A 118,725-nucleotide genomic window follows, 5' to 3' on the forward strand; every position below is an offset into this window, starting at 1 on the left:
TCTCTCATTGCTCGGTCCCAGGTTCTGCCAACCTAGCAGTTCAAAATCACGCCCAAAAGTGCAAGTAGATTAATAGGTACCGCTCTGGTGGGAAGGTAAACGGTGTTTCCGTGCGCTGCCCTGGTGCTGGTGTTCCATTGTGCCAGAAGCGGCTTAGTCATGCTGGCCACATGACCCAGAAAAACTGTCTGCGGAGCGGACAAACACCAGCTCCCTTGGCCTGTAAAGCGAGATGAGCGCCACAACCCCAGATTCATTCGTGACTGGACTTAACTGTCAGGGGTCCCTTTACCTTTATACCTGGAGGCCTACATTCATATTTTACTTTCTGCTCGTGGCAAATATCAAGAACATTAAGGGAAGCATAATAATCATAATAGCAATCTGACTTGCAAAAGTGTGCTTGAGTAATGGACACCGTCTGTAGAAGGAAAAATGTAACCTTGTGTCTGCAGTGATTTAGGTTTAGATACAAGGGGAGCAGGTGGCGCTGTGGTCTATACCACTGATCAGCAGTCCGAATCCCTGTGACTGAGTGAGCTCCCATTGCTCTGTCCCAGATCCTGCCAACCAAGAAGTTTGAAAGCACGCAAGTGCGAGTAGAGAAATAGGTACCGCTGTGGCAGGAAGGTAAACAGCATTTCCATGAGCTCTGGCTTTCGTCACAGTGTTCTGTTGCACCAGAAGCAGTTTAGTCATGCTGGCCACATGACCCGGAAAGCTGTCTATGGACAAATACCAGCTCCCTTGGCCTGAAAGCAAGATGAGCGCCGCTCATACTATTCGCTTTCCTCAGTGCCACAGCACCAATAAGAATTGTACAGCCCACACTACAACTTTTTGTAAGTTGCTTTGAGTGACTAATAAATGCTAATAACCTTGTAACATCTGTGTAGTTTGGCCCTGAAAACCATACAATTTGTGTTGCAGAAGACATCAATTTAGGATGACCTGTAATGTGTGTGTGTGTGTGTGTGTGTGTGTGATTTTCCAATCCACCTTGTTTATTACAATGATGCCAAACCTTTTCTATGCCTCAGAATAATTTCTGAGGGGTTATTTTTATCTGATATATTATTTTTATTTCAAAGTAGAACTAGAAATAAAACATATAAAACTTATTTTCATATAAAATTTGCGTAATTTCAGGAAGAGTAGCATATACAAGAATAAAAAGAAAACCTATTTTAAGAAAAGCTTCATTCAAGCCAGAGAAAACTCTCTGTGTGTGTTTGTGTGTGTGTTTGTAATATTTCAGGTGTGGTAACATGTGGAAACCAAGTAAACTGACTGATGTCCGTCTAGCAAATTGCAAAACATTCAGTGTTCATAACTTACAAGCAACCTTTTTGCACATCCTAAGGGGAACAGTCAGTTGGATATCTATGAACACAGTGACATCTTGAGGAAGGTTGGAGAAATGCAAGTCTTTTAAACATAGGATCTTGCAGCAGTACGGTTACTTCAGTATCAGAAAATGCTCAATGTCTACAATGGGCATTGTGCTGTGTATGCACCAATGCTGCCATCAGCTCACCGGAGGGCATATTCCCCAAACAGCATATAATTTACGCCTTCATCTGCCCCAGCTGTTACATGTCTCTCCTGTATCAGTCTCTACAGCTTCAACCTTCCAATAGTTTAACTCCCCCCCCAAAGGTGAATTCATCTCCATTGTCTCCCAAGACAGACAGACACCAACAAAGAACAAGTACCTAGGGGTGCCCAGTGTAATTTTCTAAACCTAACCTCCCCACTGCCACACACTTTGATCTTCATTTTCTTCTGCCATATCACAACTTTGTCTTAAGAATCTCTTTAATCTAGAAGTGTTGCACTTTGCTTTGGCTATCTGCCTGTACATTTAAATCTGTGGTTGCATATGACTGGTGATACGTATCTAAACTGTGCTAGTGATTTTTCTCTTTTGTCAAAACAAACACAAACAAGTTAAGATTTCCTTTCCTCTTTCAGTGCTATGTAAAATACCAACTTGTAAAAAAGAAAATAAAGAGCTTGATAATATACAATTAAAAGAACAAAAAAAATCCACACACCCCAAAGAGTGCAAATATCATCCAACGATTAAAGATGGCGACTCTACACACAAACACACTTGCACAATTCACAGTATGCTGAAGCTATCTACAAGTTTCAAGTGACCTATTGTGTACCTTTGCGGGGAAACAATCTTTTCAGGAGTTCTTTAAAAAAAAAACTTTCTCTAAAGAAAACAAGAGTTTGGGATTGTGTGGTGAGAGAGAACATTCCCCCAACATTTGCTGCTGAATGAGCCATCTGTAGGATGTACAGAAGCCTTGAAGGGAAGAATAAGCTTTTAGGCTATTTCAGTTAAAATTGGGTTTGTGGGTCCATTGGAAGAACTTTCTGCTTCTCTTGATCCATCCTTTGCTTTAGATTCTTCGTGCTTTTCCGCATTATTCCCACTTGTCTGGACTGGAAGGCAGAGATCAACGGTAACAGAGTTAGCCCCTTCGTCTTCCTTTACATCATTTGGAATATTCACTTTGTGTTCTTGGTTTTTTTGCAGTTGTCCATTCTGGGCGGGATACACGCTGGCAATAGCATCGTACAAAAACTGATAATCCTCCTAAAAAGGAAGGAATTCAAAGAAGGGAAAGAGAAAGCAGAATGACTATCAGCACAATGGTGTCCTATACTGTTCTTCCTATCTCAAGTGGTTTCCCTGAGCAGGGGCACGAAGGCTGGGAGACAGGCAAAGTGTGGTTGCTGGGCTTCTTAGCATCAAATTCTGCTGGTGTAAAACAGTGGGTTTTATCAAATGAAACTACAGGGCGCCCAAGTTCCTAGGAAGCTTATCATGGGTTCCTTAAACAATGGCAGATACGCCTCTTTGAAAGACAGCTAGGCTCTCACTACCAACCTTCCCTGCATTAATCTAGCATTGTTTGATCTATAGCAGGCAAGCTCAAAAAGCTCAACAACTTTGGTCAATCCAATGGGTAAATCACTGCCAGGTTTTTTTTATAGTGGCAGTAGATCGCAGTCTCTTAGGAGTTGGACATGCCTGATCTATAGCATTTAAAAATATGGAGTTTCAACATTAAAACACAGTACTTAATTACTTAAACGGACAGAGCCAGTCTGCATTTTCACTGCACTCGCATTTAATTATTTTATTTTTATTGTTTTAAGCCAAGTTTTGCTAGCCACCTTAAATCGTTTACTTTAAAAAGTAGGATATGAATATTTTAATTGAAAGAAAGAAAGAAAGAAAGAAAGAAAGAAAGAAAGAAAAGCTTGATCCATCTGCTGAACTGCAGTGATATCTGTAGTATTATTCCCAAATAACAACTCAACTTAGTTTGATCCACTTACAAAGGAGGAAATCATTGCTGGCCGGGCTCGACGGAGAGATTTCACGGTTTGGAAAACATCTATTACGCCTTCAGTCTCTGCACTTTCCAAGAGATTCAGCAAAGCACAGAATACTCCTGTTTGCTGGGCACCATCACTACAAAATGATATTCCGGGAAATCAACAGTGTTAGTCTACAGAAGCAATATGACAGAAAGTTCAGCAATGCTTTGAAATAGTATGATATAAGTGGGACCTGCAGCCAAATATTGCGGACACCATGACCGCCACAACCACCAATTTTCTGCATTTCCATCTCAACAATCAGCATTTAGTGGCCACAGAGCTTGCTCAGGCGTCATTAGGTTGTTTTGGGATATCTCCCCAACAAATAGTTATATTTCTGCAAACATTGATCCTCTTGTACTTAGGCCATGCTCTTTGGCTACATATGCAATGGTACTCAATGGCAGAATATTGGAAATACAAGGAATTGTGATATTTCATACAGAGCAGGAATAGACTATGCACAATCTCAAGACTTGCTCTAGCATCTTGCCACGTGTAGTTAATACAAGCCAAAGTACAATGTCAGTAATGTAACTAGGCTAAGTTAGGAAAGACTATTACCTGGATGAGATTACATTTTATTTTATTAATTCTTTTCAGGCCAAAGCCTGAAATATGAACATCAAAGGATATAGCCAGTTATTGAAAGAATGTTAAATTATATATTTTATTTTGCAGCATGGAATACCTAAACACATTTTCAATATGAGAAATGAAAACCAATTGTCTAGTATGGCCAACACAGAGTGTTACTGTCGCATCTTCTTACTGGCTGCATCTGTAGCCTAACACAGCACAACAGATTCTGGCATTTTCCAATGACATTTGGGATGTCAAAAAGCCCCTCACTGAGGTTTCTGTGTGAGCTAAGCTCAAAGTGGCCTTCTTTTTCTAGTAAGGAGGGTGAGGGGGGAAAGAAAAATCTCGGAAATTTTCTCAGCATAATATATTCTGAGAAATTTCTGCTTATCTTAGCTTATGTAACCAGTGAGATCAGCCTTAAAAGATCTGCACTCAGTCCTTTTAAAGAAAAAAAGGTGAGGTTCTGGTACTCATATCATGATAACTGTGCCGTGGGCGCCAGTACAAAATGGCTGCCTTGAGAAAAAACAAAAAGAGGTGATGGTTCTCCATGCCAGTGAATACCATCACAATAAACCCACTGCCCATGCTTATTCTTACATGCAGGGGACAGGGCACATAGAATTATAATTTTCCAGGTGTGACCACATGGTATGAAAATGTACAGTGTGACCCAGTCCAAACCAAAGATGAGAGTTCTGGACTTATTACAGACAAATCAAACCGAATTCCATACCATACATAGAATGTTGAGAGAAACTGGAGAGGAAAAAATGGAAATCAAGCCTCAAAGCATGTTGCGATATCTCCAAAGTTTACACCTACCAGCAGTGAACAACAAGGGGAACATTGCTGCTCCGCATATTTGCTTCAGCTATTACATCTGGTGGTGGGAGCTTCTGTTTAAGGTCCTGGATCATGGTGACTAGGCTTTTGGGGTTCTCTGGTAGAACAAAGGTTTTCCATTTATGGTACTGGTACTGAAACACTTTTCGGGTTTCTTTCCTCTGCAAGAAACAGATAAAAGGGGAGGTTTTTCAAAAGATGACAAAACAAACCCGGAGGGAATGGAAGTCATTTGGCTTGGCTAAGAACCATTTAGAGAATTAAATTAATTGCAGTCCTGTGCAGAAAGATACCTGGGGATTTGTTCCAGAGATATTGAGCTAATCCACCATTGCGTGGCGAGTTCCCACCTCCCCCCAGTGGAAATAAAGATACATGACACAGATATTTAAGGTTAATGGGCTAAATATGGTCGCAACTTTATTGGTTACAGGTGATGAGTGGTATTGGCTTAGGCATTGGTCCTAACCGACTATCCAGCTTCAGCCTGTTCGCTTCAAGTCCGGGAAGGGTTAACCACCAGTAGGGGGGTTCCTGCTGATGCACATCAACTAGGAACTCCCCCGGGGTCACCGCTTGGGGGCGTGCCTTAGGCCCTCACCTCCCATAGGCTTCGGACAGGGCCACACACCCCGGGATCCTTTATCAGACTACCCTTCGATATGCGGGGGAAGTGATGGCGCTTCCTGCCCCCCTTCCATCTACATAACAATAACAATACCAATGCCTAACAGCCAATACCAAGGAAGTTGTGACAATTTGCTAAAAGGTAGGCGAAAAAACCAAGTGGCTGGTGCCAATTTGCCAAGTGGAAAAATTTCTACCAGGCCCCTTAACAGCGACCAACCGAGGTCCATAGCAAGGTCAAAGACGAAAAAACCTTAGAGGGAGGGAGGGTGGGAAACTGGAGCAGATGGGAGCGGCAAAGAGGGAGATCCCAGGTGCCCCTGCGTTAAATGGAGCAGGCCACACACACCCCAGGCCAGCCGATTGGCTGGCCAGGGGATGACGCGATCTGGGATTCCCTCAATTGCACAGAAGCTGAGAGCCAGGCCCCGCGCACATGGTGGGAGGGTGAAGCCCACAACCCCACCTCCTTTCTACGTTGGAAGTGGCTTTCTCTCCTTAAGAAGACTGATAAGCAAGAGGCCTCAAAAGATTTCATAGATCACCCAAAACCTATGGTGAATTTACCTTCACGTGTGTTACATCAAAGGTACGGACAGTATAACTGGAACAATGGTTGACATCCTTCAGTTCAACCGCAATACCATCATAGGTCCTCTTTTCGTCTCCCCAGTACTGTGCAGAGAATTCCTAGAAAACGAAGAAAAGCAAAAAAATCACTGGTTCTCAGCACTGTAGCATTGAGCTGGAAGATGTAGGGGATGCACTTGGAAAGAAGAGATGAGAGTGTCAAATCAGTATTCCATTACTGTTTGTCCCAAAAAGACAAGCAAAAGCCTTTGGTGAGAGTAGTAGGGGAAAAAAAAGAGTTTTGGTATTTCTTAGGAGGAGACACCATGCCATATTGCAGACTCATAAAGACTAACCTGTGTGTCATCTTTCAGCTCCGTCAGCATAGCGATAACTTTCACTTTTCTTTGATACACCATGTTCCAGAAGTCACCAATGGTTTCTGGGAGAGGCCCTTGGGTTGCTATCATTGCATTTTGAAGCCAGTAGCCCTTTAAAAAAAGAGAGGAAGAGAGAAAGACCTGAATTTTTTGCAGATAAATGGGTGGTGGGATGCATGACGCCACACAGAGATTGATTTCATACCAAGTTAAGGGGGAAATCCAATCTTTTAATTTTCCTCTGTGTAATATAAACCAAATTCAGGACAACAGCTGAATAGTCATCTGTAGTTCAGTTGGGAGAGATCAGTAGAAAACATTAAAAAACTTGCATATTGTTCTGCACCTTCATTTGCATGTCAGGCATTTAGTCGCCATTAGTTTTGTTTATTTTTTAAGGGCACGTTGTGGTTTAGTTTTGAAAAAGTAAGTGATAATAACTTATCATTTTGTGCAGCTGGAATGGAACCTGGGCTATAAAGCTGGCATTTAAAATGCAAACCAAAACCCAGACCTCATCTCTTGGTTGCTACTTAAAAACTGGTTCTGTGTTTAAAATGACTTTAAAGGTAAAGGGTAAAGGGACCCCTGACCATTAGGTCCAGTCGCGGACGACTCTGGGGTTGCGGCGCTCATCTCGCTTTATTGGCCGAGGGATCCGGTGTACAGCTTCTGGGTCATGTGGCCAGCATGACTAAGCCGCTTCTGGCGAACCAGAGCAGCGCACGGAAACGCCGTTTACCTTCCCACCTATTTATCTACTTCCACTTTGACGTGCTTTCGAACTGCTAGGTTGGCAGGAGCAGGGACAGAGCAACGGGAGCTCACCCCGTTGCGGGGATTCGAACCGCCGACCTTCTGATCGGCAAGTGCTAGGCTCTGTGGTTTAACCCACAGCGCCACCAAAATACGCTATTCCAATGGACAATAGTTACATCAATGTGACTTAAAATCTATGAGACGGATATGTTATCCAAACATACATACAGTTATATAGGAAGCGTTGATATATTTGTTGGGCTCCTCGCATTCGCTCTCCTCGTCTGAATCCTCATCGTTGGAATCGTGCTCACTCTCTCGGCTGCCCTCCTCTTCACACTTGAACAGAACTCTGTTATAGTCATCTGCAGGGCAAGAAAGCCAGAACAAAGGATGCCATTTAGATAGTTTCCAAGGAGTTAATGTCAACCCTCTGTCACAGAAACCAAGTGTGTGAAATCTACAGTTATTTCTGCCTCCTCAAATACTCACATGGAAGGACTGTGGAACTCCGATTTTTACTTTTATTTTCATCTCTGTTAGCTGCTCTCTGTGTCTGCCAATTCCTGTATGAAGGCAGTCGCTAAAGAAATTAAATATAGAAGAGATTATTAAGTAGAAATGCTAAATAATCACTCAGCGTTCTTCTCTCTCTACGCTACATAGTTTTGCTCTGCAATCATCTTCCCAACTTCAGTCTAGGAGGAACAAAATGAAATGGGCCCACAATAAGCTGTTGAGAGGCAGAGGGTTGTATTCAACTACCGTATTTTTTGCTCTATAGGACGCACCGGACCATAGGACGCATCGGATCATAGGAGGGGGAGAACAGGAAAAAAAATTATTCTCCCCCTCTCTGCTGAGCGCCCCTTCAGCGAAGCGGCAGGAGAAACGGAGCCCCTTCCATTTCTCCTCCCGCTTGGCTGAAGGGGCGCTGCGCAGAGAGGGAAAACTGTGCAGCGCCTCTCCAGCGAAGCGAAGCCTGGAGAGCAAGAGTGATCAGTGTGCACCGACCCCGGTGGGAACTCCTGCTGTGCTCCGAAGGCTTGCGGATAGCTGCCTGAAGCCCCTGGAGCGTTCGCAGTGGGCGTTCGCGCTGCGCTTCGGGGGTTTCAGGCTTCAGGCGGTCATCCTCAAGCCTTCGGAGCATGGTGGGAACTCCTGCTGCGCTCTGAAGGCTTGCGGATAGCTGCCTGAAGCCCCCGGAGCACAGCGGAAGTTCTCTGCGCACACACATTTTCTCTTCACTTTTGGAGGGGGAAAAGTGCATCCTATAGAGCAAAAAAATACGGTAACTTTTACTGAGAGCAATTTACCTGGAATTCAGCTTCCAGTGGAGATGGGTCACTGGCAGGATCTCGCTTCTTCAGGTAATTGAGGCAGTTGTGTAGTTCTGGGATATTGACCTCTGTTTCACCAAACTGGATGTATTCAACCAAAGCTTGATGGATCAAGATGTACTGTGACTAATGTTCCCCAGGATTCCAGATTATGCCAGTTGCAGGATGGAAAAATTGCAGTTAAAAGAAATGTAGATACAATTCCATGACTACAGCAGTATACAGAGCAAATAGAGACTGAATCCTGACAAGACAGAGGCTCTTTGAGTTGATGACTCTGTAGGCTAGGAAGACTTGCTCTAGATAAGGTTGCACTTTCCGCAAGGGCCAAGTGTATACTTTGGGGTAGTCTTCCTCATTCCTCTATTCTTAAATTCAGTTCACATTTCTGCACCAGCTTACTGTGAATTTCTCCTTATTATTGTTGTTGTTGTTATTTAGATTTCTATACCACCCTTCATCCAAAGATCACAGGGCGGTTTACAATTTAAACAACACACAAAAATACATACCAAAATGACAAACAAAAACAATATGCATGCACCCCTTTAATCTAGGAAAGGGCAGGGCTGTAGGTGACATTTGTATGCTATTTTCCCTGCTGTTATCTTTACTAATATAGGCACACTATATACATAATTTGGTGTTGGGGGAATTGGGAGAAGTGCAAATTTCAAAGAAGAGCATATTGTCTCAGGAAGAGAAAATGTCCTCCCCATCCCTCCTTTGAAGACATCCTTCCACATTTGTTTCTGTAGCACTTGGGGAATTGCCATCTTTTGTGGTCATGCCATACAGATGAACGGACCACTCAAGTGAGCTCTTTAAAGTTCCTACCAGTGAGCAAATACCGTATTTTTCTCTCCATAAGATGCACCTGACCATAAGCTGCACCTAGTTTTTAGAGGAAGAAAGGGGGAAAGCCCCGTTTTTGGGGGGGTCAGCTCACAGTTGTGCAGCTTATTTTGCAAAGGGGAAAAGCCCCCTTTTTTTGAGGATCAGCTCAAAGTTGTTGAGCTTACTTTGCAAAGGGAAAAAATCCTGTTTTTATGGGGTTCGACGCACAGTTCTGTAACTTCTTTAGGAAAGGAAAGGGAGCCGTTTCTACGGTTTCCAGACAGATAATCTAATCAGACAGTCACATGTTGCTGGGGAAACAAACAGCCTCTGTCTGCAGAACATTCAACAATGGAGGCCTGGGCAAGGGGGCGGGGCCAGAAAGGGAGCCAGTGATCACCACACATTCGCTCCATAAGACGCACAGACATTTCCCCTTACTTTTCAGGAGGAAAAAAGTGCATCTTATGGAGCAAAAATTACGGTATATTGCTTGAGTCGTCCACCAACCAATGGAAAGCAGGGTGTTGCTTACTAGACTCTAATCACAAGAAATCCAGAAAGCAGAGAGACGCGTTACTGCTGGAATAACTGAGAAGGGGTGGGACTGCAATGGACCACCTGCTCCAATCAAGAGGCAAGATTGTCATATGCACAAATATGAAAGGATTTATTATTACCTACTATGGAAGAATGGTTATTGAAATTAATGGATTTGGCTGAGATGGCAAAGTTGCCGCGCTTAATAATATAAAAATCATAGTTGAAATTTATTAATGATTGGAAGCCCCTTATAGAACTTTTTGCACCAAAAGGACAATGAGCTTGTGATATCTAGGTTTGAAGACTGAAAAGAGCTTGGCTTATGGGAACTAGAAGATTGGTGTTATTCTGAAGCAAGAGTTTTGCATACATTTTTAAGGCTGATAGAAGGAGAAACGGAAGTCTTTTTCTTTTCTTTATTTACTTTCTTTTAGTTTTTATGTTAAAAATGCTTGACATTTGATGTTCATTTCTGTATATTGTTTTTCCTTTGTTTTTCAAGCTTTAAGGGGAAAAAAACTTTTTAAAAAAGAGTCCCACAAGGGGAAGGAGATGCCAGCACCTGTCCCAGTGTCAATCCATACCTCTACAAGTAGACCCCCCCTTTTTTTTTACCCTACCAAAATATTTTCTGAGTGAATCAATCTTCCTACCAGATGGATCATCAACAGGCTCTAGTAATCACATACAAGAAACAGTGGCTCCTTTGTCTTGGTATCACCTGTAGGCTGTTCCAAGTTTACCATAATGAGTCTCATATATATGTATATATGGTCAACCATCAAAGCTCTGACAGCATACCTCCACCTGCACCATAAGACACCTTTGCCGCCGCAACTTGACAATGTAGCCATAGACATCCATTCTTCCTTCAGCCTCTAGTCCCTCCAGCATTGCATCAATTGCAATATAGGTTCCAGTGCGCCCAACACCAGCACTGACAAGGAGGAGAGAAAGCAATACATTGCGGATAACTGTGGCTGCAGTCCTGTACACACTTACGTGGGAGTTAGGGCCACTGAACATAAATGGGGCTTTCTTCCCAACATACTTGTGTTGGATTTTGCTGTAAGATATGCGACTTAAGGGAAATACGTTCGCTTTTTAAAGCTATTTGAGGAAAATAACTAAACACTGACCAAGATCAGATGTGCATTCCTGTAGGTACGGTTAATAGCAGTAAGAATTGCGAGGGGCAGGGCAAAATCTGTGTCTGTGTGTGTATGTGTTTGTTTAGATAGCAGTACTTGCAGAAGTGTACACACGTGATAATGTTCTCTGATTCAGTTTTCTTTGTAACTTCAGATAGGGAAGAGAACTACATGGAAATGAGGCTGTAAAATTCCAGAAGTGACTTGCATCGTTTCAGAGTAAGAATCACATTTTTGAATACTCTCCTATGTATATGAAAAAAGTTCCCTGCATACAGTTAACTAGCATACCAGGGAGAATGTGTAAAAGCATCCTTCTCTCTGATGTGTATGTGTCTGCTTTACTTACAGGGAGTTTGAGGAGCATTCAGAAATAGTATCCCACAGTGTCCCAGGCCAGACACTGAGGTCCAGCTCCAAGGGCCTTCTGGTGGTTCCCTCGCTGCGAGAAGTGAGGTGACAGGGAAGCAGGCAGAGGGCCTTCTCAGTAGTGGCACCCTCCCTGTGGAACACCCTCCCATCAGATGTCAAGGAAATAAACAACTATCTGACTTTTAGAAGACATCTGAAGGCAGCCCTGTTTAGGGAAGTTTTTAATGTTTGGTGTTTTATGGTGTTTTTAATATTCTGTTGGGAGCCTCCCAGAGTGGCTGGAGAAACCCAGCCAGATGGGTGGGGTATAAATAAGGTTGTTGTTGTTGTTGTTGTTGTCGTCGTCGTCGTCGTCATCTGAATACAGGTAGCACAGTCTAGAATTCTATCACTTCATTCTACTGCACCTATAGACCCAGCCTCAGTTAAGCAGAGAGGATGAGCTAATTCTTACCTGCAATGGACCACAACTGGGCCACTAAAAAAGTTGCTGAAAGCGTTAACTCTGCGTCGGAGCTTGAGAAGGAGATGGGGATTATCGGGGACTCCATGGTCTGGCCAGCTGGTGAACTGGATATGGGTCACATCTCTTCCTGTGGTCTTTTCCCTTCTCTGGGTGAAAAGGAGTGCATGTAAACATTCGCCACTGTCGTTTCAATTGCAAATATAAAGAGCAAAGAAAGAGTGGGACTGCCCACCTTCCAAATGGTGAACAAAGCTCTCCAGCTTCCTTGGGCTTAGCCAGAAATGGAGGGAGAACATGGGTGGCCTTCTATACTGGTCTGTCTGAGCAACACATGTTATGATTAAGCATCACGAGAGGATTCGTCCAGTGGCATATTTATACAGCAGCACGAGCCATGTTCCTCCAAACTAAATATCTGCTTAGTAGAAGAGCAGGCAAAGTGTAGTGCTTAAGAGAGCGGGAAGTGAGACACGTTCCACCCGTCATGGTTTGCTCTTGCCTTACCTCTTGTCAACAGCATCACTGTGGGTTATCGGAATAATAATAATAATAATTTTTATTTATACCCCGCCCTCCCCAGCCAAGGCTGGGCTCAGGGCGGCTAAGAAGCAATAATAAAAACAAGTTGAATGAAGACAACTTAAAAACAAGATTAAAATACAACATTAAAATATTGAAACATTAAAATGCAGCCTCATCACAGGAGGAGAAAGGAAAAAGGAAAAAGAAAGAGGGGGAGGGAATCAAATTGGCTCCAAGCCAAAGACTAGGCGGAACAACTCTGTCTTACAGGCCCTGCGGAAAGAAATCAGATCCTGCAGGGCCCTGGTCTCATGAGGCAGAGCGTTCCACCAGGCCGGAGCCAGAGTTGAAAAGGCCCTGGCTCTGGTTGAAGCCAATCTATCTTCCTTAGGGCCCGGGACCACTAGGGTCCCACCAGGAAGGGGAGGGCAAGGTGGTGGTGAGGTTGGCATGGTACAAATGCGCCAGCAGAGCCAGTCTGTTCCTCCAGGTGGCATGTTCGCACCATGCCAACCTCCCTGCTGCCTCACCGCTTCCCTTCTCCTGTTGCTGTGCGCTACGTGCTTGGTGGTCCTTGGAAAACCACTATTTGCTTTACTTATTTACCTCTTTTACACAGCTTTTGCAAGTATGATTGCAAAGGCAAGATTATGCAAAGCTCTGCAAGTGTTGCTGTCCTTACGTTTGTGATGTGCAGCTTCTGAATGTTGTAGTCGGGGCACACTTTACATTCGTTTATCTTCACAACGATGTCTCCGTAAGATGCGGTCTCCTCTTCCATGGATGGCCAATATTTGGCACATTTGACCTGTAGAAACGCAAGGACCATCAACTGTAACCAGCTGTAACATAGGTTTGCATTTATTCGTTTACTTTAAAAAATTGTATACACTGATTTTCTCCTCCACATTGGAGTTGCTCAAAATGGCTTACAAATAAAAAAGCAGACATAAAAGTAACCGAGATCCAGCCGTTAAAACTCAAATTATCAAACTAAAAATGGCATAAAATAAACCAGCTGGTACTGCAATTCAACCCTTTCTTCTGTAAGACTGAGTAGGAATGGCTCCAATGTGTGGTATAGTAGGTAAGAGTGCCAAATTAGGGCATGGGAGACCAGGGTTCAAATCCTGGGTTACCTCACTGGGTTACTTCAGGAATCAACTCTCGGCCCAGGCCAACCTCACAGGGTTGTTAGGAGAAAAAAATGAGGAAGGGGAGAACCATGAATGTTACTGAGCTCCTTGGATATAAGATGAGATACAAATGTAAGCAATTTTACAGTCAGATATAATCTTGGCTGCGAGTCCTGGAAGACCTGCTCCTTTCCCTGAAGGAATTTTTCCGCCTCACCTTGGAGGGCAGGGTCCTGACTGACTCCAGCTACAAAAGCTGAGGTTCACTGGGAAGACTTTAGGGCTGGGGTATTGTTGCTGTTGGGTTTTTGTATTTTTATTTTAGATCTTTTGGAAATTGTTCAGTTTGGTTTTATATTTTTTAAAAAAAATGGTTTTATTTATTGTTTACGACAACTTTTGGTACGCCGTAGTTAAGTATGGCTTTCATGTTGTCAGCCACCTTGAGCATCATTTGAAAAGACAGCATACAAACAAAATTACGTAGAAGAGTAGAAGAGTTTGGATTTTATATCCTGCTTTATCACTACCCGAAGGAGTCTCAAAGCGGCTAACATTCTCCTTTCTCTTCCTCCTCCACAACAAACACTCTGTGAGGTGAGTGAGGCTGAGAGACTTCAGAGAAGTGTGACTGGCCCAAGGTCACCCAGCAGCTGCATGTGGAGGAGCGGAGACGCGAACCCGGTTCCCCAGATTACGAGACTACTGCTCTTAACCACTACACCACACGTACAGGCGGTGTCCATTTTAGGCATTTCCAGTTGAAGCCATGGGTCATTTTTGACCCAGAAGAGGAAGGGATGGAGTGGAACAGGGGTGCTGCCGAGGTATAATGGGGTGGGGTGGACTTATGCATGCTCTGTCAACATGACCTTTGACCTGGAATGCAACCCCCGCAGAAATGGTTTTGTTTTTTGTTTTGTTTTGTTTTAAAAGAGAGAGACAGAGGAGAGCTCTGTTGGGTCAGCCCAAATGTTTTTCTGCTCCATCTGCTCATTTCCCACAATGGCCTGCCTGATGCTTCTCAGAAGTCCCTGTGCATAGCATTAGGAGAAACAGTTTTTCCCCACCCCCCATTCCTGCAAATGGTAAGCACGCGCTTCTTGGGAAAACTTGGCCAAGACAAACCATAAGAAATGGTACTAGCCATATACTGGCAGCGGAGCCTGGACAAGTCAATGCATGCTGCTGATCAAGTCAGTAGCCATTTCCTGCATCCAGATAACCAGTGTCTCCCCAGAAGAATTTGGGTTGGCTCATAAATTCATTAGCAGAAGTTATGACCCACCACAGAGCCACAACAGAGCCTTTGTACATCCTCTTGGGTATTTTGTGGCCAAAGAGGTTTCCCATAATTAACCGGATTGGTGTAAGAATAAAGTAAGCAGTATTTTTACAGTAGCCACAACAGGAGAGTGCGCCTCTTTCCCTCACCCTGTTTCCTTCCTCGCAGCGAGTCACCATGACGACGATGGTTGCCTTCTGCTCCCAGATCATTCTCCAGAAATCATCCGTTGTCTCCTCCTTGGGACCTGGGCAGAAATATTTACTTTAAGCAGTTGGTGTGATTGCCATGGGCATGACCCAGCCAAAGATAGAAGCACTTTTAAAGAGAGTTAAATGCACGCCCCACAGAAATCAAGGAAACTTAAAAGCAATTAACTTTGGCTAGGTCAGGCCAAATCCATGCACAATAGGGTGAAGGAGGTCTGGGAACAGGGCAAGTGAGTGGCCCAGCTGATCAGGTGAATGAATGGGTGGGTAGTCTGGGAGAAAGGGGAGGACACAGCTGGGGACACAGGCCTTCAAGTACTCTCTACTGTCGCTACCACCATGGAGGAGAAAGTCTTTCTCCCCTTCACTGCTGCTATCGGCAGAAGGAAGTGTGCATTTCACAATCCACACTTCTTTCTGTCAGGGCAGGACAGAGAAGAGACTGTCTCTTCTTCATTCCTCCCTCCTCTGTGACTGGCAGTAGCTGCGTCCTCTTGGGATTGGGGTGAGCTGTGAGGAGATGGGGAAGCATTGGGCAAGCAAGCTGTGAGGTGATGGAGATTTGCAAGGGGGGGTGGCAGGTAGGTGAGGTTGAGGTGGCAGACAGATGAGACTGGAGCTTAAAGGAGCTGTGAAAATATAGGGGATTGAAGGGGCTGTGTGGATATGGGAGGAATAAAGGAGATGTTAGAATATAGGGAGGTTGTTGGAGTTATGAGGCTATGGGAAGCATGGGTAAAGGGAGGGGATAGGGTTGGAAAGGGTGGAAGGTGGGGCTGGTTAGCAACGCAAGCTGGGGCAGCAGCCCCTCATATGTATGAGCATGGAGAAAGAGAGAGAGACTACTTTCCTGCATGATTTAAGGTGGGAAGGAAAGGAAAAAGAAAATGTGTGTTTTGGGGGGAGGTTATTGGGTTGTTGTTCTTATTTTGAATATGTATTTTGTGGTATTTTGATTTTATTCTGTGAACCGCCCTGGGACCTCCGGGTATAGGGTGGTAAAGGTAAAAGGTAAAGGGACCCCTGACCATTAGGTCCAGTGGTGGCCGACTCTGGGGTTGCGGCGCTCATCTCGCTATATTTGCCGAGGGAGCCGGTGTACAGCTTCCAGGTCATGTAGCCAGCATAACTAAGCTGCTTCTGGCGAACCAGAGCAGCGCACGGAAACGCCGTTTACCTTGCCGCTGGAATGGTACTTATTTATCTACTTGCACTGCGTGCTTTTGAACTGCTAGGTTGGCAGGAGCTGGGACCGAGCAACAGGAGCTCAACAGGATTCGAACCACTGACCTTGTGATCAGCAAGCCCTAGGCTCTGTGGTATATAAATTCAATAAAGAAGAAGAAAGAAGAAGAAGAAGAAGAAGAAGAAGAAGAAGAAGAAGAAGAAGAAGAAGAAATACCAACCTTGGGCAGCAATGTATTTTCTTGGTTCTGTGAAGCCCTACAAGATAAAGTAATTTGTTATTATGCCCAGGCAAACTAATATCTGCGCATTCTTAGGAATAATTATGAATAACGTTTTCAATCTGACATGAGGAATTTTGCTAACGGTGGTCACTCACGTCAATATGGCTTGCATTTATGTAGTCAGATCCAGGGTCCCCGAGTACTGAAGAAAGCTCCACACGGTTGTAGTCATCTTTTCATACAAACAGTCATAAACAAAGGTTAAGACGTTATCAAAGGTTCTCTTCAGTTTGATATAAATTGGGGCAGGGAGGATAAGAACCCAATTTGCAATATGTACTTACAAGGGAGAATGTCAATGTAACGGTTTTTGTTCTGGTTGTAAGACTTGCGTGCATCTTTTATCGTGAATTTACTGAAAACTCTGGGAATGCTCTGCAAAAGGACGACAACAACCTCAGCATAAAGAATTATGTGAAACCATTGCCACCACAGTTAGGCATATTTAGCTCTTTAAAACTATTCACATCATAATTCATTTCAACTGCACTCCTTAATCCAGTTGATCCACATTCAGGGCTGCAAGCCAACTCCCACTTACTGAGGACTAACTGCCAAAGGATTCAGTAAGACTCATCTCTTATGGCGCAATTCTAGCCTTCTGGGCTACGCAGCTGTGCTCTGCGCCTCTCTCTCTGTCTCCCCCACCCCCAACCTTCCCTTCAGGGAACTTGGGAACTTCTTACCCCATAACAAAAGCAAGCCAGCCACCAGCATTACTCATATTTCTGATTTACACTTGGCTAATGTCTTTTAATGGGGCACCAACCTGAAATTCATCCAGGAAAAGTCTTCCTTCATCTGCTATCTTCCTCTTATATGTTTCCCACAACAACTCTGCAGGAATTGGGTCTATGTTCAGCAGATGTTTATCATCATCTTTAAAACACGGAGAAAAACATATATGTCATGACATTTGTTTCTTTTAATACATATCACACAAAGGCAATCCATATTTAAACACATGCTTAGGTTCCTATAGTTTTGTTATAGGTTTGCAATCAAGTTATACAGCTTGAGTGCAATGAAATGACATTCGGCAAAGCACTACCAAATAATTCACATTATTTAAGAGTATTACATTCTCTTAAAGCAGGCATAGAAATATGTTGGATTACAACTCCCATAATTCCTGACTATTGGCCATGCTGGCTGAGGCAGATGGGGACTGGAATCCAATATCTGAAGACCATGGGTTCCCCATCCTTAAAACATGTACATTTAACAGCATTACAGAGTTAGGTCTGGAAGATTTGTCAGGTCACAAGAATTCCCTGATGTTACTGTTGGAAGTTTGGATGCAACTCAGTTTAGAGAACAGGGTTTTGCATTTTCACATATTGAACTTCTCAGGCAAACAATAGGCTTGTTTACCTTCCTCCCAAGGTGAAGGGAAGTGACATAGGCTAAGCCAGGCAAGACAGCTTACTCTATGGCATTAACCCCTTCATCCATTAAGTAGACTGAATCATGTTGGTTATATGAGGCTGGTTATCCCACATACTCTGTGTACTGAAGGGTTAACCGAAAGGTAATAAATCCTGTTACCCCAATAGTTATAATGCCTACAAAGGTCCATGAGGAACGTTTCTACATTACGACTCCAAGAAGCATGCTTCGGGGTTCAGTACTGCTACAAAGGCTTTATGGTGAGCTAGACAAAAATATCAATTAAATGCTTGCACTTGCCCAAAGCTGGAGAATACCAACCTCTGCCTATGATAAGAGGCTGCATACCTGTATCTGGATCCCTGTAAGAAACATAAACGGTTATGAAGCCTAAGAGCAATGCTCCATGTTAACACAGCATTCTGCAACCAAATTCTAAGGTACATCCAGCAAAGTTTACGAGTGAGATCCGCAGGCTCGTGTCTGGTTTGGTCCTATGTCACTCCAGTATTAGTAAAAGTCATAAAAGTGGTGCTGGTCAAGGAATAACAATATAACTCTTTCCTAGGTGACTATAACCCAACTCCCATGGAGCGTACTTTAGCATAAGAAGGAATCAGGAGTGGCCAGCAGGAAGGGGCAAAGGGTTCGCCTGGCCTCTGAGCAGCAGTGCCACTGTAGTTTATAGAGACGGAGAGGAGTGAGGTGGCAGGGAGGTCGTCCCTGCTGACGCACTGGTGGTGCCCAACTGGTTTCAGCAGTGCATTTGACCTCCCCACCACTCTCCTTTCTGGTAAGCTGCAGTGATTGCGCAGATTGGGGGGCATGTATGTCTTTTTTATAATATACATTTATTTATTTGGTTTTTCAAATTAAAGTTTTACAATCCGATATCCAACATACAACATAAAGACAAGATTCCAAAGAATCTCCTGGGCTCCCTCCCCTCCCCTTCGTGGGTCCTACTGTTAGTCATTTCCTCCTGCATCTTTTATAATAATCCAAAACTTTTACATCTCCATTATGTCCCAAAGTCACCATTAAACTACAAGTGTTATTCCAATACTACTAACAATTTTAGCTGTTTACAGTTGTTTTTAAGATAAATTATAAATTTTCCCCATTCCTTATTAAAATGTTGGTCTTTCTGATTTCTGATTCTTCCGATCATTTTTGCCATTTCAGCATAATCCATCAATTTAATCTGCCATTCTTCTCTGGTAGGGACTTTATTTTCCTTCCATGGGAGGCCCTGTGTGGCTTGATGTAGCTTCCTGTCCAACCACCCCATGAGAAATCTTCACTTTTCTCTACCTTACTTTACACTTCCTGACATGTGGTTCCCTATAGATATCACCGGAGAAATATGCAACCAACAGACCATGGCCAAAGGAAGCCACTGTGAAGCAGGGGATAGATGGTTGGAATAGGATTCTCGTAGGGTTGTTGCAAGATGGGAAAGAGCTAAACCACGTACACTTCCTTGAACCCCTTGGAGCAATGCAGTAGGTAAATAAAGGAGAAAGAAATCTCATGCCATCCTACATTATATCGATAAGTCTTCTCATTTTATTTCATATACTTAAGAGAAGAAAGGAAGAGGGGTTACTTACGATGATCGTTTTTTGTTAAGAGTGTAGATTTTATACAAAACAAGGAGCAAAGCCACAGAGGTCACAATAATGAGGAATGCCAAAAATATAATCAGGGCTTGAGAATTATCTGCAAAATTCGAAAGAACAAAGGGAGAGAGAAGCTATGTTGAAAAGGTTTAAGAAATGCTAGCAAAAGTTTGTTCCATTACTCGCTTTCTAAACCTTATGTCAAGTCCTGCTCTTGTGTTTTAATCAGTAAATTGATAGGAGTGGATGAAACTTTATCTTACATCTGGTTGTTACTGGATTAGAGGCCAAGGCTTCCGAGGTATAATTCCCGTTGCTAAAACCAACCTAATAAACAGAAAGAACAGCGGATACTATTTCGATTTGTCAAAAATGTATCAACGAAGACAAACAATATCCCAAATGGTTTCCCATCTAAAGTGAAGATGCAATAATCAAAAGAGCTACTTTTACACAAATGGCTATTGCCCATTGGGACTGGTAGGGCAGAAGACAGGGAGCCCAGCACTAGGTGGCGCCAAAGCCAGTAGCAGGAAGAGCCGACTAATTCTAGTTTTGTCTGCAGCTTCCACCCTGCTGTGTTCCACAAGGGAAAACACCATTACCCAGTGAGGTAATGAATTGAATGCATCTACCTATATCTCAATGTACACATCAGAATTAAGCAGTTTACCTTAAACGTGTATGTTGTCAGATAAGCCAGGTCTTTAACTTCAAAAGAACAATCTTTCTTCGTTTTATTCTCATCCTCCAGGTACAAGATATATTCTTCTTTGGGGCCGTTTATTTGTTCTGGCTTTGAGCATTTGATCTTAACAGCATTGTTTGCTTCGTTTGATAAGTCCGCTTTGAGATTTCTCACACCTGTTGGTTCTGTTTGAAAGACAAATAGTTGAGGCATAATAATAATAATAATAATAATAATGCCATTCATTTACAGTGGTACCTCGGGTTAAGTACTCAATTCGTTCTGGAGGTCCGTTCTTAACCTGAAACTGTTCTTAACCTGAAGCACCACTTTAGCTAATGGGGCCTCCTGCTGCTGCCGCGCCACCGGAGCACGATTTCTGTTCTCATCCTGAAGCAAAGTTCTTAACCTGAAGCACTATTTCTGGGTTAGCGGAGTCTGTAACCTGAAGCGTATGTAACCTGAAGCGTATGTAACCCGAGGTACCTCTGTATATACTGCTTTTGATGTCCAAAGCAATGAACAATACACTAAAACAACAAATTATACAGTGGGATTCAACAAATGCCATCAGCAGGCAAAGCACCAAAGGCCTTATTTGTGGCTGCTCCCAGAACTCTCTCCCTGGAGAAGCCAGACTGGCTCCCTCCTTGTCCTTCCACTGGCAGGTGAACTATTTATTGGTCCAATAGGCTTTTGCAGACAAACTGCTTTTAATGAATCAAAGATTTCAAGGATTGGCACCATAACAAAAGATCTTCTCCTTCACTCCCCTAGAAATGTTGTAGGCTTTGATTCGCCAAGAAGTCATTGCACTCAGAGTTTTCCTGCCACAAGTGGCAGCCAGTGAAGTAGCGAGAGGGCAGGAAAGCTCACCTCTTGCCACAGATATGACTTATCCATTTGTTTCAAAGATCTATACTCTGCCCTTCAATACGCTGTGCTTCTAGAGTGGCTTGCATAAGTTCAGTAAAACAGCAGACAAAGCACAATGTAAAACAGTAGAAGACTCAGAAGTGTAACACACTAAAAACAGTCAACTTAACACTCTTTCTGTATCTGTAGTTGATCCATCTTTTCGTGTGGCTGCACCGACATTTTGGAGCACCCTGCCTAGGGACATCAGGCAGGCGTACTTTTCTCAATGCTTGATAAGAACATTTTTGTTCAGACAAGCCTACCCAGATATTAGAATGCTTACATGTGTTTCATTCTGTTTTTCACTCATTCCTGATTTTAATTATTATTTGAATGTTTTAAATAGCAGTTTCTAACTGTTTCTATTGTTTAGTTTTTTTATAAACTGCTTTTGAGGGTTTTCTTCTTCTTTCAATCAAGCGATATATAAGTTGGATGAAATAAATGTCTTAGAGTTAGGTAAAGGGACCCCTGACCATTAGGTCCAGTCGTGGCTGACTCTGGGGTTGCGGTGCTCATCTTGTTCTATAGGCTGAGGGAGCCGGCATACAGCTTCCGGGTCATGTGGCCAGCATGACTAAGCTGCTTCTGGCGAACCAGAGCAGCGCACGGAAACACCGTTTACCTTCCCGCCGGAGGTATCTTTATCTACTTGCACTTTGACGTGCTTTCAAACTGCTAGGTTGGCAGGAGCAGGGACCGAGCAATGGGAGCTCACCCCGTCGCGGGGATTCGAACCGCCGACCTTCTGATCGGCAAGTCCTAGGCTCTGTGATTTAACCCACAGCACCACCCATCTTAGAGTTAGAGGAAGCTTTTATTAGTAAGCAAAGGACTAGCCTGACCATTTCTCCAACCAGAATATTTGCACTCTTAGAGGCATTTCATTATCGCCTCATGACAACAAACTGCTCTATTCCACCCAGGAAAAATAAAGAAAATGTCTTCTTCCTGTCAAGTCATACAGGACTTTTTGTTTTTGCTTGCTCCTTTGTTTTTAATGAACATATTTTCAACATTCCTCCAAAAGTCACCCCAAACACCCCTCTTTACATGGCACAAGTATTCGTTCCAACATAGCTGATGACAGAACATTTAGACAAATTAGTATAAATGCTTTCCTATAGTCTGGGACAAAATATGACCTCAAGTACTTAGAGCAACCTCCTTTGGTTCCATCACAACCACCAAACGTAATGGAGAACGAACGTGTAGGTAGATGTTATAGACCTCTGGTCATCAATAACTTTGAGCCATTCTGATAAGTCAGATGATGCTCAGTTATAACCAAGGGGGTGGGGAAATAACAATTTATTTCACAGGAAATTATTCCAATCATTTCTATAAATTTCATGCATTAAATGTTGAAAATGAATGATTTCCACATAGATAAATTTAGATGCAGCTGCTCATATGTAGTCTGCAATGCATACAGTAGCAGATTGTATGTAGCAAGTTTTTAAATAGGGGGGACGGACTTTTAGTCATAGCGTTAGCACAATATTTGAGAACACAACTTACTTGCTGCTTTAGTGGGAATTGTCTTGCTACTTCGTTGCCCTTCCAGTACTGCATCATTCTGTGTTTTGGTGTATGCCCAGACATAGACACTATAATTTTTGTAGGGCTTTAAGTCATTCCATATATAACTGGTATTCTTTGAAACATTATCTGTATTTTTAATTAAAAAAACATTTTTAAAAGATTAGAAATTACATGGAATGGAACAAGATAAAACCATCAATACAGATAATGGCCAGCTTTCAACAATACATAACATTACAGTTCAGGCATTTGCTTGAACACGTGGAAAGTTAAACTGGAAGTGGGGTGAGGGGTGTGCACAAAAGTCTACCCCAACATTCCCAGACTGCTTTTCTTTGCACAAATAAAAAGAATATTGAATAGGCCTTCTTTGGAATAGACCTCAAGGCACATGGAGGAACATATGAGAAGAGACACTGCTTCAGAGCCAAGAAGGCAGAGATGGGCGCAAGCACTCCTTGATTTCCATTTCTCTCAAAAATGAGCTGATCTACCGTATTTTTCGCTCTATAAGACGCACCAGACCACAAGACGCACCTAGTTTTTGGAGGAGGAAAACAAGAAAAAAAATATTCTGAATCTCAGAAGCCAGAACAGCAAGAGGGATCTCTGTGCAGTGAAAGCAGCAATCCCTCTTGCTGTTCTGGCTTCTGGGATAGCTGCGCAGCCTGCATTCGCTCCATAAGACGCACAACACATTTCCCCTTTTTAGAAGGAAGGGAAAAAGTGAGTCTTATAGAGCAAAAAATACGGTATTTACCTCCCAATCAGAAAATGGCTCTGATCACTGGTGAACCCCTATAAATCAATGGAGAAATTTTCCCGCAGCCTGTGTGTTAGGGGAATACTTAGAAAAAAGAGGGTCAGGGCTGTTGGCTTGTAATCAGCTCTTCAAAGCACTCCCCCAGTAAAATCATAGTTTAAAAATGATCTAAAAATACTCACCCCAAAATAAATGTCATCCTCAGAACATTAAAAATGATTCCCAGGGTGCTGCTACCTTCGCTAAGGGCTTCAGTGCAGGGAAGGAACTCACAAGCAAGCAGCACCCTGCAAGATCTAACCCCACTGATCTCCCCTCCATCCCATCTGTTTAATTAGGATTCAAGATTAACCCCCCACCTCCTTGATACAGGACCGGATGCGGGGCAGAGTAGTGGGGGTCACCCCCCAGAGAATCACAAGATGGGTCTGCCTGATCCAGAGCCCACAAAGCAGATCAGAAGATCTCTGCACACACACACACCCCTAATATCTACAAATGGACTTAATATGCTTTCTGGCAAAATGATGCAAAATGTACATACATTTTTTGTTGTAGTAGTTTTTCTCCCCAAGGCAGACCATGTACCCATCAATAGGGCCATTTTCTTCAGATTGTGGCTTCTTCCATGTGATTTCTATTGTAGAATTACTTGAATTCCATGAAATATCTTCAGGCTTGCCAGGCGCTGGTGTAGGAATTCAGCGGGGGGGGGGGGGACTCTTTTAAAAATTATTCAGGAACCCAGTGACAGTTCATAGAATCACAGAATCATGGAGCTGGAAGGAACCCTGAGCGTCATCTAGTCCAACCCCCTGCAATGCAGGATTCTCAACCAAAGCATCTATGACCCATGGCCATCCAACCTGTGCTTAAAAACCTCCAGTGAAGGACAGTCCACTACCTTCCGAGAAAGTCTAAGTTTTACTGTTGAACAGTTCTTAATGGTGGAAGGTTCTTCCTGATTTTTAATAGTTCAACAGTTCAAAAACTACTAAGCAATTAAAGATATAAAAATGTTTAAAAAGCAGTAGGTAGGGCCAGGGATGGATAGATGAATGAATGAATGGATGGGATGGGATGGGATGGGATGGACTTATGATTTATCTGTCCATCCCTACTGTCATTTCCGCTGTCCTCTGAGTGAAAGTGTAGTGACAGGAGTAAGGAGAAAGAGCAGGAGACTCTGCTTGTGGCTCCCTTTCATTTACCATGCAGTTTTGTTTCAGATCAGGAAGGCCTGAAAATAAACAGTGGGGAGAAGAAGGTGGACCCAGCTGGAGAAGGGGCCCACAATGGACATCTTACCCAAGGGTCTCCAAACTTGGATCAGGCACTCCTGCCCAGATTATAATCTGTCACGGTAATACATTAAATCCTATTTGTATGCTTTTATTTATATGTGCACAAAGATACCCTTCATCGTTGTAATAGTTTAGTTTCTGGGATGAAGGCAAGTTCATAAGTGACCAAGCATCATGTTGTCATACTCACTTCCATAATCTGTTGTTAGCTGTTTGTTGCCAGTTTTCACAATATTGCCATGAAACAATAATTCTGATAAACAACTGTAGTTCTTATTGGGTGATAAACCTGTCACTGTACAACCATTCTGCTCTTCAGTGGTCCGAAAATTCTGATCTATAAGAAATTGCAAAACATCATTGCTCCGTACTTCAGGCATCCAGAAGCATCTATGCCATGGATGGGGAATCTTTTGCCCTCAAGACTCCCAACATCCCTTACCATTGGCTGTGCTGCTTGGGGCTTTTGGGAGATGAGTCCAAGAAGATATGGAGGGTCGTGTAGGTTAGCTCTGATTGACAAAAAATCAAGAACATGCTACCCACTTTCTTGCTTCTTTCCCCTGACCTCAACTCCACGTGAGCTGCTATTTGACTGTAGCTATGTGTTTTAGGTCCACCCTAGCAAGCAGTTCTTTGGCACCATCCATATCTAATGTTTCACACAAAATATTGCACCCTTGTTATCTACAGTAATCAAACCTGGAGAAACTATCAACAACTTGTGATTTTTTAGGGACTTGAAACCACTCGTGTAGAGTAAGATCCTTCTGGACAGCAGGAGGTATTTCTTCTTACTATTTCATTAAGTTACAGCTAGGTAGCCGTGTTGGTCTGCCATAGTCAAAATAAAAAAATCCTTCCAGTAGCACCTTTAAGACCAACTAAGTTAGTTCTTGGTATGAGCTTTCGTGTGCAAGCACACTTCTTCAGATCTGTATCTGAAGAAGTGTGCTTGCACACGAAAGCTCATACCAAGAACTAACTTAGTTGGTCTTAAAGGTGCTACTGGAAGGATTTTTTTATTTCATTAAGGAGAGAGAGAGAGAGAGAGAGAGAGAGAGAGAGAGAGACTCATACCTTTACCAGACTTGTTTGCCTTTCCACCTCTCTATACTTAATTCTAAATACGTCCATACATAGGACACAAAAAAAAGGTCCCCAATAAGGTGCATTTAATTCTCCAGCCAATAAAGACAGAAATGCAAAAACTTCCAAAATCTCCTACCATGAGGATGACAGCGACAGGAATATGTTAAATGGCAATGATGCTTATCATATCTGCGATTGTTCCAAGATAAAGTCACACTGGTGTTACTTTTTTTAGGTTCTTCTAGTTTCCACTTATTGGTTTCTTCCAAGTAAAGAAAAAGGAGAAAAATATCACAATGACATTCTGTTCAGTATTTCTTTTTCAGTTTTAAAAGCATGCTGGATAATACATTGCTTAGTGGGTTGCATCATTTTACCCCAAATGAGTATCCAACACAGTTTTCAGTGTTCATTTTGAATTAGTGTACTTTTATGTGTTACATGACTATGAGATACGATGGAAGGAGAAATAAAAACATTGCTTAGCTTTAAAAGCCTGTTATTGTGAGAAACTGAAAACCAGGATATTAGTTGATACCAAAAAAATTAAAACTGACTTCCCGCACCCTCTCTAGCCCTCTGACATACCCCCAGGTTACGTTCTCCCAATAGCTTAGCACTGGGGGGGAGGACAGCTCATCAGAGTGGCTGAAAAACAAGAAGGCAGATTTTGCTTAAATAAATGAGAAGTATCTGATCTTACCAGGGGGGACATGAACTGATAATGTTAAATCATCACATCCATTAAAAGATGCTACTATCTTGTATTTGTCACATTCTTGAAGTCCAGCAAGTGTGCTTTGGTCCTTGTCCCAAGTACAGTGGGCATTTTCACAGCTAACATTTTGCAGCTCTGCCCTTTTCATAACTGCAAGTTCTGCAGTGACGCCTTCTGAATTGTATTTATAACGAGCCACTGAAATGTTTATACGACCTAAGAGATGAGAGATATGTTTAAATGCTTGTTGCACTGAAACATGTTAAAAACAATCAAACCACAAATAATGTTTAATGTGCATTAACAGTTTAAAGAGAGGCACAGTATGTGCACTATAGGTAAGAGAAACTGTTCTTCTGCTGATTACTTAGATTTGCAGCTGCTTGTTTTCCTTCAATTCATACTGGTAATATTTCAGTTCATTAACCAGATCTGCCCAACCTGTGTGACTCACCAAGCCAAGCGCAGCTCATCAGCAATATATATAGTGGCCATTGGAGGCTCATCAACAGAGCAATTCCCCCATAAAAAAAGCACCTTTGTGTCAGGCTGGGGTGGTGGTGGAATGTGATTGGGCAGAGCTGTCCCCCTGCGCAGCCTAGGTGGCCTCCTGCCAGCCATGCCAGCATCACTCTATTGGTTTGGCACTTCTCCACACACACATCTATAGACAGGCAAAAGTGCCCCTGGCAGGATCCCCAACAACAGCAGCCAGCAGAAGGCCCTGGAATCCATTGACCCAATTGGTGCAGCAGATCCAGGCTGGCACAGTGATCCTGTCCCCTTCCTAGGCATGGAAGGACTTGTCAATATTGGTTGTCTCCATTTCCAGTTTTTGTAAGTTCAGTTCTCTGCATTTCTTCAGCAGTTTGTGGTTTTAAAAGAAAAACCCTTGATCAATTTAGTGCAATTTTATCCTAATAAAAACATATTTTCTATGCAGTTTTGACTAATCTACACATATTACACCCACACCAAGTATCGGTGTTATTGTAAGCAGCAGTCAGTTGGAGTGCTACACAGCAAAATTTGGATTTTTGAAGGACACCTGTGTTTCAGTTCTCACGTTGCTTTGGAAAGAGCGGATGTGAGTGATTCAGCCTTAAATGCAAACTCAATTGGCAATATGTAATGAGTATAATAATCATATTCATTAGAAATTTATGGTAGTAATGGAGGAATGAGTGTAGGCCTGTTTTTAGGCTGAAGAACACCACTCTAAAATGGAGTCTCACTAAGACTTTTGGAACTGATAAGGTTGGCAAGCGAAGTGAGGAAGAGGTGCTGAGCTCATGAGACCTGACGTACAAACAGGTTGATAATGAAGGACGGGTGTTGAGCAAGATTGACTAACAAGGGTGTGATGAACTCTGGAACGTGATGAACAACTTTGATGATGAACAGATGGCAGTGAATCACCAGAGCTGTATTGTCTGATATCTTCTCCTTCCTTGGCGATCACTCGTAGCTGAGTAAGATTGTCTTCCATAAACACGGTTTTAACAATGAGTCCGTAAGTGACTATGGAGGCCAATTCTGGACCCACACGTCCTTTCACAGTGGGGAGATTGGTTCCCAGGCGGGAGTTGATCATGGTGTGGATTTGCCAAGCGTGCCTTCCTCTTAGCACGTTTCTCCCTTGCGTTCTGAGTTTGAGTGTCTTCAAAGTCCATAACACCTTTGGTAAAGGCTGCTCTCCAACTGGAGCACTCGCAGGCCAGTGTTTCCCAGTTGTCAGTGTTTATACTACATTTTTTTTAGATTTGCCTTGAGACTGTCTTTAAACCTCTTTTGTTGGTCACCAGCATTACACTTTCCACTTTTAAGTTCAGAATAGAGTAGTTGCTTTGGAAGACGATAATCAGGCATCTGCACAAGATAACCTTCCAATGAAGTTGGTGTTGAAGAATCATTGCTTCAACACTGGTGATCTTTGCTTCATCCAGTACACTGATATTAGTTCACCTGTCTTCCCAAGTGATGTGTAAGATTTTTCAGAGAGACCGCTGATGGAATCTTTCGAGAAGTTGGAGATGGCGTTTGTAAGTGGTCCATGTTTGTAAGTGGTCCATATAATGTCTGATACAAAGAAGGGACTTTACAGGTTCCCAGCACTACAGTGCCTGCCACCCGTCCTCTTGCCAATAGCCTGGTCAGCTACTGCTGTAAAGTTGGTGAGTATGATTGAGAATGTGTGTGTGTGTGACTTATAATTGAAATGTAACTGATATGAACATTATGGAACACAGTGATATAAGATCGGAAATGAACTCAATTCACCATGCGGGGAGCCACTTTAACTAAAATGTATAATTAGAAGTTGATTGGCATTTTGATAATTGTATAATTTGGTAATTAATTGTTATTATTATAATTTGGCTACTATTGGGGATATATTGGAATACTAATAAAAACTTTACAAGAGATTGTGTGTGTGTGTGTGTGTGTGTGTGTGTGTTAGGGACTGCAGTTTTAATGTATACAATAAATATGTTTTGTTGAGTTGCAACTCTCTGGGTCTACTTGTGTTCCTTTCTTCTAAAGAACCAGCTAAAAACGAACCTCTGATTTGTAACATTTCTCCCCCAGTCTCTGCCCTTTCCTGTCCTGCCATCCCAGCCACTAAACAAAGCAAGGCTGTTGATTCAGCAGCTACCTGTTTGGTGGGGGATGCCCTGCAGCTCTGCCAAGTTTGGCTTGTGCCAGGGAAAGATTTAAGAGAGCCTGACTGATTCAGTCGCACTTGGCGCAGAGCCTCAGGGGCACCGTACGTAACTATGCTGCAGAATGGAAGGTGAGAGGCGGGGGGGGCACCATATTTTGGCATTGCACAGGGCGTCGTTGAAATTTGAAGCCCTCAGATCTGCCACTGCTTGTGCTTCATAGCCCTTTGATCTTTTGACTGCTGTTTGTGTAAGAGGGGGCTGCAAAATACAGGAGAACCTCGAGTTCCTGCGAGGCCACAGTTGTTGATCTTCATGAAGTTCAGGGAATGAAAAGGAATGGTCGATTTTTAGCTACATATTTAGCTTACATATTATACGGATATTCAAAGATATTTCTTTTATGCACGAGTCATATATGTGAATGGTCCCATTATTTGCTAGTGACTCCCAAATCTTGCAATTTACAGGCACATTTTTAATGCCTGGTTTTCTGTATTTCATTATCGTTCTTGAGAATTATCTGTGTCCTCGAGAATAACAAAAGGGACGTCTAACAAGTTGGGTTCCATCTTCAAGAAAACATTAAAACTTACTGCAGTCCACGGGAGTAGCTGTAAGAAAGAAGATAAAATCTTAGAAGGCTCTTCATTATAAACGTATCAAAGAGAAAATACCGTATTTTTCGCTCTATAAGACGCACCAGACCACTGGACGCACCTAGTTTTTGGAGGAGGAAAACAAGAAAAAAAATATTCTGAATCTCAGAAGCCAGAACAGCAAGAGGGATCGCTGCGCAGTGAAAGCAGCAATCCCTCTTGCTGTTCTGGCTTCTGTAATAGCTGCGCAGCCTGCATTCACTCCATAAGACGCACACACATTTCCCCTTACTTTTTAGGAGGGAAAAAGTGAGTCTTATAGAGCAAAAAATACGGTAATTATTCACATACAGTGTGTATATGTGTGTGTGCCAATATAAGCTTCTAAGTGTCTTACAAAACATAAAAACCAATTACGTTAAGACATTAAAATATAAGCTTCCATCATTAAAATATCTATATAACATCGTACCTTTTATACCATGGTTTTGATCTTTTTCATAGTATTTAAGCATAAACACAGTTAACTATACTTTGCATTGAGTAATTGAAATACTGCATAATTACTGGGGACCAATGAAATAGCATTCAAATGGAGGTAAATGCAGTATACAGTACTTGAGGTGTAGCCTACAGACCTTGCTGCTCTGATATGATATGCACCCCAGGCCCAGCGAATACATGCAGGCACCAGCAAACCTCAACCACAGCTAATACAGCGTCCAGAAGACAGTATTCCTCCACTTGTAGCTCTGCTGCAATTGGTCGCTTGGCAGCTGAACGGCCTCCAAGGCCTTGTTACACTGGGCTGCTACTGGTTGCAGCGGTCCTAGTCAGTTGCAGGATTCTCAGTAAAGGTGGCCCCACAACTGAGCCATGGTAACTTGAGCCCTACAAATGCTTGGTGTTTGCCAGGAGTTTCTGTCGCCTGTCTGTTCTTATATTGGGGTAGACATCATGTCAGGGCAGTAGCATCTTCAGAGCCAACTCTTACAGCCACAAAACTACAACATTTTTTTATTGGTTTCCACCAAAAAACATTTCCTGTGTAAACGTTATTGAAATGAAATTAGACCTTAGGCAAGAGCAGCTGAATTCTGTTGCCGATGTTAAGTCTCAAAATATGGTTATTTATATTGCACCTGTACCTTACAGAGATTCTGTATGGCTAAGTCCCATCTCTGAGTTCCCCTACCATCTGAGCCTTTTGGAGGGTGGTACCCTCTCCAGAAGACCTAATCTTGGGCCCACACTGTTGACTTCTTTGTGCTACATTAAAGCCAAGTAAATTAAAACATCATATCATTGGGCAAATAGTTTATATTAGTAATAGTGCAATCTAATGCATGCTTTCCCTAGTGGGACCTCTCAGCAAACATGTCTGCATCCTTACTGTATATTGTCATACCTGTTCAAAACGACGTGACAACTTAGGTCACTGCAAAATGACTAAAAATGTTTTGCAAAACTAGCAATTTCCCACTGAAACCGCCTACTTATAATCTTAGCCTTAAAAGTTTATTTTATTTTCCGAATTTCCTATTTTCTATTTTCTACTAATCTGTCCTCAGAAGACAGGTTCTGACAAAGTGTAAATTATTTTCCCTAATAAGCTATTTAAATGCTTGCAACCGTCGATACAGTCTGAGGTTAATTCAACGGCTTGTCAGATAGCCAAACATTTATTTGATTGCCTCACTATTCTCTGATCTTGGGGCAGGCCTGCTGCATGTGGGGTTTGTCTACATTTATTGTTGGGGAAAAACAGTAATTCCATTTTTGCTTTGTGATGTTTGTTTGACTTATCGCTTGAACTTTCTTGTGAAGTTATGAAGTTCGTTGCTTTCATTCCATTGTGCTATGGTCTTCTGCTGTTAATGAAATTTTATGACAAATACACAGTAACAGAGATTGAAAAGTGCTGTCTATTGAGAAAGCCACCTAAATTAAATGGATAATTTGCTTAAAGTAGCAAGTTCTTATGTTTGTTGCAGTGCATTCTAGAATTGGAGTAAGATATGCCAATTTAGATAAAGCAGTATCCCACTTCTCAAATGCCAGATGTCAGTCTTGGCTCTTAAACCAGATTCTTGGATTGGAATTCATAAATAATTTCTGCACGAATCCAATTCATTTCAATTGTGTTTGCACAGGAAAAATTTCATTCTCAAAGGAATTTGGATGCCATTCAAAGCCATGCATGCATGTGGTGCTAGCAATGCTCTTAAATGTGTGCAGGTTTGTCACCTATTGGACCAGGGGTGGTCTCTGAGAGAGCTGAAGGGATGTTTGCTGGAGTGCCAGAGGACGCTGAAATGTTGGTATGCGTGGTGGAATTATCCCCATCATCTGCCAGGAAATAAACAGAACGTTAGCGTTACATTCAGCAATTATTGATGCCATATCCCCATGAATGGAAACAACCTTGAAGAAGAACTGCAAGCTGAGAAAATGTGTTCCTTCCCCTGTAAAAAGGAAAACTAGTCTTCTTAATGGGAATATAAAGTACAGTCCTACACACAGAGACCTGCAGATAAGCACCATTGAAGAGAGTGGGTCTTACTTCTGAGGGTGTTTGCATAAGATGCTGCTGCAATAGTTCTTCCCTATTCATACCAACTCAGAAGTAAGATCCATTTAGTTCAGTAGGACTTAATCCCAGATAAGTATGTACAAGATTGCAGTCTTAATTTCTTACTCGAAATGAAGAACAGAAGTGATAATTCAGATGTCTACAAAACATTTCACTTTGATATATGAATAAAGGTTCCTTCCTTCCTCATTTTTCCAAGTCTACCACGGTGGGTGGGCATGCATTGGATTATGGCTCCTTTTTTTGGAGAGATCATTGGTTAGTTTAAAAACTATAGGTATTCTTTTGGGTGTAGATTGTGTCTGGATAAATATAACAATATGGAATCCATTTATCAAGAGTAATTCTACATTTATTGGAAGAATTGTATTACTGATATACTCAATTGTATCACGATTTCAATTTTTCTTTTGTTTGTTTTCTTCTTCTTTATTTTCTTTCACATTATTCCCTCACTATACATATAAAAATAAAACTATATGTGTTCTTATCAACTCAATTAAAATCGAGAATGAAAAATGTTTTCTATTCTAAATGATTTTAAGATACTGGAAGACAAATTAACTCTGTCCTGGTTTTATACAAATTTGTAACATCAGTGCAAATGTGGTATTAATTAGAAATGGCTCAAATGGCCAGCATCTCTTGGGTTAACGTGTGTGTGTGTGCGCGCGCGCGCGCGTGCGTGCGTGCACGCGCGTGCGCGCGCAATGTGACTCTTACCTTTTGGCCTCAGTACAGCAAATTTTTATTACCCAACTACACAGTATTAAATGCTGACTTCAACAACACTGGGCCTTAAAAACAACAGCAACTTCATAATATATTTGTTCATAGCTGTGAAACCTTTCTTTGGTTAAAAGCAGCCTAGACTCTCGAGTCATAAAGCTCCAGGGAAATTCTACATAATTCTACATAAGAACCACTGGCATTTATTTAGTTAACTGTTTCATTTAAAGGAGTTCCTACCATTATAGACATATAAAACAGGATGTGTAAAACAGGAGGTTTGCAAAGGAGATGCTCCCTGTTTGTTATGTCCTTGCTTACTAAAAACTGGAATTAAGGTTAACCTTTCAAAAGTGTAATATTTAAAATAAACTATCTGCACATGGAATCACTTCCAGGAAGAATTTTACACTGGCAAAAGTAATTCCTGAATTTGCTATTCATGTAGGGTTCCCAATGTTCTTTCTCATCCTGCTTCTGAGCCTTTGAAACCACTGTAATATGGTAAAATAGGTGGGGCTTTTCTTAGTGTGTAGATAAAGTGATGTGGAAACCCTCCGCCACCGCCAGAAAAAGATACATACAAGTAACTTGTCCCCCAATGATCCTTTTCACGGGATCCTAGCTTTTAGTACATTGATTTGTTTGGTAAGTGCATGCCTGGTTTAATGTATCAAGGGGCAGGAATAACTGGTGAGAATTCTTCTATAAGACAAATTGGGTGTGTTCACGTGTCACGGCAAGCCATAACCCATGTGAACAAACATAGCTGTCATTTCACTCCTCCTTTCTTCGGATCACTCTAACCAACTGAGCTAAGCGTTGACTTAGCATGATGTGTGCACCAGCACTCATAGCGTGTTTCCAAGCAAATCATGCTGCCAAGGAGTGTGGTGGAGTCTCCTTCTTTGGAGGTCTTTAAGCAGAGGCTTGATAATCATATGTCAGGAGTGCTCTGATGGTGTTTCCTGCTTGGCAGGGGGTTGGACTCGATGGCCCTTGTGGTCTCTTCCAACTCTATGATTCTATGATTCTAAGGGCCGGGTGCAGACTGAATGTGCAGACTGAATGACATTGTTTAAGAGATCATGTGAAGTCAATGTTCATGGTTAGATGTCCAAAATGCACTAAGTTGGCCATTGACTTGATATTTTTAAACTAGACACACAGGAATGCATCCTCCAATGACTACCCAGCCTTATAATGCAATTAAAAGCTTAAAGATATCCGGATTTCAAAAGAACCGCAACAATCACCTGGTTGATATCCCTGCCAATACAGGGAATTCAATGTTAAAGCATCCCTCAGAGGTGGTTGTCCAGCCTCAGCTTAGCAACCTCAAGCAAAACATATATGCATTCTGATAATGCTTAACTATCCCACAAACTGAATATTCATGCCCAGTACTTAAGACATTGTTCAGGAACACTGCAAAGAACAGCATGGCAAACCTGGTGGTGCGTGCGTGACGGTGGAGGGAGAGAGTGAAGGAGGGGCAGCAGTGCTGCTGAGTGCCTGAGTGCTGGAAGAGTTTGCGTCCGTGCGAGGGAGGGAGGATGAGCTGCTTGTTGGAACAATCTCTGTAGTAACAAAAGTGCAATAATTTTTATTACCATTGTTACAATACAACAGCAAAACATTAACTGGTTAACGGGTACCCTTCAGAGAAGGAAGCAGTATTCTTGATCTCTTGCAAAGCTAATTCAGCAGCAGTACTGTGAAACATGCTGCGGTTGCTACCTGGAGCATCAACTGTGTGGGCTCACCAGGTGGTTCTATGGGACGTGGGTGGCGCTGTGGTCTAAACCACTGAGCCTCTTGGGCTTGCTGATCAGAAGGTCAGCAGTTCGAATCCCCGCGATGGGGTGAGCTCCCATTGCTCTGTCCCAGCTGCTGCCAACCTAGCAGTTCAAAAGCATACCAGTGCAAGTAGATAAATAGATACTGTGGCGGCAGGAAGGTAAACGGTGTTTCCATGCGCTCTGGCTTCCGTCACAGTGTCCCATTGCACCAGAAGTGGTTTAGTCATACTGGCCACATGGCCCAGAAAGCTGTCTGTGGGCAAACGCTGGCTCCCTTGGCCTGAAAGCAAGATGAGCGCAGCAACCCCATAGTCGCCTTTGACTGGACTTAACCGTCCGGGGGTCCTTTAACTTTCACCTTTAACTTTAAGCCTGATTCTAACCATGCTTTGGAGGGGAGGGGGACAGCCTATCATTAGTACAGTTGGCCCAGTTCACATGCATGCCCCTTCATTCATGTAGCTAGCCAAGCAGAAAAAGGTCATAATGGGATCAGCTCCCCAGTGTGAGCAACTCTGCAAAGATGAGTGAAGTGAGCCACAAAGCCAGCTTCAGTCTTGCTAACACAGAGATGCTTCCTGTCCTCAGCAGCTGTCCATGCGTACCTCTCAGCCCCCTGCCCCAATGGCTGTTCTCCTAATTTCTGCTCTAATTTTATGGTTGTAGAGTCGGCCATTCACCATCCATTGCATTCCAACTCAACATACTTATTCAAGTAAAGTTTCCAGCCACGTAGCAGTTATGTGATGAGGCTCCCCACCACCACCACCACCACCACTCTCCCGAGAGAGGACAGTATTCCTGGGGCAGTACAATCTCTTATCAGAAAACTCCAAAGCAAACCTGTGACGTTGGCAGAGACAGCAGTCGCAGGGGTGGCAGTTGCTTTGCTAACAGGTATTCCGGAAGCATTGGAGGCCTGGTAAGTGGGGGTCACTGCCTCCTTGGTCGCAGAGCCAGGCTTTGCTTCAGAGGTGCTTGCAGGTGAGGGTGGAGTGGTGCGTGGAAGTATGGGAGAAGAGCCAAGAAGAGTTCCTAAGGTGAGCACGTGAGGGGGGAGGGCAATAAACAAATCAGCCATGTTACACAGCAGAGTCTTAAACAGAGTGGCATTGCAGCATGGCAAGACACCAGCAGTCTGTTCAACCAGGATGAATTACAAGGACTGTTATGCTTCCAGGGGTCTGCCATTCCATCCTTACCAATACGGATTAGGCTATGGTGTTGGAAGTGCCATAACTGGAACAGCCACACTTTGCAAGAGGGGGGTGCCTAATTCTGTGCCCTTCTACAACAACCCAAATCCAGATCGCTTTCCAAAGTTGCTATTAGCCCCAGGGAGAAAATCTCACAGACATTTCACACCTCATGGATAACAACAGCTTGGGGTGTGGGGGAAAGGGTAGACTTCAACCCTCCAAATCTGGGCCTTTGTCTTCCAAGCAAGGAACTCCCATGTCACGTGTAGTTCAACTCCAAGTTTACAAAATCCATGATATCTGAAGCGAGGGATTCACTTCATGGTACAAAGACTAGGTATGTCATGTTGGAGTCTGGAGAATACCCACCCTTGCAAGCCCTCAGTAGGGATGTGCAACTGGCACTCAGTACGAAGACCTGTTCTAGGGATGGGGAAGCTGTGGCCCTCCAGATGTTATTGGACTACAACTCCCATCATCCCCGAGCCCTGTCCATGCTGGCTGTGGCTGATGGGAGCTGCGGTCCTGCAACATCTGGAGAGCCACGGGTTCCCCGTCCCAGCTCTTTTCAGACATTCAATGCTGACTGAAGGAGGGGAGAGCAGGGCCACACCCTCTGGCCCCTCCTCCTCTGACATGTCTCCATCACCTGGTCTTCCTCCCTCAAGGTATTGTGACGGTGGAGATCTGCAACAGGACGCCTACAGAAGTACAACAGGCTCCTCCCTGCAGACCTTTTCTCTAACTGGAGGCAGCCCATGGCAACAGGTATATGGCAGAGGGGGGCGTTAGCTAGTGCATCCCAGCAAAACTCCTTGTGATGGCCTGGGATTCGACTTGGATGCTGAACCTGAGGGATCCCAGCCTGCACAGGATTCCCCGCCTCCAGAACCAGCTGAGCCGGGACTGGGGCATGAGCCTGAAGGGTCCTCACCTGTGCTGGGTCCTCAGGTGCAGGCATCAGCTGAGTCTGCTCTGGCTCCTGAGGTGATGGAAGACCCATTGCCTGCAGGTGCTCCACTCTCAGCCCCGTCAGGGGAGGCTGAGGTTGCCTCTGGGTCCGGTAACCCTCCAGCCTCTCCTGAGCTGCAGAGGCTCAGGGCAGAGAGGCGGAGGGAACTAAGTTCCCGCAGGAGGAGTGCTCGCCTCCAGGCCAGGAGAGGGGAGTCACCAGAGGATTGGGGCTGCCCTATGCCTCGGGGCAGATAAAAGCCGGCCGGCCCCAGTCCCAAGTTGTGGGAGCAACATTGTTGGTTGTTAGTTCCTGCCTGAACCCTGTCCTGCTTTTCTGCCAGAGCTCCTGACCCGCCCTGGCTCCCTGCTTGCATGCCTGTTCCTGACTTGACCCGACTCCCTGCCCTGCACCCAGCTTCAGCTACTACTGCCTCCACGTTGCACCTTTGACCACGGACCGGACTTGGACCTCGCCTCTCGGGTAACCCATGGGACCAGCACACCCCTCATGGAAGGCCAGGGCTTGTTTTTCAACCAGAACTCAGTGGCCGCCATTGCCATTCTAAGTGAACAAGGGAGTTCTGGTGAGTTCCGGCACCTCTTTTTTCTAGAAAAAAGAGCATTGAGCATGGCCTTTTACCTTTGCCAGGTGCAGCTCAGAATTTCAAGGATATTTATCTGCCGAACACACCCTTTGGATAAAAATTGAACATGGCTGCCCCTGGTGGCAATAGCCTTCGAAAAATGTCACTAGCCTTCTTGATCATATGTACATACCTATAGTGATGTGTGGCACATGGGTGGTCCAAAAGAAACCAAAAAAGGCCCACATCTCCCATCTTACCAAACTTAAGCTGAGTTGCCAACTCTGATTTGCCAAAGGCTTCATGTAAGTGGCAGTTTAAAAGCCTGACAAATACCTTGCGGCTGAATATAGAAGAAGAGGAGTTTGGATTTGATATCCCGCTTTATCACTACCCGAAGGCGTCTCAAAGCGGCTAACATTCTCCTTTCCCTTCCTCCCCCACAACAAACACTCTGTGAGGTGAGTGGGGCTGAGAGACTTCAAGGAAGTGTGACTAGCCCAAGGTCACCCAGCAGCTGCATGTGGAGGAGCGGAGACGCGAACCCGGTTCCCCAGATTACGTGACTACCGCTCTTAACCACTACACCACACTGGCTCTCTAGACACTGTATGCTAGACACTGTATGGAAGATGGAAGAAGTGGCAGGAGCCCACCCAATAGTCCTCGTGTTCTTTGCTAATTAATCCAGAACAATTTCCATTGCTAGGTTCTGGATTTGCTACTAAAATTAACCCAGATTAACAACACTTCCCTGATATAATGCATTGTAGAGCAACCTGTGTATTTGCTCAGTTAATCCCATTTAATTGCAGCTTTCTTTCAAAAAGTTTTCTGGAAGTTGAACTAGATATTTGAACTGTTCATGCTTAGAACAGAACAGAAATCTATGGGACCTAGGTTAGAGATCAATGTAAATCTCATTAATTTCAACAGGTCTACTCTAACCATGACTATGCCTACAGCCAACTCTTTATTGGCTCTATATTCACGACAACTAAAAAGTGATAAAAAGCAATGAAGTCACAATTAATCCAAGTAAAGTCTTAAATATAGTTCCCAGGACTGAGGAGCAGGTCAAAGGTAAATTGGGAGAGAGAATACCCAACAAAATTGTAAAAAGAGTGGGGCAAGGGATAGTTATAGGCTTGCACAGCAAAATTGGCAGTGAGTAGTTGTATTCCTAACAAAATGCAATTTATTTTGAATCAGTTGGCACTCTGATCTTCAACGGCAAATTCTTGTTCATTCTATATATATAATTTTCATTCTCTGTAAGATGCAACTGAACCCAGTCCGCCTGTGATATATATTCTGGGTGTTTGTCTTGCAAATGAGGGAGCTGACCCAATCCCTCATGGCTTACTTATTGCCCTCCCCACTGCCCACCCCACTCATAGAACTGGATCATGACCATCTATAGCAAATATTTAACATAAATGTGATTAAAAAAAACCATTTTCTTACCTTGGGGAGTAGGAGCAGTAGGATTCTTTGCCACTGTTTCAAGAAAGAAAGGAAGAAAAAAAGAAATGAGTCTGAGATGCAATTTCTTGATTTTTCTCCCACAGGGGGCTTTTGTATCCTTTGGTGTATTTAAATTTTACAGATATCAATGAAATAGAGATAGATAGATAGATAGATAGATAGATGATAGACATATGAATGATCAGCAAAAGTAAATCATAATATACTGGTTGTGATTATATATTTATTATATATAATAAAAGTGGACAGAATAAGCATGAGAAACAGTTCTTTTTAACCAGCCAGGAGCTTTTAGTGTTGAAAACCGAAGAGTTACAAAAGACAGGGCATTTATTTTGAGCTGCCTTTTCTTGGACTTGTAGGTCTTCAAGGGAGTGTCTGTGATCCTTTTGTGACCTCTTCCCTTATGCTGTACAGTATAATAAGTTTTTTTAAAATAATAATAATAATAATGATTAGATTCTTGCAACATAATACCACATCCTATGCACATAAAGAGGGATGCGGGTGGCGCTGTGGGTAAAACCTCAGTGCCTAGGACTTGCCGATCGTATGGTCGGCAGTTCGAATCCCCATGGCGGGGTGAGCTCCCGTCTTTCGGTCCCAGCTCCTGCCCACCTAGCAGTTCGAAAGCACCCCTAAGTGCAAGTAGATAAATAGGTGCTGCTTTATAGCGGGAAGGTAAACAGCGTTTCCGTGTGCTGTGCTGGTGCTGGTTCACCAGAGCAGCTTCGTCACGCTGGCCACGTGACCCGGAAGTGTCTCCGGACAGCGCTGGCCCCCAGCCTCTTAAGTGAGATGGACGCACAACCCTAGAGTCGGACACGACTGGCCCGTACGGGCAGGGGTACCTTTACCTTTACTTTTATGCACATAAAGCAAAATATCCCACTCTTGTCCAAAAGAGGGAGTTTAGGCAATACATCGGGGGGGGGGGGGACTATCCAAATAACATTATTTCCTGTCCCAGACAAACATTTGTACAGAAGGCAACATAGGGGTTAAGCTAACCAAAGAGTTTCATGATAGAAAGGCGTCCTCTGTTGTTGGTTTTTTGTTGTTGTTTTTAGCTGTATACATAATAAAGCTGTACCAAGAAGTAGCAATTATACTCTGTATAGCAGTACTGTAATGCACAGAAAGTTTAGAAAAAAATCTGTAGATGGCACCATAACACTACCAAACTGTATGCAGTAAATATCCATTCCATAGTCAAATGAAGAGAAGTCCTTTTTCGAACAGAGGATGTTAAAAACCATAGGGCATAGATTGTATATCTATGATCTATTCCTTTCTATTCATATTATTATTAATTCAGCTTGGTAGTCACTTTTTTATTTAGTTATTTTACAAAAAGTAAGTCAGAGCAACTTACAAAAAGCAGCATACAAATTAAAAGCAATATAAAACTAAAAGAGAGTAAAAGCTAAAACTCATCCATATTTATATCTAAAAAAGAAGGATTAACCCACTTTACCCACGAAGGAAGCCACAGATAATTGAAGGCCAAAGGCCTAGCAGAAAAGGAACATTTTTGCCTGGCACCTGGAGACAGGTATTGATGGAGTCAGGGATGACTTCCTGGGAAGAGCATTCTACAAGCAAGGGGCCACCACTGAGAAGACCTGCTCTCTGAGAACATGGAGAAGGGCCTTGGGTGATGAGCGCAGGGTTGGGGTTGGTTCATGTGGGGAGAGGTAGTCCTTGAGGTCTTGGGGTCTTGAGTCACAGAAGCCTTTATAGGTGAAAACCAGCACCTTGAACTGGGCCAGGAAACCATTTAGAAGCCACTGCAGCTTTGTCAGAATTGGTGATGTACGTTCAGATCCTTTTGCATAGGTCAACAATCTGGTTGTGGATTGTGCACCTGCTACCATTTCTGAACCACCTTCAGAAACAGCATTGCAGTAACCTAACTTAGAGGGTACCAGAGCATAGGCAACAAAACCTAGGCTGTTCCTGTCCACAGAAGGTTACATTATTATTTCTTCACAAGTACTACTGGTAAAGGAATGGCAGCACTTCCACAATCCAGAGTCACCAATGTTATATTATCACCATGCAATTTTTTTATCTGTGTTCATCAGTGGTGCTCATCTGGATTTTTAAAGCCACATTCCTAGTCTTACTTGGTTTCTCCCATGAGGGCAATGCGGAGTGTCGTGACTGGAAAAACAAGGAGGATAAGTGAAGATGATATGTACACTAATCAAATGTCATAGGAACCTAGGTTCCCCCCAGCTCAGTATTGTCAGAGAGGCACAATGAAGCATATACTCAGGCAAGTGTGTGTATATGAACACAGCCTAAAACCTTCTAGTAAACGTTGCATTTTTTTAAAAAAAGAGAATATTCTTGCTTTCTGTTATGTGTTCAAACACTTTGAGGTCAGTTTGCTGGTTGCTGCTTCAGCACAGACCGCTGCAGAAACACCACCAGCAATGTGCTATTGGGGAGAGGCTGAGAAATTAACTCCCCATATGGCAAGCAGACAAGTGTGTCTCGTCTGCAGGAGGAAAACTGGACTGATTCATTGAATCTGCAGGCAGCTGCTTGTAGGGGCACTAGTTGCGGAGAACTTTGTTGATCATCTTGGTGTGGGGCACCTTCTTTGCAGCAGCTCACATCTTGGCTACCTTCTTAAATTAGCACCAGTTTTTCATGATCACTAGGAGTGATTAGTGCCCGTCGGGTATATGCCTGGGAGATGGGGAGATGGTACAGGCAAAGCCAGTGACAAGCAGAGCCACCCTCTGACTGGTTGTAAATAGGATGGCAAGGGGTTGGCTGTGGCCATCCAGAAGTTGGTGGGGTATTGGCCACCTTTAGCGGCGGACCTTAAGGTCCACAAATGACAACATTTTGGAGGTCCCAGGTTGCAAAGTGATTAGATTTGTCTCAACTAGGGCCAGGGTCTTTTCAGTACTGGCCCCGACTTGGTGGAACGCTCTGCCACAAGTGACTAGGGCCCTGCGGGACTTGACTTCTTTCTGCAGGGCCAGCAAGACAGAGCTGTTCCACCTGGCCTTTGGTTTGGACTCAGTCTGACCCTTATGTTTCCCTCCCCTTATGGTCTTGATTTATCGGCTACTTTTAAAATGAGGCTGCATTTTAAATTGCATTTTAACCTGTATTTAATTTCCCCCCTTTTTTTCCTTTTCCCCTATTATGTTTTTTACTGTGATTTTATTGGTGTTAGCTGCCCTGAGCCCAGCTCTGGCCAGGAAGGGAGGGGTATAAAGTTTATTATTATTTATTATTATAAGTCAGCTTCCACACACAACTGCATATGATATTTTTAAAAGAAAAGGTGGAGGGAGATGGTGCTGTATTGATTGAACTAGGGTTGGGGAGATCCAGGTTCAAATATTCAGTCATCCTTCTGAAGCTCACTGGGTTACCCTGGACCCTATCTCTCAGCCTAACCTACCTCACAGGGTCATGGAGTGGGGGGGGTCAAACAGAGAGGGACGTGTGCTAGTGTCAAGGACTGGGCAGAGGAGGAATGGTGGAGACCGCCTCCCCACCCTGACCTTTCCAGGGAGGAGAAAGAGGAAGACAATATAGACTTACAACAGTGGTTTGAGGGAGGTCACAGCTCCGAGGCAGAGGAGGGGGAAAGTTGGGAAATAATAGGAGAGGAGGGGGAGGGGGAAGGAGGAAGCAGGGTGACAGCTGATGGACACGGTGTCATTAGAAAGCCTTCCAGACCCCCAAATGTAAGGAGAAGGAGAGGAATTTCTTCCATATGTGGTGGATGTGTATAAAGGTTAAAGCCTATTTGATGGGAAGTTCTGCTTCTGCACATGAAGCTGAAGCATTCCTTCCTCATCCACCCTAGAATGTTCAGTTCACATTGAGTTCATGAAACATCGTACCCTGACCTGTTCTTAATGCATGGTTGACCACATCTACGGAATGCGATTGTTATGCTCCTTTAAGTGTTGCAATATCAATCACTAGTAATAGTTTAATAAGGACCTGTCCAGCAATATCAATCACTAGTAATAGTTTAATAAGGAGGTTTTCATACCTGTCCAACCATGTGTTCCCTTTCCCAACCTTTAATCTATTGATGATTAATGCCCTTGCATTGTATTTGTGTTAACCAATCAGCAACAAGCACATATGTGGCAATGCTGTAATATTCAATAAAAGGGACTTCCCGAGACATGCTCGGCAAATGCCTCCCATATGACACTTGCCATTCGTCTGCCGTTTATTTCAACCCAACATTGGGACATGATATATAATGAATTGAAAAAGGTTTTTTAAATACACCTTTAATAAAAAACCAGAGGCGTTTTTGTTAGGCATAATTGGAGATGAAATTCCTAAAAAAGATAAAAATCTGTTCATGTATGCTACAATGGCAGCAAGGACACTCTTGGCCCAGAAATGGAAGCAGCAAGAACTTCCAACATTGGAAGAATGGCAGATCAAAATGATGGAATATGCAGAATTGGCAAAGCTGACAGGGAAGATCCGAAATCAGCACGATGAACTGTTTGAAAAGGACTGGAGTAAATTTATACAATATATGAAAGAACATTGTAAACATTTGAAAATGTTTGTGGGTTTGAGTTAAAATATTTTGTAATGTTAATATTGGGAACTGGTTTACAATTAACAAGGTAAATTTTATTAAGATAGAAAGAAGGTAAATAGGTGGTTATAGAAATGCTAAGATGTAAGTGAATATTTATGAAAGCCAGAGAGTGGGGTGGGAGGAAGTCAAAGCTCAGTTTGAGCAATGTTTTTTGGTGATGAGATTATTTAAAGGATTGTGATTATGGTAAAATGTAAATTTAATAAAAATTATTATTAAAAAAAGGAAAGCCTTCCAGACCCCCCATCCTTCCCAGAACCCGGCGAGCCTTGAAAGTAGGAGAGCAAAGACAAAGGCACGTAGCAGTACCCATAGAAGTGATGAATGAGGAAGTGGGAGAGACAGGGGCGGAGATTCACTCAGGACAATGCCATTATCCAAGAGACAGGGTTCTATAGCCTCTCTCTGTAAATATTGAATAAAAAAGGATGGTAAGAAACCTTCCCTTGTTTTTATACTTTCCTGGGCAACCAGCCGGGAGCCTCTGTCAGCATCCTGACAGCAAGCTTGTGCTCTTTGGAGGAAAAGCAGGATATAAGTAATAAATAATATAAAATAATGAATAATGGGATCCTTCATATACCCTTCTTGTTCTAAATCAGTCTGCAGAAGTTGTAAGGAAACAGAACCAGCTCTAGTGATTTGGATATGTTTGTGGAGTGGGAAGAAACCCAACGAAAGACACCACAAGGTGTTTCGATGCTAAACGTCCAGGATGTGAGCAGGGAATGCTGAGAAGAAGCCAAGGCAAACCAGAGCACTGAATGGAGCTTCACGCCTGGCAACTACGGACAGAGGAGGAATCCTTTTATAAACGTGTTTATACTCAGAATTTGGCTGCTGGATATGTGCTAGGCATTGCATGGCGTTCCAACCCAATCGAGCTTTGCTTACATCAGACCCTCTCCTACATCAAGAGCACACTTGCCTCTGAGATGCATGATCTTTAAAACAAAAGCCTGTTTGATTACATGCAAAACTGTATACAAAAAGGTTTATCATATGCAAGATGCATATAAAAGAGTCAAACCCGGTGCAGTATGTTTCCTCAGCAAAAATGCCTTACATGCATACTTTTTGAAAACCTGGACGTATATCCCATAATATATGTATTATAATCTGTATAATAATGCATGCAATATATAAAAGAATGTTTGTGCTTTTAGCAGAACTGGGGGAGAGGGAAGGAAGCTCACCTCACTGAGATTAAGGAAAGAGATGGAAATCAGGAATATTGATCAACACCAATATTTTCAGATTAGAATAAGAAAATGACCACATTAAATTCTTTTGATGAGTAAGCAGTGATTTGGCACAAAGCATTGTACGTTTGTCAATCATGAGATTTTTTTTATGCTTGGCTCTCATTCATGCGCAAAAGATTATTGCTAGAGTAGATAACATTCAATATACCTACTGTAGCTGCTGCCCAGTGCTCATTCACAAGACATTCATGCTTCAAACACACATCCCCACTCCTGAAATCTGGAAGCGCAACACCTCCACAACCATGGCCACAACCCCTCAGTCAGATCACCCCTTTATTTTATTAGAACATTCTGAAGCCCTCCACTCTGAAGTTCAAAAGGGGCTTTGGACAGAAAAGCAACATTTTTTTAAAAAAACAAAACACAACCCAATAAAAGCAAATAATTGTTTTAAGAAACAAAGCTAACAAGATACACTGCAATCAACAGCAGTGTCTGCTCAGCAGTTGTGGGCCTTCTTTTGATAGACTGCAAGTCAAGAGCAGTTGTAAACCTCATCGGGAAAGTCGTTCCACGCTGAGGAATCCACAGCCTTGGAGCAATTGCAGGGAAGGTCTTAATCCTTGCTGCACACAGATGTCCTTATGGAGGAGGGACTACCGGGCAGAACATAAACAGAGACAGGACTTTATGGAGTCTCCACCCCAGAAAAGCTCTCCTGGCCCTAGGGATGGACAATGTCCATTTTAGTTTCTCTCAGCTTCTCACTTTTTTCAACCTTAGTTTCAGTTTCCACATTTCCACATCAGATTTCGATTTTCAAAAAAGAGAGAGAGAAGTCCTCATGAAAATTCATCGGCTTTTCAGAGTTAAATTATCTCAATATAACTTTTGGGGGGGGGGACACGGGTGGCGCTGTGGGTTAAACCACAAAGCCTAGGACTTGCCAGTCAGAAGGTCAGCGGTTCGAATCCCCACGATGGGGTGAGCTCCTGTTGCTTGGTCCCTGCTCCTGCCAACCTAGCAGTTTGAAAGCACATCAAAGTGCAAGTAGATAAATAGGTACCACTCCAGCGGGAAGGTAAACGGCGTTTCCGTGCGCTGCTCTGGTTTCACCAGAAGCGGCTTAGTCATGCTGGCCACATGACCCGGAAGCTGTCTGCGGATAAACAGCGGCTCCCTCGTCCAATAAAGCGAGATGAGCGCCGCAACCCCATAGTCGGTCACGACTGGACCTAATGGTCAGGGGTCCCTTTACCTAACTTATTTTTGCATGCAATTTTGCCTAATGTACACATTTTCGCAAAGCAGTTTTCTCAAATGTAATACAGGCAGCAACCATAGCACATGTACATCGCTGTGGAAGTGGCAGGAAAAGGAGGCGGAACAGGGTGGAACAGGGGCGGGGCGAAATGGGGGCACGGCCGCCTTCTGTACATGACTGACAGCCCGTATTTGGCTTCGAGGTTCACAAGTTGCTCCGATCTTCCTTAAGCATTTAAACTTCCACACTAGGGCATCTGGCTGCCATCCCTTTTCTTAGGAACTGAAATTATATGTCCACTCTGTTGCAACCCCGTGTCCATTGTGAGAGTTTCCCATTATCTGACCCCCATTATATCAGGCCATTAGCATAGCATTGCTGCAAAGGCCTCCTTCATTTGTGGTTTCGCTTTGCCGACTTCTGTTTTTCTTCTTCGGGAGGCAGCATAAAAAAAGGAAGAGGGTGTGCAGCGCTCTGTGGTTTAGTACGCGAGTTCTTCTCTGTGGCGAAACTCGGTTTCCATAGCACCAGCATGCTAAAGGCATCGACCCACTCTGTGCTAAAACCACAACTTCTCCAGGGTAGTCGCGAGCTTCCTGATTCAAACCCTGTGCTACAAACTCAGAGCATTTATGTTACCTACGTTTGCTTGTACCTCAGATGACAGTAAGTTGCCCTGTCAGGCCCAGATGAATAAGAGTGGATCCATATGCTGGTTTTTATTTAAACCAGGCCTATGTTGTTGTTGTTGTGTGTGCATGTGTTGTGTGTTGCCTAGCCTGTAAAAGAAACTTCTCTTCCCCTCTCTGGTTGTTTCCTCCAGAGCTCAATGGGAACTGGCCTTTAGTCTTGCCTGGGGTAGGAAGCCATAGCTGCTGTTTTGTTCTTCATAAACACAGTAGTACCTCAGGTTACATATGCTTCAGGTTACACATGCTTCAGGTTACAGACTCCACTAACCCAGAAATATTACCTCGGGTTAAGAACTTTGCTTCAGGATGAGAACAGAAATCATGCAGCAGCGGCGCAGCGGCAGCAGGAGGCCCCATTAGCTAAAGTGTTGTTTCAGGTTAAGAACAGACCTCCAGAATAAAGTTCTTAACCCAAGGTACCACTGTACATACAATTATTGGCGTTTTCCTGACTCCTGGTGCTTCCTGTCTCGCCAGAGTGGTGCATGCTCTAGTTATCTCCCGCTTGGACTACTTCAATCCACTCTACGTGGGGCTACCTTTGAAGGTGATCCGGAAACTACAACTAATCCAGAATGCGGCAGCTAGACTGGTCACTGGGAGTGGCTGCCGAGACCATATAACACCGGTCCTGAAAGACTTGCATTGGCTCCCAGTACATTTCTGAGCACAATTCAAAGTGTTGGTGCTGACCTTTAAAGCCCTAAACGGCCTTGGCCCAGTATACCTGAAGAAGTGTCTCCACCCCCATCGTTCAGCCTGGACACTGAGGTCCAACTCTGAGGGCCTTCTGGTGGTTCCCTCACTGCGAGAAGTGAGGTGACAGGGAACCAGGCAGAGGGCCTTCTTGGTGGTGGCACCCGCCCTGTGGAACGCCATTCAATCAGATGTCAAGGAAATAAGTAACTATCTGACTTTTAGAAGACATCTGAAGGCAGCCCTGTTTAGGGATGTTTTTAACGTGTTGATGTTTCATCCTGTTTTAATATTCTGTTGGAATATAACTTCAGAAGATGGAATTTGTTGAACTAACATTCTATTTAGCAATATTCAACTATAGTTGAAATTCTAACAATATCAGCTGTAGTTTAGTGGGGGAGCATCTCCTTGCATGCCGAAGGTCCCAGATCTAATCCCCAGCATCTTCAGGTAGGGCTGGGAACTCCCCCTGTCTGAAACCCTGGTAATCGCTTCAGTGTATCTGAAGAAGTGTGCTTGCACACGAAAGCTTATACCAAGAACTAACTTAGTTGGTCTTTAAGGTGCTACAGGAAGGAATTTTTCTATTTCGACTATGGCAGACCAACACGGCTACCCATCTGTACCTGGTAATCGCTGTCATCCTAGGCAAAAAAGTTTCCTCAACCCCTGGGCTAGACTGTTGGCCTAGGACTGGGAAGAATAGCATTTAAATCCCCAATCAGCCACACTGGGTGCTCTAAGGCCAGTCACCAATCTAAACTAGCTTCACTTGACATGGGCAGGACGTACACACCATTCATTTAAGGCACATGGCTTCCCCCAAAGATATTTTGGTTTGTTAAGGTACTGGAAATCACAGTTCTGTGAGGGTTAAATTACTGTTCTTGGGGTTCTTTAAATTATGTCTTTTAATGTATGTTGCATATTCAGCTAGTGTGAGATTAAAATTGAAGGGTGTGAGAGAATTATGTACATTGCCTCCAAACGCTTTGAAGGAAGAATGTAATTAAGCGCTGTGGGTTAAACCACAGAGCCTAGGACTTGCTGATCAGAAGGTCAGTGGTTCGAATCCCCACAATGGGGTGAGCTCCCGTTGCTCGGTCCCAGCTCCTGCCAACCTAGCAGTTTGAAAGCATGTCAAAGTGCAAGTAGATAAATAGGTACCGCTCCGGTGGGAAGGTAAACAGCGTTTCTGTGCGCTGCTCTGGTTCGCCAGAAGCGGCTTAGTCATGCTGGCCACATGACCCGGAAGCTGTACGCCGGCTCCCTTGGCCAACAAAGCGAGATGAGCACCGCAACCCCAGAGTCGGCCACGACTGGACGTAATGGTCAGGGGTACCTTTACCTTTTTATATTTTAATACTTAAAAGAAGGGTGGTAACATTACAGGATGGTATCTCTCTCTCTCTCTCTCTCTCTCTCACACACACACACACATTATGAAACATTTTCTTTGCTGTGTGAGTGAACTTTAACCACACCTTAATTAAATTTTGGTAGAGCCACTTGGAATCAGATAAAATGCTTTGTGGGCCAGATCTGGTCTCTGTGTTGCTAATGGACTGCCCCTGATTCAACAGGCAGTACAGCTTCTTTAATTTATCATTGTCTGTGCAGTAAAAAAAGTGGAGAGGAGGAGTCAGATGGGGGACACATGGCAGTCTTCATTCTGAACAGACAATTCAGACTTATCATTGCTGTTCTGCAACAGCAACGCCGTTACAATGCAAATCCTCTCCCTGTTGTAATCCTTTGAAGGCTCTGAAATGTCCAAAGCAGCCAAGGAATGATCTCAACCGCAATAAAGATACCATTACAGCAAGGCTCGTACAAGAACTTTGTTTTCCAACAAGCTGTCACTCGGGATCCCACCATTTCTTGTTCCGAGCTTAATGGAACCTTCAGCAGCCCTTGCCGTCTCTGCATCTGATTCCCAGCCATCGTGTCACCAGGAAACAGGGCTCTCTAAACCACATTGCCAGTCTTATCTGTTTATCATGACCCAGATTTCTGAAGAAAGTACCTAACCTTTGCTGGCTGATAGATATCTAGCACCTGCTCATTCATACAAAGGCACAGTGATGGGGTTAGAGGAAAGATATCATTTTACCCTCTTGCAAACATCCTAGGTTTCTCAGCCACAGCAAAGCAAGTGCAGTAAATTTCTGGGTTTTGCCTTAAAATACATAAATGGCAGACCCTCCAAGTGTCCCTATTTTCCAGGGACACCCTTGATTTAGAGAAGCCGTCCCAGTTTCTGATTTCATCCTGGAATGTCCTGCTTTTCCTTAGGATGTCCCTATTTTCATCGGAGAAATGTTGGAAGGTATGGAATTATCCCAACTCACCCCCGAGCCATCTGAAGGCAATCCTATATTGGGAAGGCTTTTTTAATGTTTAATCTTTTATTATGTTTTTATATATGTTTAGAAGCCGCCCAGAGTGGCTGGGGCAACCCAGTTTGATGTGTGGGGAATAAATAGTAAAATTATCATTATGGAATGGGATGTCCCTATTTTCATTGGAGAATTGTTGGAGGGTATGAAATGGGCATGAACCAGTCAAAGCAAATCATTTCTACTTCTCATGGATTTCAGTGAGACAAGTAAGCATGTGTATAATAGCATACCTTCCAATATTTCTCCAATGAAAATAGGGACATCCTATTCAACAACAACAACAACTTTATTTTTTATACCCCGCCTATGTGGCTGAGTTGCCCTGGCCACTCTGGGCAGCTTCCAACATATATAAAAACATAATAAAACATTAAAGTTTTTAAAAAGAAACTTCACCATACAGGGCTGCCTTCAGAAGTCTTCTAACAGTGTATAATTACTTATCTTCTAGGCTCAGGGGTTACATAACTCCATACCCTCTAACATTTCCTACCCACCAATACTTTTCCTAAGGAAAAGTCAGATACTCCGGGATCAAATCAGAAACCAGGACAGCTTCCAGGGACTGTCCCTGGAAAATAGGGATTCTTGGAGGGTCCATAATAGTGTGTGTAAATATTTCTCATTGCAATTAATGGGACATTGTTCCATAAAGAGATACAGATATCTACAGTCACAAAAATTATTTTGAAAAAAAAACTTTTTCTAAAACTCACTGTAGCTACTAGTTCAATCATATATATATAAGCTCAACTGATAAAAAGCACAATTAACAAGAAGAAAAAGCACACTTGGTCTGCACTCCCTTAAGAATCTTATCCAATGAGTTGCATTTTATTTATTTCCAGTGCTTTTTTTCTGGGGGGATGCAGGGGTACGCATATCCCTAAACATTTTGTGAATCTAAGTTTGGCCTCATTGAAGAGCAGTATTTCAATATGAGTAGGAAAATCAGAGTACTCCTAAACATTTTTTTAGGGGGGGGAGCACTGTTTATTTCCATACTTTGGTCTGAAAGACTGCAGCAGGCGAGGGAAAATAAAAGGTTGCTTTTTTTAAAGCCTACTTAGGTACAGAATCTGTAAGAGTGGCCGAGTCTTTGAAAGTCAGCTGTGGACTTTAAAAAGCCTAACTTTAGGCCCCAGATAAAGCCTTCGGGCAATAGCTGGGAGAACATGTGATTACATGCTCCAGTTACCCTCCTGTCTCAGAGACAGCATTGAGGTACATGAGCTAGGGAATTCAACCGACCTGTAAACATCTTTCCTGACCTTGACAACAAGCTATTTCAGAGGTGTACAGTGGCATTTCAGTTATTACCGGTGAGACAGACAGAGAGAGAGAGAGAGAGAGAGAGCAAACTATTACAAGGAAGAGGACATCAGTGCTATTTGTTTTATCAACAAAACAAACCTCGGTTTGTAGCTACAAAGCTAAATGTTTGGCAGTAGCGCTACCGGTAAGACTGCCAAGAAAATAAACCCTGATAAAATGCTGCCATAAAACAGCAGAGGAACATCTGTGTAGGACTAAAGTTTTTTCCTGACTATCCTAAGCAGGTAAATCTATATATATATATATATATATATATATATATATATATATATATAATGGTATTCACTTCTTTACAAATTCTCGTCTTAATGGACTTGCAATGCTTCCCTACATTAAAGCTGAGGAGGTTTGACTGCAGGCAATTCTGATTCAAGGGAACAGCTTCAAGCAAATCTTTCTTGTGTTAGTTCCCAGTAAGAATGTGTGGGAACATTCGGTGAAGAAGCGAGCGCTTTGCTCTTAAAGGGCAGGCCTGCAGAGCTGGGGAGCTGCTATATGCAATGCCTCCTCCAGGAAATGATAAAACTCTTGCTTTTCCTGTTTGCTCAGTGCTGGAAAAAACCAGGGGGGGGGGGAGGTTGTTAAACACCCAGTAGGCCAATACAGGTGCACTGTGGCTGCATTCTGATGTGGAGTTTATTGGGTTAGTTTTGCTGATGGTAATGCTAGCATTTCTGTCCTGATTCCTATTGTCCCTTCTACAGTGGTACCTCGGGTTAAGTACAGTGGTACCTCAGGTTACATACACTTCAGGTTACATACGCTTCAGGTTACAGACTCTGCTAACCCAGAAATAGTGCTTCAGGTTAAGAACTTTCCTTCAGGATGAGAACAAAAATCGTGCTCCGGCGGCACGATATACCTGGTACCTCAGGTTAAGTACTTAATTCGTTCCGGAGGTCCGTACTTAACCTGAAACTGTTCTTAACCTGAAGCACCACTTTAGCTAATGGGGCCTCCTGCTGCCGCCGCGCCGCCGGAGCACGATTTCTGTTCTCATCCTGAAGCAAAGTTCTTAACCCGAGGTACCACTGTACACTGCGTGCATGACATCCTGATGTCGCACACCTGAGCATGTCAGAGCATTGCACCTCGCTCCCTAAGCCGGGAAGAAGCTTCCAGGGCTTTGGGAAGGAGGCAGCAAGGGAATATTATGGGGACTATCCTAATTCCCCTAGTTCACGGACTGCCCATCACCGCCAGTAATCTGTTGTGTTACAGAACAATGGCTTTTTGATCAGTAAAGAAATGTGTGCCAGTATATCACCCCAAATTTGAAAACACTGCAATTTTCTGAGTTGATGGGGTTGCAAACACGTCCCGTTCCCCCCCCCCCCCGGAAACAACACAGAAATGAGTGATAAACTATCACTAAATTTCCAGAAGCGGCTGTCATGTTGCGTGAAATATTGCACAAAATGCAGAAATTATCAGGTATGGAAATGTAAAGGAAAAGGTATTTTCCAAATGCAGCCTGCCTTCGTTGCCTTTATGTATTTATTTAGTTCATTTACATATTTGCAATTTACGCTTTCATGAAAAAAAATATCCTGGTGGTCTGTAACATAAAAGGATGAAATCGGCAAAAAAGTATCCAGGAAACCTTACTTTAAGAAATCAATAAAATGTCAATAAATACGGATTCATTAAAAAGAGAAAAGTTATGTTGCAAGGCCGTTTCTGAATGATATGGTTTTCCAAAAAGTTGTATGGAGAAAGGGACAATAGAGGTTCCTGCTGAACCTCTATTGGCAGGGAGTTCCGCAGGCCTTCTCACCAATGTTGAACACTCCACTCCCTCGTCTGTCTATTTTGGTCCCGGTATTCGGCTGGGTGTTCTGGGTGCTGATGGGGAATGCCATCAAAAGTCAGTACAAAACAATTAAAAAGCAGACAAGCAAATGGCTTCAAGTTAAATAACTGTAATCAAACAAATATTTCAATTCAGTGCCAGGCACAGAGCAATTTGAAGTATCTTTCCTGAAGGATACTTGCCTATATATTTCCTTTTCCAACTCCACAAGTAAGAGGGTTAGCAGTATAGACTACAGTGTAGCCAATGTTCTTGTCTAAATCCCATTCATTTCAATGGGTTGGCTATGCCTTCTTTCTTTGAAATCAGTGGACCTTACAAGTGCTTAACTTTGGTTTGATCGCCCTTCTTCTTCTTCTTCTTCTTCTTCTTCTTCTTCTTCTTCTTCTTCTTAGCTCAAAATTGAGAGAAGGAACAACCAAAAAATTGCCAAAGGGGCCCAGTCCCTACTCCTACTGAGATGAGTCACCTTGAGAGTTAGCCTCTTCCTCTGCCGATTAAGCTTACTAAAGAGGACAATCGAGCATTACTCAAACTTTTTAAGTTTTCAGGAAGATATTTTAAATTTTCAATTGTCTGCTCTGCAAAGCTCTGGCCTTGCTTTGCAGAAGGAGGAGGCGGAGGAGAAGGAGAAGGAGAAGGAGAAGAAAGAATTCCATTGGCACGTCACCAGTTCACAAACCACTTTGCAGCTTTTGCAAATAGTTCCCGCCTGAGCACAGTACAAGGAAGTCCTGCTCCGCTGCCCAGATGTAAATAAACAGGGGAAGGGTTATGCATTTCGGTAAAAAGCAATGGGGGGGGGGGAATATATCACCTGCAGGTGGGTTCTATAATCATTTAGACAACAGAAGATACACACACATTCTTACAGCTTACTTAGATTACTGTAGATATGAAATGAAAATAATATTTGGGTAAAATATAAAGTGGGACACTTTAAAAAAAATGAAATGAGGAGCTCAAATGGAGGAATATTTCATTTTCACTGAACACCGCACTGAAGAAACAAGTGTAGCTTCATATGTGTGTATGTGGTTCTTCGCATGTGAACTGGTTTTGTTTCCTGACACATGACTTCCAGCTCAAACGGCGAAGGGCTGCCGGATGTGGCTATGTTAATTTTATCTGCCACTTGCAGACCCTACGCAGTTGTAAAGAGTGTGTGTCAGCTTGCAGTCCTTAGCAAGCCGTCGTCTCATTCCCACGTTGTGCTGCTTGTAAGCTCACAAATGAATAAATGTCTTTTGCACCGAGATGGGTGAATTGTTGCAGTGCGCCCGCACTTTAAGGTTTCGTGAGAAGGGCGTCCAGGGATGCAACAGCATGAAGCTTACTTGCTATTCATGCCATGTGATGGTTGGTATAAACACAATGGAAGTCCTGATCAATTGCGCCTTCTCAACCCCTGTCCATGCAATGAAATACATAGTTCTTGTTAGAAGTGCAACACCAGAGATGGTTACATATGTAACTTAACAGTTAATTTTGAATGTGTTAAAGTCAACTAGCTAAGAGCAGAATGGCTGCTGCTTAGCAACCACGCTGAGTGGCGTGATGCTTACTGAAGTGGCACATGCCCTGATTGGCTGTGTAGTTCTGGGGGTTTCTTCCCCTCTGTATGTTCGGCTGAATGACTTCCTGCTATGTACAAGGCCTGAAGTAAGAAAGACAAAACCTCTGTGTTCCTTTCACCTCAAATTATATACCATTTTTGTTCAATTTACCCAATAATGTGTAATCAGGTTCTTTTCTCTCTGGACTCCATCAAGTGACCCTGCTAACAATTCTGACTAGGTATGGTTCCTCCCTAACACAATTACCATTTTTATGGCAACCTGATACAGAAAGTAAAAAAGCAAAGGGGGGGCAAAAGAAAATGTGGCAATAATGGGTGATTTTTTTGGGTTCCCTGGGGCTCTAGGCATGACAAAGCAACAACTCAGACATGCCATCAAGCTGCAAGAAAGCCCAATACAGTGGTACAGTGGTTACAAACGCTTCAGGTTACGAGCTCCGCTAACCCGGAAGTAGCTGCTCCTGGTTGCGAACTTTGCCCCAGGATGCGAATGAAAATCGTGCGCTGGAGGCGCACGCGCAGTGGGAGGCCCCATTAGCGAAAGTGTGCCTCAGGATAAGAACGGTTTCAGCTTAAGAACGGACCTCCGGAACGAATTAAGTTCATAACCAGAGCTACCACTGTATTAAAATCTAAAAGGGAAGCTTTTGAAAATTGGGAAAAGAAGACAGTTTAGTTAAAGCTAAATGTTACAATTTAGGAGGGTTTATACTATGGTTGGGATGCGGGTGGCGCTGTGGGTTAAACCACAGAGCCTAGGACATGCCGATCAGAAGGTCGGCAGTTCGAATCCCCGCAACAGGGCAAGCTCCCGTTGCTCGGTCCCTGTTCCTGCCAACCTAGCAGTTCGAAATCACATCAAAATACAAGTAGATAAATAGATATCGCTCCGGCGGGAAGGTAAACGGTGTTTCCGTGCACTGATCTGGTTCACCAGAAGCAGCTTAGTCATGGTGGTCACATGCCCCGGAAACTGTATACCGGCTCCCTCAGCCAATAAAGCAAGATGAGCGCCGCAACCCCAGAGTCGGTCACAACTGGACCTAATGATCAGGGGTCCCTTTACCTTTACCTTTACTATGGTTTACACTGCATTTCAAGCAGAATGTGAGGGGTATTTTATAATAATATCTTGAACAACTTCAGGATGTGATATAGGCCCATTTTCACAAATGGGAGCTGAGATGGAATACCTGTGTCTTGATGGTACCACTTCAGTTTCCAAGTGGGAGCTCACATGATTGAATCTTCCAGCATTTCAAAACAAACCATTCCCTGTACACAGAAAACCCTGTCACAGGTTTCATAAATTGTATGAAATAAATAAAATAAATTCAACTAGGTGGTCTTAGGGAGACAGCTTTCTCTCAGCCTGAGCCTAGATCTTCAATATGACCCCCTTAGAGGGGTTGATGTGGCATTACAAATAAAATACTTCATGTTGTGAAGCCATTATATAAAATACTGTATTCATTTAAGTTCTTGCATGGCTTAGTTAACAAACAAATCGGCTCCCAAACGCCGAAAACCCGGAAGTAAATGTTCCGGTTTTTGAACGTTTTTCGGAAGCCAAACGTCCGACGCAGCTTCTGCTTGAGTGCAGGAAGATCCTGCAGCCAATCAGAAGTTGTGCCTTGGTTTTCGAACATTTCGGAAGTCGGACCAACTTCTGGAACAGATTACGTTCAAGAACCAAGGTACCAAGGTATTTTATCATTATCGTGGGATGATCACAGAGTTCTGACCCTTGGCAGTTCTCTAATCATTCGCAGGAAGGATGTAATAAGAAAGGAGGAACTTCCAGGTCAGAGATCATTCTATAGTCCCTCCTTAATATCATAGTGGGTGGGTTTGGGTGGGTGTCCCTCTTTCTAAACATTACAGTTAGTGCTTATTTGCTGAAATACTCCATCTGTGGAGACTTGCATTACGACATTCTTTCAAATGTGCCTTTTCACCAAAATAGCTATTGTTGGACAAAGGTTGAAACTTCCAAATGTTTGCTGCATTAAAGTACATTATTGATGATTTGGGCATTGTATAGCATGTAGAAGCAGCAGCACTATGGCACATTTTGCTGAAAAGTTAAGCACAGTTGCCAAGCAGAGGTCTCAGAAGGTTTCTAGATGTGCCACCTACATCCTTCCTGTATGAAAATCATAGATGTAGGATTGTTCTACCCACACTTTCTTGAAAGCAATCATAGCTTTATTTGTCTGACATTATCACAGTATCTATCAAGCGACAAAAACAACAACCCATTATCATTCAGGTAGAAAAAAATGCCTGACTTGATAAACCAGAGGAAGACTTTCTGATCGCAAAGTACTTGAATAGTCATGCGAGCAAACTTTTGTTGTTTGTTGTTTTGTTAGTTTGTTGTTATTATTCACAGTTCTATACTACCTAAATTGTTCTGGAATTGAGAATGGGATCCCTCTTGTCTTTTGCTTCAGGAAGCAAAATGCCATGGACCAGCTCTGAGTAAAATATCAAATTGGTAACGATACAAAAGGAAAGAGGAATGGGGAGGGGAAAGGAATGCAAACCCTGTAGCAACAGCTCCTTCACGTCTCCCACTTACATCCCAATATTTGAATTTTAAAACAGGTAAATGTGTTGTTGAAACAAGCTGAGAGTTGTTGTTGTTGTTGTTGTTGGTTTAGACACACATTCAAGGCAAATCTAGGAAAATGTGGCCTCAAGAAAGTATCTACATGAAGATGCAGCTGTCACTGCTATTTGGCAGTCCTGAGGCCATTTCAGACTCAAACACCAGGTCTGGGAAGTATTGGAGGGAGAAAAAAACATGAGGCCCTTCACAGAAGTGAATCATGGGACCCATTCATACATCGGCCGCCTGATTTTTATGTATTTATTTCCTTCTTTTATGCACTGTCATTGTCTTCTCTTGGATCCTGTGCATGTTATCATTTCTGCCTTTCCAATATTCAGTGCCACATTCCCTTCCCAGAATTCATATGGCTTCTTGGGTTTCAACTACTGAAACCAGATAATTTTGGTTGATGTATGGTCTAGAAATAGAATGTATGAATAAATGGTCCCCATACAATAAACTAGCATGTAGTGGAAACGAACCTTCCAGCCTTCATACTAGGTTTTGTTTTGTGGGGAATAATGGCTACATGGAACAGCAGTTCCCTTCTCCTACCCACTCATTGTCATCTGAAAAGATTACATCCAAGAAAAACTGTAGATCAAGATTCTGCACCGCGTGTAGTTCAGCTCTGAATTGCCAGAACTAAGAATTTTTCTAGGCCTAAATCTGCATGTTTCACCAAATAATGTATTTTTAGTTTTGCTATTTCATATTTAATACGAAACAGCCTGATTTTGAATCACTTGGCAATGGTTCAGTCTCAGATATATGCTAACAAACCATACAGATTCTTTAAGGTTTTTCCCCTTGCCTGATCTGTGTGACAGAAATACATCCCAATAAATCACAGTTGCTTGCTGCTTGCTTTTACGGTTACTTATGATTATCTTATGTTTTTCTTAACAGATACAGCTATGAGGAACCACACAGAAAACATTTTAAAGCCGTTTTTAGAGTTACACCACATTCCTAGGCATGTCTACTTGTAAGTAATTTCCACTGTGTTAAATGGAGGTTCTTTCCAGGCAAGTCTGCCTAGGACAGAGCCCATACATTTAAAGCATCTCTAATGCACATTTAAGGCACACAACTTCCCCAAAGAATTGTGGGAATTGTAGTTTCCCCTCACACATAATTCCTAGCACCTTTCAGAAACTACAGTTCCTATGATTCTTTGGGGGAAGCAACATGTTTTAAAAGCAAGGTGCAATACTTTTCTCCTTTGTAAGAAAGCCAATTACATTGTATAGCTGTTGTCATATGCCAAAGACGGTGGATGGGGCAGAAATTTGATTTCACTTCAAACGTAAAGGCAAATCTACTTAATTTATACTTTCTGAAACACTCTGTAAAGCAATCTTAGAAATTTGCACTTTTATAAATTTCGCAGTGCAGATCTCCAGTCAAGTAATGTGCACATGGAAGCATATGCTAAGTTGAACTGTGCATTAAAAATCATGTATGAGTGGAAGTTAATATACACAATTGCATTATATTAGGGAAAATAGAAATATTCGGGGAAATATGCAATGTTGCGTACAAAATGTGTATATTCGGAAATTTCAGTGGATGAATTTTCATGAGGATTTATTTTTTTAAAATCACAAAGGGATGTGGAAATGTGATCTGAACTAAAGATGGGGGGGACCCCAGAAACTTAAAAGAAGCAAAAATCGACAGATTTGCCCTTCCTTGCTGAAGATGTACACCTGAGAGAGAAAGAGAGATTTTAGGACCAACCCTAGTCTTCTGGTTGCAAATTGTTTTCACTGTTTTAAATAATGTGTTTTTATGTACTATTCTTACCTGCTCTGAGACCCTATACTTAAGGGTGGGTAAGAAATCTTAACAACAACATTTTTGTGAGTAAAAAAAAAAAAATAAATTTGGTGCGAGTACTTGATGAAAGCTTCATGGGCAGCAGCAGAAAATGACTGCCACAGACAACAAAAATGGAGCTGGCAGTATTCTGTACTGTTACAAAAAAGCACTAACATCACAGAGGCTGAGGCACTGCAGTTAAAGCAAGTGGGCCAAAGTTGGCAGTGCCCTCAAAATCAGGAACCTGAGGTGGTGCCGTGTTGCAGAAAGCTGAGGAGGAAGTAGGGCCCAAACGAAACTGAGCATAGGACTCAGAGACAGCATAAGCTTGGTGCTATTTTCAGAAAGGGAAGTTTACAAAACTGAAGACTGGAGCCCAGGTAGGGAACAGGGCATAGGTATGTTATATATACGTTCTATACAGAAATATTTTGCCGGTTGTTGCTTCTACTGTCAATACAACGCTACTCACAATACCGTGAGCCTATTCTAAGGGGTCGGTGAGGGAAAAAACAATATGAGTTGGCCCACTAATCCTTTGGTTGAAAGCTTCCAGAAGCTCCTTTAGGACAATGATTCTCAAACTCTTTTAGTATGGACCCACAAGCCCAAATTTACTTCATGCAATGACCCATCGGATTTTAGTCATGTGAATTTTGGGCCTTAGGTCTTCTCTCCTGCCAACCACTGGAGAATGTTCTCAGCTTTATAATATGCCAACAAAACAAACAGTTGTAAGAGGCATTCATCCTACCGGTTTAAGATTATAGGCAATAATTATTTGGGTTTGCTTGTGACCTACAGGTTAGGAAACACTTTTTGGGCGGGGGGGAGGAAATGGTTTTTTGCTAGTGGTGGGGATTGGGTCTGTCTGGTTACCTGGAATATTTTCCCACTTACTCCAGGTGACCAGGTAAGTGACTAATTGCATACCTGCCATATAGTTAACCCACTCAAATATGAAATATGGGCTTTTTTCATTGGGTTGTTATTAGTGCAGTATTATGTACCCTGTAGAGGGACGCGGGTAGCGCTGTGGGTTAAACCACAGAGCCTAGGACTTGCCAATCAGAAGGTCGGCGGTTCGAATCCCCGCAACGGGGCGAGCTCCCGTTGCTTGGTCCCTGCTCCTGCCAACCTAGCAGTTTGAAAGCACGTCAAAGTGCAAGTAGATAAATAGGTACTGCTCCGGTGGGAAGGTAAACTGCATTTCCGTACGCTGTTCTGGTTCGCCAGAAGTGTCTTAGTCATGCTGGCCACATGACCCGGAAGCTGTACGCCGGCTCCCTCGGCCAATAAAGCGAGATGAGTGCTGCAACCCCAGAGTCGGTCATGACTGGACCTAATGGTCAGGGGTCCCTTTATCTATACGTATGTACCCTGTATCCCTGAGGTTATTATTGGTAGGATGGGGGCAGGAGATCCATTTGGGGTATGGTATATCATGGTCTCCTTGAATAGATGAATAGTGCAGGGCAGAGACTTAGGAGCACAATGTGATGATAGTGGGTACTTTCCGGGGCTGCAAAAATTTCCAAAACCTAGATTTAGTACAGAAATGTCATGCCCTTAGTACTGGATAAATATATGTCTATAAGGGAAGTATGATATTCATAGGGCTGTCACCATGTTATATTAAAATAGGGGACATGGTTGAGCTGTGACAGCACATCATTTTGTATGGAATGGTGGATTCTTTTAAATTATGGACATCTCTTAATACAGGGGGTCAGGCTGACAAAAAGGGAGACATTAGCACACGAAGCAGAAATGTGAGCGCTAAAATGGTTTCATAATACCCAGTGCAATTCATTTCTTCTTTAAAAATTCAAAGTAGCACCCTCAGCCACGAATGAGTCATTCTTTTGCATTTTAAAAATCTTAAAATGAGGACCCTTGGATGCAAAAATCACGCTAGTCAGAGTGCCCTAATATGTGGGCCACTCTACTGTCAAATTAATTTCCAGGTCAAAAATATCTATGGAAGGTCTACCATTGCTTGGCTCTTGGCGATATCGCTCTAGTGCAGACTTTGGCAAAGTGGCAGTAGTTTTATTTCAGGAGAAGATGGGAGAGACTGGGCTTTCCCCATCTTCTCTTTGGAACATTCAGAAACAGGAAGGAACGGAAAAGAACAGGAAGTAGCATGACGTTAAAGCAGGAACAGGAAGCTCACTAGTCTGTAAGTGGGACTCTTTCGGGTTGCGTTCAATCAGACTCACCTGATTCAATGCTCTTATCCCATGCGAAAACCAAAAGAAACCCCTGCTTTACTATGGGCCAACTGATTTATGCAAGTCATAACTCTGTGAGGGAATTCCACAACTTAGGGGCTGCCACAGAGGATGCCATCTCCTGGGCCGCCACCACCCCAAGTTCCTGAGGAAGGTGGAACTACCAAGAGGGTCCACTCTACCATTCATAAAACCTAGGAAAGAAGGTGGTCTTTCCGATATTTTGGGCTTAATTGATTTAGGCTTTAAACCCTAGTGTGAACTAGATGTCAGGGAGAAGGGTTCTAGGAAGATATCGGGGGGGGACTATGCTAATTAGGGTCAGGGAAACGAAGCGAGGGGTCATGGGCAACGGAGCATTGTCACATAGGCCAGATTACATTAATACAGATGTTCTTTCCCTGACAAACGTATGGAAAGTTGAAAAGCTAAACCCGATAATGGTGATACGAAAGATGGAGTCAATGAAAGCCATGCAGCTAAGTAGTGTAGATACAGTAGTTTCTAAGGTCAGCACTGCTTTGGGGTGTTATGTAAAGCCCTACACACCCTTGCACATTGTGCTTTCTCGATGTGGCTGAGGTGAAGGGTCTGGGAAGATCAGTCAGGCATGGGATGCAAAATGTTAAGCATGCCTCCTGTAAAAATAGATAGATAACACCCTGGTACCCCATCAACGACTAGACACAACTGATGGAGGCAGGCTGCTGCATGCACACCATGTCATTGAAAGCACATTTCCCCTCAAGGAATCCTGGGAACTCCAGGCTATGCTTCTCTGGGAAGCTAAAATCCTCAGCACCATTACCAAATGACATTTCCCATGATTCTTTGGGAGTGAGTGGGGATGTGCTTTGAAAGCATGGGGTGAATATAGCCAATATGACAATTGTCAAAGAAACATATGTTATCTTGAAGAATCATTTCTGAAAGTGCTCTGCTCATGGAAACAGAAGTGAGAGTACATCTGTGGGAGTTCTAGGCAGCAAGCACGCCATCCGTTTAAATCACATTCTCCCCTCCAAAACAAGAATAATGGGAGCGGTAGTTTGTTACGGGTGCTGGGAATTGTAGTACTGTGAGGGGCAAACTACTTGAGCCAGGATTCTGTTATTTAAATGTGCTTTGAATGTATGGTGAATGTATTGTTCACACAAGTCACTTCTCCATCTGATCCTTGTACATGGTAGTGATCAGGCAGGATCAAATATTATAACACTGATTTTGTAAATATTTGCTTATAAAAAGCAACACTGCAATATCTTATTATAGAATTATAAAGCTTTATTTTCTGTATTGCTTAATTTTTGCTGGTACTATATAGATAAATTTATTCACTTATCTATTTATTTTTGGGTCGATTAGTTCTATAGCAGGGCAGATAATGAAGATTCTCCCTTGCATGGACTAGATGACCCCGGGGTCTCTTCTAACTGTACAATTCTGTGATTCTATTATATACTGTACAATAGAGCATATACTGAATCACTACCAGAGCAATCTTGAAGTCAACAATTAATCATGAAAAGAAGACAAATGGAGCTTCAGCATTTTTATTCCTTTTCTTTATTGTTTAAGAATAAAGACCTCCTGACTCTTGTAGCATTGTCTGTATCAATGTAAATGAATTTCCTGATTCTAATGCAAAGTTCCAGTGGATTTGATATGTCCTCTGCTGCACTCAAAAGGGATGTCTGGACCATTTTTCATTACTCAGTAAAACTGCCAACTTCTGTACCTTGAAAACAACACAATGTACATACCTCGTATAAATTCACGAAACAAGAACCTTCCCTCATTAGGCTGTGTGATTGGTTGACCTGAATGTCCAAAACACTATTTTTCCTACAAAGCCATTTCGTCTTTCCTGTTGTCCATTTCAATATAAAATCATTAGATCCCCACTGCCTTGCACATATATGCTAAATCCCATTTCCTTATTTAAAATGTTGACACATTGTGGAGTCTATTGTGCCATGACTCTCTGTCGGGAAAGCAACACTTCTCCTTCTGCGGTGCTCATCTCAAATAGCCTGAGAAGTTTACAGGAAGTGCATTAAAGGACTCTGAAGTTGGGAAGCCCACAAAGAATGACCTCATCCGAGCTCAGCAGATACTCAGCAAGTCTGAAACCACAAAGGCCTAACCTTATGGAGGCTGAGCTGGACTCAAAAATGTCTTGGTGCACTTACAGTCAGTTAAGACTTAACCAGCTCAAAACAACCAAGTGCGATCTACGCAATCAGTAGGCAGAGAAAAGCAAAGGAAGAAACTAAAAGACCTAAAGCTCAGAGGAAGCTATGAAGCTGTGAGTCTCCTGTGATACTATAATTAACTGCCTGGTAGCAACTTGCCCTTGGAGGAACTGAGATTACCAAACCAATCATGTGATAAGTATAGAGGGAATGCAGTTTCTCAGCAGTTGCAATAATGGGTGGCTCCACCACACTTGATGACTTGATGGCCGTACAAAATTGCCTCCAATGATCACACAAAGTGCAGGGTTTTCTGGCTATGAAACATTATTTGATTATGCCCTCCTTGAGTCCGGGCATGCAAGTTGTTAGAGACGCAGCAGTCACACACCATAACACCAGGTCTATTCAGGCCCTGCTGAACTAGCGACGGAGGAGAAATTTCATTCAGGTGAATCTGCCAAATCCGCGCTTTTTGAAACAGTTTGTGAACCAAAGCACAGCCATGCCTTGAAATTTGTACTTCTCCGAATTTGGCAGTGTGCTTCTCCAGCCAAACGGTTGTGCATAAAAATGCATATATTTGTGGAAATATCTGCATACAAAAGTGTTTTTATGAGGAGATATTAGCTGGTGAATTTTCACGGGGATTTTTTTTTTAACCCACTAATTGTTACAGAATGTGAGGAACTAAAATTATGACTGGGAAAATGTGAAATTTGGGGAACCAAAATTGACGGATTAGTACACCCCAAGGGAACATCAGGGACTGAGCATCCTGGACAAAACACATGAGGATTGTTGGGGGAGGTTTGCAGGCATATCCCTAGCTTCCATCTACTAGATGCAGGTACCTAAAGACAGCTTTGCACACAGTTTGGCCTAATTCTCCATATCCCTACATATGGCTGGGCGGAAAAGAAACTAAAGAGACAGTCACTGGTCTCTTCTGGCATACTCCATCCAAAATGACCATCTATTCCTTGCTTTCTATGGCCCCTTTGGACATTATCCATGCCACGCTAATCCTATGTTGAAACCAAAGGGGAAAATTTTTAGATTTTGGTTTTGCAAGTGGGCTCTTGCTTCTTACAAAAGATCAGACCAAACTTGGAAGATCCCTAAACAGAGAGCATGACACCATATCCTTCTGTGCTTCAATTTATTGACTACCCAACCAATCTCCTTCCCCCTAATTACTTCAAAACACACTTCACTACTGATGTCCATCAAAATACAACCACCCAGAAACTGCATCCTTAAAATCTGTGTTCTTCTTACAAACCCATCTTGGTAGTAGCAAATTGTGTTCCCAGCATAAATTTCCCTAATAACATTTTGCTTTGTGATCCATCTAGTTCATTTAATGAACTTTAGTTGCTATAGGTAATACAAGACGTGGCTTTGATCGGCTGCCCTTCTCTCCTCACCTACCAGTTCTTCGGATGTTAGTCTGTTTTTTTTTTCTTTCCCCTCCACCATTTGTCAAATAAAGCATATTTCAAAGGCGATTTAAAAAATTGCTCTGCAGAATCTATCTTTTTGTGAGAGGTTTTTTTTTTGGTTTTTTATTTTTTGAAAAAGAGAAGAATTCATGCCCCCTACATACAATAAAAGATATGGCTGACGCTAATAACTTTCTCTGTAGAGTTGTGAATGAGGAGCAAAAGGATTATAAGTCTTTGAATCTACAAAATAGAAGCCAAGCAAGCATTCCAACCGAGGACATGTTGACACAGAGGGAATAATGGCAACCACAGAACACTGAAAGAGGGAATTATCAAAAGGAAAGCTAGAAAATAGCTCCTTTTTCAGTATAACATTATGTACATTGTGGACTGGTCTGAAACACTCACAGCTAGTTTTTTTTATATTAAAAAAAAAATCCTGATACCCGGGGCTGCAATTGGCTTTTATTTCAAAGACTGGAGGAAATGTCTGAAAATAGATAAATGGTTTAGCAGTTCTTGAAAGACCAGCAAGCATGACCTGTTTGCAAGGGTTCTGTTTTATTGATATATGCAGTTGGAACTCAGCAGACGGCACCTCTCGCTAGAAATTTATTATCCAGCTGTGCTTTCCCATTTGTATCTTATGACAGCCTTTTCTCTTGGACTCAGAAAACCCCTTTAAAGTTAATAAACAGGATGATTTTTTAAAATGATATGGAAATCTGCGAGAGACACAGGAAATCTGTCTGCATCTCCCCAACGCCACACTGCCCTCCTCCACATTTGCAAACAGTGTTGGTTTTTTCCTGGGGGGACGCAGGGGTACGCATACCCCTAAACATTTTGTTAATCTTTGTACTTTTATTCATTTACTGTATTTATTTTTCCCAATTTGAAATATAAAATGGTGGGGTTTTTTATTGACTTAAGAAAATTATACAGACAGCAAAACAAAGAAGCCTAAATTAACATTGCCTTCTACCAATAAGAAATAATAATAACTATTACAATAATGAAAATACTAAAAATACATTCACTTTCCCTTTTGAACTTCTATTCAGGTTACAATAAATTACTATTCAATAAGAATCTATTATATCCTTTGCTGTCCCATATATTATTTTATTTCCCAAATTCAACCTAACCCTCCCCTCCTCTTGAGTCAAATGACAGTACCCCTAAACATTTTTAAAGAAAAAAAGCACTAGTTGCAAATATAAAATTCCTAAAGTCAGAAAGGGCGGCTTTCCCATCATTTAATATCTGTATCTATATAGATATATACACATATACACACACCTTCTAGCAATTCCATATTTTGCTATTCCTGAGTTTTGCACCACTGCACAAAGACGTGTGACTTTGGCATTGAAATTTGTATATTAAAAAAGAAGACAAAGTTCCAGCTATATGCTATTCCCCTTATTTAAGGGAAGCAAAATGGCTGAAAGTCAAATAATTCTGCTGCACACCAGAGGCAAATGCAGTAAATGCAGCTCTTACCACCATAAACCCTGACAATGGTGGAGATAAGAATGGCATTTGGTTTACTCCTTGTGATGTCATCAGGTGGTTAAGTCTGTAATCCTGTGCCCATGTACATGGGAGTAAACCCCATTGAACTGAATGGGACTCACTGGTTGAGTAGGCATGTGGAGGATTCTGCTGTAATAAAAAATGGGTGTTGGAAGTGCAAAACTTAAGCAGTGTCTACTACTTGTATATATTCTGTTCAAGTGTGTGTGTATGCGCGCGCATGTTAACCATAAGATGGAAGGGTATTGGTTCCAATTTCATCTCAGCCATTGGGTTCAAAGCAAGCCGTTAGGTTTCAAAGTCCTATGTTACATCCTCAGCCACTGCTATACAATGTAGGACTAGAGAATAGTGGTATAAGGATTGGTGTAAGCATCGCCATAAGATAATAATTTGAGACAAATTGTATTTGGTGTCAAGCAGGACTTCCTAAGTCCCCACTCCAGGACCTGCTTTCAGTGCCAGGGAACTAGAACAATACAGCAAATCTCTGTATCTCATAGGGAAGAGCTTTTTGATCATAAATCACTGTTTCCAGAAAGATTTGACCATCTGACCCAACACTTATTTTTCTAAACGTGGATTTTGGGACTTAAACTCACAGCATGGCAACAGACATTTCAGCCTGTGCACCACAACCAAGTTAAAGGAGGGTGCCACCAGGGAAGGAGCCAGACCACCAAGGAAACCTTTTAACATCACTAGACTAGAGCAGGTATCATGCAGGGCCCCACAAATTCTAGAGGAACTGAAAGCCAGCCATTGACTCTAGGGGTTAGTCAGGCTCAGCCAACAGCAGCCAATGAAGTGGCATGGATGCAGCCCAGTTGCTTTCCAAGACACTGGGTTGCTGGAGCTTACCAAGAGGGCATGGGGAGGGGCAAGGAAGGTGATGGACTCTCCTTCATTGGAGGTTTTTAGGCAGAGGTGGGATGGCCACCTGTCATGGATGCTTTTGTTGAGATTCCTGCATTGGACTAGATGAGCCTCAGGGTCTCTTCCAGCTCTACAATTCTGTTATTCTATGAGGAGCTTTGCCCAGTGCAGTGCATGTCAGCTGAGCCAATCCAATGCTCCTGCTTTCAGCTTTCTCTCTTCATGCTCCACAGAGGCAAAGTGTTGGGTATCTCAGTAATGCACCTATGGATCAGGAGGTGAGATACCAAGAGCAGAGGTGGCAGCAGTGTGTTAGTTACAACGGCTCCCCTCTAGTGCCTGATGCTGAATTGCATTACAATATACACCCTGACAGGGACGCAGGTGGCACTGTGGGTTAAACCAGAGAGCCTAGGAATTGTTGATCAGAAGGTTGGCTGTTCAAATCCCCGCGACGGTGTGAGCTCCCGTTGCTCGGTCCCAGCTCCTGCCAACCTAGCAGTTCGAAATCACATCAAAATACAAGTAGATAAATAGGTATCGCTCCGGCGGGAAGGTAAACGGTGTTTCCGTGCACTGATCTGGTTCGCCAGAAGCAGCTTAGTCATGGTGGTCACATGCCCCGGAAACTGTATACCGGCTCCCTCAGCCAATAAAGCGAGATGAGCGCCGCAACCCCAGAGTCGGCCACGACTGGACCTAATGGTCAGGGGTCCCTTTACCTTTACCTTTACTCCCCTCTAGTGCCTGATGCTGAATTGCATTACAATACATACCCCGACACCATTTTGAAAGATCACTTTCTTCCTTCTGCTTTTGAAAAATACATTATTTTGGTGGAATCTGCTAGAAATATTTGTCAGAACTACATTCCTGGTCACTATTAGTGGCTATATTTGTGGCCCTCTGATCATGAGGTCCTGTTTTGCTGTATTTGTGGCCCTCAGATTATGCTTGATGTCTGTTTTACTCAGCAACCTGAACAATGAAGTTTCTCTCCCACTATTTCCTGTGGGACAAATGGCCTCATCTTCTCCCTGACATAGCTCTTGTTCTCTGGTTCTCTTTTCCCCTTATTCTCTCTTGTTCTCTCTCTCTCACACACACACACACACACACTTTACAGAAACTAGGTATGATATATAAATATTATTGCAGCAGGCTCTATAGCTGCTTCAATAGTTCTCAAGTATGCAAGCCATGAAACACAGCAAAGGGGAAGGAAATTATGCTCGACTTCCGTTTCTTCACACCCACTGCTCTTGCATCCCCCTTACCAAGGTGGCTCAAAGGAGTCTTCATTCTTTTACTGTAAACGTTCAAAAGTTCAGATCCTGCTTTTCGGCTTTCCGTTGGCATCTGAGTGGCCATTGTGAGAACTGGCTTTCAGACTAAATGGGTTCTTGGACCGACCCAGCAGACTCATACCATATTCTTATTTGAGGCCATGCTCTACTCCACCTTCCCCCTATTTACCCTCAAGTGTTTCCCCTTCCCACCCTGTGTGACAACTAAGCTCGCTTTTCACCTACCCAACCCCATTTCCGAAGCCTCTTCTCTCGTCTATTCTACAGCCATGTTTTCGCTTTCTTTCCCCCCCCCTTTTTAATAATAATTTCTATTAAGTTTTCCATTTTAACAATCCAATCAAATCACATTAAATATTCCAAATTATACAAATATATATCATAAAGGCCAAAAATTTTGCCAAATTATAAAATTTTTGTTGGGGGTTTCCATGTTTCAGGTTCAGTGGGGTCCAATCATCTCATATTTCTACTGCTTTGAGTGTCCACTAGTCCCTTCTTTAAATCTTCTTTGTTATTATCCTGCCATGTTTTCGCTTTCAAGCCCGTGCCCATGCCTTCGACTCACCTTCCACACAAACCACCCTCATGGAAACCTACATGTTCCTCCTCTCACAGATTGCAACTGCTAAGCAACCGTTTCACCTTCTGTCCAGTTGTCAAGCCACCATCCCCTCCTGTTCTTCAGATCCTTTTGTGCCCCTGGTTTCCCTCTTCAACCCCCATCCCAGTGCCTCCTGCTCCCTCTTCCACAACCCCCTTTGCACTCACATTTTCACCTTCGCTCCTTCCCTCCCCCTCTGCCTGCTTTCAGCTGTCCCTTGTGCACAGACCACCTGGTTTCCATGCCTTTTCAGCTCTACTATTCTTCAGCCCCCTTTGCACACACACACACGACAGACAGACACACACACACACAACCCATGCTGATGTATGCAACATCATTTAAGATGAATAGACTCTTGAGAGAAAGCATGGCAGTTGGCTTGTTCAGTTAGAGAAGGTGGAGTTCAATTAATGGACATGGTGCACGTATGTGTGCTTGGTTAACAAAACATCTCTTCTAAATTACTACTGAATCTAGAACTTCAGGTTGAAGACAAAACATGGTAACAGGAATTAAATACATTCTGGGAAGGCACTATGGACTATTTGAGGGCTCTTATCTCTCACACATGAGGCAGCTGAAGAACGAAAGGGAAAAGTTTCAAACAGTCATTTCAGTGTGCCCCCTTTCTTGCTGTACTCAAACAAGAACAGAAGTGTGAATAAAGTGAGAAGAGAGTAATACTGAGACAAAAATTGTGGCTTTAAACACCTTAAAGGTTTGAGATAAGCAGGGGTGGAGAGACAGCGAGGAATTGTTTTTAAAAAAAACAAAACACAAACCAGTTTTAACAAGGAGAAAAGCAGATATGGGTACAATGGGACTGGCAAACGATCAGTGTGTATCTGGTGTATGTGTGTGAGTGCGAGTGTGTGTACCTGAGGTATCTCACCTCCTCAATTAACTCCCTTTCCTCCATCTACACAGTGCATAGAGCTCTATGGCTGCTTCAATAGTTCTCAAGTATGCAGGCTTTCCCCAGTTCCCCTCTCACTGTATTTGGCAATTGTCGCTTCTTCCCATGTGAGCCCCTGCTCATTCTCTGCTCCAGCCTCTGACATTGTTTCAAATCACCACTTTTAAAACAGTAATTCATTTATAGTAGTAATTATTATAAATGTTTTCACCCGCCCTGTTTAACCCACCCAAGAAAGCAAAATAGAAGGAAAGAACACAGGGCAGAATAAGTTCAGAGAGTGAGCAACTAATCTTGATTGCATTTGATTCACTTTAATTTCCAAAAAGAATTGTGGATTGACAATAAATCTCTGGCACGACCTGAAATATCTTTGATGAGGCCCAGGGAGATGTAGAATTTGTTTTACTTTCATTCAAGGATTCTGGAGATATTATCCACATTTACGCATGGATTTGGGGTGTTCTAGTACCCCGAAGTCCAGCCCAGAATGACCTCCACCAGCTTATACTGTATTTTTCTTCAATCTTCATGGTGAATTAGTGAGTGGTGCTTGGCTCCACGAAAAAAGGAAACTTTTTGCTCCCCACATAAGGGAATGTGGCACATTATTTACATAACGAAAGAAACTGGTCTGACCATGGTGTAAATTCCTCCCCTTCTGGGGACTTTAATCTTAACAGGTATAAATTCGGAGAGGTGGATGGGATTAGTTGATGCATTAAAAAAAGAAAGAGAGAGGGGTTCACGAGTCTTAGCAGAACATACAAAAAGCCCTGCTGGATCAAGCCAAGGACAGATCTGGCCTAGCATCCGGTTCCCACAATGCCAAGAAGACACTTCCGAGAAGCCAGTAAGCAGGACCTCCGTGCAGAACCTCTTTCCCTACTCCTGATTCTTGGCAGCAGAGTCTTAGACAGAGGCTTGCTGCTTTGGACAGTGGAAGAAGAATGTAGTTATCATGACCAGTGGCCATTGAAAGCCTTATCGTCCATGAAATTTGTCCAATCCTTGTTTAAAGCTAAAGTTGGTGGTCAGTGCTACATCTTGGACTCCACAGTGTGAAGAACAGGCACAGCCTCACTGGGGCACCTCAACCATAACAACACTCTATCTGTGCAGCACCCACAAGATTCTGCAACTGTGTAGCATTTTCCTTCTTTTTTTAAGGGGTTAACGGGTCTCAGCAGAATAAGCCTCTTTGTGTAATATGCTGACAATACTGCTCCCAAATGACATTATCTCTGACCATTATGTCTGCAAATCACTTGTACAGTGGTACCTCGGGTTAAGTACTTAATTCGTTCCGGAGGTCCGTTCTTAACCTGAAACTGTTCTTAACCTGAAGCACCACTTTAGCTAATGGGGCCTCCTGCTGCTGCCGCACCGCCGGAGCACGATTTCTGTTCTCATCCTGAAGCAAAGTTCTTAACCTGAAGCACTATTTCTGGGTTAGTGGAGTCTGTAACCTGAAGCGTATGTAACGTGAGGTACCACTGTACATGACCAACCCTTCAGTTATGCAAAAGCCACATTCCCACAACCAAAGGCAATGCGACAAGACATCTACTGAACAAAACAAATTGGTGATCTGCTCAACGAAAGGTTATCTACTTAACTAAGTAAACAGGATGCGGAACATCCTTTATTATATAATGAACATGTCTAAATGTTAAAGAAATGAACAGCGCAGAAACAATGTATACGTTCCCGGGGCAGGGTGGGGCAGGGAAGGGACATGAACAATTTTACTTTCATATACGGGACTGGACAAATTGGGAGGTTCGGGAAGGAATCCAGACTACACACAGGATGATGAAGTATGGATTTGCTCATCACTAATTGTGCATAGTTAAGCGGCTACTAAAACCGGTGGATGGGCATGGAGGATGGTGAATGATCTAGCATTGTAGCTCGATGCCTGCCTCTCTTCCCCAAACTTTCTGTTCATTTCCCCCTCACAGCTCTTCCCGCCACACACACACACACACACACACACACACACACACACACCCCTCCATAGTCCTAACTCTTTCATCTATTCAAGGCACATCTTCTCAAACCTCACCTTCTGGATGCAGCTTCTAGAGCTGCGAACATGCTGGGTCCACCTTGCCACTTTTGGGAGAGGGTTACAATGATAGACCACACAGTGGCCAGGAAGCCTTCATTCTCCCCTCCCAACTGCCTGGAGCAATCAAAATCAAGAGAGAGAGAGAGAGAGCGCAAAGGAAGGAGGAGAGTACAGAAACAAGAGAATGCCACGAATTCACACTTGGTTCCTACTTAGGATTGCAGCCTACATCAGGGAGATTCCTTAAGGGATCACCAAAGTGTTTGCGAAGGTAGGCATGCTTTTGGTGTTACTTTCCATCTTTGGAAACAGTTGTGTCAAGCCCTTTTCTAAAAATAAAACCAATTTTCCACAGCACCTTTGTATATTTTCCTTGTGGCTTTGTCAGGAAGAGAAAGTGAGGTAGCTGTGTTTGCCTTCTCCACTTCTGCCATATTTGTTGGGTTTGGATCACAGCGTGGAGAGACAGAAATGCAATTGGACAAGGTGAAATGACTCAGTGAAGGGCACAATACTTCTTTATCTCCCTTCCCTTCCCCTGCATCACCTCTGCCACCCTAAGCACACAGAGCTTTGTGTGCTGTGTAGATGGAGGAAAGAGAGTTAATTGAGGAAGTGAGATACCTCTGTAGGCCTCACTCGCGCACATACACAGATACACACTGATCATGTGCCAGTCCTATTGTGCTAAACCTGAAGCATATCAAAGTGTTTGAAGTGAGGTGCTGGCTGATATAGCTGTATGTATACCAGCCCCTCCACGTGTCCCTATTTTCCAGGAACAGTCCTAGATTTTTAGGAGCCATCCCAGTTTCTCATTTGATCCCAGAATGTCCTTTGATCCCTTAGGGTGTCTCTATTTCCATCGGAGAAATGTTAGAGGGGATGGAGTCATGCGATCCCCCGAGCCAAGGAGATAAGTAACTATACAACCTTTAGAAGACATCTGAAGGCAGCCCTGTATTGGGCCTTTTTTAAGGTTTAAGGTTTTATTATGTTTTTATATATGTTGGAAGCTGCCCACAGTGCCTGGGGCAACCCAGTCAGATGGGTGAGGTATAAGCAACAAAATTGTTATTATTATGGAATAGGAGGTCCCTGTGTTCATCGGTGAAATGCTGGAGAGTATGATATACATGGTGGTAAACGTAAAGGGACCCTTGACCATTAGGTCCAGTCATGACCGACTTTGGGGTTGTGGTGCTCATCTCGCTTTATTGGCCGAGGGAGCCAGCGTACAGCTTCCGGGTCATGTGGCCAGCATGACTAAGCTGCTTCTGGCGAACCAGAGCAGCGCACAGAAACGCCGTTTACCTTCCCACCGGAGCGGTACCTATTTATCTACTTGCACTTTGACGTGCTTTCAAACTGCTAGGTGAACAGAAGCAGGGACCGAGCAACGGGAGCTCACCCCGGGGATTCGAACCACCGACCTTCTGATCGGCAAGTCCTAGGCTCTGTGGTTTAACCCACAGCGTCACCCACGTGTTTGCAAATGTCCTCTTGATATACTCCACCCTAATTTGTTGGCAGAGTTGTTGGCAGCACCCTTTCACCAAAGCTCTCCAAGGAGAGGAGGAATTCTCCAACAGCTTATTCCCCCCCACCTTTCTTCTTCCTTTTCTGCTGCTTCAATTGGCAACAGCGGCGCCATTTTGGGCGGCCTAGTCTACCATTGTGCATTTTTCCCAAGGCCCCTGATCTCACGTCGCTCTGAGGCTTGGTGAGGGGTGGTGAGGTGGGAAATGGCAGCTGCCACAAAACAAATGGTGGAGAATACCTCGAGAAAATTGGCAGATGGAAGCGTAGAAGTATCTCTTTTTCTTCTATTTCTACTTTTCTGCTTTTTCTTCTTATTTAGTTTTTGATATTTTTAATTAATGTTCAATAATATTACTTGTACGTATGATATGAATGGCATGATATGAAGGTACAGAGAGAAGACTGATAGAAGAGATCTGTGTGAGAGACAAAATAGAGTGGTATTTCCCACGGTATGAGGCTGAGAAAGATGGAAGCTGTCCCAGGTGGGAGCTGGGAAGGTGGGGATCTCCGTGAATTGAAGATTAAGATAGGAGGTTGATAGAATACAAAATTGTGTGTTTGTGTAGGTGTGTTTCTTTTTTTTCTTTCCCTGCCCCACTCTCTCTTCGTTTTATTATTTTCCTCTCTTTAGATATTAGCTTTGTTTGGGTTTTTATTGTATTATATGTTGGAAACCTTTAATAAAATTGAGTTTAAAAAGAAAATACCTAAAGAAAATACTGCAAAACGGACTTCTTTTTTCTAGTTGGGGAAGTGGGGGGAGGGAGATAAATCTCAGAATTTTTCTCAGGGCAGAGTAGGGGGTGGGTTGAGCTCAACACTAATATATGATTTAGCTAAGTAATTTAGCCTGCAGTCCTAACCCCTCTTCTCTGGATGAGCTTCTACAGAATTCAGTAGGCCAATCCTCTGAGTAGACCTGGTTAGCATTGAGCTGTCCATCTGCAATCCTATGCACACTGGGCTGGGGATAAGCCCTTATGAGCGCTGTGGTGTTTACTTCTGAGTAAACACACATAGGGTTCTGCTGTGCCAATAATTTCACACACAAGCCTCTTTTACATGAAGCTGTCTGACTGCCTGGGAAGAGGTACGAAGGGCATTATTTTTAGAGAATAAAACACACACACAGTCCCTGAAAAAAAGGCAGGTTGACCTGCTTAAGAACAAGCACACTAGGTAAAAATATCCCCTTCAAAAAAGGACTGGTAACAAAGGGGGAAAGTTACCTTCTTATCTGCTTCACAGTTGTGAAATAATGTAATGCTCTTTCAGCGCCGCAACATTTCCTAAATCTTGGTAACTCTTAGGATTTCTATAGCAACAATTAGTTAGGATAGCACATGCCCCAGGCATCTACCTCATGCAGGCAAAGGAGATGAAAATCTGTCTTTTGAAGAAAACTATTGTCGCACACTCTCCCTTCCAGCCCCCTTCTATGCCTTCTCTGTTAGACATTGCATAAAGTAACAAAAGAGGTGAGTTGCCGAGACAGAACCTAGCCTACTCTTTCTAAAGAAAGGAGAACAGCAGGCAACTGTAGGAAGTCAGTTATAAAAATGAAGAACAGCCACACAAAAATTCACAAGAAAAGAATCCTGTTCTTTAGCAGCTTGGTGTGTTTTTTTATCATATGCAAGAGTTACCTACCATTTGCCTCTATTTATTGCTCTTTTAATTTTTTTAAAAAGGGAGGAAATGTATGCGCATAAATCGAAGTGAGCTCCCTAACTGAGAATGGGCATCCTAAGTCTGAACTTCCATTTTGCATAAATGCTCAGAAGAATAAATACCGAGTATGAAAACGGTGACAAACCATTCCCCCCCCCCCCACACATTTGGTCTTTACACTATTGGGGATTTAAAAAATAAAATAAAAATGAGAACCTTTGTTTTAAATGGATGCTGGTTCAGAGACCGCTGTAAGATTTGACGGAGACGCAACATTTTAAAACCCGGAAAATCTAAAACATAATGCGAGTGACAGCTTCGGAAAGATAAAGCATTCTTTCTTCATTGATAAAGGGAAAGCTGATGCTCTGTATAGTCATGAGCACGAATGGCAGAACCTCTTTAGTGTCTGTATGTTTTTAATATGCATATGAAGCAAAAAAACACTAAATTCTACTGCGTTTGGCAGTAGCTGCTGGACAGAACTGGGCAAAGTCTTTTCCCCATAATGTTAACTTTGGGGGCAGAGGGTAGACACGGACTTACTTACCGGGGAGAATCAATAAGCAGAAATGCCGTGCTTAACCCTTCCTCTCCCTTGCAAACTGCCTTTCCCCCCACAGCTAAGCTTCAAAACTGGAAGTGAACCACACTGGGGTGGGTGGGTGCGTGGGGGAAACCAGATTCAGGAAAACCAGCAGATTATTTGCATTCTGTGCCCACTCACTGTCACTTCCCTACAAGTTGCCTTCTTGAGTTTCATTATATTAGCAAAATGCAGAATCAGGCCCATGTGTACTAATTTCCACCATTGTAATCTCAGACTTAGATCTTATAGAATTAGTTTCTGGGCCCAATTCAAACTGCTGGTTTTGACCTATAAAGCCTTAGGTGGCTCAGGAACACGATACCTCAAGGATTGCCTCTTCCCATATGAAGCAAACCAGACCCTGTGATCATCATCTGAGGCCCTTCTTCATGTGCTGCCTCAGAGAGAGGTCCAGAGGGTGGCAACATGAGAACGGGCCTTTTCTGCAGTGACTCCCCATTTGCAGAATGCTTTCCCCAGGGAAGTTCAGCTGGCACCTTCATTATACAACTTTAGGCACCAGGCAAAAATGCTCCTCTTCAACCAGGCCTTGGGCTGATTAATATTCTACGTCTTTTTAATTGTGTTTGTGGGGGGGGGGGTGCTATTGGTTTGCTTTGTTTTTGCTCGTTTTTATTATGTAGTTCGTTTTGTATTTTTATGCTGCACACTGTTCTGAGGTCTTCGGATGAAGGGCGGTATACAAATTTAATAAATAATAATAATATTAATACATCTCTACTACTTCCCTGTCATATATTTTGTGGTAAGCTGTGCAGGTATTTCCTAAATATCGATATCTTTTGCCCCAGCAGAAATATCACAGTCCCTTCAGGTTAGTGGGGGGGGCAGGTGGCCTTCTAGATGTTGAGAGACTCTGAGGTCCAGCGCCGAGGGCCTTCTGGTGGTTCCCTCACTGCGATAAGTGAGGTTACAGGGAACCAAGCAGAGGGCCTTCTCGGTGGTGGCACCCACCCTGTGGAATGCCCTCCCATCAGATGTCAAGGGAATAAACAAATATCTGACTTTTAGAAGACATCTGAAGGCAGCCCTGTTTAGGGAAGTTTTAATGTTTGATGTTTTATCTGTTTTTAATCTGTTGGGAGCCGCCCAGAGTAACTGGGGAAACCCAGCCGGATGGGTGGGGTATAAATAACAAATGATGATGATGTCCCAGCCAACATGGTCAGTGATGCAGGGATGGTGGAAATTGTAGTCCAGCAACATCTGGACAACCATGAGTGGAAGAGAAAGCAATTTTGTCTCCCTTACTGGCCATTGGTTCACCAACTATGGAGGCTGAAGCATCCCCAAAGAATCACAACTCCACTGGGAGTTGACAACCCTGTTGTCAAGACTAAACTATGCACTCAGCAGCAACCCAGGTCTGGAAACCTGGGCTACCATTTTTCTGCTGCAAAGCAGAGCACCGTTTCCAGGGGAGACACTTAATACGTACTTCCCCCCCCCCCATTGCTTTCCTCTTGCAAGCCCATCCATCAGGTAGGCATCTCCGCAGCGAAAGTTCCCCAGTGCATGTTTATTTACTTCTTCTGAATCACCCTGAGGTATTTTTGCATGGAAGACCTTAACCATCCATTAATAAAGTGGGCAAAAGAGACTGTTACTTGAACCTTGCAAATCATGCCCACCCCCAACAGCTTTGCAGCAAAGAAGCAGTGCCCTGGGTTCCAGATCTCCGTTTACAAATAATTTGGTGCAGTGGAAAGGGACTAGGTAGCAAGTAATGTCGAGAGAGGTAGGGTGCATGGAGGAGCCCGAAAGGGGGGAAATAAGCAGCACAGGGAATATAAAGGGAGTGGGGGTTCTGTTTTGGAAAGGCACAAGGCGAAAGGTCATAAATGGAGAAAGAGGGTGCAAGACATGTCATTGACTACGAAGCTGATGATTGAATGAGGTTCCTTGAGCTCTGGGCAGCAGTACTGTTAGGACAGAGGTAGTCATAACTTAGTGGAAAAGCACATCGTTCGATCCACAGCATTTCTAGGTAGGAAGATGCTTTCCTGAAACACTGGATGGAGAACTGCTGTCAGTCAGTGTTCACCGTACAGCGGTACCTCGGAATAAGAAGTTAATTCGTTCTGGAGGTCCGTTCTTAACCTGAAACTGTTCTTAACCTGAAGCACCACTTTAGCTAATGGGGCTTCCCGCTGCTGCTGCACGGCCGCTGCACAATTTCTGTTCTCACCCTGAAGCAAAGTTCTTAACCCAAGGTACTATTTCTGGGTTAGCGGAATCTGTAACCTGAAGTGTCTGTAACCTGAAGCGCCTGTAACCCGAGGTACCACTGTACTGAGCTAGATGGATGAGTGTTTTGGCTTGGGATAAGGCAGCTTCCTATGGTCCTAAGTCCAGGGCCCCACTCAGCAGAATAAGCAGGAGTCATCCTCCCGCCCCAACCGGCACACACACAAATGCAGCGTGATTGCATTACCACCATCTGAAGCACACTGTCATCTAAAAAGGGGGGACATTAAAACAATTAAATCCAGGGCCTGAAATTACCTAACTGGACCACTGGCTCTGGGAATCTGTAATTATATCCAATATCGCACACCTACAATCTGATAGTATCAGTTGAACACATTAAAAAAGAAACTTCGATGCAGTAGAGCTTGAAATTTGAGGAACTGAATACAGGATCTGAGATCAGGGAGTGGCTCAGAAGTTAATGGAGAAGTCCATTTTAAAGGGGAGGAGAGACAAACCCAGCTGTAATGTCATTGCTTTAGAAAGTCTGAGAAAATGAAAAGAAAGTGTTTCCTTATGTAACGTTAAAATGCAATCCTGTTGAGTGGTATGTATTATTTGAAAGAAGTGACTTAGTGCTGCAATCCTAGGCATTCTTTATAAAGTTGTCCCAGTTCTAAACATTTTCAGACTAGAGTGCTAAACGCATCTATTTATTTTTTTAGATAAAAAACTATATATTGAGGCGGCACCTGGGTGCAAATCTCATTGAACTCAGTGGGATTTCTGAAATGTGAAGCATTTCAGAATTTGCATCATGGGGAATCCTTGTTCGCCATGTTCAAAAGGAGCGTTGCCTTGATTCATTGTGAATATTTTCACAACGCAGACAACCCAAACTCCAAATGAAGAGGGACACTTGGTATTACTACTTGCTAGACAACCCAAGATTCAGGATGGAAGGGAATCTGGCAATGAAAAACCAAACAGCGTGTTTGAGATTACCGTTGCGCAGGTTATCTTAAAGCAGCCATTTTCAAATAGCTAACTCCTAACAAACTATTTCTGTGTTGAATTGTTAACCCAAGTAACTGCAGAGGATTCTGTAGCCGTACTACAGGAGCTGTCAATAAGTGCTGGACAGACCTGAAGGTCTTGTCTCAATTACTCCATCTCAACTGAGTGTGGGCCAGAAACTTCTTCCTACCCAGTGGTAATGATGACTACGTCACCATTCAGATAAATTAGTTTGCTGTAACTGATATTCTTAAGATTCTGACACACCTCAATCATCGTAGGCGCTCAGACATATGAGATACACAGACCTAAGACGTTAGACCCAACCCTTAGATCTTGTCAAGATGGGTTTAGGATAGTTCTTTTAAATAAGTTTCCACGATAAGCAAAGTGAACAAACCAGTAGCTGCCACCTACCTGAGTCCTGTCCATCCACAACGAGGGCCAAGCCAAACGCCAAGAGTTTAAGCCACAAAAACATGGTTACATCCAGGGCTCATGTGTATCCTCACAAAACAGCATGTGTGTGTCAGTCTCTGGAAAGCAAAATAATGGTTATCGCCCTGTGCAAAATGACTTGCCAAGGTCCAAATCAAATGTAGAATAGGCTATGCGCACGTACATTGCAATGCGTCCTTATCATTCAGGGAGCAGCTTCCTCTGACACCCAGAGACTAAGCACACAAACACACTTCACAGCAAAGTGATGTCACAGACAATTTTTACCGACTTCTCTAAAACCACTCTTCCCTCTCTTTCTCTCTTGACTTCAGTTTCCAGGAAGTCAGAGGTTTTTCTGAAGCTGTTGCACTTGTTGTGACTTACTGGTCGAAAAGCAGATGCCGCCAGAATTTCTGAGGAACTGAGACGGGTTTCTCTGTCAAATGCTGAAAGAGTTAAAATGCTCGTGGCTGTGGAGAAAGTCCCACCCCTACAACGATGCCGGATAATGTTAAGAAAATTGCATGCCAGTATGCTTAACTGATGAGGCCACCGTTGATCACAGCTAATATCTCAAGTGTTTGTTGCTTTAAAACAGACCTGGAGAAGTCCCAGATGATGCAAAATGTTCTCCTTCTCCAAAAATGGCTTCACTTAAGGTTTGATCCATTGAAGTGTGAGTGTCACACCTGCACACAGAGGGATGGCCATCACAGTGTACTTCCTCCACCATGGAGGCCACTATGGGGATCGGAAGGTCCATGTGTATCTGCCATATCATGATACAACCTTCCCTCTGCCTAGGTACAAGTGTCTTATAGTGCAATCTTATATATGCATTTTGGCTGGTAGGCATGGAACTGTAGCCTTAAGCTTGAAACATGTGTACCCATCCTGAATTGGGAAGGCTGAATGGGGGTACAGAGAAGGCAAATATAGACCTCTCATCACCATAATGACCCATTAACCCAGCCTGCATGTAACACTAAGCCAAACTATGGCTCAAAGTGAAAAGGTAAAGGACCGCTGGACGGTTAAGTCCAGTCAAAGGTGACTATGGGGTTATGGCGCTCACCTCGCTTTCAGGATGAGGGAGCTGGTGTTTGTCCTCAGACAGTTTTCCGGGTCATCTGGCCAGCATGAGTAAACCGCTTCTGGCGCAACAGGACACCGTGACAGAAATCACAGCACATGGAAACACCGTTTACCTTCCCTCTGCAGTGGTACCTATTTATCTACTTGCACTGGTGTGCTTTTGAACTGCTAGGTTGGCAGGAGCTGGGGCAGAGCAACAGGAGCTCGCGCCGTCATGGGGATTTAAACAGCCAACCTTCCGATTGGCAAGCCCAAGACGCTCAGTGGTTTAGACCACAGCACCACCCGCGTCTAAACATGAATGAGCAGGTGTAACCAGAGCTACCCAGAGCGAAGCCAGCCCTAACCCTAAGAAAAAAATATTGACTAGTTTCTGGTTTGTTTGGAGTGAGACAAACAGTGAGTCTGGGTCCATGTATGTAATGCTAACCCAAAACGTGGCTGAGCTCTGAGAAGTTTGGCAGCAACAGACTGGTGAGGAATGAAGCAACTGATTTTCACACTTGCTTGCCCAAACCCTTGCTCATCCATGCTTAGCCACTAGGCCATCGAAATGTGGTGAAGGAATTTGAGGTTTAGTGCTTGTAAGCCACCTTGGGATTCATTTGAATGAAAAAGCATTAAACCAATCAAGTGTTTTCCCAAGAAGAAAATGCAGACATATGGTATTGTAAACGAGGTATAATCCAAACAGGAGGGTTTTTTGTGTGTGAAGCATCCTAGGAACATATGAAAATAAATTGATAGATTTCTGTCAGAAAGGCAAGGAAGGTGCCATTTGATTCAGAAAATTCTACAGAATCAGAATTTCAGTGGTAAAGGTAAAGGAACCCCTGACCATTAAGTTCAGTCATGGCCGACTCTGGGGTTGCAGCGCTCATCTCACTTTACTGGCTGAGGGAGCCGGCGTACAGCTTCCGGGTCATGTGGCTAGCATGACTAAGCCGCTTCTGGTGAACCAGAGCAGCCCACAGAAACACCGTTTACCTTCCCGCTGGAGCAGTACCTATTTAACTACTTGCACTTTGATGTGCTTTCGAACTGCTAGGTTGGCAGGAGCTGGAACTGAGCAACGGGAGCTCACTCCATCGCGGGGATTCAAAGCGCCGACCTTCTGATCAGCAAGTCCTAGGCTCTGTGGTTTAACACACAGCGCCCCCCGCGTCCCTTACCCTCTGTGGTAGATGTCACCAAATCAAACGGCACTTTTCTCACTTTTCTTCCAGACACCTCCCCACATCATGAGATTCTTACAGTGTTTAGCACACCCACAGCATTGAGTTGAGTCACAACCAGGGTTGCAAATCCAGGACAGTATATGCTTTGCAATCCTCATTTGGACAGCAAGTGCTAACTGTAGTTTGCAGGTTCAGAAGCAATTGCAAACTGTGGTTTGTGGATGGGATCCAACTAAGTTGTTGTTTGCATGACACAAGGTTCACTTCCACCATGGGACTGCCCTCTCTCCTTCCCCTGTGCCCCACCCCCTAAATCTCACTCCCAGTGCACATAGCCCACTTGGAGCTACACTGAATTCCACCCCATGGTTTGGGCCTTTGAAGCAATCCTTAACACCCACTTGGGGGTTGTGGGACCTGTAGAGGGAGTGGAACATCTCCCTGCTGACTTGAAATGGTGGAGTTTAGCTAGGGAAGAGCTACAGTGGTACCTCAGGTTACATACACTTCAGGTTACAGACTCCGCTAACCAGAAATAGTGCTTCAGGTTAAGAACTTTGCTTCAGGATGAGAACAGAAATCGTGCTCCAGCGGCGTGGCAGCAGCAGGAGGCCCCATTAGCTAAATGGCTAAAGTGGTGCTTCAGGTTAAGAACAGTTTCAGGTTAAGTCCGGACCTCTGGAACGAATTAAATACTTAACCCAAGGTACCACTGTATATGAAAAGTTATCCCTCACACTTGACAGAGTTGGCTCACCCACAGTTAGTTATGCATCCCTCACCAGGGTTCCCTACTGAGGATCTGTTGTGTTAAATTAAAGATGGCCCCGTTCATCCAGCCTTGTGTCTTGCTTTCGCATTTCCCTGTGTGGTTGTGATAGACACTTCCAGACTCCGCTTTTTGTTGGCTTTTCAACAATTCCTATGAATTTTTACTAGTTTATTCAGCCAACAAATTGTCCACACTGGCATGTTTGGTTGCAGTTATTCTATACGCATAGCAGCTTTATGAGTTTAGAGCATGTTGTTGATTTTCTAATCTGGAATTTTTCTTTCCTTTCCTTTTTTTTTTTTTTTTTTTGCACTCAAAGCATGTTCTTGTAAAAGTCACAGAAAGTAACTCAGGAAGGATGGAAACAAAACTTCAAACTCTCTGGAGTTCATCCTAAACCGATCACACTCTCCTGAACAAACCCTAAAGTTCTGTAAACCAAATTTATGGAAGTACCTTCCAAGCATCATTCGAGAGGGCAAGGCTGCTTTTCTATCCACACTTACTGGGCAGTAAATCCCAATGAACTGTATTCGTCAGTAGACATGTATAGGATCACACAATTAAATTATAGAATAGTGGGAAACTTCCCTCCCTCCCGCCTTCCTTGCCTCCAGTTGTCAGGTGCATCAGGAAAAGGTAGATTGCTCCTTGATGCTGTCAACTGTTCTGTTATGGACACATCTCCTGCATTTCTTCGGTGGATGTGTGTGAACAAGGTCACTACAAAAGATTACAAGCTTCCGCATACACACATTTCTTCAGCCGGTATATGTCCAGGCTGATTTGTTCCACCCAGAATGCTCTTTGTGGCTGCCTGGAAAGAAACCATACATTTTATATTTATATTTATATTTATTTATATTTATATTTATATTTATATTTATATTTATATTTATATTTATATTTATATTTATATATTTATATATTCATATATTTGTATATTAAATTTATTTATTTGGTTTTTCGGATTAAAAATTTATAGTCACATATCCAACATACAACATAAAAACAAGATTCCAAGGAATCTCTTGGACTTCCCTCCTCCCCTTTGTGGGTCCTATTGTTAATCAGTTCCGCCTGCATCTTTTATGACCATCCTAATCTTTCACCTCTCCATTGTGTCCAAAATTCATCCTTAAACTACAAGTGATATTCCAGTCCTACTGACGATTTTAACTGTTTACAATGGTCTGTAAGATAAGTTATAAATTTTCCCCATTCCTTGTTAAAATTTTGGTCTTCCTGATTTCTGATTCTTCCAGTCATTTTAGCCATTTTGGCATAATCCAGGCATAGGCAAACTGGGCCCTGGCAGATGTTTTGGGACTACAACTCCCATCATCCTTAGCTAACAGGACCAGTGGTCGGGGATGATGGGAGTTGTAGTCCCAAAACATCTGGAGGGCTGAGTTTGCCTATGTTTGGCATAATCCATCAACTTGATCTGCCATTCTTCTCTGGTAGGGACTTTTTCTTCTTTCCATCTCTGGGCCAATAACATCCACGCAGCCGTGGTCACATACATAAATAGTCTTTTCTGCTCCCTTAGGATTTCGACACCTGGAATTCCTTAAAGGAAGTCTTCAGGTTTTTTAAGAAAGGCTATTTTAAACATTTTTTTCCAACTCATTATATATCATTTCCCAAAATTCTTTTACTACCTTGCATTTCCAACACATATGATAAAAGGTGTCTTCTTTTTCCTTACATTTCCAGCACATTTATTTATATTTAGCTCTGAGCAATGATTCATCCCAAACCCGGTGATCCTTGGCTCCTACCAGATCAGTTTAAAAACTGCTCCACTGCCACCTTTCAACCACCAGTCTGCCTCCATGTTGGCTCAAGTAATCCATCAGATGTAAGTCAGGTTGCTATCATTCCAAAGGGGGGAGGGGCATAGCTCAGCAGAAACACACCTGCATTGGATTCAGTCCCATGTGTCTCCAGATAGGCTAGGAATGTCAGCCAGTGTGGAAAATACTGAGCTAGGTGTACCAATGGTCTGACCTGGGGCTAATCTACACTGGTTAGTTACCGTATTTTTCCATGTATAAGACGAGCTTTTTTGACCCAAAAATGAGGTTCAAAATTTAGGCTCGTTTTATACACGGGTAGTGCTGAGGGGTGACGCACGAATGGTTTTTTGGCACAAGCCCGAGATTGTAAACTGTGATTGGCCGCTTGATTGTGATTGGTGGCCGCTAGTGGCGATTGGGGAGCTGGTAGGTGGTTTCTGTTTGCCAGCAGCCACCAATCACACTTCCGCTTGCCGCGACAAGTGCAGCTGTCTATTGGCTGCCGCAGCGGCAAACAAGAGGGCCAATAGTGGCGATCAGGCAGCTGCGACGCTAGCGGTTGTGTGCTGCGTTACGGCGGGTGAGCAATTTTCAGCATTCCCCCCAAATAATCCTCCCCAAAAGCTCCACCCCCCTTATTTTCTAAATTTTGAGGCCCCCCAAATAGGGGGCATCTTATAGATGGAAAAATACGGTATAACATCAAAAATATATTATGAAAATGTGACACCAGAGGCCGCTGTAGAGCAGTGATCCACCATCAATGGGGAATTACATTGAGAGCTATATTACGTTTGGGATTTTCTTAAAGCATTTTTTCAGTTCAGTGTAGATCCAGCCTTCGTGTGAGGCAGATTCCTATGTTCCACCCTGAATCCTCTTTCTAAGACACACCGAGAGAAGACAGCTGCAGATTTTATGGAAGATGGGGAAATATCTTAGAAGAGAAGGCAAGGAGAGGAGATGGACGGGCCCATAAGGGTCTGGAAACCAAGCCTTACGAGGAATGGTTGAAGGTGCTGGGTATGTTGAGCATGGGAAAGAGGAGAGTGAGAAGAGGTATGATAGCCATCTTCAAATATCTTGAGGATGGAGGAAGCTTGTTTTCTCCTGCTCCAGAGGTTAGGATCGAAAACAATGGTTTCAATTTCCAACAAAGGAGATTGCGACTAAACATCAGGAAAAAACTTTCTGACAGTAAGAGCTGTTTGACAGTGGAGTGGACTCCCTCAGGGGGTTGTGGACTCTCCTTCCTTGGAGGTTTTTAAGCAGAGGTTGGATGGCCATCTGTCAGGGATACTTTAGCTGAGATTCCTCCATTGCAGGGGACTAGATGGCCCTTGTGGTCCCTTCCAACGATTCTGTAAGGAACTCTTGCCTGGAAAGATATTCTTTGACATGCAGTGCTCATGCCTCCTTGTCAACAACCCTCAAAGATTCTTTCTTTCCTCACTGCCCACACTTGTTCAAGGGCATAGCTGACAAGCAAGGGTAGAAAGGATATGCCGTGCCCCAGATGCCATTTCCTTTCTGCAGAAATCCTTCCCGTAATAAAATTACAGCCACCGAGGTTGCATTTCCCTTTGAATTTCACTTGGGGGGAAGGAACAGATCTCTGATACGTTCAGCAAAAGGAACGGCTGCCTTGAACAGTGAGGAAGCAGAAGATGCCAAGTTCGTGCACTCTTTGCTGTCAAGTTAGATAGATTTTGGCTCCTAATCGTTGCCAAGGGAACCCTTTTATACATATGAAAATGCACTGGAAATTTGTGTGTCGCCTCGCTAATAATGCCTCCCACACAAAACTTAAGAGGGCTAAGACAACAGAGGTCATCGCAGGTGAGATTTTAAGAGACAAAGAAATTCTACACCCCGAAGGAGGGGGGGGGATATAAGGCTTTCGATTGACTAAATCCATCCTAAAGAAAGAGGCATGAGTGCAATGGAAAGTAAACATCAAAAACGGGGGGGGGGGGGAGAGACGCAGAAATGAGAAACAATTCAAGGAACTAATGAGAGGGGAGCTGAAAAGAAGTGGTATCGCACACCAGTTCCAGATTTTGGGGGGCTCCTGGCAAGATACCCTTAGCGAGCTTCCTCCCTCTCCAAGGCACTGCTGTCTACTTCCCTGTGCTCCCACTCTGCGCAAGGGAGGGCAGCGAAATTCAGTTCAGTTTGCACTTAAAGGCAAACCTGCCTTCTATGCACTTTTCAAAACAGTACACAAATTTGCAACCAAGTATGCGTACCAAAAAAATGAATGTATTAGGGAAAGGTGTACACAAAAGCATCCATTAGTGAAAACAATATTTAAAAATGCATTATATTAGAGAAAGCTGCTTTGGAAAAAACATATATTAGGCAAAAGTGCGCAAAAACAATGTGTGTTTTGGAATAAATTTGCACTACGACGGAAAAGAAGAGTGTGGTGGTGGGCCCTCTGTAGGAGTGTGGGGTTCAGCAGGTGCCTTAAAGTGCTTACTTCTTTCTTTTTTCCATTTTATATGCTTTATTGAAATTAAAGAAAAGTATGATGCGGGTGGTGCTGTGGTCTAAACCACAGAGCCTAGGGCTTGCTGATCAGACGGTCGGCGCTTCGAATCCCCGCGACGGGGTGAGCTCCCGTTGCTCAGTCCCAGCTCCTGCCAACCAAGTGGTTCAAAAGCACGTCAAAGTGCAAGTAGATAAATAGGTACCGCTTCAGCGGGAAGGTAAATGGCATTTCTGTGCGCTGCTCTGGTTCGCCAGAAGCGTCTTAGTCATGCTGGCCACATGACCCGGAAGCTGAACGTCGGCTCCCTCGGCCAATAAAGTGAGATGAGTGCTGCAACCCCAGAGTCGTCCGCGACTGGACCTAACAGTTAGGGGTCCCTTTACCTTTTTATAACAAACAATTGTATGAAAAATCCAAGTGGAAATACAAAAGAATATCAATATTTGCTCATTCATATCACCATACATTCTTGTTAAAATTCCTATGACTTCCCGCCACCCCACCATATATTTACCGTTTTACTTATTTGATATACTATTAATCTCTATCTCTTTTTATTAATATTCGTCACTGTTATATTCTCTTATTTCTGTTCATTGTAACACAGAAGTCATTCGAATGCTGCCACTGACGTCACATTACTGCAATAATCCTCTAGGTATTTTCTGTACATGTCCCATTTTCGAATAAAGGTCTGCTCGGTATTACAGCTTTTCTGTCATTTTTGCCATTTCAGCATACTCTAACAACTTACTTTGCCACTCCAACTTTGTTGGGATATTCTCTCCCTTCCAATTCATTGCAATCAATATTCTTGCTGCTACTGTCACATACAAGAATATTTCTTTTGCATTTTTTTGGTATTTCTGGGCCCAGAATCCCAAGGAGGAAAGCCTCCGGGTTTTTTAGAAATGATACTTTGGTCGTTTTTTAAAGTTCATCATAAATGACATTCCAGAATTCCTTAATTTTCTTGCAGGTCCACCACATGTGTAGCATGGAGCCTTCCACTTCCCCAGACCTCCAATATTTACTTGAAACATTTTTGTACATTTTAGATAATTTTAGTGGTGTCAGGTACCATCAAAATTGTATCTTCATAAAGATTTCTTTTAGGGTGTAACGTGATAAATTTCATATGAAATGAAATGAAAAATACAGCGCTTACTTCTGACACTGGCTCTGTTTGTATCCTTGGGCAAAGATTGGAAGGGATGCTGTAAAGGGTTGTGATAGGAATTTTTAGGTCTTAGATATATGGAAATGTTCATAAATGTACTAACCAAGCACATACATAGATCATCACAGGAAGACCAACCTGGAACCATTTTGATTCCTAAACTGAGCAAATGTTTTCTCTGCAAGGTCAAAGTGGGAAACCTCCCCATTGTCTCTTTCCTCACAAATCCTGTCTTAAGGGCACATTTAAGATATGAATAGGGTGTGAGCCTGTGACCTGGCCCAGGAACTAAGTATTTATCAGTACAAAAGATTGGCCAGGCTACCCAGGAAATCCAATCAAGTAACCTGCCAGATAGGAGATAAACAATGACAGGAGAAAAACATTCAAATTTCTGTTTTAAGACCGCCTTTTCTGTGATGTAGGTATGATGTATCTGAGGGGTGGTTTTAGGTTACACCCCTTCTGTGATGTATGTATGATGTTTCTGGGGTGGTCTTGATCTACAGGGTGGCAATTTCAAAAGTCTTTATAAGGCCTTGCACAGCATTTTTTCTGGGTTCTTCCTCTCTCCTGCGGGTGAGGGGAGCACCCTGTTGCAACAGATCAATAAAGATCAAGCTTACTAGCTGCTTTGCTTCTCAATATTCTCTGGTTGGCCTCTGTTATTCTCTCCTACCAATATGTACAGGACTCTATATGGGCTCTTGGATACCCCATAAGGGAAAAGGGCAATTTTTTTTATAACAGGGTACAGACAGAAAACAGAATACCTACAAAGAAAAATAACCCCAAACCCGGAATAAATTCTCATTCAGAACAAAGCTTCTGTACATGGACCTGGCGCATATCCTCATGCTAAATGTCATAACCATCAATATATTTTGTTATAAAAGTGTTTGTAGCACATTGGCAAGGTCTTAGACAGACAGACAGATCTCCCTGCCTACCAAAGGGATAACAATTTCAAGATCAGGGATAACAAGAGATGTTGGAATGAAAAGAAGAGGGAAGAGTAACAAATGGAGAGGTGAAGGGGGCAAGGGAGCCAAGGGGATAGAATAACAGAAGCAAAGAAGGGATCACAGTGGTCCTGTAATCCGACCTTCTGCAACATAGGAATCTTTTGCCCAGAGGACTTCCGGGGTGGCACCATCGGCAATGGCGGACTCCCTCTGAACTGGAGGGACCAGCTCCGCGCGAAACGGGTCTTTTCCGCTGCGGCGAAGCGGGGACCCTTCTAGAAATCACAGGCGGATGAAGCCTGTGACCGTGGGACTCGGCGGGCACCCTTAGCGCCCCCCCAACCCGCAAAGGAACCCACTAACGGGCTCCGAAGCGAAGAGGGGGAAGTGGCGCGGTGCTGTGAGTCAATTGCTTTTTCCGTGGAGCGAAGCCGCATAGCCGTTGCCGGAGAGCGCTGCCTTTTTCCTGGGACAATTTGGCATCTAAAATAATCACCCGTGAGTACTTAAACATTGAACAATTTGACTTTAAATAAGAACTGACGAACAGAAAGGAATTGGACTTAAAAATTCACTTCAATTTGGTACTGAAACAGGAAGGTCTAAACAGGAAGTCAGCCTTCCGTTTCTTTGTAGTCAGAGTAAAGCAAAGACAACGTAAACTAGAGCTTAGAAAATTACTTTCAAAGGATTGGCTTTCATCATTTAAAATTGTTGAACCCCCCTTCGGTAGCAGAAGAAGGGGGATCTTTTTTGGACTGTTTAAACCTGCAGAAGTGAGTCTAAAGCAAAGTAACTTTCCACCGTCCTGATCCTGGAGCGGGGTGTCAGAATTGACGTTTGAAGCTCATTGACCAGAGACAAATGTTTTTGACAGATAGCTAAAAGAAGAGTAACATTGTGATTTCATTGTTTCCTTTCGCATTTTAAAGGAACAAATATTGACAAAATATCTTAAAAAAGAAACTTTGTTGCTATTGTCCTTAAAAGAAAGAACAACCAGAAGCTTTCCCCCTAGAGGGGGACTGTGAAACTATAACTAATTCTAGGGAGCTTGCAGCTGCCACAGATTACAACTGTGGGAAAGGACTTGTGACCTTGCAGGACAATGCTTTCAGAAGCTCTGTTGTGTGCTCTCTGTAAAATAAATGCCCTATTGGATCAGTTAAGTCAGAAGACGGATTTGATGACTAATGCGGTCAGAACTTTTGAACAGGTAGTGGGAAACTATATGGAGCCCACCCAGGAACTAAAACAGGAGTGTGCCATGACAGAACAGATGAGAGAAGAGGATGCTGCTGAATCTTGGGCGCCAGAAAGGGAGGGATTTTCGGCCCTGCAGGAATATGAGTCTTTGGATTTGACAAATGAACTTGGAAAAAACCAGATTTGGAAAGATAAAGTTTGGTTTGGTTTGGAAATGGGGGGTTGGACCGACCCCCCCCATGCAGGGATGTTTGGACTTTCCGAGTCTGGCAATGGGCCGTCAGATGTTTGGAGCTGTGGGGGCTCTCAATTTCAGAGGGAATCTGAAACATGTCTTCAAATACCACATGGAGTTTAGTCTGGACTATGGAAAAGGGGTTGATTTGTTGAAAAGGGTCAAAAACATTATCAAGCTGGAGTTCCCACGAGTGAAAGGAAAATATGAAGAAGAGCTGCGGAAGGGACATGGAAGAGACTTGAGGGCCTCGGATATAAGATCACCAGGTTAATGTGCTAGATCAATGGGATAAAAAGGACTGACAAAACCCGGGACCAGGAGGAAGGGACGCTGGATGAAGATTGGATTGCTCTTATTTCTTTTTTTACCATCAGGATTGTTTTATAAAATTGATGAATGTTAGAAAAATGTTGAAATGAAATTACTTGGCTCTTGTAAAAATGTTTTAAAGAATTAGGTAAGAATGTTATGGTTATGAGAAGTTGGTAAAAATAAGATTTAAGTTTTAAGCTTTAAGGTTTTTTATAAGATAAGATGAAAATAGATTAAGGTAATGTAATGACAGAATACTATGAAATATGGAAAGGATTTGCTGCGAAAATTATTAATTAGGATACAAGAAAAGGGAGGAGGAGGAGGTCAAAGAAAGAAGGTAATGAAAGTGGAGAATTTCAGAATGATGGTTTTATTTTATTTTTTCTTTCCTTTTCCTTTTTCTGTTTTGTCTTTTTCTTGTAATTTTTTTAAAAAATTCAATAAATATCTTTTTTTTTAAAAAAGGAATCTTTTGCCTGACTCTCAAATTAAGTCTCACACAGAGTTACAGAAGCAGGGTTTGTTAGAGGGGGGAACGTGCAGTATTTCCTGTGATAGCAAAGTTTATAAGGCGTTGTAACAGGAATCTAAGGCGTGAAGCCAATGAACTTTACACGTCTCTTTGCTACTGTTTCTACAACTGATCTCAAAACAGTTTGCAACTGACATTGAAGCATCCAATAAAACAATCCAGAATAAAACATTACTCAAAAGTAAAGCATGCATTGAAAGCAACATAATCAAAATTAAACATTGCAAAATTGGTCAACGACGGAATGCACATTTACAAACCCTCCAACGTTCCACAAATGAAAAATGAGAATAATAATGGCTAACATGCCATTCCAAACAACAACATTTACCATTTAAAAAACAACGTTGCACACATGTGAAAGAGATGATGAAAAGTATCAACAATTTGTATAATATTAAAGCTGTGCTGTAGTACATCATATGGGGGGGGTGTTAACATAAAAATGGCAGCAGATTTTCAAACAGACTATTGCTCTTCAACTCCAGCTTGCATCCTCAAGTGGTTTATCTCTTTGTGCAGCTCCAGTATGTCCTCATGCAAAGAATGATAGACTTGTAGAGGTGTAAGGGATCCCGAGGGTCATCTAGTCCAACCCCCTGCAACACATGAAAAAACTTGGTAACATTGGTAACCTTCATCACTGCTGTACAATTAACTGCTGGTTATTTATTTATTTTAATGGTAAGGGTACATCTGTGGTCATTTCTCACTTACATGTTTAATTCATTTTCCTCTCTATGCTCAATACAATTGCCTGGACTTCTTACTGATGTGCACATCTGGCTTCCTGTTAGAGGTTCTGTCTGCTCAGCCACATCCATTGTCGTGTTCTGTGGCCCACAGTTTTCATAATCTAGAAATAAGTCAAAATACTTAGTATGGAGCAGTCTTATTTATTTATGTTTATTTCATAAAATGTATATGCCACTTGGTTGTAGAAATAAAAAATAAATTCTCAAGGCAGTTTCCAAAAAGAATAAAATAAATTAAACACAAATAATTAAAACATTCAAAAGATAATTAAAATCAATGATAAACTAAAGACAGATTAAAGCAATCTGCAAATGTGGGTAGGCTTGTCTAAAGAAAAATGTTTTCAGCAGGCACTAAAGAGTCCAGTGAAGGCGCTTGCTAATGTCAATAGGCAGGGTTTGAAAAATCAATTTCATACAAATACAAAACAAGTATTAAATGGCATCTGTAACAATGGGTGGACCTACACTCGTTGTTTATAACGTTAAAGAGGCGTTATTAAAATGTGACACAAGGGGGTGCTGCAGAGCAGTGAGCCATCGGCAATGGGAAACAGCAGTGAGCCTTATATAACATTATATTTAATAACGTTTTACAGGTCAATGTGAAACGCTGACAAAGAAGTCCATAAAAGAGCATACTGCCCAATCAAAATCTTTCAAATTACATTAAAGCAATTCAGATTACTAAAATCAGTACCACAATAAAAGTGATCAAACGTAGAATCAGGAAGACAGAACCTTAAGTTGCACTAAAAGCTTAGTGAAGAGGGTGGAGTCTCAGCAGCTCTTCTTGAAGCTTAAGAGTGAAGTCAGTGGCATATTAGCCACTTGGCAGCACAGAAGTAGCTATGGGAGGTTCATCAGGCCAATTCCCTGATTCTCCAATGACTGCATGGGTCTGTGAGGAACGTTTTTACCTTAGCATGCTTCAGGGTTCAGTACTGCTACCAAGGCATTGTCATGAGCTAGGCAGAAATATCAATTAAATACTTGCCCTTGCCAGAAGTAGGAGAATACCAACCTCTGTTAAGAGGCTGCATAGGTACATCTTGATCCCTGTAAGAAACATAAACAGTTATGAAGGATGAGAGCAATGCTCCATGTTACTGAAGCTTCCTGGAACCAAATTCTAGGTATCTCCAGCCAGGTTGACGAGTGAGATCGACAGGCTCATCTCTGGTTTGGTCCTTTGTTGGAAACAGTGTCCTTAAATATTGCTTAAATGTCCACGAAAACCCAGACATATTGGCTAATTTTTCTTTTAAATATGGCAACCCTACTATCAGCCAACTTTAGCTTGAGAAGGAATCAGGAAGAGGCAAAGGGTTCACCTGGCCTCTGAGTAGCAGCGCCACTGCAGTTTACAGAGAGCGAGAGGGATGAGGTGGCAGAGAGGAGCTTCCGTACGACTGAGCTGTAATGGCTCTCCTCCTCATCGTATCTTCAGAATCCATCAACCTCTGCTCCAATGGTGATTAACTACCTAAGCCTTTAATGAGACTTCAGGCATGCTCCCATTACGCAGAGTACCCGGACAGCAGCAGAAGAGCCAGAAATATGCGCTACATTGCTACGTTTATTTCTAACTACGCAGGACAGAAGAGAATATGCGTCTGCTCTCTGTGAGAGAAAGAGAACAACAAGAACAAAGAAACAGGAAACCAGTAACTTCAACATCCGTTTCCCGTCTCCCGTGAGACTTCCTACAGTCTGGAATGTAAACAGAGTCTTGTGACTCCAAAAACTGCACAGTGGCATAACATAAATCTAACAGTTGCCACAGTGCAGATGCACTGGTGGTGCCCAACTGGTTTCACCAGTGCATTTGCACAGCCTTGACCTCCCCACCCCTCTCCTTTTTGGTAAGCTGCAGTGATGGTGCTGATGGGAGGCCATGAATGTCTTGATGTCCTTCCTCTCCAACCACTCCCAGGAGGAATTTTCACTTCTCTTTATCTTACTTTACACTTGGTTCCCTATAGTTATCACTGGAGAAGTATGCAACCAACAGACCATGGTCAAAGGAAGCCACTGTGGAGCAGGGGTTAGATGGGTTGGATTGGGACCCTCGGAGAACAGCGCTCAAATTCCTACTCAGTCATGAAATGCTCTCTCTCAGTCTAAGTCACCTCATAGGGCTGTTGCAAGATTTTAGAAGGGTGATTTCAGGGAATCGGCTCCCTTCCCCCCAGCAGTAGATAAGCAGAACAAAGGAAAAGGAGTCTTCTTACCAGTTAGAAACTTTAATCACAGCGAGAGAACAAAGAACATCTCCTAGAAATGGCAGAGCTCCCAATTAAGTTATCCACCTCCTGCCCTCTATTAATCTACGTCACTTTTACGTCTTGTAATCTGAGCTTGTACCCTCTGTGCTTTCTGTTCTGCCACTTTCTGAGCTCTCCGTGACTTTGGAGAAGGGAGGGTGAATGCTTTCCAGAAACTGTGAGTCTGTTAACAGTGCTTCTTCTCCTAGCTGTTCCCAATCCAGTATTTCCCAGCTTCTGCCTTCTGAACTATGTCCCTCTGCAAACCACTTCTCCAAATCTATACTGTCCTCCTGCCCCTGGGAAGATTCAGGATCTGGAGCAGGATCAGGGGGAGGGGGAGGCTTCCACCATTCCTCCTCAGTGCAGCCCTCCTCAGCATGCTCCCTGACAGGTGAGAGGAAAACTGCCGAGAACTCCTTGGAGCAAAGTTGGGATATAAATGTAACAGGGAAAGAAAGAAAGAAATCCCACACCATCACACATGATAGCAAATGAATTGTGTCTTAGCCTACGCCTAAGAATAAAAATTAGGGGCATGAGTGGCGCTGTGGGTTAAACCACAGAGCCTAGGACTTGCCGATCAGAAGGTCGGCGGTTCGAATCCCCGCGACGGGGTGAGCTCCCGTTGCTCGGTCCCTGCTCCTGCCAACCTAGCAGTTTGAAAGCATGTCAAAGTGCAAGTAGATAAATAGGTACCACTCCGGCGGGAAGGTAAACGGCATTTCCGTGCACTGCTCTGGTTCGCCAGAAGCGGCTTAGTCATGCTAGCCACATGACCTGGAAGCTGTATGCTAGCTCCCTCGGCCAGTAAAGCGAGATGAGCGCCGCAACCCCAGAGTCGGCCACGACTGGACCTAATGGTCAGGGGTCCCTTTACCTTTTAAGAAAAAAAAATGTTGCGGTCTTCTCATCTAATTGCATATACTTAAGAGACGAAAGGAAGGGAAATAACCTAACCTTGAATTTTTTATGATAAGGTTGTGGATTTTATGCAGAAGAAGGAACAAAGCCAAGGACTTCCCAGTAATGAGGAATGCCAAACACGTCACTAGGTTTCCATAATTATTTACAACATCTGAAAAGAAGAGAGGGAGAGACAAGCTATGTTGAAAAGATTTTAGAAAATGTTAGCAGAAGTTAGTTCTGGCACATCTCTTCACTTTGCTTTCTGCATGTCATGTCATTTCTTACTCTGTGTTTTAACATGTAAATTAGGTTAATCAGCAAATTAAAAGAAGCAGTTGAAACTTTAGCTTACGTCTTCTTCTTACTGGGTCAGAGATCACAGGGTCTGAGGAATATTTCCCATTGTAGAAAATAACCTGATAAACAGAAAGAACAGGGAATGCTGTTATTTTATTAGTCCAAAATGTATCACCACAAACAATGTTGCAGACCTTCCAAACAGTTTTCCACCTAAACCAAAGGCGTGATATCATAAAGAGAGCTACAGTGGTAGCTTGGGTTACGAACTTAATTTGTCCCGGAGGTCCATTCTTAACCCGAAACCGTTCTTAACCTGAGGCGCGCTTTCGCTAATGGGGCCTCCCACTGCTGCCGCGTCACCGGCATGCGATTTCCATTCTCATCCTGGGGCAAAGTTCTCTTTCTTTTTTTTTTAAATGATATTTATTAAGGTTTCACAAAGATACATAAAAGTACAGAATAAAGAAAAAGCATAAAGTTTTAAGATATAACAAAAACAGTAAAAAATAAGAAAAGAAAAAAAAACATACAAAATAAAACAGTTAAAAAACACAATGATGTTCCATAACCTATCTTCCTTACTCTTATTTCCCTGGACCTCCTCATACCTCCCTTCTTTGTATTCCAATTCAATTTGTTGGTTCAGCAAATCCTTACCATTAATCTTTTACCCAATTGTTAACCTTTTTTTTCCATGTCTCTTAAAGCATTACAGCTAAAAACCTCTTAGTTTCTATCCAACATCCTTCTAAAGTTCCTTAATTTTGCAATATTTGCAAAAAAATACTGGGGCAAAGTTCTCAACTCAAGGTACTACTTCCGGGTTAGTGGAGTTTGTAGCCTGAAGCGTTTGTAACCCGAAGCGCTTGTAACCTGAGGTACCACTGTACTTTTAAACAAATGTAGGGCGGTAAATACTTTGGCCACCTCATGAGAAGAAAAGACTCCCTGGAAAAGACCCTGATGTTGGGAAAGATGGAGGGCACAAGGAGAAGGGGACGACAGAGGACGAGATGGTTGGATAGTGTTCTCGAAGCTACCAGCATGAGTTTTGCCAAACTGCAGGAGGCGGTGGAAGAGAGAAGTGCCTGGCGTGCTTTGGTCCATGGGGTCACGAAGAGTCGGACACGTCTAAACGACTAAACAACAACAACAACAGGACGGTAAGGAGGTCCAACAGTAGGTGGAGCCACTTTGAATGGCAGGCAGAGCAAACTAATTCTCATTTTGTCTCCATGTTCATTTCTGCTGAGTTCTACAAGAGACAAAACTGAGACTCAAGAGCTGACTGGGGGCAGTCTGAGGTTGATGGGGCAGTGCTCCACTTGTGCTCATAGACTAGCCTCTACTGCTTCTACTTGTGGGTTGGGTAATAATGGAAAATGTTGAAGGGGAAATAAAGTCATTTTGTTTAGTTGTTTATTTCTTATAACGGGATGTGTAGTTGGAGAAGGCTAAGGGATCTAAGAAAACAGGCATTCAGGTGGGTGAGTTTGGTGAAACTAGAACCACCCTAATGCATAGCTGTCAACGTTTTCCTTTTTTTAAGGGAAATTCCCTTATTCCAAATAGGAATCCTCGCAAGAAAAGGGAAAAGTTGTTTTTGTTTTTTTAAAAAAGATATTTATTAAGATTTTCGCAATATTACAAAATGAAAAAAGAAGAAAAAAAGAAAAAATACAAAATAAAAATAGTTAAAAACAATTCAATCTTTCCATCACTTATCTTTCATTTGCTTGTTTCCCAGACCTCCTCATACCTCCCTTTTTTGTATTCCAGTTCAATTTGTTAGTTCAGCAAATCCTTTCCCTCTTTGTTTTATCCTGATCTTTAATCTTAATATATTATAGCATTAAATTTTTACCTGTTAAAAATCCATTTTTTCATATTCTTTTATACCATTACAGCTAAAAACCACTTAACTTCAATCCAACATCATTCTAACATTCATTAATTTTGCAGTATTTCTGTAAATAGTCTTTAAATTTCTTCCAATCTTCTTCCACCGACTCTTCTCCCTGGTCTCGGATTCTGCCAGTCATTTCCGCCAATTCCATGTAGTCCATCACCTTCATCTGCCATTCTTCCAGAGTGGGTAGGTCTTGTGTCTTCCAATACTTTGCAATAAGTATTCTTGCTGCTGTTGTGGCATACATAAAGTTCTATCCTTCTTTAACACCGATTGGCCGACTATGCCCAGGAGAAAGGCCTCTGGTTTCTTCAAGAAGGTATATTTAAATACCTTTTTCAATTCATTATAAATCATCTCCCAGAAAGCCTTAATCCTTGGGCACGTCCACCAAAGGTGAAAGAATGTACCTTCAGTTTCTTTACATTTCCAACATTTATTATCGGGCAAATGATAGATTTTTGCAAGCTTGACTGGGGTCATGTACCACCTGTATATCATTTTCATAATATTCTCTCTTAAGGCATTGCATGCCGTAAACTTCATACCTGTGGTCCATAACTGTTCCCAGTCAGCCATCATTATGTTATGTCCAACATCTTGTGCCCATTTAATCATAGCAGATTTCACCGTTTCATCCTGAGTATTCCATTTCAACAGCAAGTTATACATCTTTGACAAAATCTTAGTTTTGGGTTCTAACAGTTCTGTTTCTAATTTTGATTTTTCCACCTGGAAGCCAATTTTCTTGTCCAAATTATATGCCTCCATTATCTGATAATAATGAAGCCAGTCTCGCACTTTGTTTTTTAATTTCTCAAAACTCTGCAGTTTCCGTCTATCTCCATCTTGTTCCAAAATTTCCCAATATTTCGGCCATTTGACCTCCATATTGAGCTTTTTCTGAGCTTTCGCTTCCATCGGTGACAGCCACCTTGGGGTTTTGTTTTCCAATAAGTCCTTATATCTTATCCAAACATTAAACAATGCTTTCCTGACAATATGGTTTTTAAATGCTTTATGTGCTTTGACCTTATCATACCACAGATATGCATGCCATCCAAATACGTTGTTAAAACCTTCTAAATCCAAAATGTCTGTGTTTTCAAGAAGCAGCCATTCTTTCAACCAGCAAAAAGCTGCTGATTCATAGTAAAGTTTAAAGTCTGGCAGGGCGAATCCACCTCTTTCCTTTGCATCTGTTAGTATTTTAAATTTTATTCTAGGCTTCTTGCCCTGCCAGACAAATCTAGAAATATTTCTCTGCCACTTCTTGAAACAGTCCATTTTGTCCACAATTTGCAATGTTTGAAACAAAAACAGCATTCTAGGCAATACATTCATTTTTAGCGCAGCAATACGGCCCAGCAGTGAAAGCTTCAAATTTGACCAAATTTCTAAATCTTTTTTCACTTCAGCCCAGCATTTTTCATAGTTGTCTTTAAATAAATTCCCATTTTTTTACTGTCATGTTAATCCCCAGGTATTTGACTTTCTTGACCACTGTTAAACCTGTCTCATTCTGAAACCTCTCTCTCTCAATTGATGTTAAGTTTTTCTCTAAAACTTTGGTTTTTAGCTTGTTCCGTTTAAACCCTGCAACCTGACCAAATTCTTGAATCAGTTCTAAAACCCTTTTGGTACTAGATTCTGGCTCCTGTAACGTCAATACCAAGTCATCTGCAAATGCTCTCAATTTGTACTGTTTGGCTCCAACTTGTATACCTTTAACCAACTGGTCCCTTCTAATCATATTCAGCAAAACCTCCAGGACCGATATAAAAAGTAATGGGGAGATTGGGCAACCTTGTCGTGTCCCTTTTTCTATCTTAAATTCTTCCGTCACCACATTATTTACAATTAATTTAGCCTTTTGTTCAGAATATATTGCACCTATACCGTTTTCAAAGCCTTGGCCTACTCCCATACCCTCCAAGTTCTTCTTCATAAAACTCCAAGAAATGTTGTCAAAAGCTTTCTCCGCGTCCACAAATATTAAAACTGCCTTAGTATTTATATTCACTTGTAATTTTTCTAAAATGTTGATTATGTTTCTCACATTATCCGATAGATGTCTACCCGGGAGAAAGCCTGCTTGGCCTTTATGTATCTCTTCCACTAACACTCTTTTTAGTCTTTTAGCCAAGATATCTGCAAAAATTTTGTAATCCACATTGAGCAATGATATGGGGCAGTAGTTCTTAAGCTGCGTCTCTGTTTTCGGTACAAGTGTAATATACGCTTCTTTCCACGACTCTGGTGCCCTTTTCCCATCCATTATTTCATCACAGACTTCTTTTAAAGGTTGTACTAACCATTCTTTTAAAGATCTGTAGTATCTAGAAGTCAGTCCATCCGGTCCTGGAGATTTACCTAGTTGCATATTCTGAATGGCACCTTCTATCTCCTGTTCAGTTATTTTATAGTTCAACATTAGTTTATTTTCTTGGGAGATTTTTTGTAATCCATTTGTTTTCAAAAATCGGTCTAAGTCAATTTCTTTCTGTGGCCCTTGTGTATATAGTTGTTTGAAGTACCTCTGGAAACAATTTCTAATTTCAGCTGGGTTCTGTATATTCCTTCCTTCCACTTCTAAATTAGTAACTATATTTAATTTTTGTCTTTTTTTTATTTGCCAAGCCAGCAATTTCCCACGTTTATTAGCTGACTCGAATGTCTTTTGTCTCATTTGTTTAATTTTCCATTCTATCTCCTGATTCATCATTTTCATGTATTGTACTTGATGTAACTTTATTTCTCTCAAAATCTCTTGCGACTTTGGTTTTGCTCTCAGTTTCTTTTCACTTTCCTTTATTTTCTCCAAAATTTTATCCTTCTTCTCATTTTGGATTCTCTTCTTCAATGCATTCTGTTGTATCAAGAACCCTCTCATAACAGCTTTACTTGCGTCCCAGATTACTCTTTTATCCACACTGGTGTTCATGTTTATCTCGAAATAATCTCTCAAGGTTTTTTGGGCCTTCTTAAACACTTCTTCATCTCTAAATAAGGTGTCATTCATCCTCCATCTGAAGGAACCAGTTGGTATTAGTTTCATCTCCATCTTTACAGCATTATGGTCGGAGCAGGTTTTTGGGCAGATTTCCACTTTTCTTATCTTTGGTGCCATTCCTCTAGTTACCCATATTTGGTCAATTCTTGTCCATGTCAGTTTGGCTTCAGAGAAGAAGGTTCCCTCTCTGGCTAAGGGATTCTTTGTTCTCCAGATATCAACTAAGTCCAAGTTGTCTGTCATCTCAAAGAAGGTTTTCGGTAGTCTACCATCCTTAGTGACTACCTGTCTTTGTGCCTTGTCCATGTGTGTAGATACCACTCCATTCATGTCTCCCATCAAAATCACATTATAATCCAAATAGTCCATCAAGGTCTCATGCAACTTTTTAAAAAAGTCAGATTTCCCCTCATTTGGTGCATAAACTCCTACTATCAAAAATTTCTCTCCTTGTGTTTGAATTTCAATTGCCACAAATCTTCCTTGGTCATCTTTGAAGATAAATTTCGGTAATAGTCTCTCCTTTGCGTAAATCACTACCCCTCTTTTTTAAACCTTGTCCGATGAAATAAACTCCTGACCCAGTCTTTTATTAATCAGTAGTTTCCTGTGTAACCTTGTTACATGTGTTTCTTGTAAACAAATCAAGTCCAATTGTTCCTTTTTTAATAAATGAAACACAGATCTCCTTTTCTGAGGGGAGTTCAAACCATTACAATTCCAGCTTAATAGTTGCAGAGCCATGATGTAGTTACTTTGCTTCTCCTCCAACTGCACCCAGTGCCTGTTCCTGATCTGTCAGTGGTATCCCCTTCTTCAGGCGGTCTTTTAGTTCAGGAGGTAAACCTGCTATGTCTAAAGTTTCACTTACTAGTGCTCTTAACTCTTCTGCAGCTTCCTTCTGCAGGTCTTCTCCGTGGTCTCTCCAAAATCTATCTTTGTCGTCCTCTGATCTTATTTTTATCTTCTTCCCTTTGTAACTAAAGGATAGGCCTTGGGGAAATTCCCACCTAAAGATGATTCCGTTACTTCTCAACAGGGCAACCAAATCTCTATAATTGGACCTAAGGTTCAAAAGATGTTTCGGAATGTCCTTAAATATCTCCACTTTTGACTGATGTATTTCCAAAGTCTTCTGGAAATGCAGACTCAAGATTTTGTCTCTCTCCTCTTTTGTTCGGAGGGTGATCAAACAGTCTCTCACCCTGTTCTTCCTCCCTCCTCTTCCAAGCCTGAAGGCACTCACTATCTTGAAACTATCCTTCTCCAAATCTGGGTTCCAAAAGTCTGCAAATTCCTGCGTAAGAAAGTCAATCAAGTTGTCTTTCTCAAATTCGGGTACAGCCCTGATCCTTAAATTCATTTGTTTCTCCTTCAACTCAATCATAGACAATATTGACCTGTGGTCTTCAAGTTGTTTGTGTATCGGTGGTATCTTTCGTGTCAAGGTAGATTCCTGTAGTAATTTCTGAATAGTTTCTGTATTGGTATTTACCTTCTGTCCCAAATTATTAATACTTGTGGTGTTTTGGTCAATTTTACCCGATGCCTCGGCTACTTGTTTGCTTATTCTTTCCAAAGATTCGTTGATTTTACCTAGTGCCTGAGCCAAAGCATCTTCAGCTGCCCTTCCTTTAGGTTTAGGTTGTGCCGATGAGGTTACTGTTGGTAAACCAGAAGGGCCAGATGTCGATGCTCTTCGTTGCAGCCCACCGTCTGTGCGAAATAGTCTGCCAGACCTTGTTGCTCTTTCCTGTAACAAATCTATCTTCTCCTTCCCATCTGCCATAACCCTCAAGATAAAGCCCAAGGTCAGTCTCACGATCAGAATTTGTTTTGAAGTGGAAAATTCCCCTGGCCCCGCTGCTATTGTAGCATTTTCGAACTTCCTCTATGGGGACACAGTAGCAGTCAAAAGTATTTTAAAGTAATTAACTTTTTTCCTTTAGCCCCCCAATTCACAAAAAGGACAACAGTTTCAATCTCAGTTATTTCCTGTTACTTTAAAACCAGGAGAAGCCAGTCAGAAATATTGTATCTTACTTGTATCTCAGATGCAGAGTTAACTGTCAAAAAGTACTTTCAGCAACAGCGCATTTCGCAATACGGCTTTCTTACTGTTCACTGGCAACCCGTTCCAGGGTTTTGAGCGGTGGATTTTAGCTTCTTTTCCTCTCTTTTTGCAGGGAAATTCAGTCCAGACATTTCCCCCCTCCTCCCCTGCAATCAAGGGGGGGAAATCGCTTGTTTGATGTTCGAATTATAATCCTTTTCTGACGTCTTTTAAGTTTTCCGCTTACAAGTTCATTGCTTTACTCCATTTACAAGAACGGAAGACAGACTTCCTGTTTATGCCTCTCCGCTTCGGTGCCAAATTATTTGTAAAATTTGTAAAGTTCCTTTAATTCCGAAATTAGCCTACTCACGGATCGTTGTTTTGCAGCCAAATTGTCCCAGGAAAAAGGCAGCGCTCTCCGGTAATGGCTACGCGGCTTCGCTCCACGGAAGAAGCAATTGACTCACAGCACCGCGCCACTTCTCCGCTCCACGCCGGAGCCCGTAGTCGGGCTCCTTTGCCAATTGGGGGGGCGCAAAAGGTGCCCGCCGAGTCCCACGGTCACAGGCTTCACCCGCCTGTGATTTTTGAAGGGTCCCCACTTCGCTGTAGCGGTGCAGACCCGATTTCCGCAGAGCCGATTCCTTCCAAGTCAGAGGGAATCCGCCATTACCGATGGCGCTACCCCGGAAGAAAAGGGAAAGGTTGACAGCTATGCCCTAATGGGTTCTACTGAAGTACCATGTCTTTTTCTAAGGCCAGGAAGAATATGGCAGCTCCATAACAACTGGTACGCATTGTGCCTCAAATTTTTGCCCTACTGACTTTAGAAGCAAAGGGGGTAATCTCAAGGAGATGCAATTGGCCATTCAGTAAATCCCTAGATGAATCTTATCCTCCACGATTCATCCCGCAGGGGAGATCAGAAAGAAGATGGAAATCTGTGTGCATTCAGCCAATCTCTTTATGAGAGAGGCTGCTCTAGAGAAAAGTTGCCCGAAAAATCTGCCTGGAAATTAATAGAAGAGCACATCATTCTGTTTAAGAAATACTCATTCAGATACAGCTAATGGTCCAGGGGTGGACCAGAACAAAGCCTGCTCCACTCCAGTCCACTCTCTGACTTCTTCCAGGTCCAAAAGGACCTGCATATCGGTGATCACACGTCACTTGGACACACCTAAAATGGTCGTTGCCTGTAAGGTAAAGGTAAAGGGACCCCTGACCATCAGGTCCAGTTGTGACTGACTCTGGGGTTGCGGCGCTCATCTCACTTTATTGGCCGAGGGAGCCGGCGTACAGCTTCCAGGTCATGTGGCCAGCATGACTAAGCCACTTCTGGCGAACCAGAGCAGCACACAGAAACGCCGTTTACCTTCCCACCGGAGTGGTACCTACCATATTTTTTGCACCATAACACTCACTTTTTTCCTCCTAGAAAGTAAGGGGAAATGTCTGTGCGTGTCATGGAGCGAATGCCTGCGGGTGGCGGGGGGGATCTGCTGCAGTTGTGAGCAGAGGATCCATGGTTCCCCTTCCTTCCCTCCTCTGTGGTTACAAAGCATGGATCCACATGGATCCTCAGGATTTTTGCATCGGGCTACTCCAAACTCACTGTCAGATCACATGTCTGTGGCCACAGCATGAACCACAAAAATCATATATCCACTCTTTCGTTTAGAATATTTTTTTTCTTGTTTTCCTCCTCTAAAAACTACGTGCGTGTTACGGTCTGGTGTGTGTTATAGAGCAAAAAATACGGTATTTATCTACTTGCACTTTGACGTGCTTTCGAACTGCTAGGTCGGCAGGAGCAGGGACCGAGCAACGGGAGCTCACCCCGTCGCGGGGATTCGAACCGCCGACCTTCCAATCGGCAAGTCCTAGGCTCTGTGGTTTAACCCACAGTGCCACCCACGTCCCAGGTCGTTGCTGACCGTAAAAGTTAGAATTAAGCAATTTACCTTAAACTGGTATGTTGTCGAATGACAGAGGTTTATAACTGCAAAGTAACAGCTTTCGTTAGCTTCAATCATGGTCTCCATGTCTAAGAAGTACAAATAATATTTTTCTTCAGGACCATTTATTTGTTCTGGCTCCCTGCACTTGATCTTAACAGCACTGATTTCTTGGTTTAATGGGTCGACTTGCAGTTCTCTCACTGGTGTTGGCTCTGTTTAAAAGAGAAATGGTTGATATTCATAGTCTGCATGCTAAAGCTTTTAGATCTCATTAACAGATTAAAAAAAATCAGTGTGGGCTCTGAAACACTGTAGGTTTTTAGTTTTATTTTCTTCTGAAAAAGATTGCTTTGCACAATCTTTCATCCCTGTTTGCTGTGTTATAGGTTTGAGGGGGTGGGCAACCCTCCTTTGAAATCTCTGGACCAACACCTCTTAGACTTGGAGGGATATGATAATCGACGAGGATGGCACACGTACTTAGCGTATGGGAAAGCAAAAGTTCACAGGAACTTTTCAAACCATATTATTAGGAAATCCCTAATGACGTTTTGGGAGAAGTTTAAAAACCTGCTCGAACCCAAGGTTCCCTGGTGGATCTCGCCAATAGAGGCGAAGGCGGTTAAGAGAAAAAATACCCAGGGACTGTGGCCAACATATAAAGTACTTCTAAAGGAGGAGAATAACCAACTGAAATTAAAAAGCTTCGGGGAAATAAGAGAGTGCATTGGTGATTGGTTTCAATATCACCAATTATTTGAGACATTCAAAACTGATAGACAAAAGGGTTTCTCCACTGAGACTTCCAGATTTGAATCGGATTTGGTGAACTCCAGAATTAAAGCACATTCTAAAGGAGGTGACAGCAGCTATGATTAAGTGGTCACAAGATTTTGGGTACTCAATAACAATGGAGCAGTGGGAAAACCTGTGGAAAATAAATTGGCATTTTACAGCCTGTTACTCTCTGAGAGAGAATTTTCTTAAAATGCAACATTGGTGGTATTTAACCTCCTGGAAATTGTCCAAGATGTTCAAAAATGTCCCCAATAATTGCTGGAGGTGTAAAGAAAAGCCAGGTACTTTATTCCATATGTGGTGGCAGTGTATAGAAATAAAGGTGTTTTGGGAGGATATCCACATAGAATTGGAAAAAATGTTAAAAATATCTTTTAATAGGAAACCAGAAGCTTTCCTTTTGGGAATCACAGACTCAGATATTCCTAAAAAGGCTAAAGAGATTGTCTTATGTGCTATGGTCACAGCAAGAGTTCTCATTGTGGCAAATTAGAAAAGTGATAAAGACCCATCAAGATTAGAATGGATTCAAAAAATGACTGAATACGCGGAATTATATAGCATGTCAGAAAAGATGAAAAATAAACCAAAACAGGTATTTCTCTCAGAACGGGAAGTTTTTAAAATATACTTGAAAAATAAAAGTAGTAGTTTAAGGTCATACACAGAGTTCAAATAATTTCAGTAGCAGTGTTAAAAATGTGGTAAAACCAATGAATGGATTAAGGGATATTGAAATTGCACAAACTCGTTATGCAATGGCAGCGAACAATTAATACAGAATCTGTAATAAGGAATGGGCGGGAAGTCTGGCGCATAGAAAAAAGACCACTTTTATTTTATGTATTTAATGTTTTGAAGGTTATTAGTTGATGTATTAATTCTCTTTTTTCTTTGGTGTTTATGGAATTTATTTTCTTTTTCTGTATGGTGTGTTAATGTGAACGGTAACAATAAAAATTAAAAAGAAATTAAAAAGAAAAGAAAAGAAATCTCTGGAATCAGTAAAGGATTAGAGTTTAACAGTGGCGGACCAAAGCTGTTGAGCTTTTCTTAGGGGAGCCGCCACTCCCCCCGCAGTGCCTAGGACACCCAGCAACCGCCATGCTGCCCTCCAGCTCCTCTGCCACTCAGAATCCCACCCCTGATCCCTAGCAGTGATCGTGCCAACCTACAAACCCCTTTGCCACCCTACAGGACAGCCCACCACCACCCCTGCCTAGCTACGCTACTAGGATTTAAGAAAACCCCTCTTTTCCCAGGTGCAGCAAGTGTTGAAAATAACACCGCCCAGCTTCCCCAAGAGATCACTCAAAATATAAGTCATCCAGGGAACAGAAGGGCAGGGAGATAAGTGATTAATGAAACAAAAGACTATGCCAAGCAGCAGAGGGGCAAAGCCTCTCCCCGGACCCTGGTCTTAGTTAGTAACAGGCCTACAGTTTACCTGAAGAGGGTGAGAGAAAAATCTTTGGAGTCTAGGAGTGGCAAGATGGAGGAAGCAGAGTCAGAGACTATCTGAGCTTGACTCCAACATGGCAGCTATGGCAGAGACAGGACCCTCTTGGGAGCTGCATGCTCTGAACTTCCCCCATCTAGGTTCTATTTCTAGAACAATATCAGCTTCATATATTTTGATTCATCAGCCTGTTACATCCTGTATTCACATCAAGCTACAATTCTTTTTTAAAATCTGCACAATAATTTTCTTAGGAATAAAAATGCAGTATCGTGTCATTCTGGTTGCTTCCTCAAATAATATCCAGTGCCCATCAGGGTCAGCTTCAAAGATCACTATCACTGGGTACCTACTGAGGCCCATGCTCAGCAGAGCAACAACTACCAGCTTCCTCAGTCCTGTATACCTGAAGGAGCGTCTCCACCCCCATCGTTCAGCCCAGACACTGAGATCCAGCGCCAAGGGCCTTCTGGTGGTTCCCTCATTGCGAGAAGTGAGGTTACAGGGAACCAGACAGAGGGCCTTCTCGGTAGTGGCACCCGCCCTGTGGAACACCCTCCCTTCAAATGTGAAGGAAATAAGCAGCTATCCTATCTTTAAAAGACATCTGAAGGCAGCCCTGTTTAGGGAAGTTTTTAATATTTAACGCTGTACTGTTTTAACACTAGATTGGGAGCAGCCCAGAGTGGCTGGGGAAACTCAGCCAGATGGGCGGGGTATAAATAATAAATTATTATTATTATTATTATTATTATTATTATATATTCCAGAAGTCTGGGATTTGCTACTCCTCTTTCTTGTTGTATCTGCCTTCTAGGGATAGAGGGGGAATTGGTTCAGCCTGCTCTTTGCAGCTGTGTGACCCAATTCAATGGTCCTAATCTTGCTTTCGGATCAGAATGCAACTTCCAATCTGACAGTGCACATCACCCAAGAAGGGCACATGAAATGAAGTATTGTTGAGGTTATGTATAAAAGGCATGCTTCATAGGAAACCATGTTGTAAAGCCTTGAAAAAATATGCACTCCGGGGAAATATGTACCATAATGTAGATTATTTAAATGGTAACCTTTTAGGCATTCTTTCAAAAAAATCCACGCAAAATGGATGGACTTATGATTGAATGCCAGTGAAAATGTCCTCTGAGTGAATGTGTAGTGACAGGAGTAAGGAGAAAGAGCAGGAGACTCTGCTTGTGGCTCCCTTTCGTTTACCATGCAGTTTTGTCTCAGATCAGGAAGGCCAGAAAATAAACAGTGGGGAGAAGAAGGTGGACCCAGCTGGAGAAGGGGCCCACAATGGACATCTTACCCAAGGGCCTCCAAACTTGGATCAGGCACTCCTGCCCAGATTATAATCTGTCACGGTAATACATTAAATCCTATTTGTATGCTTTTATTTATATGGGCACAAAGATACCCTTCATTGTTGTAAAAGTTTAGTTTCTGGGATGAAGGCAAGTTCATAAGTGGCTAAGCATCATGTTGTCATACTCACTTCCATAATCTGTTGTTAGCTGTTTGTTGCCAGTTTTCACATTTTTGCCATTATACCATATTTCTGATGAACAATTGTAGTTCTTGTTGGGTGATAAACCTGTCACCGTACAACCATTCTGCTCCTCAGTGGGCGGAAAATTCTTACCTATAAGAAATTGCAAAACATCATTGCTCCGTACTTCAGGCATCCAGAAGCATCTATGCCATGGATGGGGAATTTCCTTACCATTGGCCATGCTGCTTGAGGGAGCTGAGTCCAAGAAGACATGGAGGGTCATGTAGGTTAGTTTGATTGACAAAGGATCAAGAACATGCTACCCCACTGTCTTGCTGATAAGAACTGGAGCTATGGTGAGCCACTTTGACAAGATCCCTCTTCCTTCCCCTGACCTCACCTCTTTGACTGTAGCTATATGTTTTAGGTCTCCCCTAGCCTACACTTCTTTAGCATCATCCATATCTAATGCTTCACACAAAATATTGCACCCTTGTTATCTACAGTAATTAAATCTGGAGTAGTTATCAACAACTTGTGGTTTTTTTAGGGACTTGCAGCCACTCATGTAGAGTAAGATCCTTCTGGATTTCATATTACCTATTGCAAGAGGTATTTCTTCTTGCTATTTCATTAAGGAGAGAGAGAGAGAGAGAGAGAGAGAGAGAGAGAGAGAGAGAGAGAGAGAGACTCATACCTTTACCAGACTTGCTTGCCTTTCCACCTCTCTACACTTATTTCTAAATACATAGGACATACATAGGACACAAAAACAAAGGTCCACAATAAAGTGCATTTAATTATCCAGCCAATAAAGACAGAAATGCAAAAACTTCCAAAATCTCCTACCAGGAGGATGACAGCGACAGGAATATCTTAAATGGCAATGATGCTTATCATATCTGCGATTGTTCCAAGATAAAGTCACACTGGTGTTACTTTTTTTAGGTTCTTCTAGTTTCCACTTATCGGTTTCTTCCAAATAAAGAAAAAGGAGAAAAATATCACAATGACATTCTGTTCAGTATTTCTTTTTCAGTTTTAAAAGCATGCTGGATAATACATTGCTTAGTGGGTTGCATCATTTTACCCCAAATGAGTATCCAACGCAGTTTTCAGTGTTCATTTTGAATTAGTGTACTTTTATGTGTTACATGACTATGAGATATGATGGAAGGAGAAATAAAAACATTGCTTAGCTTTAAAAGCCTGTTATTGTGAGAAATCTAGTGAATTATCAATCATCTAGACTTGAACCAAGAGCACTGGGCACAATTCAGCCACAGCTGAGCATTTTAAAATCCCAATAGATTTCAAAGGTTTAAAATTTCCCTCTTTGATATATGGGATTTAGTGGTGCTTATGGATTATGTCCAGCACTTAATTCTAATCATTACAGCATCATTCTAGAATCACTACAGTCCTTCACCTCTCGCCAGCTTCATGCATTCACTTAGTTGGCATTGCTCATGACTCAAGGGGCACAACTGCTTGCTGTTTTCAATATAAAACCAATACAAATCTGAACACAATAACTTGAAAGAAAATCTCTTCAATTTTGGTGGAGCATGACAACGACATTTCCGATTATTAGTTGCACATTCTTTTATTCTAAATAGCATAGAGAAGCCATCAGAGTTACTATGAGATTAACAGTGGTTGGAAACCATCAAAAACAGAAAACCAGTATATTAGCTGACAGCAAAAAATTTAAAACTGACTTCCTGCACCCTCTCTAGCCCTCTGACATACATTCTCCCAATAGCTTAGCACTGGGGGGGAGGGGGGGACGACAGCTCATCAGAGTGGCTGAAAAACAAGAAGGCAGGTTTTGCTTAAATAAATGAGAAGTATCTGATCTTACCAGGGGGGACATAAACTGGGAATATTAAATCATTACATCCATTAAAAGATGCTACTATCTTGTATTCGTCACATTCTTGAAGTCCAGCAAGTGTGTTTCGGTCCTTGTCCCAAGTACAGTGGGCATTTTCACAGCTAACACTTTGCAGCTCTGCCCTTTTCATAACTGCAAGTTCTACAGTGACGCCTTCTGAATTGTATTTATAACGAGCCACTGAAATGGTTCTATGACCTAAGAGAACAAATCAATGTTAAAACGCTTGTTGCACTGGAACATTTTAAAAACAAGCAAACCGCAAACAATGTTTAATGTGCATTAACAGTTTAAAGAGAGGCACAGTATGTGCACTACAAGTGATACAAATTGTCCTTCTGCTGATCACTTAGATGTGCAGTTGCCTGTTTTCCTTCAGTTCATACTGGTAATATTTCAGTTCATTAACCAGATCTGCCCAACCTGTGTGACTCACCAAGCCAAGCACAGCTCATCAGCAATATATATAGTGGCCATCAGAACACCTTGGCATCAGGCTGGGGTGGTGGTGGTGGAATGTGATTGGGCGGAGCTTACAGTGGAGGCTCAGGTTGCGAACGTGATCCATGCGGGAAGCACATTCGCAACCCGCAGCGTTCACAACCCACAGCGCTGCGTGTGTGCACAAGCAGGTTGCAATTCGGCACTTCTGCATGTGATTTAGCGCTTCTGCTGTTGTTTATTGCCTTGACATCTGCTGGAAGGGCGTTCCACAGGGCAGGCGCCACTACCGAGAAGGCCCTCTCAGCAAGGGAACCGCCAGAAGGCCCTCGGTGCTGGACCTCAGTGTCCGGGCTGGATGATGGGGGTGGAGACGCTCCTTCGGGTATACAGGACTGAGGCCGTTTTGGGCTTTAAAGGTCAGCACCAAAACTTTGAATTGTGCTCGGAAATGTACTGGGAACCAATGAAGATTTTTCAGGACCGGTGTTATATGGTCTCGGTGGCCACTCCCAGTCACCAGTCTAGCTGCCGCATTCTGGATTAATTGCAGTTTCCGAGTCACCTTCAAAGGTAGCCCCATGTAGAGCGCATTGCAGTAGTCCAAGCGGGACAAAGTTGGTTTGCATTTCTAATCAGAAGCCAAAAGCTGCATTTCAGCCGGATGAAGATCTTATTAAAGTTCATTGTATACAAGTTGGATGTATTCTATAAATAGCAGACCCATTGAAATGAATAGGTATGAGTAACAGTGCAATCCTAACATAGCTGTCAACTTTTCCCTTTTCTTGCAAGGAATCCTATTCAGAATAAGGGAATTTCCCTTTAAAAAAGGGAAACTTTGACAGCTATGTATCCTAACTGTGTCTATTGAGACACAAGTACTACTGAATTCAATGGCACATACTCCCAGGTAAGTGAGGTGAGAATTGCAGCCCGCTATTGTTTTTGTTTGTTACTATGGGATGTATTTTTGTGTTTATATATTGTAAGCTGCCCTGTTATTAAGGGCAGTACGAACTTTAATAACAAATAAAAGCAAATAATGCTAGGTTTGTTCATTTCAGTGGGTATACTTCTGAGAATGACTTAGTTGAATACAACTCCTATGCTATCACTGTCAGCTGCTCCTAAAATATTTATTATTATTATTATTATTATTATTATTATTATTATTTATACCCCGCCTATCTGGCTGGGTTTCCCCAGCCGCTCTGGGCAGCTTCCAGCAGAATATTAAAATACAGTGATTCTTCAAATAGTAAAAGCTTCCCTAAGCAGGGCTGCCTTCAAATGTCTTCTAAAAGTCCGATAGTTGTTTATGTCCTTGACATCTGATGGGAGGGTGTTCCACAGAGCGGGTGCTACTACTGAGAAGGCCCTCTGCCTGGTTCTCTGTAACTTTGCTTCTTGCAATGAGGGAACCACCGGAAGGCCCTCGGCATATTGATTATGTCATGTTCCACTGCTTTTGGGGTGATATATGTAAATATGTGGATATGTGGATCAACACAGCTCCTGAGTAACCGGGGGGGGGGGGGACTTAATAAAATTAATAAAATTAGTCACATTCCATCTTCAAGGAAACAATAAACTTACTGCAGTCCACAAGAAGATCGTGGCTCCCACCTTTAATCAAAGAACCACCCCAAAAAGTCTCAGACAGCAGAGGCAAAGGTGACCCTGAAATTACATTCGCAACATCTTTTAGTGCCCTTGAATGCAGCCATGAAGATTTGAATTCATTTAAAGTAGCTAGCAGCTGAGGGGTCCAGAGGAGCTGGTGTGCCTTGCCTGACCACCCAGAGTAGCAGAAGAAGGGTCTATGGAACTCACACAATTTTTTGCACACACACACCCCCCAGGCCAACCTGACCAATTGCTAAGTCAACCCCTGGTTATCAGCATCATGCCGTAACCAACTGAGCTATACAGAGGTTTTCAAACAACCAATTCCCAACAAACTCTTTCCACACGTAAGTATTTGTTCAGGAAGATAGAGGGTTCTGTGGTCCTGTCTATTGGTGCTCTCAATTTAAAAGAGTGCTGGCCAGACCTGAAGGCCTTATCTCAATTATTCCACCCCAACTGAATATGGTCCAGAAATTGTTTCCCACCCACTGGTAACGATGAATATTTTACCCTTAAAAGAATTACTGGTGCTCTTCTTTTCAGAAAAACCCTCACTAAGATCTTGACACACCTCAGACCTAAGATTTCAGACCCAACCCTTAGATCTTTTCAAAGTGATTTGGGCAGTGTAAGAAAAAGGACACTGTTTTATAAGCTGGTTTTTTATAAAAGTATTGAATTATCATTCAATGTTGCATACACACAATTTATATACTGCTTAATGCCAATATAGGCTGCAAAGTGTTTTACAAAATATAAAAACCTATCAGAAACTCAAAAAGATATAAATATCCATAATTAAATACACAATACAGCAATCTCATTAATGTATTAAAACCTAGTTAAAATTCCCTATGGTCCCTATAGAAATTCATTTTGTTAGCTTGTGCCCAATTCCCTAGTCATTTTGAATTTTGATTCTGTCTTCTGTGGTATTAGCTACCCCTCCCAGTTTTGTTTCAACTACAAATTTCATGAGCATCCCCTCAATTCCTTCAACCAAGTCATTTATAAAGACGTTGAACAACAGCGGGCCATGTCTGAACCCTGCGGCACCCCACTTGTCACTTTTTTCCAGGGTGGCAAAGGAACCATTAATGAGTACTCTTTGGGTTCAGTCAGTCAACCAGCTACAAATCCATCTAACCGTTACCTCGTTCAACCCACACTTTACCAGGTTCCTTGAGAGAATATCATGGGGGACTTTGCTAAAACCCTTACAGAAATCAGCATTTCTCTGATCCACCAAGTTTGTAATTCCATCAAAAAAAGAAGTCTGCCATGACTTATTTTTGAGAAACCCATGCTGGGTCTTAGTAACCACAGCATCCTTTTCTAAATGCTCATGACTGACTGTTGAATTATCTGTTCTAGGACCTTCCCTGGTATTGATGCCAAGTTCACTGGCTGGTACTTACCTGGGTATTCGAAGTCACTTGTCTGGACCATGTCTGTAGGGAATTACAGTACAGCAATACAACAATCTCATTAAAATATAACCATCCATAATTAAAATAAATATGTAACATCAGACCTTTTGTTCTATGGCTGATTGATTCTTTTTCATGGTATTTGAACATAAATAGAGCTTACTATACATAGCATTGAATACTGTTGACTCAGAACTGGGGAGGGGGGCGGGTACAGGTTCAGAGATTGTGCATAAAGCTGAAATCGTGTATATCTGGAAGAATCCTGGAAACACTCGCACCCAGCACAACCGTCTGTATCCTTCTGGAGGTGGCGTGTTGCGTGGTGCCCTACCCTCACCAAGCATGGCAGAAAGCCTTAAAACTGGTGACATTTTTCAAAGGCTACTACCATCATGGGCAGTCCTGTTTGGATTTTTCCAGAGTGTGTGTTCACCAGATAAAAATCCCTGAAATCAGTGTTCCAAGCTTCACCTGGCAGAGGTAAAAGGCCAAGCTACTAGTTAACTCATGGCAGCATTGGGTCTCCAAAGGATCTCCAATTCCAGTAGGATTGCTGGAAGTGAAGGATGGTTTGGGTGTTCCTGGACTTATTTTTGAGAAACCCATGCTGGGTCTTCGTAATCACAGCATCCTTTTCTAAATGCTCATGATTGACTGTTGAATTATCTGTTCTAGGTACTGATGTCAAGCTCATTGGCTGGCACTTACCTGGGTCTTCGAAGTCGGGGTCAAGATTTGTCTGGACCGAGTCTGTAGGGAATTGCAGTACAGCAATACAACAATCTCATTAAAATATAACCATCCATAATTAAAATACATATATAACATCAGACCTTTTGTTCTATGGTTGATTCATTCTTTTTCATGGTATTTGAACATTAACACAGCTTACTATACATTGCATTGAATACTGTTGACTTATAACATGGGGGGGTCAGGTTCAGAGATTGTGCATAAAGCTAAAATTATGTATAGCTGGAACCCCCCCCCCCCAACCTGGCACAACCATCCGTCTCCTTCTGGAGATGGCACACTGAATGGTGCCCTACCCTCACCAAGCATGACAGAAAGCCTTAAAGGTCACTGGCTGGTACTTACCTGGGTCTTCAAAGTTGGGGTCAACATTTGTCTGGTTCCAGTCTATGGGAGCCCCACCTTTTCTTGAAGAATTGCCAAAGATAATTAAAGAAGGATCTGAAATTACATCCACAAGATCCTTTAGTACCCTTGGGTGCAGCTTATCATGCCATGAAGATTTGATTTCATTTAAAGTAATGTAGCTAGCAGCTGCATTCCTCTGCTGAGAAGTCAAAAGGATCTAGCATGCCTTGCCTGACCACCCAGAGCAGTCTAGGGAACTCACACAATTTTTGCACACACACACACACACACCCCTGGGCCAACCTGACTAATTGCTAAGTCAACCCCTGGTTATCAACATCATGCCCTAACCAACTGAGCTATACAGAGATTTTCAAACATCCAATTCCCAACAAACTCTTTCCACATGTAAGTATTTGTTCGGGAAGGTGGAGGCTTCTGTGGTCCCATCTATTGGTGCTCTCAATCTAAAAGAGTGCTGGCCAGACCTGAAGGTCTTATCTCAAGTATTCCACCCCAACTGAATATGGCCCAGGAATTGTTTCCGAGCCGCTGGTAATGATGAATATGTCATCCTTTAAAGAATTACTGGTGCTCTTCTTTTCATGAAACCCTCACTAAGATTTTGACACACCTCAGACCTAAGATTTCAGACCCAACCCTTAGATCTTTTCAAATGAGTTTGGGTAGTTCTTTTAAAGAAGATTCCAAAATATGCAAATTGAACAAATAAGTAGTTGCCACCCACCTGTGTCTTGTGCATCCACAATGAGGGCAAAGCCAAAAACCAAGAGTTCAGTCCACAAAAACATGGTTACATCTAGGGGTGTGTGTCCTCACAAAACAGCATGTGTGTGTCAGTCTCTGGAAAGCAAAATAATGGTTATTGCCCTTTGCAAATGCCTCACCAAGGTCCAAATCAAATGCAGAATAGGCTGTGCACATATATAATGCAATGTGTCCTTATCATTCAGAAATCAGCTTCCTCTGATACCCAGAAACTAACCACACAGATACACCGCACAGCTAAGGGCTGTCACGTATGATTTTTACCAACTTCTCTAAAGGCACTCTTTCTCTCTCTCTTCTATCTTTAGTTTCCAGAAATCCACAAAAGGTTGTTTTGTTTTTCGTTTTTTGCCATTCTTGTGACTTTCTAGTTGAAAAGTCTAGGAACTGTGAAGTGTTTCTCTTTCCATAGCTGAAATAGTTGAAGCGCTCATGGCTGTGGAGGAAACCACACTTCAACAATAAAGCAGGATAATGTTCAGAAAATGTTATAGGATGCACGTACAAACAGCTTTTCATGGGCTCTCCCTCCGAATGGCTCTAGAAGGTGTCTTTTGCCCTGGGGCATCCTGGGTTCTCTACCATCTGGATAATCATTAATATGTTCATCCTCATCCCTGAGTGATGATTTATCCCAAACCTGACATTTCTCAACAACTGTTGAATTTCCCCCCTTGATCAGTTTTTCAGCTGCTCCGCTATCACCTTGCAGCCACCAGTCTGGTTCCATTTTGGTTCAAGCGATCCAAAAAGTTCTTAGATGTAAAGCAGCTTTCTGTCCTTCCAGTGGAAGAAGATCATAGCTCAGTGGAAGAACACTTGCATCTTCTAGTAGGGCTAGGAATATCCTTTCTCCAAAAACTTGGAAATCCACTGCCAGGTAGTGTAAAGAAAACTGACCTGGATGGACCAATGTTTTGACTTAATATAAGGCAGATTCCTATGTTCCATCATGAATCCTCTATCTAAGACAGAGTGAAAAGGCACCTGTTGACAATTTTATGGAAGATGGGGAAATATGTTGAAAAAGAAGAGAACACAAGGAGAGGAGATGGATGGGTGAAGAAAGAAACATCATCTGCAGAAACATTCCTTGACATAGTCCTCACGCCCTCAAATAGTCTTTTTTTCTTTACCTCCACTAGTTGTCCCAACACTTGTTCAAGTGCATATTTAGGCAGTATTCAAACAGTGCTACACGTGCCATATCCTTTCTGCATAAATCTTTTCTGTAATAAAATTTCAGCCATTTCCCTTTGGATTTCAATTGGGGGAAGGAATATATCTCTGGTGCATTTTGCAAAAGGAGTTGAACAATGCTTTGAACAGTGGGGAAACGGAAGATGCCAAGTTCATGCACTCTCTGCTGTCATGTTAGACAGATTTTGGCTCCCAGTTGTTGCCAAAGGAACACTTTATACAAATAAAAATGCATTACAGCTTGTATATTGCCTCCCTAATAATGCCCCCCACAAAACTTAAGAGGACTAAGAGAACAAAGATCATTGCAGGTGATATTTTAAGGGACAAAAGAAACTCTGTGTCCTGAAAGAGTGGGGAAAGAAAGATTTCATTTGACAAAAACTGTCTTTATGAAATAGGAAGGAATACAACAGAAGCTAAAGATCAAAAACAGAGGGAAAAGGAGGCACAGACAGATGAGAAACCTGCCCTACCACTCTAGGCAACTTACCTCCTATGCACTTCCCAAAACCTAAACACAATACGCAAACCAGAACACAAAGTTGCACTTCTCTGAATTTTGCAACCAAGAAATGTTTACAAAAAAATCATCTACTAGGGTAAAGTGTGCTTGAAAATGCATATATAACTGCAAATAATAACAAAAATGCATTGCGATAGAGTAAATTGCTTTGAAAAATGTGCCTATTAGGCAAAATAGCATACAAAAATGTGTATATTGGGAGAAATTTGCATTAGCTGGAGAGCTGCATTGCAAAAATCAGAGAAGTGCAAATTTCAAAAGATGTCTGTTTCAGTTTGCTTACTGTTGTGCAGCATGAACTGAATCAAACTTCTTCCGCTCCCTCTCTCCACCCAAGTTTGCAATGTTCCCAATGCTGGATTTACTGTCAGATAGCATTTATTTTCGCCCTAGTTTTCCAGGTACTTTCCAGTCTGCCATATGACTGATCTCACTATATCTGAAAACTATCCCCCCCCTCCCAGCAGCATGATTTCATTTGGGTTTATGGAAACTCCTTATTTATGTGGACTGTAACCTGTGGATAGGAATGTGTTCCCCATGGCAGTTTCCAGCCATTACAGAATGGAGGCAGAAAATGCCTTTTAGCAACTGTACTCGTAAGCATAAATCACAGCATTTACATGGACGATCAGCTTGCAGTGATACTTCCTGGCTGGCATGTGAGATCCCTTCTTCTGTTGACATGATCATTCTCTCTGGGGATATCCATTTGAGTTAGACAGATGTCAGTGAAGATGGGCATGGGGGAGGCATTGCTTCTTGCTCAGTGCTTTGTCAAAGATGTATCATTAGTTAAGGGATGACAACGCAGAGGTTGCCCAGAAGCTTGTCCGGATCTGAATCCAGGAAAACGGAAATTATAAGGCTGCAGTGCTTTCATAAGAAAAGCATTCTAATGGCTAGTTCAGAAACTCATATTTGTTACTAAAAACATACTGTATCAAGTGAAAACCTGCACATGTGAACACCACACATTCAATGCCATATAACCGCAAATATATTGTTTTTAAATGGATTCAGCTGCCAGTTATGAAGTGTAGAACAAGCAATTGCGGTAATGCATGGATCAGCTAAGAAAGTGCATTGTTTCTTTCACTGGGGTCATCCCATCATTTAATTCAAGGCTCCTGAAGGTTATAT

General features: G+C 42.6%; 3 protein-coding genes across 7 annotated transcripts; all 3 read right to left on the reverse strand.

Annotated features, from left to right (window-relative positions):
* Positions 1-1,056: 1,056 nt before the first annotated feature.
* On the reverse strand, positions 1,057-80,183 carry PTPRC (protein tyrosine phosphatase receptor type C). 4 transcript variants are annotated; one of them, XM_081010756.1, is made up of 32 exons: positions 80,046-80,183; positions 79,841-79,959; positions 39,132-39,164; positions 35,771-35,962; positions 34,577-34,705; positions 32,051-32,152; positions 29,801-29,818; positions 26,527-26,757; positions 25,960-26,085; positions 24,922-25,068; positions 23,972-24,115; positions 22,641-22,790; positions 20,187-20,386; positions 19,777-19,840; positions 19,505-19,613; positions 18,213-18,253; positions 17,272-17,381; positions 16,787-16,877; positions 16,598-16,674; positions 16,440-16,476; positions 14,974-15,071; positions 13,086-13,211; positions 11,870-12,027; positions 10,694-10,829; positions 8,489-8,638; positions 7,665-7,755; positions 7,401-7,537; positions 6,390-6,524; positions 6,031-6,153; positions 4,816-4,997; positions 3,361-3,496; positions 1,057-2,611 (listed from the first exon to the last, which is right to left on the reverse strand). In XM_081010756.1, the coding sequence occupies exons 2-32, from the start codon at positions 79,902-79,904 to the stop codon at positions 2,339-2,341; spliced, it is 3,810 nt and encodes a 1,269-aa protein (XP_080866882.1). In that variant the 5' UTR covers positions 79,905-79,959; positions 80,046-80,183; the 3' UTR covers positions 1,057-2,338. The 4 variants fall into 4 exon arrangements, with proteins under 4 accessions (XP_080866882.1, XP_080866883.1, XP_080866884.1 ...); XM_081010757.1 differs by lacking the exon at positions 35,771-35,962 and having other exon boundaries at positions 80,046-80,182; XM_081010758.1 differs by lacking the exons at positions 34,577-34,705; positions 35,771-35,962 and having other exon boundaries at positions 80,046-80,182.
* An 11,530-nt stretch (positions 80,184-91,713) lies between these two features.
* Positions 91,714-110,693, reverse strand: LOC308479824 (receptor-type tyrosine-protein phosphatase C-like). Of its 2 annotated transcripts, none has more exons than XM_081010796.1 (9): positions 110,428-110,693; positions 109,413-109,538; positions 108,567-108,713; positions 104,815-105,023; positions 95,925-95,988; positions 95,624-95,741; positions 93,421-93,455; positions 92,359-92,497; positions 91,714-92,240 (listed from the first exon to the last, which is right to left on the reverse strand). In XM_081010796.1, the coding sequence occupies exons 1-9, from the start codon at positions 110,588-110,590 to the stop codon at positions 92,228-92,230; spliced, it is 1,014 nt and encodes a 337-aa protein (XP_080866922.1). In that variant the 5' UTR covers positions 110,591-110,693; the 3' UTR covers positions 91,714-92,227. The 2 variants fall into 2 exon arrangements, with proteins under 2 accessions (XP_080866922.1, XP_080866921.1); XM_081010795.1 differs by having other exon boundaries at positions 93,394-93,455.
* A 1,769-nt stretch (positions 110,694-112,462) lies between these two features.
* Positions 112,463-116,085, reverse strand: LOC308479544 (uncharacterized protein; the record flags this gene model as incomplete). The annotated part of the gene is made up of 5 exons (XM_081010248.1): positions 115,816-116,085; positions 115,065-115,160; positions 114,675-114,716; positions 113,952-113,984; positions 112,463-112,584 (listed from the first exon to the last, which is right to left on the reverse strand). Exons 1-5 carry the CDS (start codon positions 115,877-115,879, stop codon positions 112,463-112,465), a joined length of 357 nt encoding a protein of 118 aa, XP_080866374.1. The 5' UTR covers positions 115,880-116,085.
* Positions 116,086-118,725: the final 2,640 nt, after the last annotated feature.

The sequence above is a fragment of the Podarcis pityusensis genome (genome assembly GCF_964106645.2).
Source record: "Podarcis pityusensis genome assembly, chromosome: 6".
In the NCBI taxonomy this organism is placed as follows: domain Eukaryota; kingdom Metazoa; phylum Chordata; class Lepidosauria; order Squamata; family Lacertidae; genus Podarcis; species Podarcis pityusensis.

Coding starts and splice junctions, on each gene's coding strand:
- PTPRC (XM_081010756.1), bottom strand. CDS start 79,904: ATGTTTTTGTGGCTTAAACTCTTGGCGTTTGGCTTGGCCCTCGTTGTG. Junction 16,477..16,597: donor TAAATGCAAGCCATATTGAC/GTGAGTGACCAC, acceptor TTTATCTTGTAG/GGCTTCACAGAACCAAGAAA. Junction 12,028..13,085: donor AGAAGCTGCACATCACAAAC/GTAAGGACAGCA, acceptor CTTTTCACCCAG/AGAAGGGAAAAGACCACAGG.
- LOC308479824 (XM_081010795.1), bottom strand. CDS start 110,590: ATGAAAAGGGCAGAGCTGCAAAGTGTTAGCTGTGAAAATGCCCACTGT. Junction 109,539..110,427: donor CCCAGTTTATGTCCCCCCTG/GTAAGATCAGAT, acceptor TTTATTTGGAAG/AAACCGATAAGTGGAAACTA. Junction 108,714..109,412: donor CTGTCGCTGTCATCCTCCTG/GTAGGAGATTTT, acceptor AATTTCTTATAG/GTAAGAATTTTCCGCCCACT.